The sequence below is a fragment of the Corvus kubaryi genome, unplaced genomic scaffold (assembly GCF_017639235.1).
Source record: "Corvus kubaryi isolate FWS band 111438036 unplaced genomic scaffold, C.kubaryi_AGA036_p1.0 133, whole genome shotgun sequence".
NCBI lineage: Eukaryota > Metazoa > Chordata > Aves > Passeriformes > Corvidae > Corvus > Corvus kubaryi.
This window is the reverse complement of record NW_024580667.1, coordinates 13,310,939-13,455,117: the sequence shown is the minus strand read 5'-3', so window position 1 is coordinate 13,455,117 and position 144,179 is coordinate 13,310,939. Positions and strand designations below refer to the sequence as shown.

Genomic DNA, 144,179 nt, shown 5'->3' with positions numbered 1-144,179 from the left:
AGTAAAATGGCAGCCTCAACAGTTACTATTCTGTAACATATTTGCTGTCATTGCATAGTCTCAGTAGCCTGTTTGGAATAAAGTATAATTTTCTTCAAACATGTAGATAAGAAAAGCACACTTCATTTTAATTGGTGCAAGCATTCCTGTTGGGGAAGATGAAACAGGAAAGCCTTATAAATATGATTGCCTGACAAAAGATTTTGAGAATATGAAAACTATAAGCGACATCGAAATGAAAGCCACCTTTTGAGATACCAAGTCTTAGTTACTGAACAACTGGAAAACAATGGTATGGCCACTGAAGATAATCCCCTCTTGATGGAACAATACCCTCTGCTTGCAGGCAGGTCCAAGGGTCAGAGCAGACCCTACTAGCTCAGCAGAAGGGGTCCAAAGAGTAGTTTTTAGAAGTTAAGATGTAACACTCTATGGTAATATAAGAACTCTTATAGGCTGTATGTAAATGCTATAGGATTTGTATCTTGTATTAGATTGGTTAGTGACAATTAGAATATTCAGTACAGAAGATGATTTATTGTATTGTAACCAGGACTTCAGACACTCTTACTACACTCTCTCTCACTTCTTCTTCACTCTCATTCCTCTCTCTCTCTCTCTCTTTACTTACTCGCTTACTCTCTTGCTCTCCTGGGCCTGCTCCGAGCTGAGTCTGGCAGCTCTAAGCAGTGCCCCTATACCCACGCCCTTTGCAATAAACCGCATGTTCCAAGATCTGACTTCAGAGATCTCTCGTCTCCGTCTGTCCCGACCGTCCGACCCACACCCACCCAAGCTCCCGCACATTCCCTCAGAGTTTCTTGAAATGTGACCATGTTTATTTTCTCCACTGCTCATCCAATATTTTTTTTAAATTTACCCAGCAATTATTATCTCCCCTGTATCAATCACGCCTAACCAATACCCTGCTGTCACAAAAAATCTTGAGCTGCAGCCGTGTCTTGGACATGTTCTCTGTGACTTGCAGGCTGGGATTTGTCTAATGACAGCACATCTTCGATAGTTCACTTCTAAACAGCCATGGCTGTGTTTTATCCTGATGTGCAACATCTGTGTGCTGCACAGCCATGTACAGATGGCAGCTTTTGCTTTGCATTGAATAAAGTGCATTTATGGGAGTGTCAGTTCTTAGGGGAAAGAATGACTCACTGGGATTATATCCAGCATTGTAGACAAATACTCCTCTTGCACCTTCTAGATGGCATTGTTCCCACTATTGGGATGCTGTACTGGGAACTCATGAGCTGCAGGGTTGGGATAACTAGCACTGTTTGTCACACTTTCAGCTAACTGCTGTAGATTGTATTGAAATTCAGGCCACAAATGAGAGGAAAGAGGCAGTCTTGTGGATTCCCTCAGCATTCAGGAATATACAGTGTTTTACCTTTGAAGTAGAGTATGTTTATTCTGTAAGGTACAAACCAAACTTGTTCTTATATAACAAGTCCCTCCTTCACCTCCCAAAGTAGCACTGCACTGAGCTAAGACTAATTCGACTGTGCTGAACACTTTTTTGTTGTTTGCATGGACATGGCAATATTCCCTCAACAACTAGGCTTGCTGGGCTATTTCTGTGCTCTGTGATATTTGTTTAGCATTTTGTATGTTTTTTGGGGTTTTTTAAATAATTCAATGTAGAATAGCAGGTAAAGTATTTGAGAAATAGATATCAACGTTTACATAACTGGCTTGGTACACTTTTATTAATTTTGCACAGAGTACTGGAACTGGCTGAATTACAAAAGAGCAGGGAAATATGAGTAGTTTTTAACAGGTCGTCTTATGAAACAGTTGCTGCAATATGTGTTATTTTGCATGCTATATATTTCCAATATGTGTTTTCTTTGTATAGTCTGCTGTAGCTCCGCAGCCTCTGGTCTGGACAGGTTATTGCCCATATGTGGAGTTGCAGATCTGCAGGGATATTAAAACAAATGGCAGAGAATATTTTGCTTGGCAGAAAATACTTTGGCCTTTTGAAAGATGTAGCAGATATGCAAATTTATACAACAAACAATCTATTTTCCTAGAAGTACAAACACTTAATGCCAACAGGGAGATTTTCAATAAAATGGAAGGAGAATTCTGACTTCTGAAGCTTCCAGCACTTGGCTTAATGGAATTCTTTGTTGCTTGTTGCCTTGGCCTTCCTCTTTGTGATCTTGGAGGAACTTGGGGAGCAGGACTTGGGTAGTTCCAAGCCTGTGTCTGGGTCACAGGAATCAGAGGAGACTGTAATCCAGACACTGCTGTTTTCAGTTATATGGAAAGGAGTCGAGGCAAACTGCTGCTCTCAATGATGTGCTGAAGCACAGGAAAGTCTCAGCCTTTCATGCCAAAGATGGTGAAAGGGAGTTGTTTATTATAATCCATTTCCTCTTCAACTTCCACTCTAGGGCTTAAAAGCCTCTGCAAGTATTCAGTGAAGGAAAGTGATCTCTGCTCTTGCCTTCTAATCTTCAGGAATGTCTCTCCCCACCTGAGCTGCCTGGCCTTCTTTTTCAGAGACTTCTCTGAGGTCACCATATGGTTTCTTTCTGTGTTCTTCACTCTTACTCTTTTGAGACTTGAAGCAATTAATAACGGCATTATCTTCAAGGTTCTGGATATCTCAGAGGTGAATCCACTGAGACAGGAACCATGCCAAGCTGTTTCGGCTCACTGATCCTGTTTCTGTGGTAATGAAGATTTTTCTTTATGCTGTTTGATTTACTCATTTACATTATGGCAGAACACCCTCACGTGCAGTCTTTGGAAGCTCTGAGATCTTGATTTTTATGTTCTGTCTTCTTTCCAAGTGTTTTAAATACCAAGAACCACAGTCCTGCACAGAGTGTGCATTAATGGACAGGTGTTACATCAGACGTCTGTGCTGCTTTTTACTTTGGGAGGCAGAGGCTGTGGCCAGAGGACTATGGATTCACAGTGTGTTTTGGATATCATGTAAGGGAAAAAGGAACAGGCAGACAAATCTGCTTAGACCAGGTTGGTGCCCGTTTACATTTCTGCAGTCAGTTCTAAAATTGGTGGGTACCCAAGCAAATAAACTTTGCTGCTGTTTCTGCTAGTTGCTTCCAGTGGTGACTCAGCTAAAGTGGTATAGCCACGGGTTCAGAAATGGGAGAAAAAGGGACAGTGGCACTGCCCTGTTGTGCCAGTACTTAACACATTCTTACATTCCCTGCACACCAGTTCAATGCTGCTAATGCTGTTTTGCTAAACATTTCAGAGAATGTTTGTATGAACAATTTAAGCCAGTATAAGACCATAATAACGTTAGCTGGTCTCCCCTCTTACTCACCACTCTTCTGCTTTGCCCAGTGCTAACATTCACAAGGTCAGTGTGGAGCTGAACCAGGTCCCCAAAGGAGCTGACTTTTTTTTCTTTAGCAGAGTTGATTTTCAGCCAGGTGATCAGGCTGAGCATACTCATTGCATGTCTTCCTGGTTTAAAACCTGGCACCAAGGGGAGGACATAGCCATGGGCAAGAGCAGGGATGGTTCATTCAGGTTCTGGTTTCAGATTCGTTTGCACCAGTTGTGAGACTGCACCACTGGCCGTGCAAGTCAATAGTTGTAGCACTCTACTGCTGGTTCACTGCCAAGTCTGGAGTGTTCAGTTCTGTGAACTGCCAGGTAGGAGTATTGTCTCTCTACCACTTGTCTGTCTTCTGCAGATGTAGTACCTCAAAAAGAAGGTGAAAACTCCATTCACATGCTGTCATTTGCTGACATGGGGGGAAAGCTTTAATATTCCTACTTAGTTACTGGTATAAGCAGGATATATAATTAGGACTTCAGTAGGAGACAACTGAGCAAAATACAAGTACAGGAACTCGCATTGTCATGGGACACCGTTGGGACCTTATTTGACATGCATTAAAATATTCTTCAAAGAGGTTTTTTAAAGGAAAAGGGTTTAACAAAATTGCTGCTTTGCTGAGAGGCAGCACAACTGGATCAAATTAAATAAAAGCTGAATTTTAAAAGCATCTTGTGATTTGAGATACTGCAGAGATCCTCTTTAAAAGGTATCTGAGACTAAGCATCCATCAACTGAGGAAATCCCTAGCACTAGGGGCTTTAGAAAAATTTAAGCTTTCATATTTGAACTATTTCTCCATACAGCTGGAAATCTAGTGTAAACAGGGCCTAAGCAACTTGGCCAAAGTAATTTAGGAAATCAGAACTGCTGAGTGCTAATACTAGCTCAGGTTTCTAGCCCCATGCCCAGAATGCTAACGTTTGGCTTTATTGTTTTGTTTTTCCATTATTCTCTGCTGCGAGGTGCAGTGGGGGAAGAGTAGAGCAGTGATAACTGTTAACATAATACCTCTGCCCTGTTTCTTAGGAAGTACCTGTTTTTTGCTGAAGCTTAGGGAGATAAGTATAGACTACATGATAACATATTTCTGTGTGAAAAGTCATTTTTGGCTCTTCCTTTAAAAACCATTGCACATGGGAGGTTAAGGAGGGCGTGAATAATCTCCTTTCTTGTTTGGAGGAGTGACGCAGATGCAGTGGGTTGGATGTCAGAATAGCTCTGTTATTAGTTATGTGTTACTGTAGCATCTCCATGCCACAGGCACAGGGCAGCACCTCATTCTGTCAGCACTCTGCTGACACGAAAGGGAGATGCCAGTTATTGACCTGAAGATCTGTCTTTCTCTTGGATTCTGGGAACAAGACAGTTGGATACAGGAAGACGGGGCTGTGCAAGGTGGCAATTATTGGTGAGCAAAATAAGCAGTTCTCATGGTTGCAACCTCCCTGGCAGCAAAGAAAATATAGAAAGAGAATTGAAATTTGAATTTGAAAGAGACGCAATGTGGCTTTCTGAATACTTATGGGAGAGCTGTGCCTGGGTGAAACAAGCAAGTAGGAAAAAGGGATAGATAACTTTTCAGGTAAGACCGGGTTGTTTCTTTTTTTAAATTTGGTTGCCTCTCAAAGGACTTGTTCCAGAACCCTGACTGCAAGTCTTCTGGGGTTAACATCAACACTTTAGTTTGGACCAGGAGTGAACTTTGAAGCAGACCTTGTGACTGCCCCCACTTAGTGCACTTTGGTTTACACTGCAGGCTGGTCACAGAGCACTGGTCACTGAATCCTTCTCGAGAGAAACAAAATCAGAAATATATTCCACCTGCCAATGAGGGCATCAGATGTACAGAATCAGACAAAAGAGAATCTAAATCATTAACAACCCCATCAAATATATTTAGCATGGAGTCAAGGGCCACAAAAACAATTGTTTTACTCTACAGATCCACTCCTATTCCATGGTACTACTTGCCAGTGTTAGACATAAAGTACCTTGTTTCTTTGATATTTTTTGTTGAAAGGAATATAGCTTTTTGGTAGACTTTCAAGTGCTCTTTGCTTGTATTTCTTAAGCATGTTGATATCTGATCATCTGTAATGCCTCAGTGGCATTTGCTTAGGTAGCATTATATGTTCTGCTTAGTATTTGCAGTGAAATGGCACCTATTTCAGAACAAAGTTTCTGGATTCGCAGTAAACATCTTGTAAGCTAAAATGATGTACTGAAGGTAAATCTCAAATGCCTACTCAGCATTTTGGCAGTGGCACATATGGAAACACACAGTTAAAGATACTGAAGGTCAGAAATTATGTCTCAGGGGATTTTGACTTGAAATGTGAGAGTTTAAAAAAATATGTTACAGGTTTTAGCAGAACATTTGGAAACACTTTTCCCTCTTTCCCATGTGTGGCCATGGAGTCATTCATCAGTCTCTTCTCTCCACTTACTTGGCTCAGCAGTGGAAATATCTAGGGGCAGTATACTGTTGATCTTGTATGTATTTTATTAAGGCCTAGCACGCCTTCAGATCCCACAGAAGAGTTCAGAAGAGAAATATTCTGGTAACATGTGGAACACAAGAAGTTGAGGTGGTGGGCTGAAATGTGGAAACACTCCCTGGTCTCCATACGCTTAAAGAAAGGGAAGAATTTACCACAGGTTGTTAAGGGGTAATGTAGCACATTCTCACAATCAACCACAGGGAAGAGGAGGGCCCCAGAGAAGTGAAATCTGGTTCTTCCCTCAGACTTTTCCTTGGACTGGTACAGCTACCCACAGCCTCTCTTATAGTGAGGCATTTGTGTCTCTTAAGGCTCATATATGTAGGAGATGGTGGTCAGAGAGGGTGGTCACAGAAGAATCCCAGTTTCATTGGGACTGAACTACAAGAATGAAGGACAATAAATTTCCCCCCCTTTCACCACAAATCCCCGACACATTTATTTAACAAAGCTTTTGTGATACAATACAAATAAGTAGCAACATGGGAATTTAGTAGCAAGGGGGGAAAAAAGTAATGCCAAAATTGAAAGCACAGAACCCACCTCCTAAGAAGGGATAAAAGGATACTAAACCCCAGGTTATAAGAGCCAGGTCACACTTGTAATTCATTCTTAAGACTCAAAAGTGTGCCATGAAGACAATAAAGCTATTTTAATAGAATAGAATTCCCCAAATACATTGTATTTAAGTAGTATTTTTCTAAGTAACTGATAATAGTGTTTGTGTGTTGTTTACATAACAACACAAAATTAAGTCTGTGTAAAGACCTGTTCTGAGTGGGGTAGGGCAGCATGTAATAATATACCATGATGCCTGGGTTTTTTCAGACATCAGCTTGCCCCTCTTTTTTCTGGGATAACAGCAGCTTACAGGAAGCCTGAAGAAGTGCCAAAGTAGCTACTGTCTCAGAAAAAAGTGAGCAATCCGCTGCTGCCTCTGAAATCTTGCAAGTGTTGGGCAACAGAGCTGATTTGGGAGTTGGTGCCGTACAGGAGGCCAAAGTATTATTCAGCATTCTCATTTATTTGTGTTTAGAATGCAGCAGGACCTTGGTAATGCCTACTAGGTGATCTTTCAGCCTAAGACACAGACTACCAATGGGTCTTTGACCCTTTCTGCTAACAGGATCATGTTTGATCCCTTCAGAAATTCTTACTAGCAGAGAGAACTTGTGTTAAAAGAGTACAAAGCCTAAACCTTTTTTGGCACAGGTATTGCTGCCAAGCTAAGAGAAGAGCAAAAGAAGTGACTCCATGAAAATTAATGAATATACTGCATAGCAACTAATATTTGGTTTATTGCATAGAGTAATGCTGAAATACGCAGAGGGCCTACAGCATTCTGCAAACTAATGTTCTCATGGGAAAGTGAGGGCTAGAAGCACTATACATCTGTGCCATCAGCTGGGTGAAGCTATGTCTAACTAAGCTTTACACCAGCAAGTGCTGTGGAGTTCTGTGCAAGTGGGCAATTGGCTATATTTCTAGATGTTTTTGAAGATAGGAAATATCTGGGTTTGTGTGTGTGTGCCCATTTCTTTCCACCAAAATTATCCTTTTTTCCCCAAAATGAAGCAGATATGGAAAGAACAAGCAAAGGAATGTGGAAAAAACACATCTCTCATAGCTAAAACATGCTGTTTCTTGTGATGTCCTGTTTCTTTGCTGAAGGGTGAACTGTGAGATAATTTCTGGGCCGTTTTGCTCTACACAGCTGTATGATAATAGCATCTGCACTGATAACACCAATTCAGGATATTGATTTGCAAGAGTTTAACAGAGTTACCAGATCCAGCTCTTTCTCTGCATAAGCAATCATGCCATATATTTCCATCCAAATTTGACCAATTTCACTTTCAAAACCATTAAATAAGTTTGACTTGCTATATATATTGGAAAACTCCATTTGCCCACAATTACTCAAACTTGAAATTGCTGAAGGAAGTGTTGTGAGAACAGAATCAGAATTTCTGATCCATTCAGCTCAAGACAACAACAAGACCACAGCAAAGTATTACACAACTGGAGATACATAGTCCTCATAGGTTGCAAGTGTAACAAAAGAAAGTACAAGACCTTAGGCAGGCAGAACATGATTTTAATTTACAATTCCCTAAGTAAGTTGATTCTACCCACTCACACTCTCATGCGCACATACTTGCAAGCTCTAAGACGTGTGTGCCTGACCAGTTTTTCCAGGATCACCTGTATGTCATGGAAGGCAGCAGCAAATAGCTTTCAGGTCCTCACTACATCTCTTGGGTTCCTCTTCATTGGTGAAAACAAATGGGTTTGGAGAGGTTTTTAAACCCTCTAGGCATCAACCATTATTATGGGACAATATTTTTGCTGAACAACCTTGTGTATTTTATCCTCCATAAATATTCAACAAGGTTGCTGCCTGTTCTGTTTGCTTCTTCATTTCACGTATCTTTATGACTATGATCTGTCTCAATGCTGAGCTAACAGGGAAAGGAATGGCTCTTCCACTGTGCTGCAGCTTTGCTCTCTTGTTTCTTCCGGTGCTGTTGTAGATTTCCATCCAGACCAATTCTAGTATTTCTGTTATGTAGCTTCATACACTCTAATGGCAAAAAAAGTTTTTCCACTTTTTGTTGTAAAGAAGCTTGCAATACATCTGAGCATACTTGGCTGAGGATCTGAGGCTATGGCCCCAGAAAACTTTGAGCTGCATGCCAGATTTTCTCTCAAGTGCATTACCTCAAGGGACATCATTTGAGTGTAACTAATTATCACTCTGCAGTGAAGTCAACTGAACGTCTTCTTACATGCCTGGATACCTGCCTTTGACCCGAGGCTACTACTGCTTTCTAACCAGTGTTCCTCCCAATATCCCAAAGAGGAAGGTGGGTGAATGTCTCACAGCTTACATGAAGATGCAAAGATTATATGAAGAAGTAATACTTTTTCTTGTCAAAACTGAAACTTCCACCCCTCCTCCTCCCCCCCTCCCTCCCGCCCCACCCCCACAAACCAAGCATTCAAACTCAGTTCTTTCAGCAGGTCACTCAGAGTACAAAAACATGTTAGTGATGACTAATGTAAGCCTTGAAAGTACATATTTCAAGCTATTTCTTCTTGCTGCATATATTCAGGGATGCAGATGTGTTGTGTCAGGTCAGTTGCAGAATAAAAGGGAACCTTTCACACATTTTCCCAAGTTCTACATTTTTAGTGCACATGAAGAAATTTTGATAATGACCTTTTAAAATCTATACTTCATTATTTTCTCCTAACATTAGGCACACTAGGGTTTGGCACTATTTCAGTGTACTAGTTTGAAAACAAACCAGTGGGAGGCACCAAGTCAGAATGACAATTCAATGGAAATTAAAGAAAAGGGGGAAAAAAAGGTAAAAGAAAACACTGTCAAACTGACAGAGTCAAGGTACAACCTGACACCCTGTTAGGCACGGTGGTGGTAGCAGTCTGGTAGAATGGTGGCTGCAGTCCTCTGAAGCAGTGATCCTGTAGTAAAACAGTCTGCTCTTCCTCAGGAGGTCCAGTGGTGGCTGTGTAGCTCCTGTACTCTGGAAATCCAGTGGGAAGCCGGTGTCTCTGGTGGTCAGCCTCAGATTATATCCACGATGGGATGCTTGGTTCCTCCCTCTGGGTGGAGCATCTCACAATGGGGTAATGAGTCATGAGGCCAAGTGTTGATTAGGCTCATTAACAGAAGATAGTCCGGAGGGAGTTATCTCTGAGTCAGGCGGCAGGACAATGATGGGCAATTAACAGAAAGATAGTCTGGGGGGAGGAGGCAAGGAAACACTGCCCCACCTGATTTCAACGGCTGATGGGGATGGTAATAGAATACACTGCAACCCAGGACATTCAGTTATTACAGGTTATTGACCATTTCAAACTGACATTCATTGTCTCTGAAAATAAAGAGTATTCAGTTCAAATTGCAATAAATTTTAGTCACAAGACAGGAATTGCCAATGTAAGAGATTTACCTCTGAAAGATAGCCTGATGGAAAATGTTTTGTCATCTGGGATATGGGATTTTTATCCTGGCTTGAATCAGTCTAGTGGAGCTCTGTCTCAACAAATGCATCTAGCCAAGTAATGAAGGACTGTGGAGCCAAAGGAGTAGTTTTTCTTTTATGACTCTTAGAAAGGTTTGATTTATTTGATTAGATTTATTTAAGTGGCTTGCAAGCAGTTAGTAGTCACTAAAATTACACAGCACTTAAAAAATGTTTGTGCAGTAACTAACTTGGTGATCAGCTGTAGAGTTTAACGCTGCATTTATTCCCTTTGGTTTTGCAAAATTGTAGCTTAGCTCTTAGAAACACATTCAGTAAAGAAATATCTGCAACAACATAAATTGTTATTGACCAACACTTTGTTGTCCTCCTGCCAGAGGTGAACACAACCACAATTTCAATGTCCTCCCTGGTGGAATCAGTAGAACAAAATGGTCCTTCAGCCACTTTGTTGTGAAATCTAAAAGTTTAGTAACAAAACCCAAATTACTGTGAGAGGCAGTTGATGCTGAGCTTCTAGATTTCATATGATACTGGCTTAGAATCACATAAACATTACTCGTAAGGGATTTGGAAAATGTAACTGGGTCTGGGCAGTGAGGAGAGTAAGGATTGGCATCATCTTAATCACTGCAACTGTTTCTGAAATGAAAAAGCACACAAGCCTTGGAATTCTAATCTGCCATCACAGTAATTTCTGTACCACAGCTTTTTGTCATCCTTTACAAACCCCTTGGAAATGCTGATAGGAGCGTTCAGAATAGATATGATGCTCGCTTACATCTGTTCCAGAAGTATGGCCATTAGTCACTCAGGAGATAGTTTAGGGAAAAGTTTCTCTTTTCCACCATCTGGAAAAGGAGATACTATTTGATTTTTGCCTTGAAATGCAGCTTTCAAAATCTTGAATTAGAAAGTCTGCATGACGAACAAAAGGCTAGAAGTTCACTGATTCTAAAATTTAACAGGTGTTACGTTTTTGTGCCATAAATTGTCAGTTGTCCTCAATAAGAGGTAAAAAAATGAGTAAAGTCCTCCCTAGGATTTAATAAATTGTAATTGATAGCATGCTAGGGCCATGAAACATCTTCACAGAAATGCATCTAGGAGCAAAATAGGTACCAGACCAAAGAAGCTTTGAGGTTCATTGAAAAAATGAGGTGCTGTTTCCCATTCAGCACTGTATATGCACAGCATAAAAGCCACAGAAAACTGAGGAGGAAAACTCTGAAAAGACTAGCAGTTATCTTCCACTGTATTTTTAGCGTGGGATCATAGCCAGACAGCATCACTCAGCAGCTTCCCATGGTGTTCCTTGGTTCAGCCAGACAATCTGAAAGCCCAAGGAATGACTTTGTACTTGTGCTTGTACCAAGCAAGCTGCAGGAGGCTATCCATCCTTCCTTAGCACAGCCAGTGGTACTAAGAGCTGTATTTGTCAACAGCTTTGTATTGCTCTCAGTATCATGCCAGCTTTCCTTGCTCCTGAGGTTTCTGCTGGCAGCACTGTCCATGCTAATGCTGCTAACAGCACTGCAGCTGAATCACTGTGAGCAAGATTCTTTACAGTGCACCAAACTCAGGCTGACTCAAAATAGCAGTGATGCACTGTCATCAAAAAGAATCTGCAAGTAGAAGAGCTCTCATTAAAGCTGGTCAAAAGCTTCCCAGTGGGATTAGCTCTGCTTCTTGTATCTAGCAGGGGTAGAGAGAAAATTTCTCTTTTTGATACAGTAGTTTTGTCTAGAAGGCTGCAGCTATTTGCAATACTCACAAGTAAGTACACACCATTGAGGGTGGAAACATGAAAAAATACTTAGTGGGATATTTTTAGTGATGCTATAGTCAGAGTATTCACCTTTCCTTCACCAGCTGTGGGATCATGGTCAGGTCACAGAGCTCACTGCATCTCTACCCTAAGGCAAAGACAGAGGTATAACCTAAGTAGGTGTACTGAAGGTAGCTCGAGACTAGCTAGAGACTTTAGGAGATGATACACATAGGTCAATAAAGGTTCCAAATCCCATTTAAAAATTCAGGTAAACATTTGTGGCTGGCCACACCAAGATGCTGCAGCATCTTTCTCCAAACCATCTGCCCCTAAGTTCACTCTGGAGTGTCTCTGCAGGCTGTAGTCACACACTGATTGCAGTATGGACACATCCTCAGTACTTTTAGTGGTCAAGCTCTCTACCTGTTCATCAGGGGTGACTGGAAATCAGAGGGTATTTGTTAAAAGGAATTTTACATTGTCTGCCTAGGGGACTCTACCGACACAAGATTATTCTCAAATGATATGTGGAATAACAGTGCCTTTTCCTGCATTAGTATATTCAACTTTGCTAGTGAGTAATACAATATTAACAAACATTCCTAATTCTGTAGCAGTAGTTGTGCACACATGGAATCCCTCTGAAGAACTAGCCTGCAAATTCTCAGTGTTTTACTCCAGACTCATTTACAGGTTCCCTGGCTGGAAGGAGGTAGTTCACTGTTATTTCTAGAACAACTCCCCAAAACATTTTAAATAACTTTGATATGGCTTCCTCCACATATCTCCCTCTTGAGAGACCCCGACTGAAGGCCTGTGGCTCTTCTGCTGGTAATTCAGGATCTTCTTTGCTGTAAGTCCTGTCCCAGCTTTTCTGTCTGTGCAATTTATTAAATACAACGTTTACTACCTGATTAAGACATTTGCCTGCTTCCTCACACCTGCCAATAGTAACATTTACATGCTATGTGAGCTTTAGGGGCTTGCTTGAAAGCTGAGATGTTACTGGATCTGAGCAGGCAGGTATTTTGAGAGGAGAGCTACAGGCTCTTACCTTGCTTCAGATCCCTGCAGCCTTCTCTACCGTCAAGGAAAACTCTGTGCTTCCATCCACATCCTGTACTAGCCAGAGCCAAATTGGCACTCCTGCTCTGCAGCAATTAACCAAAGTGGCATGTCTTATGATGCTGCCAGTGAGACAGCACAAGGATATTAAGTGCCTGCAGTTTATGCTCTGCCTCGGGTGTGTGTGTGTGTGTGTAAGTATGCCAAGGATCTGGCTGGATTCTAGCAAAACCATGCTCCAGCAGGTGTTTGCAACCCACAGATAAGGTGCAGAACCACCCCGGAACACTGGCCCTGCTGAGCCAGCTCTGGGGGGAACCCCAGACACCCCTCAGGAACACTCAGGAGGGTGTCCAGCACCACCTCATACTAAAAAATGGCTAAAACACCTTGTATTCTGCAGTATGCAACTTCAGCCATATGTGTAAACAGGCATAATCTGTTCTTTTTCACTGGCCACAAGCATTTGTAATCTATATACCTGCTGAATTTTTTTACTTTGCATTATTTTCCAGAGTACTGAACTCAAGTGATTTTTATATTGAAATTACTTAAGGGGTACTGATAAACAAAAAGTTAAAAAAATTATACTGACATTAAATCCCACCTTGCCACCATCCATAATTCTCTGGGGTCTCAAAGGGAACCAACATAGCCTTCCTCCCGAAATCCTCTCACTGCCCTTGACAGGAGGCAATTTTATTTAATGAAGACACCCATACTTCAGTATAAAGGTGTCAAGTGAATTATTCATGAGCTCCTTTGTCTCCAAAGCATTCCAGCTGCTTCATCTCATTGTAAAATTGTAAAAGAAAATTAAAGTTTTTTGTGAAAGTGCAGCTGTTGCTTTGAAAAGCATCTGTTTACCAACTATTACTGAGAGGCAGTAACATCCTCAGCTTTTGCTGTTAAGTAGCAGAAGTAAAAGACCAACAGAACTGGGCAAACAGATACACTGGAGAGAAACAAGCATAACTGATAGCATCAGCGCTGTGAGGCAATCAATATTCAGATATTTTTAGGTGCTTCATGTTCTGCAATTAATATCTTGAGCAGTATTGAAAAAAAAGGAAGCAGCTGAGCTTTTTTCCCTTCTGTATTCCCCTTTCTTTTAACATATGACTGTGCTTTACTGTGAGGAATGTTGTTACAGACCAGCCCTGTCATTAGTGCAGTACCTTGATAGGTATCTTTACTCGTGAGAAAACCAATATAGTCAGCACGGCTGTACGTAAACACAACAGTCTGCATTTCATCTGATTCGAGAGCTGAGATCCACATGGGCTGATTCAATTACAGAGTAGAATTCCCAGCAGCAACCATGGTCCTTATTCTTGCTGCACTGGCTACATAGTTACTTAAATTTGCACAGATGTGCAAAAGTGTTGCAAAAGAAAAGATAATTTTTTTTCTTGGTGATATTTTAGTACTGTGGAAGTAGAAGTAAGCTGTATTTAGAAATATGGTTAAAAAAATTACCATACCTTTAGAAGTCAGACCAGACTGCAGATATCTGTGCCTATGCATATTTCTACAGAGTAAGGCCACATCTACCAAATTGCAGATAATGTGGTAAATGCCATCACTATTTAGCAAATGCGGCTGAAAATTAAGGAATTTATTTTACCTTTCACTTTTCAGCCTCTGTGCCCATAAAAGGCCAGAAATAACATTGTGTAGGCTTCTTGCTTGTGACATTTCCTAATTGTGAGGCACTTTATTTCTTAATCTCAATATTTATTTTTTGGAAGATGTTTTATCTAAAACAATCCTAATACAATGACATCTATCATCACATATAATTTTCAGTTATCAAACCAAAGTAACATTTAAAAATGTGATCATAATCGTAAAGGTTCAAACATAAAGATAAGAAAATATATATTCATTAAAAAATTACTCTCTTCAGTGTGGAAGTATATTTCAATTACTCCTAATTAATTCTGGTTCTGCCGAGATTGGTATCTGGTTTAATATATGCCAACTGCATGCTAGTTTCTTCCTCCTGAGCATGAAGATTTTTCTCAGTTTTAATTTAACTGATAGTATAGGATTTGGCTAATTGCTGCTGTGGCAGCTATAGTGCTTTCTCTTCCTGTAGCATAGAATGCTGAATTTCACAGATGATCCAGAGAAGCTACAAGCAAGTGCTTTTTGAATCCAAGCAATATACATCTGCCCAGGACAGAACTTCAGGAAAGGAAAGAGGGATCAACAAGCTGATTCTTTTCCATCAGCAACCACTGGACTGCAGAAAGCAAGAAAAAAACCCTGAAAGTTCTACAAAGGAAGAAGAAAATGTTTCAATAATGTTATGAGATTGCCGTGCACCGGCTTGAGTGACTGCTGCAAATAAAACCTAATGCTGACATCTTCAAGCCTTCAGAAGAGAAGAAGCTTTTTGACTAAAGCTTTCTGCTGCTGTTGTGAAGGTAGAGACAGACCAAAATTAGTGTTCCTACTGGGGAAAGTCTGGGGGAACCCGAGTAGCCAGAACAGATAAAAATGTGGGAAAGACACAGTTCAGAAATTTTGCTTCCCAAAATTCCTGGGGTTTTGCGGGATTGGTTGGTTGGTCTGGTTTGGTTTGATTTTCTTTTTTTTTTACATTAGGAATGCTGATAAGTAAATTACTTTCCATTTTCATATCACTGCTGAGTTTTCTCAGGATAATAGGATTTTTCTGAATCTATAGGATCAAAGATTACTACAGCTGACATTAAAAAAAAATCCAGAAAGGAGAATCTGTCCTTCTTGCAGACTTCAGCAGCTATAATATTTCTTACACAGTTTTGATTTGTAACTACTCCAAGCAGCAGACTCTCTGAACATCTGTTCTCTGAATGTCCCAGAAAGACTGGTTTTCTAATGCAAATTTCAAGCACATCTGATATTACCCTGCAATACCATCATCTTTGCTCTCCTTGCTGAATTTTTTTTAATGTGGGTATCTTAGAAGAAATATACTTGTCTGAAAGCTGATAATTGCCCATATATTTTTTAAATTCCTACACATTTTTTAAATATTGAAGGATTTTGCAGAACTCACACCCAGTCATCCTGCTTAGCTATTCTTTTTAGCTTTCCCTTTTGTTTGTATTTAATTTTCTTTCCATGGCATTTCTTATAACTGGAAAAGTTGTTTCACTTTTTAGATGAGGACTTTTCATTTAGATGCCTGCTCAAGATGCACTGTTCCATGAAAGCCTCAATGACAATTCACTAAAATAGAAAATCATATTGAGATCAAGCCTCATCTGGCATGCTCATTTATTATGAATCTATTACAGTGCTATCTATCTTTTAGCAAATTTTTAGACTATTAACCAGCACATGTTTAACCTAGCAGCTGTGTGTAGCCCTGTGTAAATTCAGTATTCCTTCATGGATTTTAAAGGTAAGCAAGTACAAAAAGATCTTGCTCTCAGGGAACAGGATTACCTGACTGTGTTTAAGTACCAAGAGCTAACACAAGAAAGACTCAGTTATTCTACAAAGCACAGTAAAATTTCCCTCCCCTCGGCACCCCCCCCATCCGATACTCTAGTTTTGACTGTAGATATTCATACTTTATGAAATTATTCATATTTTATTCCAATATGGCTAGTTAATACAACATTGACAGCATAAATATGACAGTCACTCTTTTCTAGAAATAAGTAGACTCTTCTGTAACTATATTAGGACATACATTTCATAAAACTGTATCTTATTTACCTTGAAAGACAAAAGAAAAAAAAATTAGCAAAACCCCCCAAAAATCCCCTACCAAAAGAAACAATCAACCAACCAACCAACCAACCAGCCAACCAACCAACTAACCAACCAACCAACTAAACCCCCCAAAAAACACAACCAAAAAAACCCAAACCAGGGTATCTGAATAATTCTTACTCCTTCAAATCAACTACACTGCAAATACATTCATTAAATTATAACCAACATGTTGGAAATGTTCCTCCCATAAAATATCCACAGTTTTAGAGAAGGCAAGTCTTGCCAAATGTTTATTATTTAAACTAAGTGCAAAGTACAACAGTGTTCAGAAATACAACTGTTCAAAAATGCTTGTCTGCTTGCTAGGAAAGAGGGTACATATTCACTAGAAACCCAGGGATTCCAGGAGCAGGGGCTTTGCTTTTGAGCCATCCTAGTTTGAAATGCTCCACCTGTCCTTCAGCAGATGCCTTTGAGGTTTCCACAAGGCTACAAGATATGGACACTTTTAATACCTTGATATGTAAAAGCAAAACCACCAGACATCCCTGGAAGTTTTAATGTAGAATGGGAATCTTTTGTAAAACCTTTTGTCACTAGCTGTGATTTTTCAGGACAGACTAATCCTGAATTTCACTGCAGTGTTCCTGCACCTGAACAGGAGGGATTGAAATATCGGTTATGAGCAGAACTGGAGTGGTATTGTAGGAAATATTTGTAAACTTCTAACTGACCAAGCATGAGAGAGTAGCTACACATCCTGTGGCCCAATTCCAATTGTTTTTCTAATATTAGGGCCAGGAGCAGCTGATGTACCACACCCAGAGCAGTAAACAGGAAAGGCTGCATCTATTGCTTTGTCCTGCTGTGCTGTGTGACAAGGGCAGACACAGGATATGTCCAGGCAGATCCATGCGTGCAAACCTGAGCTCTTCAGTGCTGTGCTCAGACAGGAGACAGGTTGCACCAGTGGAGAGAGCTTAAACTCTGCCTATGCAGAGATGTCTTTCATTCTTTTTTTCCTTTTTTTTTTCTTTTTATTTGCTCCCCTTCACCCTTTCAGAACACCTCAATGCCCAACAATCTCACAAGAGATTGCATGTATCTCACAGGAGATTTCCTATATCTCACAAGACTGGAGTATGATTGGAAAATATTTTCCTTTACTACTATTAAATAACGTCTACAGGGTTGCACAGCAAATGTAGCAAATGTTGGAGCAGTACCACACTCTTCTGAGTCTCACTAAGATACACTCCTCAGTCATAAGACTAATTTATCTTTCTTGCACACACATTTCTTCACCATGATGAGATTTAATATCTCATCTCTGTACTGAATAATAATATGTCAGCTGCCAACTGCCTGGAATTCTTACACTGAAAAAATGGTGAATGTATATAAATGACAAAGCAAATAGTACTCTAACAGTATTTAGTCTTTCCCAGTCAAATACTGGCAATAAGAACACATGTAACTAAAAAGATAAGATTTTTTATAATAATTGACATGATATTGGCTCAATAACAAAAAGTATATATGCACAGACTAGCCTTTATTTTAGGTCTGATTCTATTCCTATTTTAAATTCTGGCTTTAGATACCTCAATATCAAATCTTTGAAGGACTTTAAATATATTGCAAAGAACAGAAGCCATTTCTCTTCTCACATTGCTATAAATTAAGAATACCTTTGGTGAAGCTGGGCCAGAGTGAGGAAGCAAGCTGGCAGTACTCTGTGAGGAGTGGGTCAGCCACCTCTACTCCCTCCTGGAGTCTGCAAGCAGGAGACATAGCTTGAAGTGGGATTTGGGGAGACCGTCTTGTTCAATGCCGCAAGAGGCTCCCAGGGGAAAGCCGTTCCTGGGACCATGCCATAAACCATTTGTGTTCTGTTTTCACTGTGGCCCAGGTCAAGGTGTGTAATCCATGTGGGACCTCTTGTGTTCAACTCTGCAGCTCTGCCTTCTACATGAGACAGAGGCAATGAATTACCTCTGTGGTACCTTCCCCTGCTTGCTGGCTGCTGACCATGAACAGGCTGGTGATGTCTGGGCTGGCAGTGACATTGAGACGCCAGCTGTGGTCTATGTTATTTTTCCTGTGTATCTCCTGTTTGTGGCCTCAGGGGCTCTGACTGTCCGAGGCTGTCCCTGATATAGGAGGGCTTTACTAGAAAACAAGAAGACATTCTCCTGTGCTGCTGAGAAACAAAGCCTGATCCAAGCTAACACCACTCAGGTCTCTCAGGTTTCCTGTCTTTGAAAACAATATCCCAAGTATCTGTTGTGAACTTAGAGTGGTGGTAGAAGGGAAAGGAGGTTCCCATATGACAGTGTTAGAGTGGCTGTGCAGCCAGGCTGTGGCTGGCACATCTTGGAGCTGTTCCACCAGCCCATCCATGCTCCTGAGTCCTGCCCTGCCGCCCTGCACCAGGCACAGCTGCCCAGCTCCGACAAACCCCACTTTGTGAGAGGTTGTGAAGAGGTAGCGAGGCTGGGGCATGGTGCTGCTGGGAAATATGAACTGGCTGTGTCTTTCTCCGTCTTTGCATGTGGGATTTGAGAGTTGGAGGTTGCTATCACATTGCAGGACTGGCTGCTGTTACAGTGCCTTTTGTATAAAAAGCCACACAGTGACAGTACAGGCCCACTCAGGCTGATGCTGAATGAAAAGCTTTGTCATGTGCAGGTTACAAGCTTTACAGCACAGTGCATGCTCCTGCTGAAAGTGCCTGCCACGATACTTTCTGCAGCTGCAGTGGTGTTGTTGAAGCTGGTTTTAGTCTGGGAAAATGAGTCATAAGTAGAAATTATTGTTGGTATATGTCCACTGTCTGCACTAACAGCAGAAGCCAGAGTGAATTGCAGCTGATTTTTTTGTGGTTAATATTGAGTTCATGAATGAACTGGAGGACAAGGTGGACCACTTGCTATGTTAAAATGTAACCAGGAAAACGGCATACGGGCATATACTATTTGCCCAAAAGACAACTTACTTAGGTCAAAACTACACAGGAAACTTGAGACTGCAGTAGCAGCGCTGAAAGCCCTTTATGGTCAATAGGTTATCTCATAAGTGAACACTTATTAGAACTTGTTTCCAAGTCTAAAGGCAAAATTTTGGGAGGCAAATTAGCTGCAGGACACACAGATGAGTAAACGTACAGTGATTTTTTTTACTTGTTATTTCTTCAAATGTAAAATACCCATTTTACTTTGCATTAATGGTTTAATTGTAGTGACTAATGTCTCTGTGCCTGTCTGTGATTATTTTTCACTTAAGAGTGTGGTTACCAGTAACAGATAAAAGAAACAAGCTATGGTACATCAGCTGCCACACAAAGCACTAAGAAATTTTCTTTAATTATTATCTGAGCTCTTATAATAGCCCCTTCTTCCTAACATGTGTTTCTCTCTTTGTCCATGAGAATAGAGTTAACTTTCAGGATATATTGAAAGTTCTACATTTTATCTTGTGTCTGTGGAGGAAGACATTCATAAGTCCCTCTTTTATTTTATTTATTTATTTATTTTTAAATTTTTCTGTGTGGGACTTCCAGGATCATGTAGATTTTCCCGTAGCATCATTTCTTGGTTCAGGATTTCAGGTGTCTGATGATACAACCTTTAGGAACCATCACCCTGCAATACAGTAAGGTTTGTTGTGTTCTGGTTGAAACCTGGTGTTTGAATAGTTGCTGAAGGCTTTGTGAATTTCCTAAGTTAAAGGACAAATGATAGAGGAACAACATGTTCTAGTGCTTGGTTTGTTGAGTGACCTTTTGCTTCTGCAGAATACGAAAGTAAGTGGATAATATTCCAGAACTAAAACTAAAAGTAAAACAAACATGCACCTAAATTGTTTTTCAATTTCACATGAAGTCTTTATTTTAAAAGAAATAAACTGGAGGCACTGTGATGCAAATCAATGGAAATGTGGCTGTACCTCCCTGGAAAGTTACCTAAAAAGCAGTGTACTTTTTTTGTCCTTGCTCTTACAAAGATGTGTGCATGGGCTTTGCCTTCTGCCCCTAAAACTCATACTACATGCATAAATCTTCATAAAAGGACTTTATAAAAAGGCTCTCTAAACACAACTGGTTGTGACATCATTTTAGGTTACAAAGCTTTCCTGGAACCAAGAAACTGCACATACCAGTAAATCAAAACAATTCAAGTATTTATTGTTTGCTAGAAAAAATCATGTCAGTTATGTAAACTGGATTGAAATTTTACTTATGAAAGTATGGCTTAGATCTGTGTGTGGTCCTCTTTCCCTCCTTCCCTCCTCTTCTTGCCTCCCTTTCCCTCCCCTCTCCTCCCAACTAATTAATATAAGGATATTTGTCCATCTAATTCTCGATTATGTATTCAGTTGCTTACAGAAAACAAACGACCTGCCACGAATTGCATCTTCCACAATGTGCAGTTTATGATGCCATCTAGATTTTGAAAACAATTAATTGGTCAGAGTAGAAAACAGTTACTATTTCTTAGGTTTTTTCATGCATTAAAGGTGTTAACAACCTGGACAACAGGGAATCAAATTTTACAGTTCATTAAGCATTTCTCCTGGTTTTCTTAGAAATGGGATCTCTTCATGTAAGCAACAATGCAAAGAAGAGTATGAGTATTTGCATGCTGAATCTATACACTAAACAGCAAGCTTGTCAAGTATATTCCAAGCATGTCTGATACCATGGCCAGGAAACATGCCCCACCAGTCGCTTGTCATCAAAGTCTTCTTTGATTTTGCAAAGAAAGTAAATAAAAATAGTTATGAGGAGCAATGGGTGAGATTCACTTGAGCTGGTTTGGGAAAAGCTAAATCACAGTTTTCCAGCCAACCATTTGCATGAGTTTCCAAAGCTTTGCTTGGCGATATATGGAATTTTTCCACTGTCAATGGAAAGCAGCTGCCATCCAGATCTCATGCCTTTTGGACCAGGACAAGTCCGACATGATCTCAACCCTAAGACTAGTGAAATAACACATGAATTTGAGTGACTGGTGTTTGGTTGTACTGCTCAAATAAAAATTCCCAGGATCTTCTAAATACTAAAGTATTGGGAGAAATCTTTTACTGGAGGTTATACATTATGTCATATTATACATGACAATATATATATCAATATATATAAATTATTCCAGTTTATATCCTGAACAAAAATATACCTGTCAGAGACATTACTATTTATTTCCATTAGCACATCTTTGGAAGTAGTATTTATTTTGGTTTTATTTTTTTTTTCTGTGACCTCGGTCTCCCTCCCACACGTGATCACACAATTGTTTGCAGGACTGCTGCTGGCTGACTTCAGAGTAAGTAATTGCATTACTAGTTGGGTGGGGAGGGAAGGAGGACCACACACAGATCTAAGCCATACTTTGATAAGTCAGATTTCAATTCAGTTTACATTACTGACTATTTTTTCCAGCAAAAAATAAATACTTTAATTGTTCGGACTCTGATACTGATATGTAGCATTTCTTAGTTGTAGGGAAGCTTTGTAACCTTTAATGACATCACAACTTCCATGTAAACAGGAAGGTTGAATCTCTCTTCCTACGATATTTGTATGGCTTTTGTTATCATTAAGTGCTTCTTAGTCTGAGCTAATGTACCCTCACAGGAACTTTAACTTTTTAAAGGCTGTAAATGTCATTGCACAAGGCACACTGGACTGTACAGAAAGTGGCTCTGGCACATGGGGCGGATTAAAGCTCCCCATAAGCAGTAGGTGCAACAGAATAAGGCAGTGTGGTTGGCACTGCTGAGTGCAGAACACCTGCAGGGAGCAGGCAGACACCTGAGCACCCCAAAGGCGAACAGGGGTGGTCAGCTCACACCTGGTACACCTCTAGGCTCACACTTACTTTGCAGACATAAGAGACATGGATTTCTCTGCCTCCTCCCTCAGCTTGTGGTGGTTCACTTCTTTCATGTCTTGGAGACAACATGTTGGAGATTACAATACTGGGGTAGACTGGTTGTGAACACAGCCACTGTGTCATTTCTGATGAGAGTGGGCTGTATGGAGAGAGGAATGCAAGTTTTAAAGGTCAAGGAAGAAGAGAAAATTGTCCAAAGGAGAAAAAAAAAAGCAGCTGTGTGTGTTGGCAGTAAGAGGTGTGGCTGGTGAGACAGACTATTGTGTTCTGGACAGTGTGTGTTTCCAAAATCTTCCTGCCAGGGTCCACCTTAGAAAAACTTCGAAGAACTGGCTGACACATCAGCAAAGATCCAATGGTATTTGCTGGAGTGTTGGCAAAGGGCATATTCGTCGTGATGAGACATTAGCATCACAAGTATTGAGCTGGTCTCTTATCAGTGAGCATCTTCAGGCACATGAAAATGCACAGTTAACACAAATTATTCACAGTGTTTTCTTTTGTGTGTCAGAATAACATCTCTCCTGTTCAAGTTCAGCTGGAAGCCAGCTGTTCTTCCATAAGCTACTTTGAAGATATTTTATCACGAGAGTCATATAGTTAAATATGGCAACAGTTAGGTATGGCCCTACATCCCCTCCACATGGCTGGCACCATTTCCTCAGAGCAGTACCTTGTACCTGGATGAAGATACAGAAAAAGGCCAGTGACAGGACTCTCCAGGTTCAGAGTTGCAGTTGAGGGGTCATTCATTCTTTGCTCTGCAGAGCCTTCTCAAGAAGACTTGCTTAATTTTTTTGAGCTACTATGGATATTTGCCACTTTAAGTGTGGCTACAAGATTCAGTTGCTGAAATAGTCTTACCCTCCTTCATAACAATATGCTTTAAAATGAGAAAATACCATGACAATCTTCTGTCCCTAAAAGAAAAAAGATTTCTCCATAACACTCCATCCTTAAACACAAGTATCAATTATTCACCTGCTAATAGCTGCATCTAACAACCCATTCAGCATTCCGCACATTGAGAAGGCAGGAACAGATCTTCATTTCGAATTAGAGGAATTAAGACTTTGCATGTTTTGTGCAAGTGAGAAGGAGGCACAGATGTGTGGTGTGAAGATGATAAAGTAGCTTAAAAAAGATTTTAAAAGGAGGTAACGGTGTTCAGCTAACAAGAACAGAGGTGACAAGTTTATAATTTTTGTTTGGCCTTACGGACCATAAATGAACTATTTTCTAGTATAAATGTTATGTAAAATTATTACATTTGGATTTCATTTATTTTTAAGAGTTAATAGTAAAGAAGCATATAAAAATTAAACCACACTGACTTCCCAAGTATTTTGCATTCAGTAACACAGGTAACAACGCTAGCCCGACATTGCTAACGGTACAGGACTGAAAGCAAACAGCAGGTGGTCTGATTTCTCCTGGGCCAGGCCATGTCTCTGCACCAAAGCTGCTGTGAAGAGAACTTGTTGACTCCTCTGTGGGTCACCGATATTTACAAGGATCGCCTTCAGGCTGATTAGCCTATTCTTTGAAATTCCCCAAAGAGCTGCTGGGAAGAAAGGCTGCAAAAACCAGTACGACACACAACCAACCTCCTGGCTGAGATGTACCCAGCTCTCCCAGCTCGGTCGTGACCTGCCTGGCTTTTAAGGTGTTGCTCAACCTGTAAAGGGAACATTTACAGTGTCACTGCTGACAGAGGAGTAATAAAGAGGAATCTTGTCTCCATGAATAAGGGGCTCTTTGCCCTTCACCTTAAAGCAAAGACTATAGAGAACACAGTGAGATGCTTCTCTCTCAAACCGTCATGGCTAATTGATTAGGTCTCACTGCAGGGTATCGAATTATGGCATTTCTTTTCTGCGATGCCCACGTGGGTGGGCAGTAGGTGGTACTTCGAAAACGCTACTGGTGAGCGATGCCCCGTCCCCGGCAGTGTTCAAGGCCAGGTTGGATGGGGCATTAAGCAACCTGGTCAAGCGGGAGGTGCCCCTGCCCATGGCAGGCAGGTGGGAACGAGACATTCTTTAAGGTCCCTTCCAATCCAAGCCATTCTACGATCTGGGGAGAAACCCGCGTGCTGCTGAGCGGTGGGCGCCGTCCCGCAGCGGGGCAGGAGCGGGAGGCCCGGGAGCGCAGGCGGGCGCTGCCAGCCGGAGCGGCCGCGGGGAGGGCAGAGGCGGGGCCGGCGGCAGCGGCCGGGGCACTGCGGAGCCGGCGCGGCGCTCACCGGGCGGGGACTGCACCTTCCCCGCCGCAGCGCGGCACCGCCCCCGGCCCCCGCCACACCTCCCGCCCCACCTCCCGTCCCCCCGCCACACCTCCCGTCCCCCCGGCCGTCCCCCCGCTCCCCGGCGGCGCGGTACCCGCTGCCCTGCCGAGCGGCTCTGCCTGCGCCGCCCCGCCATGGAGCAGGGGCCGGCGGGGGGGTCCGGCCCCGCTGCTGCCGCCGCTGCCGCCGCCGCCGCTGCCGCCGGCACCGGGGGTCTGCTCCTGCCCCTGAGCGAGACCGAGCAGCAGCGCTACTCCGAGCTCTTCTCGCGGTGCTGTCCGCCCCCCGAGGCGGCCGCCGGGGGCAGCAGCGTGGGCGAGCTGTTCCGGGCCTCCCAGCTGCCCCCGGACACGCTGCACCAGGTGGGTCCGGGGGTGTCCGGCTCCAGCTCCCCCCGGAGCTGCGGGGTGCGGGCGGTTTGGGGGGGTGCGGGACGGGATCTGCTCCCGCAGCCCTTCGGGAGAGGGGCTGGCGCTGCCTCCGCCTGGAAGTTGGGGGCTGCGGGCGGGCCGGTGCCCCTGCGGTGCCCGCGGGGCCGGGACCGGGCACAGCCCTGTTCGCGGCGGGGCAGAGCGGAGCGGGGCCGGTCCCGCCCCGCAGCGGCGGTGCTGGAGCTGCTCCGTGCCCGCTTGCCTGCTCCAGACAGGCGCTGGCAGGGTCGGCGCGCAGCTCTCAGGGGTTCTGCCCTCCGGGTGTGGGTGCGTGAGGGTCCGCCCGTGCCCCTCTGTGCCGCCCGGTGCCGGGCTGGGCACCCGAGAGCGCTGCGCACCCCGCGGGCTCTGGGCGGGCTCTCCCTGTCAGGTCGGTAGTGCCGTCGCCTTTCTCGAAAGGGTCCCGAAAGTCATAAAGGCAGTTGTATGAAAGGACGTGCCATGTGCTAGATTCCTGGTTTACCACTGAGGGTTTTTCCCTAAATGTTGTTTCAGTGGAAAAAAAATCCGTAGGTAAAATGATGTTGCGGTGTTTGTCAGTTCTTGAGCGCGAATACATCAAGGTGCGAAGTGCGAGGGTCTCACCCGTCAGAGCAGCAGAGCTCCAGAAGTGGTCCCCAACAGGGGCTGTGTGGCGGAGCCCTCCTGCTGTTTGAGGAAAAGCTTCTCCGGCGTGGGAGAAGGCTTGTGCCAGCCAGTTTGCAGGAAGAGGGAAGAAGTGGTCTTCTCCACCTGCAGATTAGTAATTTAGCTAACACACTATAGTTTCCTAATACTTCCTGAACAGAGATAGGATATTTCTGTTTGTTTGTTTATTTATTTATTTAACTTTTATTTTCAGGAATTTTGTTCTTCAACAGCTTTTACTTATCAAGCAGAAAAAAGTTAAGTTGAAATCGAGCTCATGTACCTTGGCACTGCCTGAGAGTATTCAACTCTACTGCTGTCCTGATAGCTGGTAGATCATTTCTTAATGGGTTATATAAATTCATATTGTACAGGGGATTCTGAACGAAAATTGTGGCGTTTCAAGAATATTTTTCTTCCTACTTGTGCTCCTTACCAGATCAATAAAACAAAAACATTACCAAGCACTGTATTACTACCTTGTATTGAGCCTCACTGTGACCTTGGTCTTGCAGGTGAATCAAGTGGTGAAAGTAGAGATTTCACATAGATACAGCACTAAGAGTGTTCTTCCTCTTTCCTCTTTTTGCAAAGAGGAAGCATGGGACATTTAATTTAAAGTAAGAAGGCTTATCAGAATAGTCACTTAATTTTTCAAAGAAGTATGGAAAAAACCTCTTATTTTCACGATTTTTCTTATTCTATCGCTTAAGTGAAATTTATGATCATGTTATTATCACAGTTTGTTTTCAGGGTCGTTTTGATAGCAATGTGTGATTTAAGCCCGGAAATGGTGAGGTACCGATTTTGGCTTTGTTTTTGGATTTGTTTGTTGGTTGCTTTTAATGTTCTGGAGGTTTTTACTATTTTAGATTATTTCCAGGTATATTTATATGGTGAGGAGAACATTACTAGCAAACAAGCGTGTAATTGTCTTCAGGAATATTCAGATAATAAGGCCTGTGGGATCTGGGTCTGCTTCTCTTTTTCCTTCCTTCCTTCCTCCTCTTGTTTACAGGGTACTAATCACAGTGGCATTCTGCTCTACTGCTGGTGTGTCTGTCCTCAGAACCCACCGCTGTCAGGTATTCTTACATTTACTCAGACTTCAGGAAAAAATGAATTAAAATAATGAGTTAAAGAAAATAAATTGCAAATGGGGATTTTTTTGATAGGGAAAATCCCACAATGTTGTTTAAGATATTTTTCTGATGTTTTGTCTTATTATATTTCAAAAATTCAATTTAATATTTTCACTTTAGAAAATCCGACCATTCTAACAGTTAGAGGAGCAAGACACACAGATTCATGGTATATGTTTTCTGTTAGTACAGGGGACACCTATTTTAGGGTAAGAGAGCTCATTTGGGTTAAGATAACATGTTTTCTTTGAAATAATTTTTGACTATAAATGTTTTTTGGGGTTTTTTTAATGCTTTTAAAAATCCCCGTCTGTCACTATTAGTGCTTCATATATAGGCAGCATCCCTACTGACCAACTGAGAAATGGTCATGCTGAGCTTATTCATGTCAGAAATGGGGAGATTTGGTTTGGAAAGCAATTCTGGATTTTTACTAAGCAGAGTCTGCACAGTCCAGAAGGTACTTAACGCCATTCTCTGGCCCTTGCATGGGCTATAGCAAGAGACAGTTATAGATGGTTTTGTAAGCAATGTGCAATTTGCAGCTTTTTATTCTCAAGGCGTTCACTGAGGAGTAGTTTTACAAATCAGGATGCTTCCGGAACTGACATCTAGTGCCGTGGCAGTTTCAAACCTGTGCTGTTGTCTTCAGTGTAATAAGTGGGATAAATCTTTGAGAAAGAAGGAGCTTTTCCTTATACATTCTTTGATTGAGATTTATTACTCATCAGGATGGTGCTCACAAGCATTACAGGAAATCTCCTTCCACTTCTTTACCTGTAATGGCAGGGTTTGCTGTCTAGACAAATATCAGTGGGTGCATCCTAGATGGAGTAGTGCTGCTGATGTCAGTTCCTGTGGGAAAAGCAGTGGTGTGTGCTGTCAGACAGCAAACAGGCAAGGGTTTGGTTTGGTTTAAAGGTTAGTTGGCTTGATCCAAGAAGTTACATGGATGAAAGATGCTAGCTAACAAGAGAGCAGGTAGGGAATGCGAGAGCATGTGCCAGAAGAGGAAATGCTGGAATAAATGGAAAAAATCCAAAAGCAGCCGGGTCAGTCGGAGCAGATGGCGTGCACCCGAGAGTCCGGGGTCTTGCTAAGAATGAAGTGATTGAACACAGATTCATTACACCCAGGCTCATTAAAGCCAGCAATTCTGCTGGGCAGTAGGGTACAGCAGAGGTTATTCTGATTTCGCTTTACTTACAGACAGGAATTGAACAATGAACTCAGCAAGAGTTATTTCAGTTCTGGAAAAAAGGTTGAAGTTAGCACTAAAATGAAAAATGTCAGACACTTCACGGGACAGAGGCGGCCATGACAGGGACAGAACAGCATGGGTTTTTTGGACTGTATAATCATACCTCCCCCGTGTACTGAAAGTCTTTGGCTAGACATATTGTGTGGTTAAAGACAGAACCATTAAGATTTTATTTAGAATTGCACAAAGCTTGTGGCAGATCTTTTACCAGGGGCTTTTAAAGTAACTCCGCAAAATATCTGTAATTATTTGCCTGAAAGATCTGTGCTGGGGTTGTTTTTGTTTTTATTTTTTTACAGTATTTATGTTGAAGGAGAAGGAGCAGACTAGTCATGCACCATGCACTTATGTACACTGTCAGAATTAGAAGAAATTCAGCAGCATCAGCTGGATTTATATATATACATCTGTGTTGATGAGATTGAAAATGGTGTTATCTATGCTTTAGGCTCCTAACAAAGGGGGAAAGAACTGAATTTGTGCAAAGAAAAACCAAATTTTGAAAAAAGTAAATGTTTTTGACTTACTGGGGCCACAAAAATACTGCTGAAGTGAAGGTGATCTCACAGCATGCTTTGTTACATAGATCAATATCAGTAACCCTTCTAACAAGGGGAAACAGCAGGCAGAGGTGAGGGAGGAAGGCAGGAGGTACCACTGTTGGCCATCAGTGGATGACAAAAACAGGTTTGCTTGCCCATGTGGGCAAGCTGTCTGGGGTTTTGGGCCTATTCCTTTGAAGATCTGTTGGATTATGCTCCCTGAGTGCATTGGGATGTCCGTGCTGCACACGGACGGCTGTGCTAGGTGCTGACAATGCCTGGTTTGCCTTGTCTCATTTGGGGCAGTTGACTTGTGACCCTATTTTGAAGCTGGTCACCAGCAAGTACATACAGCCTCTGCTGCTTGAGTCTGGGACCCCAAGTGTGTTTGTTGTGGGTGCCAACTACCAATGGGCTGATGTCTGCAGGCATTTCAGATAAAATAATGCTTTACAGGATCACTGCCCCCTGATCAGCAAAGGAGAGGTACCTTGTGCTAGTTCTGCTGTTTGTTGACATTACCGTTGTCACTGAATATTTTGTCTTAAGAAATTGAGGAGCAGAATTGGACTTCAGATTTACACTAAAATGCTTATTTCTTTTCATTAGTTTCTAACTTACTTGATTAATTCTCACTTGGTTTTCTGGCAGTATTTTTAATTCTCACTTTTATAAACCTTAATCTTATTTGTGGACTTGGCACTATCAGCACAGAGATCCAATTTCCTAAGAAAACGCATTCTTTCCTCTGCAAATGAACACACTGTGTTATTATGAGCTCCAAGATGACAAGTACTAATTGTGTGATGCTGGAGCTGTACAGGCACTGCATTTTTAGCTGGGACTCTCCTTCCAGTACTGTGTGAATAGGGAACACAGACAAACGGTCGTGCTTTTCTTCCGCAGACTTCGTGAGTTAACTTGTGTTTATTGTGCCTTGTCTCTATAGTTACAATTCTACATTTTAACTGTATTATGCATTCAAAAAGCAGAAGTGTGAATAGAATAATAATAATAAAAAAGGTTAAGTTGATATTTCTTTGGAAAAATGCCAGTAAGGATTGGCTTTCTGAAATTTATTTTTCTTAATTCCGTAAGGATAAATTATTACCTGTGTGATAGCTGGGGTGGAACTAACTGTCTGCCGCAAATGAAAAGAAAAGGAACTGTAGCAGTTGCTAGCTGTTTGAGTGAGGGAATTAACTCAATGTTACTTTATGTTACTTTACAAAAATAAAGTTCACTCTGTTGCAGCTGTTGACAGAATGTGGCATTATGCTTGTGCTGGCAGTGTGATTTTGCTGACTGAACAGCAGGTCCATCAAAAAGTGGTGTTAGAGAGAAGTTGCATCCTACTGATGCCTTTGAGTCAGGAAGAAACAAAAGTGTGGTATAACTTCATGTAAGCAGTGCAGCAAGAAGAGGAAAGGAAAACTGACATTTCAGTATCAGTACTTCTGACCACAATCTCCTAAACTGTCGTTGCCTTTCTAGAGTCACAAGCAAACTTGTGTTTATGTAAGTAGGAAAATGAAAAACTCCGATGTAAAAGTCAGGGTAGTATTGTTATTAAAAAAATTTCTAAATTGTAATGAGGGAAAGGGTAAAACTTCACATGGAGCGATCTTGCTGATGTGCTCTGTAAAAAAAATAAAATTGATGTCTTAGTACATCTTTAAATGTTTTTTTATGATGTAAACTATCACTTCATAGTCATTCCTTACAAGATTAGTAGTTTTGAGTACCTCAATGCTGAGATACACAGTAGATGATTTGTAGAAGCCATTCCTTCCAAGTGTGTTTCAAATCACACTGTAAAATAGACTCTTAGACCTGCTTGCCACAGACATTCAGTGGGATGGTCAGAATTAGCCTGGTCAGGGCCTGCAGCCTTCAGTAATTAACCCTCATAATAGCCAAGTGTCAATTAATTATGTAATTTCCCAAGAAAATAATGCTTTGCTGTGCCAGTGATTTAAAATGATGCTACAAAAGGTATGGAGGAAAAAGATCCATTGGGATTAGAAAGAGTTAACTTTCTTCATGAGACGTTGATGCAGTATGAAGCAAGGACAATGATGAATGGTTTTTATGTTTTCAGTAAGTGGTTTTGTCATGGTACTTACATAAGTGCAACCAAAAAGTTGAGTATAACCCCTCCTTAGTCATATGTGTATCTACAGCAATCTGCTGTCAGTATTGTGATGTTTATACACAGATTGATGATGTTGCCACAGTTTGTTTTGCAAAGGAGATGTTGAATACAATTCACTTCAGTGGCTGAATCTGGCTCAAACAGCCCCTGTGAAAGAGGGATGGTATAAAGTCTGAAAACATGAATTTAGCTGAGCTGAAAAACTTAGCCAAGATAGATTCATGAAAGATGGAACAAGCATTTCTCTGGCAAGGAATCAGGATAAATGACCTATTTAAATTTAAAATACTACGATTTGAGAAATACATCTGATATAATATCTGTAAAGCAAGATTCTTTGATGTATTGACACCTAAACATACCAACAGTATGGTAAAATAAAACATTAATGAGCCATATGTACTAGTTCAACTTTTGAGACAGTCAAACAGTTTAACAGCAAGTTAGTGGATAATTAACTTGAAAAGGTTGCTGGAGTAGAAAATCAACTGTGGACGAATAGTAATCCCCTCTTCCTGAACAGAGGGAGTATTTTCTTTATCTATTGTATTCAGCAGCATTATTAGGTGACACTGCATAAAATAGAGAACTCTGTTGGGAATAACATTTTTTTGTTTATCATTATTTTTTAAATTTTTTTTTTTTTTTTTTTTTTTTTTTTACTCCTGCCATTTAGATATGATGATGAGGTGGAAGGATATGGTGGGATGTGATCTGGTAGGACACAGTGACCAGAAATAATCAGAGAAATCATTAACTGCAAATTATATTTACTTCATTTATCAAGGTGTTTAAAAGACAAAACATGTGTTTATAAAGTTCCAAATCTTTGTATATATAAGAAATGTGTAGCTTTTGGGTTTTTAGCGGATGAAGACTATGTATTTTTAAATGAATTCCAGTTTTCAGCTAAATTTAACTTTGCATATGTCATACATACCCACACAAGTAGGTTAAAGATTATAGTGGAGCAAATTTCTTATAAAATAAGAATTAAGATGTATATTAGGTGATGTGGTTGCTCAAATACGTTTTAAATTATTACTTTGTTTTAAGAACAAAAATGCTACCATATTTATTTTTAAAAAGTAAGAATCTTGTTTTAATGATGACCAACTGACAAGACATGTCTTTATCTAGATAATTATGAAATTAGGGTCTTATCTCTTTGGACTTAAATAATGTTTTTAATAGCTTATTTTTTCCAAAAATCTGCCCTGCAAACACTGAAGTTCAGACACTTGGTGCTGCCAGTTGTTTCAGACGGGGTGGTACGTTTGCAGAGGGGTGTTGAAGATGCTCCTCTGATATGTGCCCTGGGCACTCTCTGGTCAGGAACAGGCTGCTTAAAACTACCCCAAGGTTACACAGTGGCTGTCTGTTAAATCATCTCTTGTGCCTGTTTGAGCCATGCAGGCCTTTGCACCGAGCACACGGTGCTGAGCAGAGCTACAGGAGTGCCCCACATACATCACCGTGAAGCCCACAAAAAAAGGGGGGTCTTGAGAAACTTTCGATAGCTTGACTACCAGAGCACATCTTCGGTGTTTTCTTCTGCTTTATTTTTTATGTCTGTAGGATATTTTTTCTGCCCTGCAGTCTTTCCCCCCTCCAAAAAAGCTGCAAATGTTGGTTTTAGTATTTTACCCCTGCACCTGTGTAGTCCTACAGTCTGAATAATGCAGGACTGGGTCGGTCCCCTTCGTTATCAGGAAGTGGTGGGGAGATGCTCCTTTGGGCCGAGCCATAATAAAATGCTGGATTTGAGACTCATAATTCCCACCGTCTTGGTGTCAGTAAAATTTTAGAGTTGGCTAATGGGAAACACTTGGCTGAGCTTGAATTCAAACTGTCTGAACATGGTCCATGGTGTCTGCTTGCTCACTCCGGTATGAGTCATGGAGCTGAATTCTACTTTCAATAGCAAATTTCTGTAGCATTACTTTATTATTATGATTATAAATTTCAAGTGGTTTTTTGGTGTCAGCCTTTCAAATCAATTTACCTTTTTTTTTAATCTTTTCTTTTTCTTAAAGTCTCTTTCCACACCAAGAAACATTAGATCAGCTTTGGCATAGGCAACATTTCACATTTCATGCATTATTTACTTCTGGCATAATTTACACAATGATGTCCTATGGAAGCCAAGATGATGGTATTCGGAACAAAACAATGTGTCTAATCATTTGCAAAACAGGGTGACTGCTGTGGGCTAACAAATAGAGTCAGAATTATTTTGTTGCGAACAGTAACAGCAGTGGAGAAGTAAAAGGTGAAGTACTTTGAGGTTCCAAATGCCCAAAATAAGAATAAAAGGGGAGGGAGGCCAAAACTCAATCCTGTGATTCTGTATGTATTTAAAACTTTTTTTTTTTTGCTTTCCCTCCTCTGAATAATTGCTGTCTTTATAAGAGCATCTGTATGTTTTAGTAGCCATAGGCTGCTTTTCCTTTACTGTGTACAGAAAGAAATGCAAATACAAATCATGATAGAAGATGTGCTGTAAATGCTGGCAGACTGTGCATGGGCTCTGGAGACAGTGTTGTCTTTGACTCCAGTGTTGCTGCTTTGAAATCCTGTGCTCTTTAGCTGAATCGAGGGAGAACTCTTGGTTTGGACAAACAAGTAGATTCTCACCGACTGAATGATGCATTTCTGCACATAAGGTGCCAGCATGTTGGATGAAATAGTGATAATTTTAGTGTTTTGTTTAGTGGTGTGGAAGAGAAAAAATTTAACCTGCTTTTCCAAAAGATGTGTTGATTCCAACTACAGGTAAATGTGATATAAGATCAAGGAAGGACAGGAAGTGTCTTCTGCATATACCACGTGCAATGGAATTAGCTATTAGGGTATACCTTCAGTTAAGAAAACTTTTGACAACTCTTCAGTCTTATAAAAATAGTCCATAACTCTCAACTAAAGAAGGGTTTTAATGATATTGATTAAGATAACTGCACAACTGTAGGAGATAATGTTTTGTCTGTTTGCTGCATTGCCTTTAAGAGGACCTCTGTAGTTGTAAGTGCTAGGGAAGTGAACTCAGGAAACATGCCAAATGTGATAAAAGAGGAGGGGTACAGGAAGCATCAAGGTTTTTTGGGGTAGCCAGTCTAAAAAAATCACATAACAGTAACTGTGGAAGAAAGATGCTCATTTTAGGAAAAAAAATATTTTGATGGAGTAGGAGATATATCTGTAAGAGATTTGTTTGTGGCAAAAATGCATCATATGTCACAGAATTTCTGTTTTCTTTTATTAGTTAAGTCTCATTTTGTCTGAAAGCAGAACAAAACCCAGAACTGCATTATTATGGGAAATGCCAGAATGTCTTCTGGTCTTCTAGGGCAAATTTAACAATGTTTGCAAGAGAAGTTGCTTTGGAAATGTTTAAAAACTTGTAATTCGTTGAATTAAAGAAAAACACTTTTGTTTTGAAGTGCTTGGATGTTGAAGCACTGTGACATCTTAAACACATGTATTTTGGGCAAGAGGTTGTTTGTGTGCATCATTTCTAGTTGCTTTCTGTTCCTTACACTAATTCTGCCATTACAGATAGAAGTGATGGTGGCCAGGCAGCCTGTTCAGAAGGGAGACTGTGGTGCCTTGGATGTCATCTGCTGAGGAACCACAAAGCTGTGAAACATCAAAACAACAGCTTCCATGGGGCTCTATGGTACCTTTGTATTTAGGTGACCTGGAAAAAACCCATTTTATTTCGTGGTAGAAATTTGGAAGGTTCATTGGAGTTGTAGTGGATTGTTGGTTTGGGTGGTTTTTTTTTTTTTTTTTTTTTTTTGGGAAGTGCTTCAAGATGTTGCAGTATTTTCATTTAGTCTAGGTCAAGGTGACTGGATCTCATGGCTGCCATCTAGCTGGGGAGGATTCCTCACTCTTTCGAAGTGTTCGCCACTTCTGGATGTTAACTCCAGTGGTTTTTAAAAACTTTAAATGCTTTCTGCCACTGCTTTCAGAATGATGGACACCAGCTGTCAGATCTGCCATGCAGAGTTGTCCATAACTCATTCTGATAAGCAAGAATCAAATGTTTTAATCTCTGAAGAGCGACCTTTTTCTCTGTTATTGCTGAAATTTGTGGAAGACCTATATAATTGTAACTGCTATAAGTGTTCTCGTATTTAGCTACCTGGACTTGTCCCATATGTTCAGGCTGTCTCTTCTGTAAACTCTGACTTCAGTATTAGTGGAAACAAATTTTCCTTTGTACCTAATAGACAGTAATACCCTTTTTAAGAAGCGTGAGAAGGAGAAACAAACCTATCCCAAAGTAGGTAGCACATTTCTGCAGGTCATGGTGGGCTGATGTCTGGGTTACAGGCTGGGCTCCTTTCTGTGTTTGGTACCTGCAAAGTTCATGCCTCCCACCAGCTTTTTGTGCTCCTGGTACTTACAGGAGATCCCTTATGGTGCTGGTTGGAAGCATGAAGAATAGATAGGCTGAAACTAGTTTTCTCTTATAAGAATGTATAAGCGGAGACCTTACCTGAGGTTGAGGGAGGTTAAGTAGAAGCAGGACAGCAGTGAATGTCATTGGAAGCAGTGGATGTGAAAGAAGAGAAGCCTGAAGGAGTCATTGAGGTGGCCAGTGTTTATTGAGGCTTGTCTGGTTTGGGAGGAGATCAGAAGGCAAAAATAAATAAATCCCAATTATGTTGTTAAGAGCTGTTGTCTGTTGTTGAGTAATAAAAGGCAGGGTCCAGGAAGCTGCTTGTTTCTGGTTTTTATTAGATGCTGTAGGTATCATGGTGATGAGCAGGTTATAAATATAAATGGCTGCTGCAGATGGAAGATGAAACAGGCTAGAACCCAGTAACCTTTAAAGAGGGATAACATGAGGTTTAAAACTCTGCTGAGATCTGAAGCTTCCTGCAAAGTCTTTGGGTAATCTCAAGGAAAGCCTGGCAATAGCAATAGAAGGACCAAACCCAAAACAAATAACCAACCCCCCAAAATGCCCCAAAACAAAATTTGGAGCCAAAATCTTACCCAATTTTTTGGTTGAGTTTTTCACGAGGTGCTGCCAAGGTTAGAAATGAAGAGAGCCTCAGCTTTCTGTTTTCTATGCCTGATATATGGTGGAGATGTACCCCTGTATCAAATAGTATGCTTGGGGTTTTTTTGCAATTGTATTGTTTCCTGTTGCTACCCTCGCTAAACCATGGACTTCTTTTTAAAAACAGCACTGTATTATTATTCTGGAGATACAGTATACCTCTATAATAGTAGAGCTGTGAAGTCGTGTCTGTCAAAACATCTTTTAAGTGTTGTGAGAGGAAGGAACCAGGATGGGGAGCCTGGGGTTGACGATGTTACAGCACCTGCTACCTCACAGCATGACAGGTCCCAGGTTCACTGGCCAGAGCAAATGTTTCAGAACAAGAAAGAACAGCACTGGGCAGTGCTGATGTCAGCAGGAAAATAATTCTTAGTGTTATTTACATCAAGTTATCAGTCCCTCATTTTCTTTCTCACTCTCTCCACCCCCTCCTCCACCCACAGCTGTATTATAGTAATTATATCTTTTATTTGATCTAGTCTAAATCAGGACTGTCCTTGAGGAGTATACTCTCCAAAGGAGTATTTTTCCATAGGAAATACTCATTAGCTGTTTTTAGATTGCATTACTTACTATGCATATATTTGATTGCAGGGGAAGTGTGCAAGAGGTAAAGCTTTAGTTTACTAAAGTCTGGCAAGGCACTTAGTTTCAGTATAACTACTGAATTAAAGCCCTGCAACAAAAGAGGTTACTCTGGAAGTGGAATGAAGGTCTTCTGCTCAGGTACTGAAGGACAGACCTTAAAGTAAACATCTCTGAGGGAGTGAAACATCCAGAAGGGCGAAAGTAAAAGAGACATTTGTGAATCTTTTTTCTTTTTTTTTCCTTACTATGCAGTTTAAATTTTATAGTTTAAATTATTTGGCAACATATAAGTGCAAATATTAGTAACCATCTAATTAACAGTTGAGCACCATAATACTTTTATAGTCCTTCTAGTAAGTTGGTCAAGCTAAGTTTCAAATTATGAGTGTTTGACATTTTAATGAAGAGAAAGAGGAACGATGTGTCAAGGGCTGCAGATGGGAAATACATTTGAGTGGATGAGTAGTGCTGTCTAGCTTTATGTGTTCCTATTCCCTTCCATATGGAGAATTCTGGTAATATATAGGGCCCTAAATCTAGAGTTGCAGGACCATCCTATGGTCAAATTGGCATTGGCCCAGAACAGCATTTCTACATTTTCCACAGCACTGTCTCGTTGAGGGGCTTGGGTGATATGTGACTCTGTGGAGAAAAACTTCTTTTGGAGCAGTGATATTATTTGGGCCAACTTTAAATACCTGAAAGTTTGCTTTGCTTCCTGATGACACTTTCAAGACAATATGTCTTGCAAGAAACATTGTACAGAAATTTTCCTTTGTAGGAGAACATTAAGCCATTTCAAAAACAGTTCACCACTGCTGTAAGATGGCCAGTGCTATAGTTTCTTAATGAAAGAGCTTAATGGAGTTGTGTTGTTCCAAGGAAAGGTGTTTGAATCATAAGCTAATATACATTGCCATAGTGAACCACTTCCCAAACTTTACACTTAAAAATTTTTTAACCTCAAATGGATTTTTAGTACTATGTAATATAAAATGTTTCTTTTGCTCTGCTCCTGATGTTTCTGTTCCGTTAGAATTTTCTGTCAATGCTTTTAATAATGATAGTCTCACTCTCTGTTAGAGTTCCCCTTTTCTTGTGGTCTGTCTAGAAATGCTGCAAGCACAATGCTAGAAGTACTAATTTGCAATAGAACATTCAGTTTACCCCTCTGTAGCAGCAATAGCTCATTTATTGCCAAGGTTGCAAGGATAATATGAAGGCTATTTTTATCCTTATGTGAACACCCATCAGTCTCATTGACCATTAAATGGTCAAATGGCTGAAGACACCTTTGGGTTTCTGAATGTGTAATGTATACTGCAGGAAAGGCATCCCTCATCTGGTACCACATTAGGGGTTGGCTTGATGTGTCACCCTGTTCTTTATTCAATTCAAGATTTTATCTCCTGCTAGGAATGACCTATCAACTAATGGTCTTTTTGTTATCACTATATGACTAAACACAAACCTATATTCCTGAAAGGTTTTGCCATTTCCTATATAGCTGTATGCTTTCAGCTAAAAAAAAAGAGATGGTCTCCTTTATTGCTACTTACTCTACTTCACCTTTCTTACTGTAATGTAAAATTTGTCAATTTCCTATGTCATGGGCTGAGGTTTCTTTGGTCCGATTTTCGAAAGAGGTGCAGCTTGTGCAATGATGCTATTAATTCAGCCCAGTAGTAACTTCTGAATTTGTTAACTATCTCAACAAAATTTCAAGAAAATTGAGAGACTTTGAAGAGTTCCTGAGAGTTATGTGGAAGACTAAGTCATTTGGTAAAAGAAAACCCTATTAATTTTGCTGCTGAGAGGAAGGTTCCAAAAGGAAATCAGCCCATGTTAAACATTAAAGGAATGTCACCTCAAGACAAGGGTCTAGAGAAAGCTGGGGTTTATTGGTTTTGCTGCTCAATGACAACTCCTTGACTGATGTAGGCTGCCCAGGGAAGTGGTCAATTCACCATCTGTGGAGCAGTGTTGGGCTAACAGTTGGACTCAATTAGGGTCTTTTTCAACCTAAATGATTCTGTGATTCCAAAGAGTGGTGTGGGGATGAGATAAAAGATGGCTGTAAAATAGCGTTTTAAAAATCACTGTAGTAGTGAGTGGAGAAGAGCAGAAGGGACAGGCGGGTGTCTCCGTATCTGCTCTGTGCCGCTGTTTTTGTGCCCGTCTTTGCTCCCCCTGTCTCTTCCCACGCGGCTCCACCTGCACTGCTCTTTGTTCCCCTAGTTTCCAGCTGGCGACTTCCACCAGCCAAGAGAGCTGCTGCTTCAACACTTCTCTGCATCTGCCAGGAAATAAATAAATAGTGGGATGAGAAACGGAAGGGATGTGTTCTTGTTCTTTTTGTCAGCTTTACTTAGGGCTTTTTTTTAATTGTATGTCTTACTAAAATGTATTACTTTGAGAAGGTTTCCTTGAAACTAGAGCTGAATCCTGTCGCCTCCTTGGTTTCCTTAGTTTTCTGGCATTAAGAAAAATGCAAGTGCTTGGACACTGGTGGAGATGGATTCTCATATATTCTGCTATTTAATAGGCCACAGCCACTGAGAGGTTTAATGTTGTCCCCTAAGGGCTTGCCAGGAGTTCTGTTTGCAGGTACCCCTTGCCCACGGAGTGCTTTGCAGGATCACCTGCACCCCCAGCTGATCACTGCAGGGCTTTGGGAGCTGTCTGTTCTATAAATTCCCTCTAACTCCCCGTGAAGCTGGAGACAATGTGCCCCAGCACTATTCTTGTTCCTTTTGTGCCAGTTCTTTCTGCTAGTGTTTCCAGCCTTTGTGACTGCCATCTGCCTGGGAGCTGGAGAGAACATGCCTGCTCCTTCCCCCTCCCCGTTTTTTCTTTTAAATTGTACTTAGGCCCAGGTTCCCTGTGACCCCAAATGATGTATCATATTGGGGATTCAGATGAACAGGTGGGTTATCCTTGGCACAATAAGGAGATGAGCCCCTCACACAGTGGGCCAGCTCAGCATGTTGCAGCTGATGGCTGCTTCTAAATTAAATACCCAACATCATTGCCATTTTCTCATTCCTCACTCACTTGTGTGAGGAGGCATTAATTTCTTCAGCTGTGTCTAAGAAGTCTAGATCATTTAGCAGTGGTTTCCCTGCAGGAAGTTCCACTGCCTGTGGTGAGGAAACTGCCCTAGTTGTGCTGGTGTGCAGGAGATTCTTCTGCTTGCTTAAGTCTCCTCAGCAGCAAGATTGTCTTATACAAAACATTTCTTTTGTGATATATCTATCTCATTAATTATCTCCATATCTATTTCATTCTTAATTAAGAGGATTGTGGAACATTCGGAAAGTATTTACAGATTATTATTTTTTTAATCTTTAAAAAAACAAGTGGTTTTTACTATGAGTAAAAATGACTTTGCTTAATTTCTCACTATTTCTCTGCTGTTGTTCTTAACTTGGAAGGAACATTTGTCTTACCTTTAAATTTTTCTTATAGAAATGTTTAAGTATAAACATTGCAGGAAAATACTTTCTTGTACAAAACCTGCACAACTACATCCAGTGGAATTTAAAAATAACAAACTCCACTATTCATTTCATGGCAGAAATGTTTTTGCTGATACCAAATCTTGGAAAAAATTATGTAAGGTTATCTAATTATGAGCCAAACTTTCCTTTGACTTTGTAAATGTGTTCCAGGTCTTAAGCTGTATAAAATGCTTGCAACGTGGTTTGTTTGAAAGACTGTTTGGAATGGAAAATAATTTCAGAGGATGTATGCTTGTGTTTAACCAGCTTCCCCAGTCTAGAGAGATGTTTGTGCATGTTCTGAAAATGCCAGGGCTGAACTTCCTCTGAGAAGCAGGATACAACTATGGGCAATGCACACCTTTGTCCCTGTAGCCCTGCTCAGCTGGGTCTGAATATTTCTCTGCTCTTATTACTGGCTCTGCTGCTTTTAGAGCAAGAAGCCAGTAGGGAGGAAGACCCGTGAATCTGGAGTGATCGTGGATCCCTTTAGTGTATAAAAGGAAGAAGGTTTGATCATTAGTAAGAAGGCTGCCCAGTAAGACAGGACTTTGTAATTTTCACTGTTCAAGGTGTGACAGGAAATAAAAGAAAGGATAATCAGTAAGAGCATGTCTGAGGTTTTTGTCGATGTTAGGTGTTATTGAAAATTAGCAATCTTTCTGTAGTTTTTTCTTGAAATGGCTGCTGACGTAGGGACCAGTGGACAGAATCTTATCTTTCAGGACTTAGGACTTGTGTCCTAAGAGTTGCCACTGGGCTGCCATCCCTTGCTCCTGGTTTTCCACACTGCCTTTTCATAGGAAAAAGGCAAGTGGCAGCGTGAGCACAGCATAGCACTTTTCATGGGCCAGTGGTAGCAGAAACATTAACTGGTTCAGAAACAACTCATGACATCTGATGGCTGTGTCAGCATAGGGAAGGGGCTGAGCTGTGTCAGTGGTACTGATAAGACCTGTGAAAATCATGGTCTGGGAGATGCTTTTCTTGACACCTCTGCCCTTCTTTCAAACCAAGTGGGCACCAAAGCTAATGAGTTATGAAGTGTATTGGTGAGAGTATTGTGTGGTGTGATCACATTAGCCACATCTTTAAAGGAGGCTGAATAATCTACAAGCATGGAAAGAACCTTGGATGATCCCTAAATACTCTTTCCTGTCCATAGCAAAATCCCATTTCCATGTGTTGAGCAATTTGTTAATCCTTGTGCTAACTCTAAAACTTTTATAGGCAATGGACTCTACTGCTGCCTTACCTTTGGGTTTAAGGTTGTTTTTAAGCCTTATGTTGTTTATATCCTGTGTACAGAGGATATAAAGAACAGATTATTCCTCTCCTTTTTTAAGCCAACTGTTACCATGCCTCCTTTTAGTTTAGTGCTGCAAACTGGAATTTACATTTGGACATTTCTCCAGGAAGTCTTGGGAAGGTGCAAGTAAATAAAGTTTTTGGTCAAGAATCCTGAGGTAGCATTTGCTAATAAGACAGAAAACAGTACAAATGGTCACATTGGACAGAAGAATAAAGCCCATATGGGAGTGATTCTTCAGAGAAGTGGGAATTTCACTGTGGCTTTCCTCTGAGTTCTCAGGGGGACTCCCTTGTGTCTGAGACACACTGGTATGTTTTCAAAGGCCCTGGGGAGCTGCAGTGCCAGGAGAGGTCCTCCCTATGGATAGGGCTGTACTACCCGTTCTGGTGATCACAACCACAGATCACGACTCTGAAGACAGCCAAAATGCATCAACCAACTGCAGGATCTTTGCTGTCCGTCAGTGAATTGTGCCTGCCCCAAAACTGTCTCCTTGCCCCAGTGGGCTAATGCATAAAGAGTTCATGAAGATTTTGAGGTTCATAAAAGCACGTTAGTTTCCAGCAAGGCAGGGTTGAAGTTAGAGCTCCTACAGAGATGTTGAAATGGTGTATTGTGTTGCATGGTGTGTTCACCTGTGTCTGTTTTCTTTCCTTTAAATTCTAGTTTTAAAAACATACAACTGCTAGTGGCTTCCTCGTGTGGTCACAGACACTTTTTGTCCCTGAAACCAGCATCAGTTGTGGACCAGAAAATAAAAGCCTCGTAACAGTGCCCAGTGTTCAAAGGGCCCTCAGCTGGAACTAATGGCACCAAACTGAAAAAAACAACCCCAAAATTAAAATTAAAATTCCCTCTGTAAGGGAATAAATTCATAGTAAATTCCTTTCTGAGTAGGAAATGTTTCTTATTAATTCCTTTAAAAACAAGTCATATAATAAATTCTTGGGGGCAAAACAAGTTGGATGATTGCCATCTCAATGTCTTTCAAGACTTACAGAAGATCAGCAATTACTGTGAAAACAATTTCATTACAGAATGTTTAATAAGGAGACTTAGCAAAAATGTTAAACTCTAGAATTGTTTGTTTTGTTACCTTCCATTCAGCTCCTCCTATTCTCAAAGTTTCATCTGATGTGGGCTTGTTCAATGTGTTGGGTTTCCATATGCTGTGCTCTCATCTGTGGGCTGTGTTGTAGGTTGGGACCCAAATGGATTGTAAATGTCTTGCTCAGGAATCCAAACTGAACCCTTCCCAAAGTTTTTGTAGAAAATCAGTTTCCTGTGGGGGTGTCAAGGTTTTTAAGGTTAATACTACATGGAAATGCCTCCAGCTTTTTTAGCAAGCAGGAAAAAATAATTCTGGTATTCTTATGCAATCTGGGTTAAATTTGTGCTCTTGATGTGCAATAAGTACAATTATATACCTCATTAAAATGTCTTGTTAAGAAGGACAAAAGGTTTTGTATTCTTTAAGTTTGAATTAATTCCTTTTGACATTAAAGTATAGTGCCAAAGATTTTCAGTGTTGTGGGAATTATTATTGTGAAAGCAGTTCTGAGGGATTTAAAACAGTAAGAGCCTGGGTATGCTGCCCAAATATTGTGACATTAAAAAGAAAGGTACAGAATACAAATAAATTCTACTATAAACTGTAGTTCAATTGAGTCATTTTTGTGTGACTTGTTCATTGTGAACAAAAGGTTTTCTATATTTCTGCATCTGGAAGGATGAAACATACAGGTAAGCAAATAGGTTTCTAAAAGGGCATGTCTATTTTAGGAGTAAGGTTATCTTTCTCAAAAATATTTTTTAATTGGTGTTCGTAAACTGTATTATTTATGTGGCATTTTGAATGCTTTTTGCTTCTTAATGCATTGTGACATTTGTGATTGTCACAATGTTTTTGTGATTGTTTGCATAGGAACATACCAATTCTCAGTAGGTTTATGTAGTTCTTAGGGTTTATTCGTGAGGAAAAGGTAGCAGTTTGTCATTTGTTGGAGTTAAAATCATCCTGGTTTTGCATGTACCTCAAGATCACCTGAATCTGTAGGCATAGGACTCCTCACAGCTGTATTTTATGTTTCAGTATTAAATACCCCCTTTGTGCTAGTAAGATACATACAATGCTGAGAGTCAGAATTATTTGTGACATCAATCCCAACAGGGTTTTGAAATGTAGTAAATACAGTGTATCTGCCATACATGTTGAGAAAAGGCTTTTATTTTTTTTAATTTTTCTCCCAAATATTTTAAGAATCTGTACTCACCAGAATTTTATCTGAGAGTTAGGAAGTTTACATTTTTAAAAATGTATAATGGACAGTGCTGCTTTTAATTTCTTGTTGCTAGTTAGAGTAGGCAAGTTGTTTTAATTCAGAACTGGTGTCATAGCATAGATTTTTTAAAAAATCATTTTATCTTGATGTTTCACTTTTTAATAAAATCTGAGAGTCTTTCAGATAGCATTGCAAAATATGTATACACTGATTTGTTTCTAGAGAGAAAGTTCTTGTGGGCAAATAGTTTGATCTTTTTTTCTACTTGAAAGAATTTTTTCTAGAGGTTGAAACTCCTCTGTACAGATGCTGTAGAAGTACTTAGAAAGTTAGTATGTCAAAGGACTTGAAGAAAGAAAAAACTGCCAGTCATGCTTGTCAGCAATGAGCCCACAACTGTGGGGAGAAGCAGATCATCAGTGGAGGTGCTTTTTTGGTTTCTTGGTGGATGGGTCACCAGGAGAGCAAATGTAAAACCGCTCTCCCTCCCCTATGCAAGCCCCAGCAACTTATAAGGCCTCCCTTTCCCCCCAAAAACCTCCAGTATCTTGCATCAGCCCTTCTTTCCCTACCCTCAAATCTAATGATGAAATATAATCTAAATCTATTATAAGATTTTGTAAATATTACACATGGAAATATCCCTCTTGCTTTCTGACTGTAGACCCAGTTTCAACAGCAAAATAAAACTAAGCCATAGTTGAAAAATTCCAAGTGAAGAAATGTGGCAATAATGTGTCTTCTGTTGTATTCAGATATTTTCCTGTTCCATTTAAACTTGCTTTCAGTAAGTTGTCAGTAATAAGAGCATCTGAAATTTAATTTCCCAGTGTAAAATAAAACTTGAGATAATCCCAAACTGACAGCACTTTCTGTGGCAGTCTTGCTGGGCAGCAGCTGGGGTGGTAGAGCAATATTTGTTAGGTGGGACTGGAGTGAAGGGGAATGTTGGGAATAGGACTTTCCTTGTTATCTTGCTTCTCGTGCCTAACAAAGTGGTTGTTGTAAGTCTACTAAGCCAACAGATTCCTGTGCAAAAGCACCAAGGGAATTAAAAGCTTAAGCAGTTTCTGCACTCTGAGGAGTTTAAATGGTTTAGTCAAGGAAAATAGGGGAAAGAATATATATTTGCTAAGCACTTTTGCTTGTTCTCAGTTAGGCTTCAAACTTACATAGTAGTTAAGAAACTCAGGGGTTTTCAACCCTTGAGCTTTCTTAGTGAATTCACATGGGGTTGTTTTAATGTGAATCTGAGAGAGAAATTTAGAAGAAAAGAATTTCTAGCTCAGGCATTCAAAGAGTATGTGCTTAGTAAAATATAATTTCTGTCTTCTGCAGTTTGGGTTATTTTTTAAAGCTGCTGCACTTTGGCTCCTTTTGTGAGTGTGTTGTGGGGTTTAATTGCATGATAAACTATTTGCACTGCAGGACTCTTGTTTCATTTAGTGCAGAAATTGTGCAGAGTATAAGGCAGAGGGTTTGGAGAAGGAAGAGAGGCTGCTGCCTTTAAGACATGAATTGGCATGCAACACAGACTTGGGTTCTGGTATTTAGCTTTCATTTACTTTAAGCAATAATTTGCCTAGCGACTTCTGCCTAAATATAAAACTTCCCAGTATTAAAGAACAAGAAAGAAAATAAAGCAATTGAAAGGAAAAATGATTGCTAACTAGTTCATTCACTCTCCTGGTGCATAGGCTTAATTTTCAATATTGAAGCAAAATAATGCTAAAAATGAGCAGATATTTAGAAAAGCTGCATGTGACAAGCTTTTGCAAATAATTTTTTATTCTGATATGTAGTAATGTATACAGATGTCCTTTTGTTTTTCTAGATTAATTGAGAAAGTCCTGTGAAAGTCATAAAAGCCTTACAGCTAATATTCTTAAATACTTTGCCTGCTGTGTTTTCTCCTCAATAATGGAGGTGCATCAAAATAAGCATGTTGTTAATTGTTGCATTAAGAGCAAAGAAATGAGAAACGGAATAATTTTGCATTTCAAGTACCTTGTGAGCTCCTCTTGCACACACAACTGTGCCGAGAGCTGGAGAAGGTGTTTCAGCAACAGCCATGAGTGGAAGTGGTACGTGGTTGCTCTTTGCCAGTGCATCTCTGCTGAGCTCCTTTTTCTTGAATGATGGGGCAATGCAAAATAATTGTTTAATATAGTAGTTATTAGAGCAGATTGTAAATACTGAGTATGCAGCACAACAGAAGACAAGCATGTAGCTGTCTTCCTAAGGCAAATGCGGACTTACTGTCCTGTTTTTGGGTTATGCTTCATTTGTGAATTGTCCCATTTGATTGCAGAAGGATTTCTTGCAGGGTTAAAGATAAGTGCTAGGTCATGTACTTTGTGTCAATCACAAACAGATATGAGCATAGCTATTTGTGATCCAGGTCTCATTTGATACAGAATTCACAGAGTGTTTTGAATTCTGTATCAAATGAGACCTGGATCACAAACAGCTATGCTCATATCCTTATAGAATCACTAAGATTTGACTGGACCTTTGTTTCTTGATTTGCAGATAGTAGTATGTTTCCTGAAGTGATCATCAGTGCCTGAAATCAGCATGCAACACTGGTCACAGATCACTCTCCATTTTACCCATCTCTTCAGAATCAAATAAATCAGCAGTCTTTTTTCTGTGCAATATTTTAATTTCTCCCTTATTTATTTGCTATTTTGAGCCATAAATGTTTGTTGAAAGTTGTGCCAAGAATGGAGAAATGAAACTGGGATTTGTGTATCTATAGCAAATCTTGGCCATTGGGTTGCTCCCCTTGGCTGTGCAAGTGTGCGAGTTCCTTGGTTTGGTGCACAGATACCCTGTGTGGAGAATTATTGGTGTCTTAGAAGTCCAAAGCAATTTTTGATAGTCTCTTGCAAGTGCAAGTTAGGCCATCATTATCTTTATCAGAATGTGAGAGAAAAGTTGAGCAGAAATGGCTGCAGCAGTGATGTGTGATGGATCACGCAGCATCTCTGATAGCTGAGAAATAGGCTGCACCATTAAGTGACTTTTGCCTTTCCAGAGTGAACCAGCCTAAGCTGTTCCACACAAATTGCCACTGACCTGGTGGTTAGAAAATCCTTTTACAGAATTTCACCCCTGACTTACCTCTTTGTCAGTGAGTTATGCCCATTTCAATTGAGTGCAATGCTCCTACTAACATGTCAATTAATTTTAAACTGCACAAATCTTCACTCTGCTACCACGACTTGGAAAACACGCTTCATCAGTTACTCCCTCTGGGGTTTTGGAAAAGGCATAATTTAGAACAGTTTGTAGGACTTTTGGTCTCCTTTTTTAATGTACAGAATTTAATTTTTATGAGTGGTTAAAAAAAGAATAGCTTTTCTAAATAGTGTGCTGAATCTTTAAAACCATGTTGCTAAAGTTTAATTCTGGACCATTACCTCTTTCTGTAATGCTAAGGAAGATTTTGCAAGACAGTTGGTGTTCTTAGGTGATATATTATTTATTTTTGGATATTGTGATGTTTGGGTCTTAGAGTTGTTTTAAGCCATTAAAGATTAGGGAGGAAATTTAATGAAAACAAGCATAAAGGTGTTGCTGTACTGAATGTTTCAGCACTCATCTGTGTTGCACTGGCCAGAGTGAAAAAATCTGGTGTTATAAATCATATGTTAGACAAAAATGTGTAAGAAAAGCCTTATTCTATTTTTTTACTGGAACCAAGGCCCACTGAAAACAAATAGATCCAGAGGGATCAACGAGAGTTTTGTCTTGTAGAAAAATCTTGCTATTAAAGAGTCTTGCGTGGGAGAGGCCATCCAGTTTTGATCCATGTGCAAGTCTTTCTGAAGTTCAATCCAGAAACCTGGAGCTGATAACTTTGCTGCTGTATTTTTTTGGCCAGCTCTTCTATGTATCATCGCTGGTTGGGTTTGGGTCATTGTATTTTGGGAATATTTCCCAGATTCATGTCCTGGGAATGCCTTATGCATGGAAGTAGTGAGAGGTGCTCTAGGAGCCTGCCTGTCCCCCTGCTGTGGGCTTTTGGCAGGGCAGCCTGTGGATCCCATGGGCAGCCACAGCCACCAGCAGTTGTGCAGCCGATCCACAGTTCAGCGCGGGTGCACAAAATTCAAGTCTCAGCTCAGTTTAGGGTGACTACTTCTGCTTTTATTTCTTTCAATAATAGTTGAAGCTAGTTACTTCTCCTGCATTTTTAAGGGTTTATCCCAAAAGTCATGGGAAAGCTGACTCAATTGCATATTATTTTGAGCAAAGTGATTTAGGTCTAAGCCTTTGTCAGCACATCTTCCAAGGGAGGGGTTTTCCAGTCTCCTCTGCAAGCCCTCACTCAGGGATGTGAGCTCACGGAGGTGGAAGGTCTGTAGCTGTGCGGGCGCTTCTGGGTACAGCCTGGCCACCTGTCCCCTGGACTGCTGGGGCATTCTGGAAGGGGCTCAGTGCTGGCAATGTGAGAAGAAGTGGAAGTCTCTTGAGCTTTGGGCTAGGATTTTGTAAGAGTGTGTGGGAGGAAACCTGAAGAGTGGATCAATGAGCTTGTAGTCAGCAGTGCTACTGATGCTTGCGGCCAAAAGAGCTTGGAAAAATGAGTAAAGTAGTGATGACTGCTGAAAGTGGAGTTTTGATTACTGCCTCTGCCAGTGACCTCTGCCTGTGTCTTTTTAGTTTTTCACACTACCTCGTTATTTGGGTAATATCCTGTGTATTAGAACTCAAACAGCAGAAATGCATGTTTGCGCTGAAACTTCAAAAGATTTTGAATTTCCTTACAGGCCTTGTACTGCAATGATGCAAGATGTCACTAAAATGTAAAAAGCTAAACATTGGGTGTTTTTTTGTAATCTTTCCAGACTACATTAGGTGTCCTCTGTGTTTGATCTTTTGTCATCTACAACCCGCACAAATTTATCCTGCACAATTAAACCATGACCCACGTGGCTCAGCATCCAAATATTTTGTCCCTGTGCAGAGGGAAATTGAGTGAGGTGCCTTATTTGAGTACGATCAGAGGTGAAGAATTTATTTACATCTAGTTTGTGACTGGGTACATCAGGACTGCAGTGGTGGCTGGAGGGGTTGTGTCCCATCAACAAATAGGAGCACGCTTGCTAAGAAGAAAAGGCTGCATGCCTTTCAAGATAAGTAGAGAAATGTTTTTGCCTGGATATGTAAAGATAACAGCAATTGTCATGAGGTTTGCTGTCGGTCGCTCTTGGTATGCTTTCAGCTGTGAGAACGGCTACAAATGGAACAGATCATAAAGTTATCCTGGCATAGCATCTGAGAGTGAAACTCCTGAAGTATTTCCATGTAGTTACAAAGAAATGTGGAAATAATAAGGCAGCTGTTGTAGAGGCAGCAGGAGCATACTGCAGTACTACCATCTGTAGGCAGTCCTCTAGACCTCTCAGTGGTGAGTTAAAACAGCTTTGTTTTCTGGGGTTCACACCTAGCAATGCAGTTACTTGGACAGAATGGGAAAAGAAAGATTTTTTTTGACTGTAAAGGCACATATTTTGGGTAGCCTTGGCTTGAGTTTAACAGTGGAACTGTTGAAAGAAATTTCTGAAAACAGTTAATTTTTATACTTTTGCAAAAAAGCTTACAAGCCTTTCTGCCCGTTTTCCTCACTATACTTGACTTCAGCATTTATCTCGCAGTAGTTTCCATTGTTTTTCCTTAGGTGTTGAAAGGGTCTCTGATTTTGACAAGATCTTTTGATTGTTCGTAACGAATTGTCCGTGTGTCCACAGGAGATGTTATCTCCTTAATGCTAAGCTTTTTCAGCCTTTTTCAAGATAGCCTTTGCACTTTGGGTGAGTTTGGCAAGCTTCTTTATGGGTGTTTGGGCAATGATTTCACAGATTGTTACTTATACTGAAGCTTTTTATGATGATGTTTTAACATGAGAACAAAACAGAGTTGTATTGCAGAGCTTCATAAATTACTCATTTACTGAAGAGTAAGTAGCAGCAAAGAATTGATGTTTGCTTCTTCAAAGAGTAAATTAAATCCTGTCTAGCAACACCTTGTGGAATTTCTGTAATACACATTTGTTTGTTATGAATAATACCCAAACTGAATTTTTAGTCCGAGAAAAAAAGGACACCAACCCAACCAGTGGGGATTTATTTTTTTCTTCAGAAAAATCTTTAATTTCTCAGTCTGTGATATGCTGTTAAGAGACTGAAATTTAACAAAGGTAGGATAAGGATTCTCTGTATGAATTGCAAACTACAAGATTCATGCTTCTGTGCAGACTTGGAGAGTCCAGCATTTTAAATGGCTTCAAGTTCCATTATAAAATATCAGTGTTTTTCAGGGTTCTTTTTAAAAAACCCTCATGTTTTAATCCATATCTAAACTGCAGCAATGGAGAGACAATTTTTCGTTTTATAAAAAAAGGCTTGGACAGATTGCAGAAACCTTTCCTTCAAAGGTTTGATTTTTAAGGCTGAGTTTCAAGTTACATTTAATTTCAATTTTGCCTGTGTATATACACATAGCATTTTGAATAGATTTAAAAAAAACATGCATTTTGAAATACATTGGACTAATAATGAACTCAAGCTTATAAATGAGTACCATATTTTAAGTCAGTGAAAATGTACTCTCAGGATCAAGATATGCTAACGGATACGCTGCTTGTGTAAAGTATTATTTGAAATAATTAACAACTTCATTGCTGAAGTAGTCTAAAATGCCCAAACCACAAGGATTTTGCACGATAAAAGTAGTGTTGGCCTTTAATATTCCATGATCATCCTGTATTTTCATTCCCACAGGATACTGGTGCAGCTCCTGTGCAAAACATGGCATTTCCACTTGAGCTAAAAAGCAGCTCCTCATTCACTCTCACTAGGAGTAAGATTTAGACATTATTTTCAGTTCAACCACCAGAAAATGAAAGTTTTAGGAATAGATGAGTATTTTGGTTGGCCTGGTTCCAGCCCCGGCCACATTTCAGTGTGGATATCCTGCCTCCATCAAGCTCTTGCAATATCAGTTGCTTGTGGGTTAGGGGAGTTCAGGACAATGTCTCTGCTGAGTGGACAAGAATTAGAGAGTCTGGGTTCTATTCTCTCGTGTCCTGGACCTTCTCTGTGTTATGTCCCTAGGTGTGCTCTTGAAAGAGATGAGGTGAGCAGGAAAACGAACAGAAATCCTGGGATGACTAGTGCCTTTAAAGAACTATACTTGCAATGTATAGCACATATAGTGCTAACCATCTGTAGGATGGGCTTTATGAAACTCATGGCCAAGAGAATGAAATGCTCTTGGCAGTGACATGCATCAGAAGAAATTTGGATAGCCCTTGTGGGAATTTTCTGCTATTTACTTGTTTGAATGGGGCAGTGTGACAGCTCCGTGCTTGCCATTTTACTTGCTCTTACTCCCTTGCTTCCACAGTCAAGATTTGAAAAGCAGATACAGCATCTATAACTCAGTTCTGTGTACTTTGAAAATTTCTGTGGGTTTTCAGGTTTTAACAGTGATATTTGGCAAGGCTGTGCATGCAGCATTTCAGAGAGTGACCTGCTGAGTATTTGTCTTGCCATATCCAGATGCAAACTGATTATGTACAAAGAATGTGAAGCAGTTCAGTGAATAAGTGGATTTAGCAAATGTATGTAACAACCTCTGACCTAATGCTGTAGGCACTGTTATAATGAAAATAATTTACTTGGTGTGGCAATTACCAGATATTTCTCAGGAATGGGGCTTCTTAAACTCCCCTGTGAGACTGACATGAGATCAAAGTGTAGCTTTTCCACGTCACATGCAAGTAAATGATTGAGTAGCCTTTGTATATTAAAAAACAAAAGGTTGAGCATAGGGGATAGCATTTCTTTCAGGTATATTTCAACGGTTGTAAATACTAGCATGTATCAGCAGCCTTTATTCCCTGGCAGACTTTTTCTTGCCAACACTCCTTAATAATTGGAATCTTTTGATTATCAGTGCTGACTCACATGTCCTCATAGCTGCGTAATTCAGATCAATGTTTTTGTGACTCGTGGTATGCTGGCATTACCAGGCTTCCCACTTGAAGAGAAGTACTGGATGATTCACATGCTTGGGTTTCCTCAGGCATCCACAGCTCACTGTTCTACCAGAGAGAGGACTGGACAGACCCTTGCACTGACCAAGTGTGACAGCCCTGCTCCAGCCCTGCTCCTGCTCACAGGCTCTTTACTGATTGAAACCACTTGTGTTACAGGTTGGGGTTACTTTTAACCTCTGCTAAGGAATCAACATTTTCTAGTATATAAAATGGTTTTACTGTTAAGCTTAATTGTTAGAGTTGTTTGAACCTGGTTTCGTGTTTGTTTGATGCAGTTCTGTCAGTGGTCAGTGGCTGCACATGTGTGCACGCACAGCGGGCCCTGAATCATGAGCCTGGTAGTTCTCGGTGTTGGCATAAAATGCCCTGCTTGGAGCTGACAGAAAAGTGTCTCCCTGTTCCCGAAGTGAAGTGCTTTCCCCCCAGATATGCAAAGGTGAGATGGAGCACCAGTGCAGGCAGATGTGAATGGTTCTGGGTTGTGGCAGGAGGAGGGAGTTTAGGGAAACCCTGATGGTGCTGTCGGCAGGCTTTTGCCTAACTCAGGGGGTTGCTCTCTGCTGCTTTTAGCACTGTCTTTGTTATGTGAAGTTGTGAAGCTTTGGCAGTTTATCTGTTGCTTGCCTTGCAATTTAAAATTAACGGTTGTCATAGGTTAGCAAGCTGGTGTTCTTAAATGTAAAGTGATGATCATGCAGAGCTTAAACCATGAGAATGTATTATAGTTAGGTCTTTAAAAATATACTATGTACGCATTGTCTTTTGTGCATAAACTAAGCTGTTTTAAATTTTGTTTTAGACATTGGAACCCTGCTTGTTCAAAATGGCTTGATTTTTAGTAAGCATTTCATGTGATGTTTAAAAAAAGTCTAAAATAGATGAAACATCTGTTTTTAAAAGACAAGATGATGGAATAAAATAAATAGTTACACTGATAGGAAGGAGCAGAGGTAAAGAACCTAATCCATGGCAAAGCCTCTTCCTATGTACATCTGGGTATGTAACACCCCAGCATGTTCCTGTTGTCTTCCCAGTCAGTAATCCTTGATGTGTTGTTTCTTACTTTGCTTTAAATATTGAAGAAATAGATGTGTAGCCCTGGGCTCCAAGTCATTTTACAAATGTCTGAACAATGATCCGTTGAGAGAGAAATACCTGTTTAAGAATGTAGCAAAACTTGTCTGTAACAAGCAGATCAAAGAGTCTGTAAACACAAATTAAAAAAAAAAAAAGAGTAAAGTGGGTCAGATGCATGACACAATTTTGAGATAAGCTGTTGATAAGCCACTGCTACAAGTATTTGTTTTTGAAACTATTATAAGCAGCTGGTTGAAGGGAGCCTTAGGTCACTCTGTGGTTGAGGTCTGAACAGTGGCATCAGAGTTGGTCGTCCTCGGGAGAGCGCTGGGTGAGGCGTGCATGGGTAGTGGCAAAAGCTTTTCAACACCTTCCCTAAAATTCAGAGGCAGTTGATAAACTGGAAAATATTTCTATGTCATCATAGATTGAGCAAGGACAAGTAAAATAGCTGTGCATTCTGGGGTTGGGCTGAGATGGAAACTGTAGCAAGAAAATTTCCTTTAACATAGGAGCCAGTGATGGTCATCTTCTTTTTCTCTCTGAATGAGGTGACTGCACTGAACTCACACGTGCTCTCACAGGGTCCCGCATGGAGGTGTGAGCACCTTTGAGCTGGGTTTGCACATGAATGACCAGCAGTGACCATCTATGTGGCAGGTAGCAGCAGGGTGACAGAGAATGGACAAAACTGTGTGCTAGCCTGATGCAGAGGCTGCCACAGCAGTGTTAATGGCTGAATGAAAAAGCAGAAGTCCCAGGTCTACCTTTGCCTTACAGGTGAAAACCTTTCCCTTGAGGCTGCAGAATGGCCATTTCAGCCTGTCCACAGGATTAGGGTATAATTATTTCTGATTATGCTTCTTTTTCTACTTACGGAAAACAATCTTTTTCTACTTACGGAAAGCAGCTCATATTCAGTTTTTGAAGTTTAGTTCTTGCAATCTGAATTAGACCTGCCCAGTGTGTTTGCGAGGTCAGTGCTCTTGGAGACTGCAGTGGAAACTTGTCTGGAGAGAGCTGGGGAGAGCTGGAACAATGTCAGATTGTGCTGGGAAAAGCTGCTTCATGTGGGATGTCTTCAAGGAGCAATTATAAAAATAACACTTGCTGTCAGCCAATAGAGCAGAGAGTGAGTGGATAAAAAGTACAAAAATCTGCTCTGTGTTCCAGTATCTGAAGATGTAGGGCTTTTCTATTAGAAGTTTGCATGGAACACAGTAGTTTAAAATAGCAACTCTTCTGAACAGAACATTTCAGATTTTAAGATTTATGAATCAGAGATTTGTTTTTTAATAATTGCTAAAAAGTATATATTTTTACAACCATAGAAAAACTTCTGACCTGTCAGAAGGCGTGCAGGCTTACAGATTTTGCTCTTTCTCTCCTTCTTATGGATGTTTGGTAGGGAACGTGGTGCAATTCCTCTACAGAACAAGTGTGTTAAGGCTACCTGCTGAAAATGCATTTTCCACTCAGCATAGTGTTCTTGCCTCACAAACCATTGAACAGGGCAATTTTCCATGACTGGAATACTGCTGCAGGCCACCTGATCAGGAGAAGGAGTCGATGAGGCCTTCTACAGACAGCTGGAAGTACCCTCATGATCACAAGCCTTCACCACTTTCTTCAACCACTCTGGTATCTTCTGGGAAGACAGCATAGCTGGGCACACAGGCCAGGAGAGTCCTGCAGAGCTATCAAAAACTATCCTGGTGATAGTTTTTGACAAAAGTGATGGAGAAGCCAGCATGGAGAGGTGTGATGCTAGATCTTGTACTAACAAACAAAGAAGGACTGGTTTGGGATGTGAAGGTTGGGGGCAGCCTTGGCTGCAGTGACCATGACATGGTGGATTTCAGGATCCTGTGTGGAGGAAGCAGGGCGAAAAGTAGGGTCCCAGCCCTGGATTTCAGGAGAGCTGACTTTGGCCTGTTCAGGGAGGAATCCCATGGGTTAGGGCTCTAGAAGGTATGGGGTGGGTCCAGGTGGTTAAAGTTCAAGCATCACTGCTCCAAAGATGACCAGGAGACTGGAGCATCTCTTAGGAGGGGACTGAGGCACCTGGACCTGTTTAGCCTGAAAAGATGGAGAGGGCATTTTATCAATGTAGGTAAGTATCTGAAGGGAGGTGTCAAGAGGATGGAGCCAGGCTTCTTGGTTGTGCCTCATAACAGGACAAGGGGCAACAGGGACAAAGGAAAACACAGGAAGTTCCATCTGAATATGAGGAAAACCTCTTTACTGTGAGAATGGCAGAGAACTGGAACATCTCCTTCTCTGGACATATTTGAAACATTCCTGGGCACAATCCTGTACAACCAGCTCTAGGTGATCCTGTGTTAGCAAGGAGATTGGACCTAGAGGATCTCCAGAGGTCAGTCACTTCCAACCCCAGCCATTCTGTGATTCTGTGTGATTTTGGACTAATTCTGTTTATCATCCTGAGGTTAGATTTGGCAAGCAACATCTGTAACCTACCACCATGAAAAAATTATTTCCAATACACTCTTCATTACACTTTCCTTAAAAATTTTGCTGTCACTGGAGGATTACAGTTTTCTGCTGGAGAATTAAAAGAAAAATTGTAATATAAATTGACAGCCTTAAAATGCCTTGAAATATCAAGGCATGCAAGTTGTTTTGATTTATATGTGTGCCTGTTCAGCAGTGCACAAGCAGAAAATACCAGTTCTTTCCTTGCTGGCTTGCTGAAAAGCATGCAGCCCAAACTGACAACAGTTTTAAGGATTTAAATGAAAAATTACCATATCACATTAGTATGCAGTGTCTTTAATTTGGATGGATCTTGGAGACTCCTAATAGTGTCTCATACAAAGTAGCTTAATTTCAGAATTGCGTATCACTAAGTGTAATCTGCCCATCAAAAAGCTATGTGCACTGACCCTGTGAAAGGTAAAACCAGGAATCAAAAAAATAGTACAGTGTTCAGTTTAAGCTGCTGGGGAAATTTGAGTAGGCAGCATGTTCTGAGGATTTACTTTTGGATAAAGGCTAATCTGCCACTAACCTCTGTGGTTGTTGGAGAGAGGGACTGTTCTGTTGGCGCTTCTGAGCAGGGTCCTGATGCAGACAGTGTGAAATGCTGGCTGGAAGGAACCCAAGACCATCTCCTTTAACTGGAGAAGGAACCTGATGAGAGTAAATACCTGTACCTGCAATTAATCTATATAAATACCCTTAATTAATTGTGTAATAAATTTGACTACTCTGTCAGCTTCCATCTTTTGCTTGGAACCATTAACAAAGAACTCAGAGTCTGGTTGCGCAAATAACAGAGAAGCTTGTGTCTACAAAATTTATTTCTATTGTTATCATCAAAAAGCAAAATTACAGAGAGGCAGTTTCAGGTTGGTTGGCTGTATGTGTGCTTGAGAAACATCACTGTATTTTGAGGGATGGTATAGCCTTGCTAAAAATTTTTAGTCTGCTTGTTCAGAATAAAATGTTCATGTTTCCATATGAGGAGCAAGCAGAGCATTTGCAGCATTAAACAGCCTTAATATTTCAAAGTATAGAAAATATATGGAAAGTTAACTCTTCGGGAAGATAGTAGCATCTCTGTGAAAGTCCAAGCTGCTCAATATTGCCTTTTTCCAGCAGCCAGCGAGAGGAAACACATCATGGAAATGGTGTTGCTCGGTGTCAGCAAGCATAGGCACAACAGGAAGTGTAGCCATGACAGGAAAAGAGCCCAAGAGGAGAAAAATCCCTATGGGGTACATCCCGGGACACCCAGGGGCTTTGTGTGCCATTTCTGGCTCACAGCAGGGGCCATCCCAGGCACTGCCCATGGGTCACACAGGAGCTGAGCACCCATGGCCTCCACGGGAGGGCCTGGCTGCCGGTGGGTGCCCAGCTTTTGCCGACTGCTTGGTTCAGCGCTGGCATTTTTTTAACAAACGTCTCCCATAACAGACCAGAGCTGTGAACGCAGATTGAATTTCAGCTTGGTTGTGCCTCTTCTCCATCTGCTTCTCCCTAGGCTGTTGGATAAGCTGATGGCTTCTCACATACCTGCCATAGCAGCGTTGTCCCCAGAGCTGCCAGAGCCTGGTGTGCCTGGGAGGTTGTGCCCATGGGGAGCAGTCTGAAGTGCAGCTGCTGTGCATGTTCTGTGTCTGGGGTCCAGTGCAGTCGCCTGTGCTCCACACCACTGCACCAGGCAGAGCCAGGGCTGCTTGCTGGGGAAGGACCATGCAGGAGCGGGTGGTATGGGCAGTGAGACTGAGTGAATTGGGAGCATCCAGGGACAAGGGGAAGAATGCTGCTTTGAAGCTCAGAAAGGGTACCAGTAGTGTGCCCAGACATCCATCTGGGCCGCATCCCAAGTGCCTTGCTTTCCCGCCGGAAAATAAAATAAGCAAGGCCAGTGATAGAGGGAAGGGCAGAATAAAAAAGGCCAGAGTAACTAAAGAAAACAGCAGAGGAAAGAGAATGGCAAATGCTGCTGGTTAATTGAAGCTGTCCTTATACAGAGACTCAATCTTGCTTTTCATCAAGCAGTAAGATAAAAAAACTATTTGATGTATCTTGTGACCAAGTCTGAAACCTGTAGGAAGAGAAAGTAGCGAGAGCTCATTCAGCTCAAAGCAGAGGCCACATCCAGAGAATAAAGGGCTTGCTTGAAGACATTTGTCTTTGATTAGTAAGAATTACCATTCCAAAACATTTGATTTTTTCAGTAATTGTTTGACCTGACATTTTCCCACTGTGTATGTACGTGTATATATACATATAAAAATAAATCAGAAAAATAGACTATTCAGTTGTGCTGTTTGCTTATATGCAACATAATACTTTCTGTCATGCTGTTGTAGCTTGGGAGCCAATCCACGAACGTGGCTTTCCTGAAGCAGCCCTTGCCCATGGAGAACTGTCACAGAGACTGCACCTTGCCAGCCAGGAGACATTGCTAATCTAGGTGTATTTTCAGGAAAACAATTTGAGATTTCCTTTTATGTCTGGGGCAAATAGGCTTTGTTCTAACCCCAGTGCCTGTCTGAGGTTTGTTTGTGAACATCTGGGAGCTCCAGGCACGGGAGAACTGGCGCTCGTGCTTAAAACCTCCTGATACCTGTTGTTTGTTTGGGCGTTGTCTGAGTGTGTGAACATGGTGCTCTTTGCTTCATAAAAGTGGCAGAGTGAAGCAAATAACAAAGTTAAATTTCAGTGCTGAGACCATGGTAATTTTTCACACAAGAAATAGTGTTTGCTCAAGTGGTGTGCTGGGGTCTTTTATTTTGTTTATGTTCCAATAATGGTAGTTACCTGAACTGTTGTTGTTAGGGCTAACATTAAGTACAATTTTCTAAAGATATCACAGCTTCTGTGGTGGAAATGTTTTACTAGACAGGGTACTTCAGAAATTCTCGTTTCACCTGCGGTTAAAATCTTACATAGTATGAAAACCCCTAACTTGCTTAAGGATGGCAATGTTAACTAGCAGTGCTTCTGAAAAGCATAGCAACTACCAATCTGTCTCTGGTGTACTAATGTTCTGAGTTGAAACAAATATGCGTAGTAGAAAACTTCAAATACAACAAGTGTTTTGTGGGGGTTTTTTAAGAGTTTTTTCTTTGTTTGTGTAGAGATGTTGACATCTCCTGGAAGAGTGAAATGCATTTAACCGACAATGTGTCTCTTCTCTCTTAGATTACAGAAGTTTGTGGAGCCAAGCGCGTGGGTTATTTTGGTCCTGCTCAATTTTATATTGCTTTGAAGTTAATTGCGGCAGCACAGTCAGGGTTCCCAGTACGGATTGAGAGCATTAAGAATGGTAAGTAGCAAATTTTGCTTGCAGTGCTATGCACTTGTTTCTCACTTTCTTTAATGCTTGTCAGCTCTCCATGGTGGTAAACTCTTTCTTCTTATGTTTCTATCAACAATTTTAAGGAGCAGAGAAAGAGTGGAAGGTAATGTTACATGCACTAAGTGAGTGGTAGAAAATTGCAGTGAATTACATATATGGCAGATCTGTGATGACATCCACCTCTGGAAAAGGCATTACAAAGGAACGGCAGGAATGACAGATGATCAATGTGGGAGAGGCATTTCTCTCTCGCCTTCAGCCTCTAGTCTTGACAGCTGTCCAGAGTAAGAGCTAGCTGATAGGTTCTTTGGGTGGAGGCACATGGTGGGGGACATGGGCAGGTCAAGAAGTCTCTCTTTGCAGGGCAGATTGTAACACTTGTCTGCTTCAGCAAATAATCCCACTGAAATAAACGGGTAATGCTGATAAAATCATAGTGCTTACTGTGAATAGGTATGAAAATGTGTATTAGATGTATTTTAAAACAGCTTTATTCTTCCCGATGAATTGACAGTAATATTAAATGTACCATTTTTTGTGGAGAAGAAGGCTTTTTGAAAGAGTCTTATCTAACTCAAGCGATGAAGAGAGGAAGCAGGTCCCTTCAGCTGTGAAACCTTGATAGCACCTTGGAGGGAACTCTGTGTTCTTGCCCTGGTGATGCACACTCTGCCTCAGCAGAGCTTGGGCTTCAAAACACAGGGCTTTTTGCTTGAGCTTGAACAGGTTTGAACCCTTAGCTCCCATATCCCAGGTGGGCATTCAAGCCATGTCTTGAGGCTGTGCTTGCACCATCTCACTGGATGGAGGAGCAATGCAACCGGCTGCTAGATCAGAGAGAAGGCCGGAAAGGCAGGACCTACTCACAGTCCTGCAATCAGGTCACTGCTCCCAGCATAGCTGTCCCTGGTAAGGGCAACGAAATGTCAAATTCATGTGTGTTGCAAGGCACAGGGAGATGGTTCCCAGCTCTGCCCCATCCCAGGGAGGGAAGGCCAGAATGACAAGCACATGCTGACCTGTGTACGCTGAGCTCCCACGGTGCAGAGCTCCTGACCAAGTGGAGGGGATCAGATGCAGCTGGCACAGTTTGGTTCATTGCCTTGCTGGAACAGGACTTTGAATCAAGGGTGAAGAGGAGTGGATTTGTCTGTCAGTTTTCCTTACAGACAGTTTGTGCACTCTCTCTTGCATTGCTGTCCTTTTTAAAGATGTTAATTAAAAAGAAAAAAAAAAACCAAACCAACAAAAAACTCTCAACAAACTAAATTAGAAATCTGAACTGAGATTTAGTTGGTTTTACAAGTTCAGCATATGCAAATAATCCACAAATCTGAGTGAAAACAGGTACTTGCAGTCCTTGTATTGATATCCTGCTTACTTACTGTTTCAGTACAATTTCTGTACAACTGCTTCCAGTGCTAATTACTTTTTTTCTAGAAAATATATGAGTGCCTTTAGAATGGGGTGAGTAGTGTACCAAACTGCAATTGATTCTTTTTCTTCGTGGTTATGGATGAATGGCTTTGCTTGGTTTTGAGCATTCTGTTAATTTTAATTGTATTGATCTTGTAGGGTGACTGTGCTCAAAAATAAATGGTGTTTCTGCAAAATAATTGAGAATTGTCTTAAAGAGTGACAAAGTGTCACTCTCTTGCTCTGCACAGCAGATGCAACATGGGACCTTTTGACACAGCTGTCTCTCTAGGCCTTGGTGTGATCCCTGAACCCTACCATTTTTGATTTGTTCCTTTTATGATGGCAGCATTAAGCGTGCTGTGATCCTGACTGATTAATTCATCCGTCCCGCAGTTTCTGTGGGAAACTATTCTTTTCATTACAGGCAAGGTTTTGAAGGCAGGAAATGAGTTTGCTGCTTGCTTTAATAACATGCACAAGGCTTATTTCTTTCTCTTTCTCTTTGCATGAAGAGATTATATATTAAGCTAGTGAATGTAGCTTTGTGTAACATTCACATTTTTATTAAGACATAAAATAATCAAAGGAGTCCCACACTTAAAAATGTTACAAAATATAAGTAGCAGTCTTTTATAGATAAACTTTTCATTGGTTTTACAAGACGATACTGCTTAAATGTTCTGTAGTCTTCTTATGTCTGTAGTCTAAATTGAATTTTTCTCTCTCTTCATAAAGAGTTGCCTCTGCCGCGATTTATGGCGCTGAAAAATGACACTGAAGTACGATATGGGACTCCAGCAGAATTCCACGGAGTTAAATTTCAGGTTCCACATGCAATTTTGGAAAAAAATTCTTACAAAAGAACAGATGAAGGGGACAAACAGGTAACAGGCTTGTCTCCTTCAGGCCAACATGTCATTATGCATCCTCCTTTTGGGTCCAGTCCTGTAAATGATTACACTCACAGGGGCTTATTCAATTTTCCAATACTAGGCAGGAGATGAACTCCTGATGTGCAAATAATCCCCATCACGCTTGTATTCTGGTTTTGATGCATCCCAGTTGCTTCCCTGAAGAAAATTCTCTGTATGAGCTAGTATAAAGCTGTCAGCCCTGTAATATTCTGTGTAAGTTCTTTCAGTGTTGTCCTCCTACTTAATCCAGCACTGTTTCTTGGAGAGGAATAAGCAAAAGCAGCAAAGAGAAATCTGTCTGTGAAACAGAACAGGAAAGTGAGTGATTTCCCATGGCCAATATGGTTCTTAGTCACTCTAGAAATACTCAATTGGAGATGAGATATTGAATCATGAGCCGCTATTTTTGGGTGGGGTAAGGCCCCCAAGTTTTCTTTCATTTCTCTCTGCCCAAGGAATAGTCCAGAAGAAATCTGCTCTTCTTTTGTCCTGAGTGAAACATTGTCCCAGCATCTGTTGTTCTGAGATGCCAGTTTCATAAAGCATCCAAGGGACATTCGTATTACCTGTATTTAGGAGAGTAGAGAGCACTTGTTCAGATACAAGAAGCTTCACAGTGCCACATAATTTTCATAAAGACTGATTTGCATAATTTTCCCCTGGCTTGACACCTTCTCCTCTGGTACTGTATCAGGTCATGTTGTAAGTGCCTGATGGAAGCACTTTTATCTTCCCAAAACACGTGCTCACGTTTATCACACGGTGCGTTGGCATCAGTAACAGCATTCCCAGCCTGAGGTCAGCCAGCAGGAGCAAGCTGATGACAAGATACACAGGTGGAATAACAGGATGAGGAAGATGAGCATGTATGCCTGTCTCTCTGTGTACTGACACCAGGGCAGAACACTGCCCTCAAACCCCTGGCTCCATCTGGGTTATCTGTGTTGTGTTATATTTTCCTCTTTATTCGGTAAAACCTTTCAGGCTTCTATCCTTTTCTCAAGCAATCTCAGTAAGTCAAAGGAAAGAGAAAGCTTACCCAGTGACCCTACAGATCCACAGTGTTTAAAATACTGATTCAGAGATATAGTTTAATTTTTTTGTACATTTTTTTTGTACGAAAAATGATCTCCCACAAAGAATGCACTCACACTATGCAAATTTAAAGCTATCCACTCACATTGAGCCTTCTACATATACTACTTCTGGCACCTTTGGAAGTAAAATATATTGAGTGGATCCTTGTAAAGCTTTGCTATAGTACTGCCATGCTTTACCCCTTAAAGGCTCAGTACCAAATCCTGTCTTGTCTGTTTTAAGCCTTTTCTTGGAAATAAAGGGCCTAAGGACGCTGCAGTGTTGGTTTCTTGTTTGTCCATCGTATTGTATGCACTTGGACCACTTTGCAGCATTACTTGGTTATTTCTTACAATTTTTGTCTCAGAAGTGTGTTTTATGTTGGTATGTTTTTGAAATAGGAACCCAAGTCTCCTCCGATGTCTCCAATTTGCTCACCTCCTGCTTCTCCGTCTACCTACCAGAGAATACCCCTAAGTTATGGATATGGTAAAGCAAGAAGTGGGCTGGAGCAGCAGCATGGAGGTAGGATAAAAATGGCAATATACATTGTATTAATATATTTTTTCTTTTTTTTTTCCCTTATCAGAAGTATCCAAATTCTAAATGCAAGTGACAATCAGCCTAATGATTTTAAAATTCAATTAGACTTGTGTTTTGGAAAATTATTTGATCAATTTATTTTGATTGTTCAATCCTGTCTTCCTCTTCACTTTCTATTAAATTAGATTTATGTGTGACTGCTCACAAATGCTAATACCTAATCTCTGACAAGACTACATGCAATATACCCCAGTGTCAGAGAACCTGCAAATATTGTCAGAGTGCACGATGGTTTTGGTTTCATTAGAGGGGGAGAAAAGCCTGCTCCCAATTTCAGTAGCTGCATATTAATTTTCAGATTGGAAGCAAACCTTCCTTTGCAGGAAAGGATAATAATATCTCTGTTTTTGTAACAGAAATAATGGTAGGATGAGAGTATAAAAGCAGCCCCACAGTGTAACTTAGGCAATTCAGACAAATACGAGGCACTGCATAGATGTTCTCTCCTTCATTTTGATGCCATTAGAGTAGGAGGCAAAACATTCAGATTTTAATAAGAGGCTAATGGGGCAGAATACAGTTTAACTATGGCTTTACAAGTTCATTTTAACAGTAAAGCACCTGTGCTCTCATAATTGCAACATGTGGTGACCAAGTTGGTGGCAATAGTAGGCACTGGTGTATGCCATCATCCCTCTTGCTTTACATTAGTGTGTTTGCAGTGAGTGAAGAGTGAAGCATGCTAGTAATTCAGCTTTTGTCCTTATTTATAAATGAGTGAAAAAAGAGCTATTCAACATGTTGAAACTCAGTACACCTGTGATAAGAATGTGTTTGACGCTATAAAATGGCCTCCACCTGAAAATTGTACCAATACTGAGTCACAGGCATTCCCCTGCTGCTTAGGTAAACTGCAGCTTGTTCAGAGGCAGGATTAATTCTGAAACAAGCACACTAGTGTGGTTGTTTTCTGGTACAATGCACGTTCTGCCCCAGTGAAGAGGACACGTGGCAAAGAGGCCACACTGTGGTGAGCCGGGCAGGGGGCGTCCGTCGGGATCGGCTGACCAGGTACCTGTCAGGTGCTCTGCTGGTTTCTGGGACTCTGTCCCAGATCTGTCAGTGCTATGAGGGAGTATTTTGGGTGTTGGGGGTTTTTTTTTTCCTTCTGAATTTGGTTGCAAATATAACTTCCGTGAAATTTCTCATGGACTCAGCAGCCATGCAAAGTGAGCAGCTGGACTGGACACTGCTGTCCCTGCTCACTTTGCATAGCTCAAATTTTCAAGGGAATAAAATTGCTCAAATTTTCATTTCATTGCTCAAATTTTCAAGGTAATAAAATCTTAGAGGTATAGAACAATGGTTATTTTTCGGAAAGGATTTCTTCCTGTTTTCCAGAACAGTGATCTGTCCTATTTTAATCCTGCTGGGAATACTTCAGCCAAACATGTTCTCAATGGCAGTGAGCAGTTAACATTTTATGGCCTGTGCTGTACCAAGTGCCAGGCCTAATGCAAGACCTGCTGGTTCTTCCTGTACGTGACTGTGTACATTTTTCTTTATAGTTTTGGAGGTTTTTCGTGCTAGCAAGCACACAGCAATGTGGCTTCATGCTTAAATGTCCCCTCTGAGGGCATCTAAATGTATCCCACATTCCACCTTCCTTCCTTTTCTTTTTTTAATCTGAAATTAGTAGTTACTTGTGCAGGAATAAAAATAGATACGTATACAGGATAGGAACCCTTAGGAAAACAAGGGGGTTAGGGGTATAATTTTTAAGGTCTTCCTGAGCTCAAAATTTTTAAGATTTCTTGGTCTCCTTTTTCATCATGAGTCATTAAGGTTCTGACTGTCTACTGCAGACTTTGTAATGGTAAATTTTAAATAGGCTGGCAGCAGTTCTCAGCTCTGTAAAAGTTTGAAAGTGAGTTGCCTTTTTGTTTACATACTTGCCCTATTTTTAAAACATTGTTCCTAAATATGCTGTTGTGTCACTGCTTACTGTATTTGCTGCAGTGGAGCCTAGGTGACTTATTTTAGCAAAAGAAAAAGAAATTGTTACTTTCCTTCACTAACTTTATTCCAAACAGTGCCAAGTGGTGTGTCATGTATTTTGATTTTCAACAGAAATTAGGGAAGGGAGAGGAAGAGTATATGGAAAAGTAATGATTTGCTACTTGATAACATTGTCAAAACAAATTTTTTTGCAGCTCACTTGAATTACTTCTTCTTATTTAAAATATATCTTGTGCTATATGGGGCTATACATATATAAAATGTATAAATGCATGGACAGGCTATATAAATGTATATTTAAACATGATGAACACTGATTTCTGTTATCTAGAGTATATAACTGGCAATGTCTCAGTAATGTCTGAAGAATGATGCAATGGGAAAGACAAGTATGTGGCTGGAATTTTGTTGCATAAGACAAAATGGACTTTGATACTGTGATACCAGGTTCACTTGGTAGATGCTTGACAACACGGACTTTGATGCTCTGATACAATGTTCACAAGCTACACTCTTGATCTTGTGGTATTTATCTATTTCCTTTAGCCTAGCCCTAATTTTTTATTATCCCATAATTTATATATTTAATTTTAAATGTCTAATGTAGCTCCTTATGAAGTCAGACACTCTGCTCACCAGCAAGATGGACCATCATCAGGGAATTATGGAGCCAAATCTGCACCCACCTGTTCAACTCCTAACCGGGTAATGAATTGCATATTTTTCTTTAGTAGTACTGCTAACAAAATAATAGAGAAGTTCTTTAAAAAGGCAGAAAAATTCTCGCTTTGAAAGTGAAAAGTGTTCTTAATGGTGTTTTTAGACTGGAGACTGAAGCGTGCTTTTTTAGTATATGAGGAAAAAAAGCTGATGGGATGGAGAAATTAAAATAAATAATTAAATTAATTAAATTGCTAACGGTAAGTAGAAGTAAACCCTTTTCATATAAAGTACATGTGATTTCACAGAGATTCCTTCTTGATTTAGATTCCCATCTGTAACACGTGCGTAGTATTTATGGCTAACATTCTGCATATTTTGGTTTTTTACCCCAAGTGGTTAAATTGCACCTTAAAATAAATTAATTTCTGGGCATTTGTTTGTTTTTATGAAAATGGGTCTTATATCTTCCTGCTGGTTGCAAAAGCAGATCTTTCCTGTGTTCCAGTATGCCTGCTGTGCATTTATTATGCAAACAAGTAGTTTGCCCTAAGGAAGGGCAAAACTCTCTTAAGCAAGAGATTTTCCTGAATAAGTAAGACTCAGAGACTCTACATTTTCCTGTGTGCTTAGCACCTCACACCCACAATAAAATGTCACCTGAGCTTCCAAAAGAGATCTACAAGTAGTGTCACATAATTTGTGCTAACTTGAAATGAAATTGGGTGCATTTGTGTAGCACTTTGAAATGAAAATTAATTTACGGCTTCATGATGTTGCCTGTTTCAGGGATCTTTTGATGTATTTCAGAACTGGTGTTTTGCATTTGATTCTTGGGAAATAGACAGGTATGTCAGAGAAATGGTTTCACAGCTGATTGTTGTTCATTCTTGCCCTCCCTTTTTAAGACTGTTATCATCCCTGCTTAAATATTGAGTACTAATTTATTCCATTTTAGCAAAGTCACCAGCTGTATGGGCAGCCCTCTTGTAGATACCTCCATCCAACCTTGCAAAAGTTACTGGGCTCCCCTTAAGCAAGTTAATCAGAGAGCAAAGACAGAGCAAAGATGTAATTGAATTAAATACCCTTCTCCTCCAGAATATTCCTTTACCCAAAGGAGGATTTTTACTTGAACCTTGGGAAGTGACAGAAGTCTGAGGGGGTCTGTAGGGGCTTGTATGTCTCCCTGAGTTGGCATAATGAGTGCTGAGTTACTGGGGTGAGCAGAGGGTCCAGAAAAAGTGGAATATCTCCATAGTTACAGCACCATTCCTAGATTAAATATGTAGTTTCACAGCAAAGATAAATTTTCTTGCACAAAGCTGCATAAATGCAGCTTTAGGTCCTTTACTGGCTCCATCCATTTGAGGTGTACAGTGTGCAGTTCAAGGTCGTAATGCATGGCAGCCAAAGTGGACCCCCAAAATGAATCTAGAGGTAATAAAGTATGACTTGGACTTCTAGTGGTCAGCAGTACCAAGATTTCCTTTGAGCTTTGGTCATGTAAAACTTCCTTTAATTGCCTGGGTAAAGATACATAATAATAGCCTCAGTTTTTCAACAGGTAAGTAATGGGATGGTCATCAGTGTGGCCATTTCTGCTTCTTGTCTTCTGAAAATTTGTCTCTGCTAAATAGAAGAGTGTAAATCTGGTTTCTTGAGGTTTCCAATGCCCTTCTGGTGCCCTCCCTGTGGCTGATGCCAGTGTCCCTCCCATCAGTCTCTTTCAGTGGAGCGGGAGCAGCAGGACAGCAGCACCCAGTACTCAGATGACCCTTGGAGGATAACGGAGGAGCAGCGAGATTACTACATTAACCAGTTCAGGTCCCTGCAGCCCGACCTCAACGCCTTTATTTCAGGTAATTTTTACCAAATACTGTGCACATCAAGTAGGGGGACCAGGCTGGGAGGTGAGAATGTTAAGTAAATAAATGCTTTTTTCTCTGGCAGTGCATTTTTAAGAGTTGATTGTATCTTCTTTTAAAAGGCAGACTATTCAAACCAATACTGTGACCCTTACATTTCCTCTTAAATATCCTGATTTTAGAGAAATAATTACATCTAAGAAAGAAGTGTTGGCAATTTGGTAAAAATTAAAATGAGCTCTCTGTATTTGATGTGCTGTATTTGTGGATCACACCTGCAGTGTATATTGAGTTGAAAAACCCCTGAGGGCTGTGCTGGCTTATCCAGCAGAACTGTGGCAGTGTCCATCTGGTGACAGTGAAGCATGCAAAACTGCCCTGTGCAGTCAAGCCTGAGGGTTTATGGTTCTGGGGGACTGAGATTTTGACGTTTAGGTAATTATAAAACAATCCTGGAGAGCACACACATCGTAGAAGTATTGTTAAGAGCATACTTAGATGGCTCTGATCATAGTCAGATTTCCATCCTGAATAGAAGGTCCAGTCTGGTTGTGAGAGGAGACTTTGCCGTGTACAGACAGTTGGTCTGGCAAGGAATATGTCACAGGTTTTAAATTGAGGAAATTGTAATGAGCCCTGCTGTATCACCGGGGCTTGGATCCAGCCAAAAGTTTACAGAAATGCTCTGCTGCTAACTGAAGTTAGTGCTTCAGCAGTTCTTCACCTCCCTTAAGTCTCCTTTATGCAGTTTGCTTCAAAGAACAAATGGTTCTTCAGTGTTGGTTCTTTCCCCAGTGGTTGCCCTAGGGGAAGAGGATTATCATCCCAGAAGTCTGCGCTGTGCTTCCTTTTGATTTGTAAGCCTGTACCCAGGAAGGGCTTCCAGGGTACCCCTAACAGCCTGTGCATATGAGATGCTGAAGAAGTGGATTTGTTAACTAGAAGTATGAGAAGGGCTGCTATGGCAGGGTGAGTGAGGATGCCTGCAGTAGGACAGGAGCTGTGTGCAATCTGAATCTTCTGCAGTTTCTTTTTTCTTTTTTTTTCTCTCGTAAAATTTTCACTGCAGGGAAAAGTCGTAGTTAAAACAGCATCTTGGGAGAGCAGTGCAGTTGTCAAAGCACTGTACTGCCATACACATGGCTTCTGGTGAAGCAGGGCTGTTTGTGCCTGTTATTTCATCATTGGTGACATACTTATTATGCAGGTTAGAGTTACTAGTACTAAAGTGGGTTTCCCTTTATTTATTTTTCCCATATGGAGGGAATGGAGAATTGAGGTCAACAGCTTTGTCAGGCTTTCTCTATCATTTACTCAGAAGGAGACAAATGGTCCAACATCTCTAGTAGCATCTGATTAATCTGAGCATCTCTCACATGTAAATTAACTGTCTGCTTCTGGCACGTCAGACCTGGTAAAAGGGAAGAATTTGGAGAATTAATTTCCAATGGTTGATGAGGCATGCTTTCCCAACAGGTTCCGTAGCAAAGAATTTCTTCACAAAATCAAAGCTGCCCATCCCAGAACTTTCTCACATCTGGTGAGTACTGTAATAGTGTTGGGGATGCATATCATGTTTGTTTTTTTTAAATACACTTAATTCAACAGTTCTTGTTAAATTTTAAAAGTGTCTTCAATTACAATTACTGCTCTTATCTCCAGAATCACTTTGAGGCCCAAGCAGCAGGGTGCTCATTGATCTTCCTGACACACTTGTTTTCTGGAGAGATGTTTGCCTACTCAGCAGGACTGGGAAGGTTTGAACGGTGACGTAGCTGAGAGCTGTTCTTAAGTGTATTGTAAGCAGCATCATTAGCTCAAAGAACTGGTATTTTTCATGAAATGACACAGAGGAGAAGCACCTCTGGAATGTTTTAGATGTGTTGTTGGTTTTATGTTTCTGTCTCTGTTCTGTCAAAGGAGGCCTAATTAAACAACTACATAATTCATTAGTGCTTTTCTGATGAACCAGTGCATTTACTTTTAATGAGCTTATTGAGAAACAATTGCAGATGGAACTGTACGTGATAAAATTTGACAAGAATTCTTTTATATTTTCATAAACAACATGGTGCTTTGTAACTTGTTGTCATCCTTGCATCTCTGTTAGGGGGAACAAACAGTTTTAAACATGGATCAGTAATGCTGATAGTGATTTTATTTTTATATATGCTTTTATGAAGAGAGATGAGACGAAAAGCTTGCAAGAGCCTAAACATCTGTCAGGGTCAAAGGATATGTCTGGAATCTTTTCAAAGCGGATTGTCAGTTGTGAAAATAAAAAAAAAACAACAACTCAAGAAACATAGTGGTGGGGGAAGTGAATTTTGGAATTTAAATTTAAGATTACTTAAAAAGAACGGCTTAACCTAATATGGTGGCAAAACAGATTTTATTGGTGACGCAACTTGTTCTCTGTCCAGAATTTCAAGAAAAGTATTACCTTCTAGTAGATAGTTGTAATTTTGTGGCAGTGTGATTTATCAGGTTGTGTTGCTCTGTTAAACACATGGGATGTTTCAGTCCTTGTCACTATAACCTCAACAACTTGAGAAATGCTTGTTACTTTCAAAGAGCAAGAAATTATATGTTTATTTTAGACCATGTGCCAAAGATAAAATATTACTCAATTTTTGCAGAGTTAATTCACAGAACTGAATTATTGAATTCAGTTTTAGTGTTTGTGAAGTGTGCTAGAATTAGAGGGAACTGCTTAGTGAGAAGTTAACAACAATATTTAAACTTGCTAAGAGCATTAATTTTGCTCTTTTTTTAACGTTAGTCAGTGGTGCTAAAGTCCATATTTAACTTTTTCTTCTTGAATTGTTTTAAGATCGTGCATGGATTAGCCAAAAGTGCTTCCAAATATTGGAAGGTTAATTTCACCCTTGGAACAATGTGCACTTGCAGCTCAGAAGGCCAACTGTGTCCTGGGCGGCATCAAAAGAGGTGTGGCCAGCAGGGCAAGGGAAGGGACTCTGTACCTCTACTCTGCTCTGGTGAGACCCCACCTGGAGTGCTGCATCCAGCTCTGGGGTCCTCAGCATAAGAAGAATGCGGACCTGTTGGAATGAGTCCAGAGCAGGTCCACTAAGTTGATCACAGGGCTGGAGCATCTCTCCTATGGAAACAGGCTGAGAGACTTGGGGCTGTTCAGCCTGAAGAAGAGAAGGGTCTGGGAGATCTTCTACCAGCTTTCCAGTACCTAGCAGGGTCCACAAGAGAGCTGGAGAGGGACTTTTCACAAGGGCATGTAGTGATAGGACAAGGGGGATTGGGTGTAAGCTAAACTAGGGCAGGTTTAGATTAGCTATTAGGAAGGAATTCTTTACTTTAAGGGTCATGAGGCCTTAGAACACATTGCCTAGAGAGGTTGTGGACTCCCCATCCCCGTAGGTGTTCATGGCCAGGCTGAATGGGGCTTTGAGTAACCTGGTCTAGTGAAAGGTTCCCTGCCCATGGCAGGGGAGCTGGACCCAGATTATCTGTGATGTCCCTTCTAACCCCAGCCACCCTATGATTCTGTAAGAATAGGTTATGTATTTCACATTCTAACACACACATACCATCATATTCATTGGCATGATGTATTGAAGAAATCTACTGAAAAGGAAAAAAGTGGCAAGTCAGTACTAGAAAATCAGCTTCCTGCATCTTTCCTGAGACAACTGTGCAAGTCAGGATCAAGTGTACATGACAGAGGTGCTTGTCTTGGGTTAAAATACCCCTTCTTGGGTTTGCATTTTTGTCTCCCTTGTGATGGCACGCATGTGTTTCCCTGAGGTAACACCTTGGAAAATGTGTGCCTGTTTTATCCACAGGGAGCTGAGTGACGTGGATTGTGATGGGGCGCTGACACTCCCGGAGTTTTGTGCTGCTTTCCACCTTGTGGTTGCGAGGAAGAATGGTTACCAGCTGCCTGAGACACTGCCAGAGACACTGCTGCCCGAGTACCTTCAAGCAGGTAAAGTTTCTGCAGCAAGTCATGTCCCTGTAGCCATCTCAGAAATCCAGCATGTGTTAGATAGGTTCACTTTCCGTCTTGGAATGGGCTTCTATGTCATGTAATGATTCTCCAGCTGCATTTAAGGCATGTGTTTTTAATTGTGCTTATGAGGTGATTGCTCAAGAAGTAATATATCAAAGCACAGAGATAGAGATGCAAAGTGCAGCAGTTACCTGCCTCTTAATGTCTGCCTCTTTCTCCATTGTGCTTCAGGTGTCCGGACAGGTAAAGAGGCAGATGAGTACCTGTAAAACAAAGGCAATGGCTTTAAACTGAAAGAGGACAGGTTTAAGTTAGATTTTAGGAAGAAATTGTTTATTGTGAGGGCACTGAGTCACTGGAATAGATTGCCCAGAGCAGCTGTGGTTGCCTCACCCCTGAAAGTGTTCAAGGCCAGGTTGGATAAGGCCTAGAGAAACCTGGTCTAGTGGAAGTGTCCCTCCCCATGGCAAGGGAGGTTGGAACAAGATGATCTTTAAAGTCTCATCCAATCCAAACCATTCTATGAATCTATGATGTAGCTTTTAATTCTTTTGATGATCTTTCCTGAAAGTATCTGTCTCTTTAAGATTTGTTAAAAATGATACTGGACTGCATTAGAACTTAATATACTAATGTATTTTGTCAGATGGTTGTATTTTTTTGTAATTTATTTTATGTAATCCACAGATTCTTCTATGGGTAGTTTGCATTAATGACAGGAGGATTACAACAATTTGTGTAGCACAAGGATGAATTAATCCAAAATATAATATACTTCAGTAACAATGTGCTGTGAAAGACCTGCCCTTTCATTTGTTCTCTTCAGTTATGTCTATTTTAATTATAAATGAACGTTGAAATATATACTGTTACATCTAAAAAATGTGCATGACTCTCGAGGGCAAGAAGGATTAATCACAGATGATAATTACAGTGCTCAGGGATAATATTTAAGACCTAATAAAATCTCCATTAAATTCGATGACACTGAATATATTAAAAGGCAGGAAAAGAACAAATCAAGCTGCAGTTAGGAAAAATTAAATGTTGACCCTGTATCAGATTTGTGAAATAATTTCTGATGGAGTCATGTTCCCTGTAATCCACTATATTCATATCCAAAGCAATAAGCTCCTGGAAAACCTGCATTTCCAAATCTTCATCATTTTTAGTCTCTCTAATTACATTCCCCTGTCATAATTACAGCTACTCTTTTCCCCCCCAGGACCACCACTTTGTTCACTTCTTTCATGCCTGGTCTCATGATAAATTGGCTTGTAAGCTCATCCATGCAGGTTCTTCTTGGCGTGTCTTCACATTAAGCTCTTTTGGGTAAAACCGCAATGGAAATAACTATCTCTAGTAGCAGGGAATCATTATGTCAATGGGAGAAACAGCATGGTAAGCTGCAGTTGTTCCCTGGGAGTTGTCTTTTTCCCTATTTGTCCCTTTCAGCACTTAGTTCTACCATTTTCTTAGATGATTATTGTTTCATTGTATTGCATGAAACCAACCATTTCAAGCAAATCTACGTGGAAGAGGTGAAAGGACTAATTGTTTCTTGTGGTTGCTTTAAATACCCCAGCTAATGACCTAATTCTGGTTAATTTGAGGGTCTGAAAATATCTCGTGCTCATTCTGCTATCTGGTCAGGATTCATAAATCCATCTTTTGAAAGACTTGCATTAATAAGAAGCAGAACATCTCAACGCGCTGTAAGCCTGTGAATCACAGAAAAGCATAGAGCCCTGGTTTTATTACTTCTGAAATAAAAGCATTGATAAGTATGCAAGTGCCTCATACATTTACCTAAAATGTAAAAAGCAATTTTCAAGAGAAATCTTATGTTTTCATGTTTTTGTAATTTGTTTCATGTGAAATTTATAAATTCTTTACAAATATTTTTGGCTTCTTAGGACCCCAATGAAGATTACTGAAACTTTTTCATTAGATTGTTGTATTAGTTTCAGAATGAAGCATAATTTGGTTCAATTGAAGTATTTGCATCAATAAGGGTGTTGTTAAAGCTTGAAGTAAAATGACTTGGAGAAAAAAAGCATTTAAGAATGCATTAATCTTGCTAGTTTTATGACTTGTACCATAAACTAGGAGCACAACTGGTCCACATGCTCTCCTGGCACAGGTCCATTGACAATTTGACCCACCACCTTCTTTTTGGAAACTTTTTATTAAAACTAATTTGCAGAATCTCAAAAGCTATTTGCCCTGTGCACAACCCACTGTACTGTAAATTAAGACTGATTTCCAAGAGGTTAATTTATTGAGATAAAATAGATAGCCAAAAACTAGAACTGTGGTTATTCTGCCTTTTGATGTATTGATCCTTAAAAAAAAATGTTTTCCAGCTCATAAAACAGATTTATCTCAGAGGAACTAATCCCAGAGTGATACCAGCAGAAGATAGAAATTAGTTTGTTGGGAATATTCCTTTGAGAAGTTAGATTTGATTTTTTTCCTTTTTTTTCCCCGTGTTCTCAATGTTGTTTAGTTGAAGATAGTATATGCTACAGCATCCACTGTATTTAGTGCTTTGATTTTGCTGGCCTTCAATTTTAGTGTATCATTTAGATTCTACACTTTTCAGTATTCAAAAAGTCAAAATTGCAGCTGAAGATAATGTGAGTACCTTTAACATTGTTAAGAGAACAAGGTATAAACTATCAGATCAACTCAGTTGATACTGGACTGCAAGAAGGAAAAATTTCTTCCAAATTTCACAATTATTTCTATAACAGAAATTATACATGCTGTCCCTTTCATGACACGGACCTACGATGCAAGATAGAAAGATTTTCTTCATGGTGTTTGTCATCCATGTCTTATGGATCGTGTCTGAGATGTAGAAATGAAGGGCAAAATTATGCAAGAACAGGCTTCTAAGAAGTGTGTATTAACCAAAGACTTGGTGTGTCTCTGTGTTTGGTTTTGGGTTGGTTTTTTGGTGTTTTTTTGAGGGTGGATGGGTTGGTTTTTTTTATTGTTGGGTTTTTCTTGGGGGGGGGGGTGACCTTTTTTTTGTTTTGCTTTTTGTTTGGGGTTTTTTTGTGGGTTTTTATTAGTTTGGTTTGTTAGCTTGTTTTTTTGTGGGTTGTTTTTTAAACTTTTTTTTTCTTTCCCCTGCAGCTTGTTTGAAGCCCATGCGTGACTGTGCGTTGTTTGATTCTTATTCTGAGCCATTGCCAAGCAGTCAGCAGTCTCGGGACTTCAGTCGAACGGAGGTGAGAAGGTGTAAGCTGGGTCCTTACCTTGCAGAGGGGAGGAGGCTGGACCAGCTTCATAGAGACTGTGCTATGTGAGCAGCAGGAGTGTGAGTCTCTAAGAGGACCTTAGGAGTCTCTAAGCTCCCCATTAAGCCATCTCAAACCCTCATCTCAGCCATTTCTTCTGTGTGTGGAAAGGCCTGACAGGCTTTTCAAGAGATATTCCCACGTAACAGAGTTCACAGTAGTCATTGAGGGACTTGTGAGATGCTGGAATCTGCAGAGAAATGGACTCTACCTGTTGGTGTCCTGCAGGGCTGCTGCAGGAGGGCAGAGTGGCACACAGACTGTGTTTAGGTGACGTATCTCCTGAGTCTGAATTGGTTGAAAATAGGAAGCTTCAGCACAGACCTAGAACGATAAAATCCTGTCGTTTGGAAAAGACTTCCAAGATCATCAATTCCAACTGTTAGGCCAGCACTGCCTTCTTTCAGATAGTTGTAGAGAGCAATAAGGTCACCCCTGAGCATCCTTTTTTCCAGGATAAACAACCCCAGCTCCCTCAGCTGCTCCTTTTGTGCTCCGGACCCTCCACCAGCTCCACTGCCCTTCTTTGAGCACATACCAATGTCCTTTCTTGTAGTGAGGGACCCAGAACTGAACACGGTAGGTTTGGTTGGATGGAACAGGGGTTTTGGACTAGATCTCCAGAGGCCCCTTCCAAACCCAACTGTTGTATGATTCTGTGAAGACTGCTGCAAGAAAAACTGAATTGAGGAGAAGAATTTAACACTGAAGTTAAAATCCAAAATATTTAAAGACCCTATAGAACTGAACGAATGATGGCCACTGAGTTTTGCAACTGAATTTTGCCTGAATATTGCAACTCTCAGTATATATGCTGAGGAATTTAAAGGTTTAGTGTTAAGGTAGTTAATGAAATGGCAGACTTCAGGAACCAGCCCTTCTGACACTGCTTCCAAGTTTAAAAATTATGGTATGTTATGGCAGCTCAGCAAGGCTGTTCTCCAGTTATTTCCTCCCAATGCCTTGCTCTGGGGAGTCCCTGGGTCAGAACCTAGCTGCTCCCTCATCAAATCCTTCTTGGCAGTGGTACCACCAAACAGAATCTCCTAAGCTTCTATGGAGTACAGTGTTCACTTTGGGCAATGCTGCAGCCAGTGCGTTGAGCACCCGGTGTATCTTCTGGAACTGTTAAAGTATATGTGGTATCCCTAGGAGGTGTTGCTCATCCTACAGCAGCTTGGCCAAAGCACAGCAGTCACACTGGGCTTTGGAAGCAGCACTGCAGATCTGGTAGTGCAGGGTTCTGGTATGCTGGCAGTGTAGGCAGGTCTGTTACCAGAACAGCCTAATCGCTTGCTTATGATCTTATTTTGGGTGGCTTGCAACATAAACTATAAAAGAAGATACAGATATAATATAGAATTAAATTATATTTGAAATGTAAACAAATATATGATTTTGTATCTTTCATTTGCATAATTAAAAAGCTTCAGTTTAAATTGTCCAAGATTAATGGACTTTAAATCTCCTCAAAAGTGACTTGAGAATAATTTTGACTTGATTTTTGTTTTGTTCAACTTGTGTTTTTACATTCAGAATTAATACACTGAATGAGTATATTTTGGAAGGTCAGTAATTCGTCTTCCATTCATCTCCCTCAATGGGAAGTGCAGCAATTCACTGCTGCCATTTCATTTGTATCTTGGCTAGTTGAGGAATTATACTTTAGATACTTGATCACTACTTTAAAAATATTATATTGTCAATGCAATCTGTTATGCGTTACCTCCATGTCTTTTATAATTTCCATCTATCATCCATTCAGGTTATTTAATTTCATTTGAGATGCCTGTTTTTACTGTGACTGCTGAACTACAATACTGCAATAAAATGGAAACAGTTCCTGAATGCATTCATAAAGAAAATAATGGCAGGAGACACGTCACCTGCATGCTAGGCTTTGTTAAACTTGCAAAACACACCAAGGCTTATATTGTGCTTTGAGAATGACATGGGTGGCTGATTTTTGTTTACCAAGGAAGTTTTGTCTTTCACAGGTAGTTTTTGTCTCCCACTCTCCTTTGGTTCTTTTCGACAAGCCTTCTCACTACCAAAATCTTCAAGTTAAAACATGCATAAAATGACTGGCTGGGGTTCCTCTGAGCTCCCTCTGAAATGTCATGCTCACAGTTCATTGAAATTTCTGAAAGCTGTTCTATCGATTAAAGCGTGCACTGAGTTAGGTCTGTGGTCTCATGTTCTTCACTTGAGTGTCAGGGCTAGCTATGGGTGTGAAATGTTTTGTTCATACATTTTCAGAGTCCTCAAGCCATATTTTTGCTGTGTTGCTTTCTCAGAAGTATTAGGGTATCCCATTCCTCAGAAACTTTATAAAACACCTCTCACAGACCTTTACTGTGGAGTTTTCCTTTTTGAACTACTGACTTGAGATTTTAGTGGTCTTTTAAAAATGTCTATGGAATCTAGGTTTCTCGACTCATTTGCTTAGGCCCAATTTATTTCAGGACATTTTTAGGTCAAACCTCTTCCATGCTCCCTGGGAAAAAAAACAGCCTCACTTAATATTTAGAGAAGTTTAGGGTTTCTGGAATTGGCTTTAATGTTTTATTTGGTTGCAGAGTGTATCCTTGTTCTTACAGATAATGGAGGTAGAATTTGTTCCAGGTTCCATCTTGTGGGCTACACAGCAGAAGCTCCAGGAACAATAAATTCCTGTAAATTGCTGCTGAAATAACAGAAAATTAAGGAATAAGACTGGGGAGAAATTCCCTGTTTTCCTATCAAAGGCCTGAATGAGCCTCCAACAGACTTGCTAATGAAATTTGATTTTCCCATCTTGATGACTGCATGTTGGAAGAAAGGAGTAGTTCAAGGATCAGCCACATCAGCCAGGAGCCTTTAAAGCATGACCATCAGGCTCTGCAGTACAGCTGGAGTTTTTGTCAGAGGCTTTCCTCATGGACACCGGAGAAGGTTTCATCCATCCTAACACAAGTGTTACATGTGGCTCTGCTGCGAGAAGTCTTTCTTTACACATAGTCCTTATCTTCTTCAGTGATTCACTGTTGAAGTGTTCCTCTAACTGATTTCAGGTGTGGAATTGCTGTACCTTGAAAAGCAGAGCTATATTGTCTTTCTGTAGGTCCTTTATGCTTCTTTACCTAACAAATTGTGGTGCAAGAGCAAATGTCGCCATTATTTGTGTTGATCTGTATTCTTAAATATTTGACTGTGGAAAGACACAAGTATGAGCTATAACAATGAGTGTAATTAACAAATCTTTCTTCTTTTAAGAAGTCATCAGCTGAAGAGGTACCTGATAACTCTGCCCTGTTACAAGATGGAAAGAAAGATGACAAACAAGGTATTCAAGTAAATAACTTTCTTTTTCCCATTGGGGATTAAATTGTGTGTTTTCAGTAAGCCACGGTGTTTGCTGACAGAAGCAATGGTATGTGTAATTTCTAAGCTGGCTATGTGTTGCTGTATATTTAAAGAGGCAACTCGCAACAGCTGAGTTGAAGACAAATAAATGGAGGGGTATGCTTCAAAATTAGTTCTATCATATGTGAGTGATATGAAATGTACCTTCTAAAATATGTCTAGCCCTAAGGCAACTAGTGTTGCACTTCTTACTTAAACAAAATTCCAATTATCAGGAATTTTTTAAGAGTAAAGATTACACTGTGACAAATTTTGAATTTCCATTTTTGCATCAACACTCAAAATTAGGTTTTGTTGCTATTTGAAAAAAATAATCCCTGTACTTTCTTGCAAAACAAAAGTTTTAGTCAAATTGGACTGAAAAGACTTGATTCATTCATTTCACTTGAAATCCATCAGCAGCAAGCCATGTGAAATTGAAGTGATCTTTCCCTTTTTACATGTAGTAGCTTCTATGGCTTCCAGAATTGGCACTGGATCATCACACAGCCATTCATTGCCTTTTATGCTCCCTTTTCTCAGTTTTTACTTGCTGTCCCTCCGCTGTAGAAACAAAAGAGTTGTGGGTATTTTGTTGCCTGATTCTCAGAGCTGCAGATTATGTATTAATTAAAATAAAAAATATTTTTGCCTCCCAGATGTCCACATGCTAAGGTTGCATCAGAGCTGTTAGACCAGGTAGTCCACATTCCTGATTCACCTTCAACACTCAGGTGTGACAGAGTTTGACAGATTCCCAGTGTCCCTATTTCAAAGAAATTTTGTCAAGAGTTGACATTCGTTAGTAAAACATTTTGACACGTCAGCATATGCCAAGAAATCAGTGCTTTGTTGACAAGGTTTGTTTTGTTGTAAAATGTATAATGAACCAGAGAAGGACTTGAACCTTGAAGGTGATTGCTCTGAAATGTCTAGGGAACATTTACCTTTTACTAAGGGAATATTTTTTCCCTGTTTAGATGATGAAGTTGTGCTTTGATTTTTGTAGCTGATATGTTAAGTCACATGGGAACCTGTTTTGAGACATGCAGTCCTCCTACAGGGCTGAGGATATGCTGTATTTATGACACAGATTGCTACCTTTCCAGCCAAAGAACAAATACTTTTGTTGTACCTTTTATTACTATTCTGACAAACATGAGAGCAGATCACTCTCCTGAGTGAGGGGATCTCCCCAGAAGTCAAGTACCTGCAGTTCAGGACAGTAGAAGCAAATTTTCTTGCATTTTCAAAAGTATAGAAGTAAATTAACTTCACTTAGGTTATAATGTAGTTGAATTTGGAAGATAACCTAAACTGAACTGGGTTACAAGACCCAGAACTTTTTGCACGTTTTGTTTGAGAAAGGCAGATGACAGAATCATAGAGCAGGTAAGGTTGGAAGGGACATCTGGTTCAACCTCCCTGCTAAAACAGGGTCATCCTAGAGCAGGAGAGGTTTCATTCCAAGTGGTCATTTAACACAGAGTATTACAGTATATCAAAATACACTATGGTGCATTAAGAACTCCTTCAGAAAGTCACTAGAAAGGATGTGTAGGGGAATGTGGAAGGGGAATAAGCACTCAATCCCACAAATTCTCAAAATTTGAGATTACTTGGCAATTTGAGCATAGGTCTTTCTGTTCTTGACTTTTGTGCTCTTAGAAATTGTTACTTGTTTGAGTGCTTTGTTTTTCTGAGGGTATTTGGCTACTTTTCAAGTATGTTTGGTGTTATAAGATGTCTAATACCAGTTTAGGTGTTCCTTTCTCAGGGGTGATACTTGTAGATTTTACCCACACATACTTAAAGTAATTATCATTTCTTTTTTTTTCTTAAGCTCTTAAAGTAAGCACTACTCTCAAAACTATACCAAAGGAATTTCAGCACTTGACTGTGAAAGCAGGTAAGAAAAAAAAAAAGTCCATGTGTTACTTGCATGAGAATTTTGATCAAGTATTTGTATATCACAGTAAGCCTAAATTAACGTATCTTGATTAATTTTTGAAAGAACTTCTTGCTGTTGTACTATTTTCCTACTGAAATTAGCTTTTACCTCATCATGACTACTATTTGTAAACTAAATATTACTTACTACTTCAGGTTGTTAAAAGGTTTTCTTGCTTTCTTTCCCTCATTGTTAGTGTATGTGTTCTTCCTGTGTGGGAAATATTTTAACCCAGCCGTTTTAAAGAATCTGAAGTTTTTCTGTGCTACAAGCAAAATGCAAGAGCATGAATGTTGTACCTCTTGGTAAAACCTCATTGAAAGTATCAAACAACTATGTAATGTTGTGGTAACTATTCTGAAATGCCCTGTTTCCTTGTGAAAGCCCAGCTTTCCTATTTTGTGTCAAGGAGTTACAGGACAGAGAGCCTTTTGGAAACACAGACATTGAGGCACTTAAGATACTGACGCAAGCTTTTGACTCAGGGCTTGTTTCTTTGTTGAAACCACTCCTGATCTTTCTCTCTTCAGCTCTAACATACACTCCTTGTTCCTATCATTCTGGAAAATGTTATTTTTGGAACAGCATATGTCAAAATTACTTAGTTGCTCCAGAAACTTCCCCTGCATTCAGTTCAGTTCATCAGACCTCCCTTGCCTTCTTCTTTGTTAATCTCTGTCCTACAGTGCTAAGAATGTTTGTAAGCCCTCCCTGGTCCCAGTCAAGCTAAACTCTTGCTTTCTTTTCCTTTAGCATGAATGTTTTTACTCATGAAGATATCCTTGATTAAGAAAATGGACCCCACATGTCTGTCACAGCAGTTTTGTCTTATAGCTTGATTTATTTGTGGCTGCTCAACAGCTGCATGCCTCATTTTCCAGCTCTTTTTTTCCTGGCTTCTTCCCAAACACTTGGCAGCTGCCAGATTTGCTATCTTCAGCTCCTATTCTCAAAAGATTGCTGCTTATCCTTCACACACACACACACACACACTCTTGCACATCCCTCTCAGGGAAAGGGGAGGGTGGTTGCATGACTTTCAGTTCTGTTCTCATTCCCCCTGGTTTTGCCCAGGAGCACAGGGGAGTTTTACTTTCAGTTCAGCAGTTCCATCTTTTGTACATTTAGGAAAAAAACTTTCCGTCACCTGCACATTTCCTTTGCCACCAACCTCTTTTCCTCCATGTCTTTCATTTCCTAGTCAGGGAGGTCTTCCCAATGCTGCTGTGCTCCTCCAGTGGAGTTGCATATCAAGGGGGACAGTGGCAGAATTTCTCTCCATCAGCATGGCCCCTGTAGGGGTTCCACTCTTGCTGTGCTGCACATTGAGGATTTGAGCCAGCATGTTCTCAGGTTGCATGCTACAACTGATGTGAAAAGCAGAAATGTTTATCTATCCAGTGGAATAGATGCAGCACAGTAACTGAGTGGTTATTCCAGAATCACTCACCATTCTGAAAGGTTATTGTAATCATTAACCTCCAGCATGAAAACTCATTTGGGATAAAGTGGGAGAAATTTTACATGCTTCATTGGTTATTCATGTGGGCTGTTTATGTAAACTCGGGAAAGATGATAGTGTGTGAAAGTTTTCTTTGCCATCAGAAGGTCTAGAAATTTGCAATCAGTGAGAACTTTATATGCTCAGCATCTCTGAATATCTGGCCAGTTTATTTAGACTCCTAAGTGCAGGATCATTGTTGACCTTAACCTTTTAAAGGATTGAGGGCCAAATTTCCAAGCTTTTAAATTGTACATTTCTCCCTAGATGACCAATAACAGATGAGTCACTGAGGTTGATTTTGACCAGCAAGGAATGCTTTGGTTTTTTTCTTTAGTCTTTCACCTTTTATAGCACATTTTCCCACCTGATCTTAAGCCTGTAAAGCAAGGAGGCAGCTGTTGAGTGCAAGATGTTAGGCTACAGTCAAAAGTTACCAAATCAGCATCCTTTGAAATGTTAAAGTGAAGTTGTCCTGAAAGAGGGCTGTAGGAGCAGCTCAACACCCAAACCAGGAACCTTCACACTCTCTCTAATTACTGCAGACCAAGCTGCTCAGTCCATCAGGCTCTACTACTCCAGGAATCGTACAAACTTTTGAAGAATCAATGTAAATGATTTACTCAACAGCTTCAACTTACCTATTTCATGAAAGTTAGGCTTGTGTAACCATAGCAGTAGAAATATGGAAACTCAGGAACTGGACAAATAGTTTTGTATCATCTTGAATGATTTTGTCATGTATGTGTATAAACCTGCACCTCAGATATGAAGTGTGCACAGACTGAATGTACCAAAGAGCTGCACGTTTCTTGGAAATCCTGCCACAATTATTCAATAATGAACTACCTGCTTTACACTATTTTTTGTATTATACTACTTCTTTTGAGAGGAAAGCTAAGTCTGGGTATTCTGTAATTGTAGCCTTGAATTCCCTAGTTTTTCAAAAGCTTAAAAGAAAATCCTTGGCAGTGGTATTCTGTTGCTGTCATTTTTTATTAGTAGTCATTTCGGAATTCTCTCTTCCTTATGTGCTTTCCTGTTTACCTCCACAGGATGTCCTTGGAGAGTTTGAATGTCAGTTTTACCTATGGGTTTTTATATGAAAGACTTTCTGAAAGAAGTATGAATAGAATTACAGTCTCCATAGGAAAAGGAAAATTTGAAGATTCTTAAACATGGTTTAGCTTGGAAAGGATTTATACGTTCTATTTCTAAGTGGCATATTTAATAACTGTGCATGTAATTTAATAATCAGCAATTTCAGCATTGGAAAATTGGGTCATATGGCTGTAGGGAAGCAGTGTCTGAAGTTGTATTCTCTGGGAGTTTGACACAGAGAGACGGAGGAGGATTATCACCACTGCATATTTTAATATTAATTCGCTCTCCCTGCTTTAGTTGCTAGGAAGAGTTTGTTGCAGAGAAATCTGGAATGACTGTGAACCAGTTTGGTGATGACAATCTACTAGAACTTGGTTTATAAGTGGTCATTCTTGTTACTGCCAGCTGCAGTGGGGTTTATTCCATTCAAAACACCAACTAGCTCTGCACAATCCTGAAAGCAGTTTCTTTTATGGAGAGCTGGTGTGTGGCTGTACATGTGCCATATGCTGCTACTTGTTTTCTGTGAGCCTAAAGCCTCCTATGGAGGGTCTGTGCAGTAGTACAGTGCAAGCCATTAAAAACTCAGTATTTGCCAGCTGCTGCCACAGGCAGCTCCTGCTCTGTGGTTTGGAGGATCTGTTGTATTCTCAGGAAATGCTCTGTAGTAGCTGATAATAAATGTCTGACGTGAAAGCAGGCATATATCTGAAGGAAGCAAGAAATTCTGACAATTTTTTTTTTCCCCAACCTACTTGTTTCTCTTGAGTGTTGTACCTTGATTAGCAGACTGGGAAAAAGACAAGGATTCATTTCATGTATGCACTGGGATCACTGATGCTGCTGTTATACCTTGAGGATATCTCAGTGGGTTGAATTTGAAAGCAATCATGCAGATATGTTTTCTCAAAATTATCTGATACTAGTAAAAAGAGTAACAGAGAAGACAATGCAAACCAAGGAATAGCCTCGAGGAATTACCCAGAGAGGATAATTCAGCACTGTTGTTTTCCTATCACATAAAACCTGCATGTGGCAGGATATTTGGAATTCATGCAAATAAAAGAAACTCATTTTTACATTGATGGAAATGTGTTTGATCAACATTTAGACTTTAAAGCTTTCTACCTTCAAATATCTTTTCTTCCCAAGGTCAAAACAGTCTTAACATGACATGTTAATTTTTTGTAATGGGTGATGTACATTTATACTAATTAGTAAAGTATTTAGGAAGGACATAAACCTTTGTGCTTTTGGAAGCAGGACAACTAATAGATACCTAGACTAAGAGCAAGATGTTTTCTGTAAAAATTTTATGCTGTTCCTTATGTTGCTTTATCACAACTACATCCATGACTACAGGTCAGAGCTACCAGACCTATTGCTCTTCCTGTGTTCTGGTAACCAAACTGAAAAGGTGAAGCTCTCACTACATGGTGGCTTTTGAGTTCTTGGGACATTCACACACTACAAAAGCAAAGGGGAAGGAGAAGTGAAAATCAATCCCCATTGCTTATGTGAGATGAGCATACTCTCGCATCCACATTTGCAACACTCACATTTAACGGATGCTGATTCCGAAGCTAAAGACATTTATTTAAAATGTGATGTTTTAGCAGTTGTTTTTCTTTTCTGTTCCAGCTGCTCAAGAACCTAATGCACTCAGAGCCAGACCACGATCCAGGTACTGCTTTCATTCCTATTTCAGGAAAAGGCATATGTTCCTCTGGTGTTAGATACAAGGTGTCAGAACTGGTGTTGGATTTTTTTTTTTTTTTAATTGGTGTTGTGCTGGAAGTACAGCTCAGATCAGACAGATTTAGCAGGAGGAATCTGTAAGCTATAGACCCTACATAAATACTGTGCTAGGGCCCCATGATCTCTGGTCATAAGGTGCTGGAGGTTTTGCCTGTCTGCCCAGCCCTGCTGCCTTGTCAGGGTGGTGACTGCCTCCAGCCCAGCCCCAGGGGTGTTGTGGCAGGACAGCTGGGACCACCCCATTGCAGGGAACATCCTCAGCGGTTCCGTGCTCTTGCAACCTGCATGGTGATTTCATATGGAGGGAGGCACTGCACAGTCCCACAGAAACAGCAGCAGTAGCTCAGCTCTCAGGTGTGGGTGAGTGAATCCTTTTGTTGGCATGCATGTGCTTGGCTATGGTTGTTTGGTGTGTGATGGAAGGACTTACAGACTGTTGTGTGCTAGAAGTGACACCTGCTGAATTCGGATGTTCGCAAGGAAAGGGAAACCTGTGCCAGAAGATACTGTGTATAAATAGATTACATCTTGGGTTGGTTGTCACCTACTGGTGTATAGCCATATTCTTAATTCACCTTAAACTTTTCATTTTTAGTGCTAGTTAGAGGAATCTGCTTGGGATTTTTTTGCTTGGGTAATGAGAGTATAATCAGAAGCTGTCTGCTTACAAGCTTGTCAAAGCCTGCTAGTAAGAGAGGATCAGCTGTAAGCATGATGATTGAGGATTGAAATCCTCTGTTCCTAGGACCTATATTCGGGAAGGCTGAACTGCCTTGTGTGCTGTTTTTCTGCTGCTAGCCAAAGCTTTTTAGTTTCTGCAGAGTTTTATATTTTCTTGCTGTGTTACTAAATTGCAAATATGCAAAAAATGTGCACAAATACATAGAATACCAAATGCTTAAACAAGCTCAAAAAAAGTCACTTGAATGTGACTACTGTGTCACATGTGGCTGTCTCACATCTGACTGTATGTCACTGCTTCAATGCAGAAGTTGAGACTAAAGGTGCTTGAGCACATCCTTGAACTCAGGCCTGCTGTGCTTGTTGGAAATGGGATGAAATACCATAGGGAGATTTATTTTTCTCTTTAAAGAATGATTGGCATATTAGGAAAAAATGTGTATTAATGGACTTCAAAATCGAATTGGAATATATTCAGTAATGAGAAAACAAAATGGTGAAAGAATTGGTGGTATTAAAAGTAAATCTCCTTGGTGGTGATAATGAACAAGTAGAATTGCTGGTGCCTCCTCTGGTCCTAAAAACTGATTCAGAGGGTGAGGAGGACTCTGATAGTTCTATTAGAGAAAGAAGTAAATCAGGAAGTCTTGTCTCTAGCAGAACTAGGGCAAGAGGATGGAGTAAACCAGTGATTCGGGCTCCTTTAAGACAAACAAGTGGGACTGCTGGGAAAGCCGTGTATGTGCATGTACTGTTTACTCACTGTGATTTATTGACTTGGAAACAGGATGTAGCATCTCATTGTAACAATCCAAATGATATGCATAGTATTATTAAATCTGTGCTGATGACACACAACCCCAGCTGGGGAGATACATAAGTTTTGCTAGAAATTTGTTTATTTATGAAGAAAAAAAGAGCAGTTCTAGAAAAAGCAGAGGAAGGACTGAGTAGGAGAAAAGTTGAGGGGCTAGATCAGAAAACTGGGGGAGTAGGAATACCAAGTCTTGATGATCTTCTGCCTAAAGAAGATCTTGAATGAGATTTGAATAAAGATGTTGGATTATAAGGAGTAAAAACGTTGATTTTATATGGAATTCATAATGGAGTGGAAAAACCTAGGAGTTTTGCGAAGTTGTGTGACATAAAGCAGGGAGACAGAGAACGTCCATTAGCTTTTTGTGAGTGGTTGTGTGGCTCATAAATGGACAAACTTGGACATGGAGAGTGAGGGTAATAAGATATTGCTCAATATACTTTTAATTGGACAGCTGGCACTGGATATTACGCACCTGTTTGGCAAAGAAAAATCCGTTTGCCATTAGTGGGAGTTATTTCTGTTCTACTCAAATGTGCTTTTGGTCTTGTCCTGGCACGCAGAATGTGTTCCATGAAGTGTAACATCTCACGTTGTCTGTGCTCGTTTTGAACAGTCTTGGTCTTGCTTGGTCTTGGTTTTTCTAAACTGATAACTACAACAGCTGAAAAATATTGGACAGTATTTAGCAAAATCAAAATTCTTAGCAAATGCACCACATTGGGATAAATGTGCGGTGGGAGGGCCTGGAAAGCGGTACTGAGCCATGTATTTGACCAGTTGCAGTCACTTTGGAGCCATACTATTTTGCTGGATTTAGTGGAATTTGGTGACCATTTCCTATGGAAAATTTATTCTAATAGTTAAAAATTTATTCTACTAGTGAGAATATTACAAATTATGAAATGTGAATTTGCAAGAGGTAGGTTGAATCTATACCTGTATAAACACTACCCGTGCAGTTGGGAAAGGCAACAGAAACTCCAAGGGGTGTATGTGGGGAATTCTACTTTGGTTTATTCAAAATAGTTGCTACAATTATCCTGCTGGCAAGGTTACATAAGAAGGCCTCAAGCTGTGTTACTAAAAGCCTTAAAAAAATACTAGCCCTGTAAGCATGACTCGTTCCTTTCTCCACATGCTTAGGTCCTTCTGTTGCCAAAAAAATCTGTGTTGTTATAAGAGGGAACTCTTAGTCATTAGGGCAAGGAATTTCCACCATGAACCTGAGTTCTGGTCAGTGTATTTTTAGGTACTATTCACTATAGTTGTTTAAAATTAATTTTTGAAATAAAATATTTTCTGCTTTTCCCTGACGTGCTTTACCTTAGGTCTTACTCTAGCACATCAATAGAAGATGCCATGAAAAAGGGAGAAGAGCCCCCTACTCCACCTCCAAGGCCACAAAAATCGCATTCCAGAGCTTCCTCTTTGGATCTGAACAAAATATTTCAGCAAAACACACAAGGTAAAGTTTCCTTTCTCTGCTCCTTCTGAGACCATTCAGGTTAGCTGTGTGCTTGGCAGTTTGATCTGTTTGCAGAAATGCTTGGCAGTATGTGCATATGCTGGCCTTTGCTGCAGACAGTAATGCACTGCAGAGCAGGAGTTCTGCTTGTGCACTTGCTTGTGTTACATTGCCACTGAGGGGAAAAATCAGTGTTTCTATAATTAAGGTGATTATAATGTTTTCTGGCACAGTAATGGGAAGCTTAACATATGGTAGTCTGTCATCACTGACTGTTTATAACTAGTCTGGCTGTTTAGACAACTCTCATCAGTAGCTGCAATATAATTGATTTTTATTACTATTTAGTTTTTGTAGTTCAGAAACAGGAAGAAAACCCTTAATGTTTAAACTGGGAGAAAGAAAGCAAACATTTTTGATGTTAAAGTCGAACATATGTGTGGGAACAATCAGAAGCCACTCTGAGTAAAAACAAGGGGTAATTTCTTTTGACACGGGTGCACATTGAGGGGAGAGAAAGAAAATGTAGAATAGCAGCTGGGGTGAACTGAAAGAAAATGGCTTTTCAGCATGTTACCCTTCGAGTGTGCCTCTTGCCTTCAAGTGGGAAGAGGAGCTGTTTGTTCAGGGCAGCAGTCATCCAGCATGACTGTGCTTCAGCAGGGTCCTTGAACCAGATCAGAGGTTTGTATGCTGCACACCAATCATCTGACTCAAGGACTAGCTTAAACACAGTCATGCTTATGCTTCAGAAGAAAGCCAAGGTTTGACTGTGTCAAGGAATGTTTAACTGGGCTCTCTAATGTGGTTCTTGGAGTAGAAAAGAGTTTTACCTCTTGCTATATGGACCTTTTTTTGTGCAAACAACAGAGAGAATTCGAGAGCCCTGCTATGTGTGCTGCACCCTGAAACTCAATAGGAATAAACTTTTTTTTTGCCTTACACAGAGGAGTAATTCTTTATCTTTGTTCCTGTTGAGGGATTTGATGCCTCCAATTTTGATTTTGTTATACATCAAAATAAAACCCCCAAACAGAGCCAAGTATACATTTTCTACTGCAGCAGGTCTTCTTGGAATCCAGATAACAAATGTAACTGGAAGGAAACTGGAAGGAAATAAACTTGGATTAAATTTCACTTGGAACACAAATGAAAGAAGAATGTAAATTCTGTGAATGAAAATTAACATTTTGCTTTTCCTATGGATCATTTTGAAAGTCACAAAGTGGTTTCTTTTGGGGAACTTAGCAAACTGTGCAGTTTTGGGTACCACAATATAAAAAAGACATTAAGCCATTAGAGAGTGTCCAAAGGAGGGCAACAAAGAGCCTTGAGGTGAAGCCATATAAGGAGCAGCTGAGGGCACTGGGTCTGTTCAGCCTGGAGGAGAGGAGACTGAGGAGAGGCCTCATTGTGGTCTACAACTTCCCCATGAGGGAAAGAGGAGGGGCAGGCACTGATCTCTGCTCTGTGGTGACAGTGACAGGACCCAAGGCAATGGCCTGAAGTTGTGTCAGGGGAGGTTTAGGTTGGATATCAGGAAAACTTTCTTCACTCAGAGGGTGGTTGGGCACTGGAACAGGGCCCCCAGGGAAGTGATCACAGCACCAAGTCGGAGTTTGAGAAGCATTTGGACAACACTTTCAGGCACATGATGTGACTGTTGGGGTGTCCTGTGCAGGGCCAGAAGTTCGATTTGATGATCCTGGTGGGTCCCTTCCAACTCAGGATATTCTACGCTTCTGTGTATATCCAGCATGACTAGAATAATCCTATTTTGGTACATTAATTTTTGTTCTACTAATTCTAGTTGAGAAATAATTTTAGTTTGGGGAGATTGGTGGATAATCTGCTTCCAGACCCACAAAGGAATGCTCAGTAGTATTGAGTTTTGTTTTCAGTTCCACATGGGTCATGTTGATGTATAGGTATCATTTCTTTAATTGTAAAACCATCTGTGCTTTGAAGCATTTGTTTTGTTTATTTCCTTTTTTAAAGGGCAGAAAAAGAAAAATATCTTTTCTCCAAGTAAATTCAGTTATAGACTGGCGAATCCCTGTTGTGGGCACTGGGATTTTTTGTTTATTTTTTGTGATTCATTTACTGCTGCTATATCATGTTTGTCACCATCATATTATGCCTTTCTCCTGGCCAGTGTACACACAGAATATTTATCTGTGATGGCTGGGATGTCCAGCAATGCATTAGCCACAGAAATGGGCTTTAAAATTGTTGAATTGGAAGGTAACTGGACTTGAAGAAGGCACCTTCATTCATACTTTATAGCTGCACTCCTCTGGGATGCTGTAATGAGTGTTACCCAGGAAAAACATAAAAAAGCATGGGAACTTATAGAAAGGCGCCACTTTCTGAAATATCCAAGTGAATTTCTGTTAAGAGACAGAAATCTCTTCTATTTTGTTTTTGTTTATGTAGTCTTTATGTTAGCATCTGAGAAAAATTCTGTGCTGCTAAATTCTCAATGTATTTCTTTTTGTTGAATATGTAATCTCTGGTATTTGGCCTGTGTTCATATTAAGAAAATACTTGGCTAGAGTTTATGCATTCCTGGAAGGACAACAGCAGGTTTTAAGTAGAAACAGAAATGTCACTTTAAATGCATACATGACCTAGTTTACTTCTTTATTTCTCCCCTAGCCTAGTCTCTAGTCAGATACAAGACAACAGCTCCCAGAGTAAGACCTGGGTATTGATGGGGCCAAAATTGGGGCAGCTCAGAGTCCAGAGATCCTGCAGCAGAGCCCCAGCCACTTTCTAGCCTCAACAGCAGCAGTAAGCTTGAGTCTGCCTTGGGGTGACTCTGGGGCTGGGGCAAGTCTCAGTTTAAGTATTAAAACCTGAAAATGCATCCATTGTCTTCTGATGTTTTGTTCAGTTCTGTTTGCTGCCCATGACAGTTGTTAAAGAATCACTTCTGGGCAGTGACAGCAGTCTGAGTGTTGTTAGGTTTATACAGTTGCCCCTGAAATACATTTTATTTCCCATTTAGTTTCATTTCTGAGTCACATAACTACTTTTAATTAACACTTCTGTTGAACAAAGGATACTTGTTGGGAAAAGAGAATTTGCTTTAATGAAACAACAAAATTGTTATGAACAGTGTAGTTTTGTGTTATCTGGAAGCAGATTGAACAAAACAGCCATATAACTATTTACAAATGAATTTTTGACTGGAGGTTTTCAGCACTCATTTGCTTTTGAAACTCACCTCCTGCTGTGGCTGTCCCTGTGGTGAAGAATGCGTGGAATGCAGGCACCATTTTTTACGTTGGCTTCTAAGGAAGCACTCACTGTAACCTGGATTCTCTGCTTCTGGGCCACTGGTTTCAGCCAGCAACAAGGGGCTAGTATTTTGGAGGTTTTCTCCCTTGTAAAATGTGAGGTGTTAAGTTCCACACTCGGTCAGGTGGAAACACAACAAGCATTTTATTGCAAGTGCAGTATTTTCTGTTACAGATGATGTTTTCCTGACTACAGTCAGATCTGTAACCTCTACTTAGCATTGCTGGGTAGTGATGGCTGCCAGACAAGAAAACGTCCTGTTTGTTCTAAATCTGTTGTTCACAGGAAAGGAACAAGGGAACAGATTTTACTGGTGTGCATCAGCATTCCCATCAGTGATGTAAGTGTGTCCCCACATCACTTCTGTATTCCTTCATACATGTGTTTCCCAAGCAGTTTAAAGTGGTACTTTTATCATTAAGACTGAATTAGTACAACTGTCTTTCTGCACCCTCCATTTTCATTACTGCTAAAGGAAGACTGTTCAGCATCACATTTTACCCTCTTTTTCATAACTTTGAAGAAGACTTGTCATTACTTCTTTACTTCATCAAACTTCCATTACTTCATTCAATTAGCACATCCTTTCCTTGAGCTTACAGGCTTGGTGGGTTTTGTTTGCCAAATGTAGAGATTTGTGAATAGTTAAATGTGTTTTGAGATATCTTAGTTTTTTCATATTTGCCTAAATCAAATTTGTTGTATTTCTGAATGTTTTTAAGTCTACGTGTAAAATGAAACAGTTCATAATTGTGTAGGAAAGAAAATTTTGAGAATTAAAATGATTGTTACTCTGATGTCATAGATGTTTGATACAAACAGGTCCAAACAGTAACCATAATACTGTTTTTCCAGTTGTTTTCAGGAATATCTTTCCAATTAGATTGTCTTTTTCGCTTAGTGAGCCAAATGGAAGTGACTTCCCCTTTTGTGCACGTGAAACTGAATGCAAAAAAACCTGCAAAACTTAACCTAGATAAGCATGATTACTGTAGTATTATCTTCTGTATTCTTTTATGCTTAATTGTATTTGTTAGGAAATGTCTGTGCCCATTGAGGTTAGCTGTCTGAAAGATGTAGTTGCTAAAGACAAGCTTTTAATGGGTGGTGCAGTTATGTTTTTGTATTACCATAAGTGCAGATTTCTTAACTAAAATTTTATTGGAAAGCCAAAGTGACAAGGGGAAACTTAGAATAGTTATGTTCTTTTTTTTAAGGATGAATTTAATTAAGTAGTTAATTTTCAGGACTCATTCCTCTCATTGCTCTTACATTAGTCTTGATTTAGTAAAATTCAGCTACTTTCTTGGGATTTTGTTCATGCTGTAATACTGTACTGTCTTGCATGTTACTGTGTTGTGTTTATTAATCAGACCATTAAACATTAAATTAGGAAGCTGAGAATTCTGAAGGACCTTTATTTTAGAGAAGAGATAATGGCAAATACCCTCACCAAATATGCCACTTCCTGAATTATTGTTTGCATGGTGTACAAGAGCTCTAATATTGCAAGCTTCATCAAGTGAGGAGTGTAGAGTTAAGTTAGTGACTGGTTGTAAGGGTTGTGATAAAATTAAAAATGTCTTATGCATAGAGCACAGAGAACACAAAATTGAGCTGCTATTCATATTTTTCTCAGGCTATGAAATACATTTTTAAAATAATTGCTGAAAAAATACTTTTTAAAATCAGAAAGTACTTTTTTTTCTTTTGGGACTAGCCCAGCCCCTGATCTGTTACTGGAACTGCTGTTTTTTTCTAGTCTTGTTCCCCTTCAGAATATATTTCATGACTGAACTGAACTTACTCTGAATGAAATATTCATGTCCTCCTTCTGATTTGAATGGAGGAGTTTTGTGCCTCTCAGCCTTTTAGAATTTTATATGAAGGATTTATGTGTTTACAACTGTCTAACTTACTTCTTTGCCCAACTGGACAGGAACACAATTAAGGTTAAATAAGATGGAGAAAATAGTAATGATATAAGTGGATGAATAGTTATTAAGTGATAGGAACCTGATGGGATAACTTATTTTTGCATTTTTAGATTTTTATGTATATCTCTAAGGGCTGAGTCCAGAGAGTACTTTAGTGGGGTAAATCTTATCAGCCTTTCAAGTGTAGCTGTTTTTTCACAAGTTGTGTCAATAAATTGAACTTTTAAAAAATTGTATTTTCCCATTTATCTAATCTTATCTCTTTCAGGAGTTGAGGAATGATTTGCAGTCTGTTTTGATCCTGTTGCAGGTTGTTAAAAATTAAATTTTAATCCAAAAACTCTTCTACAGAAAATTGTGAAGGTTGAAATGTACTTGACTGGCACTACCAGCCCCACTGAACTTTTTTGTGATCCCATGTGGGTTACTCTGTTCTGTGAAAAAGATGTTCATCCATCATGGAACAGCTTTGTAAGTTAAACAAGATAGGATCTGCTATGTTTCATGTGGAACAGGGGTCAAGCTGCCTCCCTTGTGGGGAAGACTGTGGAGATGCAGATGTCCCCAAGAAGTGTGTGAGCCACAGGTGGGACCAGAGGGGTGATGGCTGGTAGCCCCCTGCTCGTCCTGGCTCCCACGTGCCTGTTCCAAGTGTGTCCATGTTGGAAGTGGTCACAGGTGGCCAGTGCTGGAACCTCCACCACTACCACCCAGATCTCCAGAGGGGAGAAGCTCTGGTAACATGGATCTGTGGGAAGTAGGTGGAGGGACTGTGCCTCCCTGTGGGTGGAGAATGAAGCTAAACATGAAGTGAGACAGAACAAAATCTTGGATAGTTTTTTTTAAGGGTGAAGGGAGGAGGGAGAAACAGTCCCCAAACAGAAACATGCAGAAGAGGAGAGGGTAGAGAAAACAGTAACTAGAAAATGCAATGGTTTAAGGAAAATGAGGGACAGGGAGGTAAAAATACAGATGTTGTGAATATGTGATGTAAACCAGAAAATAGATGTTTAAAAAAAAAATCTATTTTACAGGTTTTCTTAACACATGCTGAAGTTCATGGATAGGACATTAAAAACAGACATAATAAGAAAACCTCTAGTGATATTTTGCTTGTTTGATTTGGAAGTGACCCATCAGATACGTTAGCACACAGTGTCCTAAATGGTCACACCTGTGAGTTCATAGCAGAGAAACATTAATTACTTAAGGTCTGACTAAATCTCTTCCTAATTACTTGGAAAGTATGTGGATAATTCTCCACTCACTTAAGGTACAAATGATGTTCTGTATGATGAGCACATGAAACAGACCTGTAGCATGACTGTGTGTCTGTGACATCAGGTGTGTGTATTATCTGCTGTGACACATGAAACTGCCTGCTGAGTGGGTTCCTAAAACTAACTGTGGGAAGAGAGGTCATTCTGCCACTGGCAATGCTTTCTACAGCATTTCTACAAACCTGGTAACAAAGTTAATGTCAGGAGTCTAAACCAGTTTTTTTGCAATGCTGTTACCTTCCGAGGAGACATTAGGAAGAATTATTGAAACAGATCCCTGGATCAGTAGGGATTTCACAACTACCTTACTAGAATCCTTTATTAAATTTATATTCCTGGCTACAGCTTTACAATTTTTTTGGTTTGGGTTTTTTTTTTGTTGTTTTTTTGTTTTGTTTTGTTTTTTTGTTTGTTTTTTGGGGTTTTTTTGGGTTTTTTTTGGTTTTTGTTTTTTTTTTTTTGGTTTTTTTTTTTTAGATGTAGTAGTGAGAATTAATAAATCAGATCTCTTAAGAAATGGTTATTTCACAATCACTTACTAATGCTGCTGTCAGGAATGTAAATAAATGAAGTTGTGCAAAGAATGGTGTCAGTGTTAGGGGATAACCAAGTACCAATTTCACTGAACAAGAATAGAAGTTTAGTAAGAAGGAGGTAAACAGAAACCAGCTTAGACACAGGACTTTTCTGTGCTCTGCCTTTGGCAACAGAAGCAGGAAAAGTGTTTCAAAAAGCTCTCTGGAATAGTGTCAGAGTGGTGAAAATGCTGGCTTCCCTGAGGAACCAAAGCCTTAGGTAGTTGGGGGAACTGAAGAATAATTCATTCTGTTAGCTTATCTATTTTGAACTGATTGCAGTATCTAACTCCCTTTGCTTCCTGATAAAATTAATTGGTTGGTGTTTTGTTAAACCTGATCTGGGAGCTCAAGACTCGGAAGCAGCATAAACTGATGGAAATCTACCATGCAACCAGCCTCTCCTTTGATCCAGCTGTGCTGTAGCATCCACTTGAAAAATACCAAATACATCAGCCAGACTCTTTCTTTTGACTTGAGATTAGGTCAGTCCCCTTTGGGAGGCAAGATCTAGTTTCACCTTGGCCAGCAAGGTACAAAATGGCCCTTGACCCAGGAAAAGCACCCTTCTTTCAGGACACTGCTTACGTATGTATTCAGTTCAGATGGGGAGGAGGGTATACATTTTTTCCACCCAAAGTTTAACCTGTCTGAGGTGATACTCAAGCTAAGGTGATAGACATCTAAAACCAAGATGTCATCCACATGTAGGGAATTAATATTAAATATCTGACATGGAAATATTTCAGGAAATGTAGTTTTGTATGCTGCTGTTTCACTATTAATTTTCAAAAATAGCAGGCATCCAGAAGCTCAGTGTATTATGGTAGTTTTTTCTTCAGTAGTGAAAACCAAGAGCATAAGTGACTGTCATTGGGTAAGAGAAGTACAGCACCTTGCTCTTATATTGCACTGAAGAATCCCATGCACCCAGACTTGCTCATCCTAGTTTTGCGAATCTCCACTGCTGCTGTGCCTAGTGACTTAAAGATCTACTTCCATAGGTTTGTGTGGGCTGTTACAACTTTTATTTTTCCTCCATCTCCTCTTCCTACATCAAATAAGTAAAAGAGCTATCTGAGTGGTTCCTAGGATTGTTATTTTTCACTACCACAAGTAATGATTAAGTGCTGAGTGTTGTTGTCTGCTAGGGAGGCTGGAGGCAGAGTGGTCAGATAAGACGGCATAACCAGTTCTCAGAGTGTACAATTGCAGCCTGGTGTTTGTTTTAAAATATTAATCTACCCTCAGATTGGAAAACCTGTTTTTTTATCTATTGTGGTGTCATGTTAGTACTATCAGACCTTTGTGGTTGCCAAAATAGGGCAGAAAAATGGTCTTGGAAGGTTTCCATGTGGATAATCCATCTTAAAGTATAAACATGCTAAGTAAAGAGCCATGATTTTTGAACTGAAAACCCTATCTTTGTGGGAGTAACTAGTGCATGAAAGGGCTGTCATTTACTGGAATACACGTGATATGGATACTTAAATCTGTTTTACTGGTACCTGTATGGGCTTTCTACACTGCTCTCTGTGGGATTTGCCTTCCATGATGGGGCTTTAAGCAATCTGGTCTAGGGGAAGATGTCCCTGCTCGTGACAGGGGGGGTTGGACTGCGCTGGTCTTTAAGGTCCCTTCCAGCCCAAACTGTTCCGTGATTCTGTGGCTCAGCCTGGTTTGAGTGCAGCAAGTTGCTCAATAGCAAGAGGACCTGTGCAAGGCCCATCCAGCTCCCTGGGCTTCTGCACAGGGTGTTGAAGACTTCTTTTCAAAGATCAGGGACATCAACTTATCCAAGCTCTGAGCCGTGCACCTGGAAGCATGACATTTGTCTATTTGTCTGTTTGCTGCTCGGCCCCAGGGTACTTGCTTTTATTTTGGAAACAGACCTTCCCCTGTGTTTTGCTCTGAGGACTAAGTAGCGCTGCCATCTCTAACAGCAAGAGCCGAACTGTGCAGGGCACTCCCAGGAAGGAGAGTATTCTGGAATGGTAAGAGTCACCTGCCAATGCACATGAAAACCTACAGGTATCTGTTTATGTTGTCCTCTTTTAGGGTAGGGACACTAGAGAAGGCTGAAGCCTGGGGGTTTTTTTTATAAGTTGTTGTGAGTCCTCCGAAGTCAGCTAACTTTCGCTAGTAATTGTGCTCACATAAGCATGATTTCCTTCTAACAACAGGCCAAAGATCTTCTGCAACAGCAGGAATTCTATGAATATTTCATGAGTAGCTTAAGTTAGAATTTTTAGGATTAAAAAGAGGAAACTGGGTCAAATGCACATGTTGTAAGCATCTAACTTCTTTAATGCTAGATTCATATATGTTGCATTTTGAAAGCTGCATTTTGTGGTGGCTTTTTTTGTGTGGTGGTGTGGTTTTTTTCATTTGACTATTTTATGGAACAATTACTTTTCCCTTTGGAATTTTGTGGGCCAAATCCCAGAAGACTCATGGAGTTTCACAGTGTGTCCGCTGACTTCAGGAGATGCTTTTCCAGCATGTGGTGTCTGAATTGTTGTTTTCAAATATTGTCACAAGCTGTAACTGCCAAAACCACTGCCAGTGCCCAGATAAATGCAGTAATAACCTGAAGCTCAGATTAAAGGAAAGGAAGGTTTCTTCCTTTGTAAAGATCAGTTGCATGGGAGAGATGGAGAATGTATTTACCACATCATGCTGTTATTGCAATGGTCTTACAAACAGAACTAATGAAATGCAAGAGAAAGGATCCTGATGACTGTTTTTTCAAATCTCTCTAACACCTGTAGGTGTGTTAGTGACTTCCTTGCATAACTTCAGTTCTGTTTTAGTTGTTCTAGCTCTCTCTTTGGTATTGTGTGCAATATTAGGCTTCATTTTACAAGAGATGATGAAACAGACGATGGAAAGAACCTCCCAGTGTATTACAAGTCTCTTTGGAGCTGTAAATAGTCAATTTGACTGTTCTCAATGTTTTCACACACAGTTTTACTCTCATGCCATAATTATCTGTAATGGTTAGTATCTTTTTTCTTCATATTTTCAGCCATGTAGACATTTTTAGATTTGGTGTATAAAATATATAAATGGCTAAGCTATAACAAGGCTCTTAATGGTCTTTGTGGTCTTTTTAAAATATGCATGGAAATAAAAAGTGTATAAATGTAATTGATTGCTTAGCATTATTGTGGTAAAGGGCATTTCTAAGTTTAATACTGTTGGGGGTTTTTTGTTACACAAAAATAAACCAGTGCAAGATGGACTGTCTGGTGTTTTTGCCAGAGCAAGTGCTGAGCAGTCAGTGCAACAGGAGCTTGGGAAGGGTAACCCAGTTAGTCCTGGTTGATGTCTCTGTGCCAGCCTAGTGCTCTCTGTCTCCTCTCAGTTGCCTTTGGAAGCTGTCATCTATCCTGTAGTTTTGTCCCAAATGGGTTTTAGGTATTTTAAGAAAACTGAGAATTACAGCATTGGACCTACATGATTATTACCCTCCCTTTTGCTGGCTCAAACTCAAAGCTGACATTATATTGTCTTATAAGGGCTTGAACTAACTGTTAGGGTTTGTCTTCCTCCTCCCTCTGAAATACCTCCACTGAGTAATAGCATGCAAATACAAAATATAAAACCAAAGAAATGGGTTTCTTTTTGGTTCATTTAGGCTTTTGTGCTTTAATTCCATGACAGATGTTTTCTTTTTAAGGCTATACTCCATCACAGAATGTGTTTTACCCAGAGTGACTGCTAGTGTCTACGTTGGGAGCTAAGGTGTCACTTTTAAGAAGGGCGGTATTTTTAATGACAAAGAGCAAAGTCCAAGAACAAGTGGACCCTGTTTCTGGGTTTCTTTAACTGGAATTGGATTGCTTTACCTACAGGTTTTTTGGCTGACTGGCTTCTTTCTCTGCTTTTTATCATAACATTGGGGGTTTACAGCAATTAGGTCACTACTCATTCACTACTCATGAAGTTATTTCAAACCAGCTTTTGCTCAGTAAAGATCAGGTTTGGGTTTTGTTATTAAATGTTGAATACTGCCTCTTCATTAGGAGGAATTTCCACTTATCCTGGGAATTAATTCTGGGTTTATTTGGAATTAAATTACAGTGGATTTGTTTGGTTGGGGTTTTTTATCAACATCTTCTTCTTTTCCCACTGTTCAGCTGTGAGGTCTGGCTGGCTGCCCCCGCCACCACCTGCACTGCCCCCTCGACCATCTGTATCTCAGGTATGGACAAAGCTTTAGTTCTTTGCTGTGTGTTATTTGTTTATTTATGTTACTATCACAGTGGTTAGCACAAGTTGGCTTGGACACAGCAGCTGTTCTTGCTTCCAAGTTCAAAAACTCGGCAGTTTGCAGTTCCATGTCCTCCTTCATTGGTCTGTCTGGCCAGCGTGTTGCAGTGTCAAATTACAGACTAATTAAACCTCTTTGCAGTGGAGCTGACATGCATCCACTAGACCTAACTGTAAATTAAAGGCTAGCAAAGCTAGTCTGTTAAAAAGGGTTTCATGCCTGAAGGCATGGGCTTGATACCTGCTATTGCTATTTGCTTCTTGGGCTTCAAATGCACTGAGGGCATCTGCTAAGGGAGCCATGGCACAGAAGAGTGCATTGCACCCATTTTAAACCCATTGCACCATGGGTTTAAAAAAAATAATGCTGAAAGGAAGAGAATGCCATGTCAGTTATGTTTTAAAGTTTCAGACCATTAGTGGTGTGCTTTTATTTTGCATTTTGGGTAAGTTTTTGGGTTTTGTTTTTTAGAGCATCACACAACTGCAGCACAGCACAAATTGACAAAATCATTCATGTCTGCATCCAGATAATTGTTCATGTTTCAGGAAATGATGGAGGATCGTCATCTTTTTCTTTCTGTGTTGTTGGCTGTGTTAAGTCTTAGGCAGCAATATGCTTCATATAATACTCCTTTAGATGAAGTGTATAATAGGAACAAATCCACAGGGGAGCTGACAGCCCTTACATACAAAAAGCTGGTGAGATACCTTCCTTGGGCCAGAATGGTCATCACTTGAGTTTTGGATCTACCCTTAAGAGTGTGCTGTTGAACATGTCTTACTGCACAGTGCTTATGATAGAAATGTTTAGAGGCCTGTTGCTACCCCCAGCTCCACCAGCAGCTTGTTGTGCTCTTCCTCCCCCCAGCCCTTGTTAGCACTGAGTGCAGTTTTCTGCCTTGAGGACTGTAAAACACTTGTTTGAGCTGGCATGTTTCCCCAGTCAGGATGCCATTAACCATGCTGCTAACAGCACACACCCCTTAGTGCATCCATCATGTTCGTGCTTTTTCTGACACTCCCCAGAGAGCAGCATTTCCCTCTGGCTTCCCCAGATGCCACAGCACAGCCCCCTACCTCCCAATCCCAGATCCCACAGCACAGCTCCCTACTTCCCAGCCGTGTGCCTGCAGCAGTTGCTGCTGCAACCCACGCCAGCCCTCCTGCTGCTGCTCCAGCTTCCCACAGTGCAAGCCTTCTTGCTGCCATTGGGAAAAGCACTAACTGCAACAAATCCTGCTCTCAGAGAACAAAACCATTGGTTTCAAGCAAGGTTCTGTTAATTGTCCGTTCTCTTGTCCTGTCATCAAGTTGTATCTCCTTAGCAGGGGAGTGACAACTTGATTTGTTTATGCATGTCCAGCAGCTTCCTAACCAAATACTGAACCAAGTGCTCACCCTACACTGGGACATGCAGAATACAGGGCATTTCTAAAATGATAAACACAAGAAGATTCTCATGTGAAATTTTTGATCCAGTCCTCTCAATTACAAAGGTCTGGTTTCTAAAAGCAAAAAAAAAAAAAAGTGGTTTCTGTGTCTGCTCAGTAATGAATATACAGCTGATGCTTTGCTAACATGCATCACTTATGTTTACTTAATTTATTTCTGATTATATTTAAAGATATTGAATCAAATGTTAAAATACTATTGTTCTCATGTCTCTCAAAACTGTATATAAAACCAGTTCTTAAAAACATAATAAAGTTTATGCTCATCACACTGTTTATTTTTTTATCCAAGCATGCCTTTCTGTGATAAAGGTAACAGACAGTAGGGAAGTACGTGTGATGGGGTCATAATTCAGCTGAGCTGACCTTTGCAAGTAGCATGGAAGCAATAGTGAGCATATGGATTATGGTAGTCCAGTGGGGCCCTTGATTTAAAGAGCACAGAGAAGCTGGAAGAAGGGATCTGCTTTCAAAGCTGAGACAGGATCAAGAACTGAAGAAAAGTCATGAGGCTGAAGTTGCATATTCAGCTTTTTCTTGTTTCAAGATTTACCAAACTCGTCTTAAATTTCTGTTTTAACTTATTTTTCGACAATGTTATTGAAAATCATTCTTTGGTTCATTTTGCTGTATGCCTGCAGTGAAGCGCTGTTAATGACAAATGTAGCTTGGAAGTGAAGCAAACCCTGCATATTTCAGGTGGCTGTGCACCTTATAAGTATTCTCATGATATGCTTATTTTGGCTCAGCTTTGGAAATTAGTTGATGGAGGAGAAGGAAATAATTTCTTTCTGAGGACTATGGTTTTCTGTGGATGACTGAGAAGCAGCTTGAATCAGCTTGCTCTTTAGAATGAGATTAAAGGGCTCATGGGATGTAAAGACCAAAGTGCATAAAAGAGAGGTACCAAGGGGTAGGTGTTACATTTCAGTGGAGCAGAAGTCCTCCTATGAGCTTAATCAATAGGAGTATAGAAATGGCACCTTGACTTTGGTTCTGTGTTGCAGTGTTTTTTAGTAGAATGTAGTTCAGCCTTTCGGAAAATGTTATTTTTCCTGTCAGAATCTCCAAGGTAATCAACCTTGGTGGTTATTGAATCACTGGTTATTCAGAGCATGCCAAACATCTTTGCTCATATCGCAGACTTTCTAAATTATGTCCACGTCCAACTCTGCTTCCATAGTCCAGGCAGTTGAATTTCAAGGGACAAGGACTGTATCACTGGCTGAGCAGAGCACAAGGTGATACTTAGAGCTGATACTGTTGTGGCCTTGACTTCACAGCTCAGGGGATGCACAGGCTTACTGTGGCAGGCTCAGATCTTGGGATGCTGTGAGGACCTGGCCAGTTTATGACAAATAGCAGCAGAGCTGGCTTCTCTGCTCAGCTTGCTGCTGCCAGCCCATGCTGTTCCACACCTCTGCTGGACAGACACCTTTGCAGATGGTGGCTGCATCTCCTTTTACTTCTACAACAGCTTTTGGAGTTGGTGGATTTAGCTCTTTTTTCTTGATGGCCTCTAAAAGGCTATGGTAGCTCCTTCTCAGGATGTCTCCGTTGCCAAAGTCAGCATTTTATTGACTTTGTATCAGTCCATAAGCTGTACTTGAGATTTCCTCAGAGCTTTCACCAGACACTTTTCTGATGCAGTGATGCTTTTATCTGAGGTCCCTATGGTGACTGTTAGTAAACTTAATAAAGAAAGATGGATGAAATGTCAGTTTAAATTGTGTGGACACACCATTATCTTCAATTTGTGATCTTTCAACCCAAATTCCAGCCCATACCTCTCTGCACTGCAAGCCATTTTGAATTTATATTTACAGTAAGACATTGTGAATTGCAGTATGAAATCTTTTATTAGATTCATCAATTCATATTGCTTTCCTCTTAAAAAAATAAGTAATTCAAGTTTTGCCTAAATTCCATAATGAGTGCTTTGAAAGATTATGTATGGAAAAACTCTTATACATAGATGAGAGGGTTTTTTCTGGATATGTTATTTCGAAGTGTTTTCCTTTTGTGCCTAAGCCTGTGTGTAACTTCACTGACACCTTCTGTGATCTCTAGTAGCACATTTCACATCTAGCAAGTCTGCAGTAGCTTCTTGGATTTAAGGATAATTTTCTCCGTATCAGTTTCCCAACTTTTTTGACCATAAATATTTAATATACTACAAGCTGTTGTAGACTTAGGATACTAGCAGTGCCTTACCTCTGCTTATTTCCCATGGCATGCTGTAGTATATAGAACAGATAACCTGTAGCTTTTGGAAATACCTACTGTGTTTTTTTTCTGGGCTTTTAGAGAATGGGATGCAGTGGCTTGGGTAGGTCTTCCTCATCCTGTGTTCCTAACTTGACAGTAAACTTGAGTCATCAAGGAGGAATGGCGTTAAGGTGGCCCCAAAACTTCTTCGTGGATCCAAGGCTGTACAGAGAAAATTTGTGTAACATGGAGGTGCAAGAATCACAGCAGGAAGGCAATAGCTATGCAGCTGATTTGCGGTGACACAGATTTCAGATAGAAAAAAACTTTGGGTACTCATGAATAACGTTCCACTGGAGCCAAACATGTATGCATGTCTTGTATAAGCCCCTGTTGTTATTTTTTTAATGGAAAACAAAATAATACTTTATTACTGTTGGCTTTTAAGCCTACAGAAGTCATTTACCACAGCTGCTTTCTCTGGGAGATTTAGTAACATTTATGGTAATAGGAATTATGGATGAACACTGAAGAACAAATATAACTTTAGGATTTTATCCAACATCAGCTAATTATCTGCAACATTGCCCAATTATATCAACATCCCTTTATTTAAATTACTGCATTTCAGTACCTTCCTGTCCAGTAGTGAAGATGAATCTTCAATCCTGCCTGTGCTGTATAAGGGAATTTGAAAACAGTGGGCCTGGAAGAAAACTCTGTGTATCTTGGCTGAAAAAACTGATGTTCCTGATCTCTTTTCCCAGAGTCACAACTTTAAGCCTGTTGGTTTTGTAAATTCACACTGGTTTGTGCTGCACTTTTCTTTCTGGAAACCTTGGGATGGGTTTTTCCCACTGATTCCATGCTGGCAGTTTTGGCTGGCACTGAAAAAATTGAGTGAAGGCAAAGCATTCAAGTGAAGTAGAGTAGGTAGGCAGCTGTTAACATTATCAAATTGAAGTACCCTGAGTCCAGTGCAACTCTGAAGATTAAAATCTCACTGGGTTATATGAGCTCAGAATTTGGCTGTCAGTTTAGTAACCATTGTTACCATTAGATGTTACTGATTTGGTGAAATGCTGAAAATGAAGCACTCTGAGGGATGATGGGTGGGTCACCCTGCCCAGTTACAGCACCTGGTGGTGTTGGAAAGCAAAGATGTTATTCTTTTTAGCATATTGAATGTTCTGCTCTCCAAATGTTACTTGATACTTCATAACTCCTTGAAGCTTTTTGGCCATTCATCATGCAGAATTGCAAGGGAAAACTGGGACCCAGCTCAAGAAGTTGTCTCTATTAACATGCCTCCATGTTCTGCCAAGTCCATGGAGAGCCACAAATGTGGGGTATGCTCAGGCTGCGTTTGTAACCATCAATTACACGCGCCCATGCTGAGGCCAGGAGGTGGGGAAGGACGTCCATCTGTCCTGCTGAGACCTCTGGGCCTCCAGAGCAGCATAGCCATGTGCAGGCTCCGTGTTGGGAGGTGGTCCAGGCATCCCCCCCACACCAGCATCTTTGGCTAAAGCAGAGATACGTGGAGGATGAGGTTGGGCTTGCTTACAAGGTTGTTTGGAGAAAATACTCAGATATTCCTTTATTCTGTAAAATTACATGAGGAATTTCAAGTGCTGGCAGGATACCTGGAATTTTACAGGAAGGAAGTTTTCTGTTACATAAATAAAAATTACCCCCCTTTTACCTCCCCCTCCAGAAAGTGAAGATTTTGCTTTTGGTACCCTGCAATTTTATACATGATGGTACTCTATCAAACAACTATTTTACATTAAATGAAAGCAACACTTTTTTAGCTTGCATTTACAACTACTGTGCAAGGAAGGGTTGAGGGTTTTTTGATCATCTCCACAGTTTTGGCTGCAGAATAACTTATGTTGTATAAGCTGTGCAATAGGTACTGAAGAAGCCTGTAACAGTAATGAAACTGAAAGTCTTCTATAACATGAAAGATTTTGCCATCTGCCACTTTAATATAATACAAATGGATTATCTTCCTCTCATGAAAATTATATATTAAATCTAAGACACCCAGACAAAATAAATTACAGTTTAAGAAGTGGTGGAAAGTAGCACAGTTAAAATTGAATTTGAGGAGTAGTTGATGGATGCTGTAAAATCCTTTCTAAAGAGGTTTCTGGAAGAGTGGAAGAAGGCGAGTATCTTAATTAAAATGTGTTGTAACAAATTTTTAATTTGGCTTCACATTTATCATAACAACAAAATAAGAAGCTAAGAGCCCAGTGCCTGTATCTCTAGTGGAATGCACATATGCCTTTCTAGCTTACGTTAATCTGGTTTTGTGGAAGTTGAAGTATTAAAACAGATTGTTAATGCTTCCATCTGGGTCCTATTCTTTCCTTGTGAATGAGCTGAACATTGCAGCAATTTGTTTGTATTTACTGCCTTTCTCCTCAACCTTATCACCAGCCCTCAGATAACTCCGGGAAAGAAAAAGCTTATCAAAACTTCAGGGCTGCACAGTGCTGAGAAAGCAGGCAGCACACTAAGACCCTGGCAGCTTGTTGCATTTGCAACCCTGTGGGGTTTTTTTCTGTCTTACCATTTTCAGTTTTTCTAATAAGCAATAAAAAGAATTGATGATTCTGGGTGGGATGGAGGAGACTCACAGAAACTGGAATTGAGATGTCTCGACTTCCCAGAAATTTGCTTTAAGCACAGAAATATGAGTGTTTAGAAGGGAGCAAAATACCTCTTAAATGAACTTACGTAAAGATGATAGAAGATTGCAATGGGCACATGCAGAGTGTTAAGCATATTTAATATCCTACTTTTCCTTACAGATAAGCTGTTCTCAATACTTTTTTTTTGCAAAGCTAAGGAGTGGCACTATACAGGTAATGATTATGGGCTACTCCAGTGAATGCACAGAGATAATTTCATTTCTGTGAGTAGTACCAGTGACTACAATGGGTCTATTTCCATGTGTAAAGTTAGCCTGGAGCATAAGTGTGGGCGAAATTGAATTGTGGGAATGATTGAATATATATACTTCACCTCTTGCAAAAAGGCTATCAGGTAACAGAAATATGAAAGCTTGGTGTAGATCTTCCAGAATGGAAGATCAGTTATGGATTGTCTTGAAAAGTGGGTGTGAAATTTACATATAATCCAGCATTGCAAAGCAAAAGAACTGGAAATGTAAGTGAAGAACCAGTTAAGATATTGTGTTCTCTTATGGTTATGAAAATCTTCCATCCGAGGCTGTCGAAACACTCAGTGCTCAAGTAAGAGTTACATATTCTTTTAGAAAGGTACTGGTAAGTATCGTCACATGGAGCAGTGAGGAGATTATCAATGGCTGGTTAGGGATCATGTGATGAAATAATGAGCATTTGCAACTCCTAATACTCTCCTTAATGGTGAGGAACTTTTTGTCCTAATGCTCAGTGTTGGCCATAGGCTGCAGGTTGGGCTCTGTCTGTGGCCATTGCACAGAAACTTTTTGGGCCAGTTTGACCTTCTGCCAGGAAGAATGAGAAGGGTATGGGTATTCCTAGAAAATTTGAGGCTGTGCTGACAAAACAGGAGATACTGTCTGTTAATAATTGGACTGGTTAGACAGTTCTAAAGTGGTTCTCTGCAAAGAGAATCTCTTCAGAAGATTTGGAATAGGACACTCTCATGCTCTTTTCTGTGGTCACTTACCCTGCTTCCCAAAATCAAGATACCATTAGGCCTGGTCTGCAGACTCTGCGCTGCTGATAGTGCAGATGACCAGGGTATTCTTTGCCCATCTCCTGTAATCCTGGGTGTGTTAGCAGCCATACCAGGCAGCACAGCAGCATTCCCAATGTCAGTAGTTTACTCTGTTCTGAGGATGTGAGACACCTCCAGAAAAGCACTTCTACACTACCATAAATAGAGTTTCCTTTGGAAGACCATACTGCATAATGTATAATTAATAAACCAATGGTGAAGAATTTAAATGCAAATATAATTGTGCCAAGATGTGTGAAAATTTTAAGACATTTCTGTGGTTGGAGGGAGGTAGTTTATTGCCACGTTTCTGAATGAGTTGCCTGCAGACTATGCTAAGCATGGCATTAAAATGATGAAGAACTAAAGGGAACTCACCTCAGCTGCTCCTGAAGGATCTCCTTTTCCTTGTACTCCACTATAGGACCAGAGGACTGTTGAGCCAGGCTCTCTCTGCCCAATACCAGAAAGCTATACTGACTTCCACCCCACGTCCAAATCAGTGAAGGGAAGGAAATCTGCAAAGAATCCCTCTGCCAAAAGAAAAAGCAGGAGTTATTTTTCCTTTAAAAGCTATGTGGGGAGACATCAACTTGCAGATGTGTTCGTAAAGCCTCTCGGAGAGGACTTTGTTGGTTGGCTGCACCAGCAAACCTTTGCATGGATGCATGATGCATATGCCAAGCACTCAGAAATGGCCTGTCCCACGTGCCACTAGGTGGCAGCTTAGGGACATGGCAGTCACTTGGTTTTATTGGTCGTGCAGGAGCTGCAACACCAGAACTAGGGTGGTTTTTTGGTTTGTTGTTTTTTTGGTTGTTTTTTTTTTTTTTTTTTGGGGGGGGGGGGGGGGCAGATGTAGCTATTTCTTTATTTTTACCAGCCCCTGCACTGCTGGCTGCCGAATTTTGCCATCCTCATGTCCCGGCAGCAGGGAGACATGGCCAGCCCAGTGACCCAGCCTCAGCCAGCGGGTACCACAGCCCTGAGCATGGGCTGCAGGCTGTGCCTGACAGACACATCACAACACTCAGCTTGCAAAAAATGTGTCTTGCTCTCACAGATTGTGAAATCTCACCCTTTTTGACATTACCACCACAATTTATATTTGCTTTCACCAGAACACAAGGTTTACCCTTTTTTTCCCTTTTCAGTTCCCTTTGGTTTAAAACAGTATTCTCCTGCAATGAGACCAATTAAAAAAAAAAAGAAAGAAAGAAAGGAAGGAAAAAAGAGAGGGTGGTTCTGCAAAAGTTTGGGTTCCATTTTAAAAAAAAAATTTTCTTTCTACTCTAGACCCCTTATCTGACCGTGATTTCAATTTTTCTGGTTTTTTGAAACTGACATCATAGAATACCAATCCGTTCAGTTACTTCTACACTGTTTGAACACACTGGTTCTTCAAAAGCTGCATTTTTTTATCTATACAAAAATAACGTGGAGTTGGTCAGGGTTTTTTTTTCCTCTCCATTCTGTGGAATAAGTGAATATATTTTTGCTTTTGATGCAAGGTTTAGCGTAGGCTCAAAAAAGAGTGTGAGCCCCAGAAACTGCCTGCCTGGCCAGGTTAAGGCAGGTATCTAGTGCTCCCTGTCCAGGAAACGTCATTAAGACCTTTCTCTCCTGTATCCTGGCACTGCTCTGTGTTGTGCAGCAAAGCTGTGCCATGAGGACTTCATAGTGTGTGTATTACATGTCTCTCTGAAGGGCTGGGTTTATTCTTGCTGTCCCTAAATGAATGAATGGGTTGTCAAATTGATGTGGCCCAAACTTACTGTGTGGTTCTGTTCAATATTTGAGTTTTGCCATCTCCCAGTCATTCATGAAACCCTTGTGGAGTTTGCCAGGCTACTGTTAGCTCTCCTTAGAGTCTTCATTTCTTTCAAATATATAAAAAGTGGTTCTAGAAATCAGGGAGGTTATGGGCTATTCAGCTTGCTGATAAAGAAATGTTCTGTTGCATTCAATGGACTTTTAAAGGTCTTTGATTTTTATAGACACACAAAAAAAGATTGCTTTTTTCCATTTCACTCTATTTGACCAGAAATCTACATTTACAGAGGAAGCCCTTCAATATACAAAAAGCTTTTCAAAATTCAAATGTTAGCATCCAATAGTTATTAAAATTTAAAAAAAATTAAGATATTAATATTCAAATACTGGAAAGATTACAGTGTGAGGGGTTCTTTGGGGGGTTTTTAGCCATCAGGTAATAGTACAGATGTAGCACACTTAAAAAAGGGTGGGAGAGAAATCTTGTCAGTTTTTCCTCCCTCCTGAGGAATTTCACATGCATTTAAAAAAAATTTATTTCAAGACTTCCTCCTCTGTGCACATGTTTGATACAGTATGGTTGGAGAAGAGCAGTACCACAGAACCACATTTCCCCTGCACCTTTCTCTACAGCTCTTATTGTGTCTATTGCGGAAAAAATGAAAATGGTATGGAAAAGTTCCTCCTTTTTAAAGATACCAAATTCTGTGCTTTCTGTTGTTTTTATTTAACTTTGAGTTAAGCCCTTGGAAACTTGTGACTGCTGCAGAGCTTGGTGGGCCTATGCAGAAGCCTCTTGGCAACAGTGAGTTAGGTTCTTCGGTGTGCAACAAATTATTATTATTATGGCTAAAATCCTGGCCCCTTAAAAGTTTGAGGTTTGCTTTGGACTTGGTTTTAAGCACAGGCTTTCACCTGTGTAGAAACAAGCCTGTTTGAGGAAGGAGCAGGATGGCAGATGGCCCTTCCTGCCTGTGGACCATTGCCAGCCTGGGTCCAACTTGGCAGAAGCTGGGAAAGAGGAGAAGAGGCTGTCTGTCAGTGCCAAGTGCCCTCAGCCTCCTGCTCCTGCCTGCCTTCCCCATCTTGGAGAGCCAGTCCTTACCTTCTGGACAGACAACAGCCACACCATGTTTATAATAACCATGTTTGCTGCTGTGCACCTGGGGACAGGCAGCTCTGAATCCTGCTGCCCTCCCCAGTGCTGTGCCCTGTCCTGGTGGAGGAAATCAAAAGGTACAGAAAGCTTTCATGAGAGGCATAGCAAGGGATTAACCCTCTATTTTAATTTGCTTCTCGGTCAGATATGTTGGGAATCAGGTGTTTTGTTTCACAGATGTGTAGATCTGGGTGGTGAGTGTTCAGCTGGGTTTCTGTTTGAAATGTGAGAAGGGAGGAAGACTTGTCTGCTTTTTTATGACTTGTGTTTTCAGTAACTTTGCTGGAATTTTTGATATGATTTAGGCTTTGTCACTCCAGCCTCGCAAACTTCAAAGACAGAAGCTCACTCCTATGAATTTTCATCAGTTTCAGGTGATAATAAGGTGACAGGGCATATCCAAGATCTTTCTAGCTTTTTTCCACACTCTTAGTTTTTATCTGAGTATTTAGGCCATAATGGTAATTCTAGAAGAAATTCTGGGTACTAGATTGTTTACATTCAGAGACATGGTTCCTAATGCTTCATTAAAAAACTTTTCTCCTGTTTTCCCAGCACAATAAAATGCAAGAATATGGTTTCATTAAAAATCTGCAAAAGACATATGTCATCCACTCAGCTGTCACTCTATATCTCCATTTTCCCTACTGTTGAATTGTTAAAGTAACTTTCCTTTTGTGCGTAACATTTCCTTTCATTGACTTTATTGTATGTGACTGCTAGTCATTTTCAGGGTGTAGCAATGACTGATTTGTTGTTGCAGACAGAGCAACCATCTGAGGTTGAATTACATCCTCAGATGAACAGACCCCCATCCCAGGCAGAAGAAAACAGTTCAGCAAAAAAGGTGAGATCTGCACACGTTGTACCATTATGGAGTGACTTGCCTTCATCAACAAATGCAGTTGTTTAAAGTTTAAAAGCAATTAAACAGAGGGTTAGGATTATGTTTTTACATGTTTACCTGCTCTGGAGGTCAAGATGCTGAAGAGAACTGTGACATCAGTTGTGTGACATCAGCTGAGATAAATCGTTAAGAAACCTCTTAGAACATACACGTTGATGCTTTGAGAGAGGCAGCTTGCCATTTATTTCAAATCAGTAGGGGCTTGTGGAGCCATAGAGAAAACAAAAAAGGGTTTTACTGTACTCAACACCTGTCTCGGTGGAGTTCCTCCAAATTGTGATGCACTTCTTGGTCTCAGTTGCTGAGGATTTGATTTTGATGTATACACACCTGTTTGCTAGAGATCAGGATCTGCCACTAAATGTCCACAGACTGGGAGAGATTTGTTCAAGATGTGCAGTTTCTAATATGTTTTTGTACAAACCTACCATTTGTATAAAGTAAGCACTGAAATTAAAATGGCACACTTGAAAGGGCCTTGCTTAGGGATGGAGTGGCCTTAGCAGTGGCTGTGAGCATTTTTCCTCTCCTGGTCATGCTATGACCACCTCCTTCCACCAGACCCAACCAGAACAGGTTTGGATAGGGGGCAAATACAGGTCCTCCCCACTCTGGCCCCTCCTGCAGCCAGAGAGCACCTGCAAGACATTTACTCAGCCCAGCCAAGAACTTTTGGCAGGTGCTGAATGGAGTAGGTACCTTGCCCCGGGAGCATCATCACACTTCTTACTGTAACGGGGCACAGACAAACATCCAGTGTCATCATTTTCTGTATGTGACAGGGCTTTCTGGGCAGTGGCCTTGCTCTGCTTGGGCTCATGATATGCTACTTCTAGCCTGGCCCTGCTTCTTCTTTGCTCTGCTTTGTAGCCCTGCTGGGGAAATGAAATCCTTGTGGTCCACCTACTTCATGCTCACCCTCATCCCACCTGGTTCCCTAAAAAGCAGCAAAGCCTCAGGCTGTGGGGTGTGGGAGGCAGGTGGTTGATGCAGTGCTGACCCACCTTCCAAAGCCTGGTGCAGGAGCAGCCAGCCAAAGAGCCCCTGCAGAGGGATCTGCTTTTAGGAATTGGACCATTGCTTATAGCATTGTGTTTGAAAGGGAAGAGGGGTTTATCCTGTGGATTTGGTAGGGTTTGGGCAGTTTAAGGTAGACTGGGATTGTGTGTTTGGCATTATAGTTGTGGAAGGCATATGCAGGTTCCTCCCTTGCTGTACATGGTGTGTTTGCAGGGAGCTGTGCCTGTGCAGAGGATTTCAGAGCATGGCATTACCAGAGATCTGTGCAGTCATGATGTGCTGACATCCTGACCAGAATATCTGATAGTATTTTTAGATTTTTTTTTGCAGTAATTACAGAACTGTTTTTTAATGTTTAAACCTTTTTCCTTATAATTAAAATTCTTTTAAAAATTGCAACCCTTCTAATGTGAAAGATTGATGGTCTTATATCAGTTACATTTTGTATCACTTGTACTAGTCTCTTCTCGTGAGTCAGGCTGCTTACTACAGCATTGAGTTTTATCCTTGTAATTCCTTTGTCATTATATGTTTCCCCATTAATTTTTTTCTTATTTTATTAACATTTGGCCAAAACACAGTAGTGAAGATAATCTAGCCCAGTAAAATGTATGATAGTGAAATTTGGTCTTTGGTTTTGTCTGTGATGCTGAAAAAACCTTTCTCAAGTCAATTCAACTTTTTGAGTCCTAACTTTCTCATTTATGAAATGAGGCAGTAGTAGTTACATCTCTTGTAAAACAAACCTAATAATAAAATACACTGAGGAGGATACATTTATATTTATAATTTCAATCAGCTGTAAGGTGGTAAAACTACTTCTCATTGCAAAAGAAAGGCTGTCTTAATTTATAATAATGAAAACACCACGGAAATCATAAAAATCCAAGGCTCTGCTTTGCCTGGAAAACCCAGACTATTTCTTTGATGTAACTTATCAAGAGAAATAGCTGGCCTTCTATACTTCCAGCATGTTAATTTTGCATGGATAATTTCATGTATTTTTATTTCAAAACTATATTCATTGTTGCTTCATGTAAGAGAGGAGGGGAGAAGGGAGAGGCTCCATGCCAGACGTGTGAGGCAGTAAGTTGGGATGCAAGTGATTGATTATTGATTCTTTCTGACTGAGCATAGTCAAAAATAAATCTTGCTTTGTTTTTAATGCTTTTGGGTCAACTGGGGGCTAGTACATGTATTTATACCCCCTCCCTCCACCCAATGCACACTAAGTTATACAACCCAGTTCTGATGAGCCTGTCATCCAGATGAAGGCAAAACACCCTTTCATTCATGAAGGGATTGCAGGAGTTGTTGTTCCTTTTTCAAAGTCAGAAACCTTAGAGGCTATTACCAAATTTGAATTGTGCTCTGTACCTCTTTAAATTATGAAATCTTAACTAGCTGTCAGCAATTTATGTGTCACAAGTATTCTCCAGCCTAATGATGGGACGCATATGGCCTGACTTAACATTGCTGTGCTTTTTCCTTTCAGGAGGTTGTTCTTGCTCAGCCACCCTCCAAACCTGCCCGCAGGAAGCTCCGGACGGAGGTGCAAGGGCTGGAGACCCCCGAGCTTTCTCCCACTATAAATGTGACTTCTTCCCTGCCAGCAGTCAAGCCTCACCTCCCAGTCCAAAAGTAAAAACCTGACCCAAGCATGCCAAACTGCAACATGAGATCTGATGTAGCAGGGTTTGCTCTTTGCGTAGCTCTGTGCTTAATAGTTCTGTTTCTGAGAATGCTTCACAAGATACAGGTCTCTGAAATCTTCCTCAGTCTTCTCAAAGGCAGACTAAGCCTGTAGTGACTGTCAGTAGTATTTAGAGGTAGATAGAGGTAGATAACCTCTTCAAAGGTGTCCTACCTCTCTACCTGGTAGACACAGCTGAAGAGCAAGCCTAGCTGTTCAACCATCTCCAACACCAACTTCTCTAACACAACTCCTTTTATATGTGAAGGTGTATGTTTCTGCCTTGCATGTATCTTCTGGAATTTTGCTCCTTCACGTGGACAGATATGACCAAATAAATGCCCAGGAAGCTGAGTCATGAAATGCTTGATGTTGGTCATGTCCTTGTGATATTTCTTCATTGCAAGGCATGTTGGAAACGGGCTTGCCACTGGTGTGAGTTGAGCCACAGACCACTTGTGGTCCATCCGATAATGGCCAAACCCAACATGTGTTACTTGCTCTCATAAACACAGCTGTTGAAGCTGTCAGCAACAAAGACTTGTAGGAATTTCACTCTATGTGTATTTAATAGTGGTGGAGAAGGGGCTGTAGAAATGGTAAGTGAAGGCACTTGAAACCCTATTGGGTCTGTGCCTCTCCCTCAGTTGAAGCACTGTGCAAACATCATATCCCACCATCACCTTGGGCCTTGCAAAGACATCTGGTTGTCTGAAACAAAATCAAGCTGCCCAAATCAATTGAGTGTTTCTTGGCAAACTGCTTATCAGTAAACTGAATCGGTGCTGCATAATTGGAGATTAGAATAAGTAATAAGACTCCTAGGATGCTCTTAAAGTACTATTTTGTGCTTTGGGAGTGCATATTCCATAGTGGTTCAAAGATGTTTGTTAACATCTCAATCCTGTCTTGTCTATATCTTTCCTAAAATGTTAAAATGACCACAGAGCTATATAGCCCTGCTTTTATTTTTTTTTCCTATCATTTATTACTTTATAGCCTATGGATAGTAGTTTGCAGCAAAATAGTGAAGCAGAAAACTGATAGTTCACTGGAAGATAACAGCATAAGTCCTGTTGCTGTGCTGTGAGAAAGAGTCTATTGCAAAAATCAGTGCCATCAGCTCTGTTAAGAGAGAAGAGCTAATGGGGACTGTGTGCCACTGGACCATATTTAAATAGGGTATCTGTTTTAGATCACATCTGGCATTAAAGAGCTCTTGTTTACTCATGTAAAACTTTAAAATAATCTATTTGGAAAGGGGCTTGGATATTCAGTCAGTATTTTTTGTATTTTCTTTCTTTTTTGCTGTTATCTCTCTTGCTTTGAATAGGTTGGTCCTTATGTACAGCTGTCTCTTTTTATACCTGTTGGCATAGATGTCATTTCCTCCAGACCAGTTACTACAGGCTATAAAGTAATAAAAATTCTTAATTAATAAAATAAGTTCTTAAAATAAAAAAGATACATCCTTTATTTTATCAGCAAAAGACATGAGGGAGGTCCATCAGTCATCTTCCTGTCTGTGATGTCAGATGGTTTTGGTGGAAATGACTGCTTTGAATAAAAGAAGTATTAAATTTTGAAGTAAAGAAACATCAGAAGCAGCAAAAATCTGAGACAGCATTTTCATGCCAATGTCCTTTCTTTCTGTATAGAATGATTTTTGTATTTTCTGTTAACCACTCCTGACTCTAAACTCTACAAATGTCTGAAAACAGCTAATGCAAAGATGCTGCAATAAGCACAGCTATGCAGGGATCATTCTTAAGCTCCATGAGAATGCAGTGATTTTGAAATTGAGACAGCCTAAAGTATTTCTGTCATTCAGGTTAACAAGTTTCAAACACTCCACCTGATTCAGCCGTCTCATTTCAGTGTTACATTCTTCTTCTCTTAAATCTGTAGTTTGTACCTTGTCTTTGAAGCCTTGTCCAGGGTGCAGAGAATTATGCAAAATGGGTGGGTGCTCTTCTGGCATCAGCCAGTGTCGAGGCTCTTAATTGAAATGTTTTGTATTTATCTGTCTGGCAGACAGTCTTCCAAGCAGAAAAGGGCTATTCAGACTGCTATACGAAAAAACAAAGAAGCCAATGCTGTGCTCGCCAGGTTGAACAGTGAGCTCCAGCAGCAGCTGAAGGTAAGGAATGCATTTAAAATCAGTGACAAAGCTCCCTACAATCAGTTATGTGTTACCTCCAGCAGTATTGAAATCAGAGCAAAAGACAGGACAGTAATTGAAATAAGCACAGAGATGAAAGCTTTCAGTGACAGCACATTGCCATCATTCTTTGGGTCAGGTCTTACTTGCTTCCATCTTCAGCAGGCCAGTGCTGTTACCTGTGTTTTACGGCAGGAAAAGACAGAGCACTTTGCCTAAGTTCACACGAGAAGAAAATTGAACTTGTCCTTCAAGTTACATTGCTGTTTTGGAAGCTTTCTGATAGAGCAGAGCTCTGCTGTTTTTATGGAGACCAGAAGACTTGATGGGTACTCCTCAGGCACATCTTGCACTGAGGCTTAGGGGGGTTCAAGTGCACTCCCATGCTGGGGCTCTGAGCCTGCCCACACTGGAGGAGTTGTAGTCCAGCCCAGCTCCCACACCTGCAGGGAGCCCTTTCATGGGGGTCAGCAAGAGCCTGCCTGGCTGCCCTTTACTGGAGCAGGGTGGTGCCATGCAAGCATCCTGAAAGTTCTAATGCACCTCTCCTCCTGCAGGAGGTTCACAAGGAGCGAATTGCCTTGGAAACACAGCTGGAGCAGCTACGTCCTGTCACCGTCTTGTGACACGCACGGCTGTGCATGAGCAGGAGCAGAGCAGTGCTCAGCAGCTTTGCAAGGAGAGGAGTTCTGTGCAGCTGAGCAGGGTCTCTTCCAGGGCAATGGGGAGGACTGGCCTTGCTGGGTCTCTCTTCATCCTATTATGCACATTTTGCCTTTGCAGGTGAGGAAGGTACAGAAAACAAATACCTGACTGTGGAATATTTCTGCATGGGGGATGCTTTGCCTTCTTTCCTCCCCCTTCCCAGCCTAATGTGTAAATGTGGTTTATCACTGAAGTGAATAACTGGGAGTATTTTATTTATGTAAAGAATTCCTGATTTATATGTGTTTTGGCAGCACCTCCTGCCCTGATCATTAAGAGGTACAGCATTCCTGAATTCTTGCTTAAATTGAAAACTCATCCTCTGAGTTGTGCATCTGGATGTTACTGATTCCTGTAGGATTGTATCATTGTAGAGTACCTGTGGATTTAACATACCATAGGAGTGGAACTTACAAGATGTACAGAATCTTTATCCTCAATCACATGTCAAATAATTATTTTCTTAGTACTGTTTATTATGCAATCACGGATGTATTTTAATGTTAGAGAACTTGTATTTTATTAGTTCAAATCATATAAGAGAACAGTAAAAAATACTAAAATATAATTATTTTGGAAATTAAGAAAAAAAAAATCTTTTTGAGCTACAGCTGTTTCTAATCACCCGTATTTGAGCACTTGCTTGCAAGTACCAGTGTCTCTGCATTCCTTCAGCATGTTTGAGATGGCTGGTGTATAGCTTTTTTTCTTTTCTTCTTTTTCTTTAACCAACAGTATATTTCTAACAAGAGGTTAAAAATGCATTCAGGGCATTTTTATAAAAGCTATTCTATGTACATTTGTATTAGTCTGCTTTGTTGTCTTAATAGCTGCTGATTTGTTTTAAGGATGTGTACAAGAACTGTACTTCCAGAAGAGGAAAGATAGCAAAAGTGCTATGTATGAGGCTATAAAATGTGAGATGGAAGTAATTGCTTTTTACAGCAGGCTTTTGTTAAGATTCCTTTGCACATCAGTGGAGATGCTACTGATAGGAGAAAGCTGCTAATGCCCGTCTGTTTTCTAAGAGAAGAAGCAAAGATTAATGTTTAACCTGCGTTTGATCCAGGACCAGCTGACTCCCGTGGGGATTTTTCCATGGATGCAGTGGTTGGTGGCTTTGGTCTCAGTTCTTGCAGTGGAAGCTGGCTAACTAATGTCGCTTTATTTCTTGGAGCAATACTGTTGGACTGGGTGACTTCAGACATAATTGCAGCCCTGCTCCCACCATGGGTATGATGTGCTTTACTGCAAGGGCATGTTGCCTACTGTTGTCCACCTTAAACATGACACTGCACATGTTTCACTGACCTAAGTGTGTGTGTTCATCTTGCAGAAACAGTGCAGCAATTCTGTCACCCTTGTGGGTGCTTCCTCCCTTTAGCTGTAGGATGGCCCTGGAGCTGAAGAGGAAGGAGAAGCAGGTTTGAAGCAGCTGGGTAACCTCTCCTTGGGGTGTGTCATGGAATGGCTGCCGTGGCATATCAGAGGGCACCAGAGCAGCCAAAAGTTTTGTTGAGAGATAAGAAAGGCATCACTGGGAGTGTTTAAAGTGATAAGGAAACAGTCTACTCTTGCTGAAAGGAATGTGGATGGGGGACACGAATCCAGAAGTCTGCAGGTGAAAATCAGCATTTGCAGAATTGTTACTGAAAGTCTGTTTTTGTGGTACACTAGTGTTGATTCAACTAAAGATCGCTATGTCAACAAGCAACAACTGTTCTTCTGGATTTGAGACTTCTCTCATGTGACTGTTGCATAGCTGGGGTCAGATGGTCATTCCTGGTCAGCGACAAAATGTGAGGAATGCAAGCTTTTCTGGGAAGCTGCAAAAGAGCCACTGCCCTCTTGCTAATAGTGGTATTGTTGAGAGTTTATCATCATTTATTTCATTTGTTCATAATACTACTGAGTCATTCCTGAGATTTAATGAGGTTAAGTGCTTGCCCTGTCTGCTTTTTAGTTCATACATTGTAATTTGGTTAATAAGCCCTTACTATTTCCTGGGAAATAATCATATGGCACACTTGTTTTTTCTTTTATGGGTGAGTTTTTAAGGAAAGCTTTTAAATGATTACAAAGAAGTGTGCACATTGCATTTTTAAGGCAGTGGAGGACTTTCTCATGTTTGAAAGGAGCTTCCTTTGAAATAATCTCCCATTTATTTCACCTGAGTTATTAATGGAATAGATGCTGTTCAAGGGAAGAGTGAAAGAGTCTGCTTTATACTGTCGGTTTCAAATGTCTCTCTTCTAAAATCCAGGAGGTTTTTTCATTCACTGGAAATTATGATACTTTCTTAGCCAACAATGAAGTATTTGCTTGGCTGTTACTTTACCATTGGATTAATAAATAAAAGTATTTAATAATCCCTGCACTTTTAGTGTTGCAATCAAATACCGCACTCAGCTTCAATGACTGGAATGTGAGTAGATTTGTTTTCTTTCTGGTGAAACGTCAGCTATGATGACGATACACTGCTTCACACATCAGTAAAGCGAAATGTTCAAGGAGAGGTGTCAATGTGTTATACATATGATGCAGGAGGTTACTCTTCTGTATGTCCCAATGGTTAAGCATTTATGATAGCCCACACAAAATGAAAAAGTGTGTCTGTTCTTGGGAAGCTGTTAGCATTTTGAGGGGTGGAGGTGGCATCATGAAACTATGACAGTGCTTCTGGCAGTTGTTCCGTGCAGCCGTGCTCATGGCTACTGTTAACAAGCCCTGGCTGGCCCAACTTCACGTCTAAATCCAGTATTACAGATTTTCTTCAAAATTATTTTTCCTTTAGAAAAATGTGGATGTAGCAAAATCATAATTTCTTGCAAAAACCTTTACATTCTCAAACCTTGGATGGGAGATGCTCCTGCATCCAAAACCATTTAGTCAGAGAGGGAGACCTCACAGGCTTAATGTTCAGGGTACTTTCTTGAGCTACAGGTGAGTGATTAGCTTTAAGCCTCTGGCATGCCTGACCCAGAACAGCAACTAAGGTCTGCCTGCCCCAGCTGTCAGCCTGACCAGGGAGCAAGATCATGTTCCCATGCATGAGCTCTCACTGTCCTCAGTTCATAGTTTCTGTAGGTACTTGGGCAGAGCACAACATGCCCAGCAAGAGAGGATAAATGGGAACAGGAGCTGGAGCACGGCATCCTTGCATCTGAGAGGATATGCTGACCATGAGCCTGGTGCCCCTTCTCAAGTCTTCAGTGGGCAATTAAATATTTTTTGTCTGCAGAACAGGGCTAGGCAGAGCAGATAAGGATCTTCCTCAGTGTGGGTGTAAGTGTGCACTCACGTCTTCCTTTTGTTCATGCATTTCTTTATGGGTCTGTTAACACTCCTATCACCTGATACCTATATTTATTTCAATCTACAGTAATTCCATAGTGAAAAAAGAAAAATGCCCAGCTAAGTGTAGTGACTGGTTGCCTTTGAAGATAAGCCATTTTTATATGAGCCTTTGAAAATAAATAATGACCTGGTAATTAAGCAAGGAAAACAGTTTCCATTTCTGAGGCATTCCTTTATTAAACAAACTACCTGTGAACACACATTAATCCTTAAGGATCAATGTCCTTCTCCTAGTTATTAATTTTATACTAGGATGCAGTGGAAACATTACCAACTTTTTCCAGAAAGTCCTCAGTTCGCTCTTCCAGAGAGTTTTGGTGATGTAACAAAAATGTAAATGTTTAGTCAATGCAGCCTTGTTACTGGTAAATTGTTGGATATCCTGTTAAAGTCAAAATATTATCTTCAGACTGCATGGCAGTAGTTTTGCTGCTGGGAATTCTGTATCCACATCAGGGAGAGGAATTTGTTTGCTATCATCCAGACAGTTCCAGCTTGACAGATGATCAGAGGGCTGGAGCACCTCTCCTGTGAGGACAGGCTGAGTTCAGGTTGTTCAGCCTGGAGAAGGCTCTGGGGAGACCTTATAGCACCTTTGGGTACCTAACTACAAGAGAGCTGGGGAGGGACTTTTTACGAGGACATGTAGTGATAGGACAAGAGGGAATGGCTTCAAACTGAAAGAAGGCAGGTTTGGATTAGATACAAGGAAGAAACTCTTACTGTGAAGGTGGTGAGACGCTGGAAGAGGTTGCCAGAGAAAATGTGGCTGCCCCATCCCTGGGAAGTGTTCAGGGCCAGGTTGGATGGGGCTTTGAACAACCTGATCTAATGAAAGGTGTCCCTGTCCACAACAGGGGGATTGGAACTAGATGATCTCCAAGGTCCCTTCCAATCCAAACCAGTCTCTGGTTGGAAAACACTGCCAAGGCTAGCCAGCATAGGGTGATGAGGCTTTGCATGGTAAAATGACCACAAAGGGATGGCTGAGATTTGGAACCCTTCACAGGAAGCATTTAGGATGGGCATAATGTGAAAATTGCCTGTTGGTGATGCATAGGTTGCTTTCCTCCCAGCTGAGCTTCCAAATCAGGAGGAAGAGATCCTGTAAAAGTTGCTAGCTGGGAAATGAGGGATGTCCACTTTCCAGTACCATCAGCCTTTCTGTCTTCAGCATACACAGTCCTTGACAAGGAAATACATTGGTTCATGATGCCACATATTTTACTGACTAAAGAGTAAAATACTTTTTTCAAGAAAAAAAGTAAATCTTAGTGATTTAGTATCTTTGAAAAGAGATGACGTATTTTGAAGCTTTTTTCAGCTATCTTGATATGTGCTATGACCATATGCATTGTTTTACTCTGTTACTGATTTTTTGATATAAAAAAGTTGTATTGCAAGCATTATTGTTGTTAATCTAAAAAAAAATACCCCAAGATTATTATATATTTGAATTTTAACTTATAAATTAGATAGCCAGATTTAAGTAATTTGTTTTCACAGCTGCAGACTGTCCCTGTGGTAAGCTGCAAAACGTATAGTGTTCTATACTATGCCCATCTAATTTTGGAAAATGTATGTGATATAAAGCTGGGTGCTACGTTAAAATAAAAGTGTCCAATGAGTTCAAATTGCCTTGATTTTGTGTTTTATTTAGGATGTTGATGGTGCAGATCTGCCAGGAGACCAGAAACTGTGACACTCAGTGGAAAAAATACCATGTTGAAATGGCTGACCTTCAGCTTTGAAAGATGAAATCACTTACATTAGGATTGTGTGTACATGATAGAAACAGAGATTTATTTGAAGTGAAATCATATTTCCTTAGGCTCCAGTTAAGTCAAAACTTCATCTTTGCTTTGTCAGGCCTTGCTTTGTCAGAATTCAGACGTTAATGCCCTGATTTAGCCCGAAGAGGGACACCCTTTCACCACCATGAAGGAAGAACCGTTCCCAGCCTCCAACAGAGCCTTAGTCGGAGGGTGCCCAGGCAGGACCTGCAAGAGAACTCCAGGTGTTCCACCCAGCATCCTTGTGATCAGTGGCTTTGGCCCCTTGTCAGCTGCAAGAGTTGAAATTAAGCTGGGAAAAGGAAACCATTTGAATAGCTGCCTTTGTGGCAGGGAGCCAGAGGCGACAGAGTATTCTGCTCTTTAACTAGTGTGATTTTTAAGAATTATGTCACAGCTATCCAAAGAGCAGGGCTTTAAAAGAGGAAATAATGAGTGATAAATTAATTCTTCCAGCATTAAGCCATGACAAGGGATGTTTTATTGGCCTAAAAGTATGTCTCTGGTGCACGTGAGGCACAAGGCCAAGGCGTTAAAAACTTGTAAATATCCAGTGGGGAGCTATTCTCCATCAGCAGTGGGATGGATTTAGATGGCTCCTCCATTCTTAGTTTTTACAATTAGATGGTACTTTGGGGTGCCTTCATAGAAATCTAGATTGGCTCTCCGTATTTAAATTCATGTTCCCAGTAATCTTTCTTAAAAATTAAAAATGCATCTTCCTGCTCCAGAGAAAAGTTCTTAGTTGAAGTGGGAAAGAAATGAAGTAGGAGAAGCTTCCAAAGTCCTTTTTTATCTGTTTTTTAAGGTAGTGCTGCTTTACAAGCGTGCCTCCTTCGGTGGGATGTTTACATGGATTCTGCAGTAAAGCAGAATAAAGGAAAATTAACAAAGAAATGGAATCCCTGGGTATCTGTAGCCCGTAGCCAGATCAGAGCTCCTTCACCTCATGGTCTGATCGCTCCTCCTGTTTTACAGTGCCTTCAAATGCATCTTGGAGCAGGAGGCCTTGGGGACGTGAGCTCAGCTTGCAGCAGGCTCTCATGTCCTCAATATCTCCTCAGTACCCACCATTTTGGGCACACATCTGGAAGCAGTGCCATTAGCTGTGTCCCAGATGTGTTAGCCCAGTAGTCCCCCAGCTACATGCCTAATCAGTATTTCCAGTTAAGTCCTGGGTTGGTTTATGTTTATTGATTGTTAACTTAAATTGCACGAGGTAGGAAAAATATCTTACCTGAGGACGTTTTGAGGATGCTTTATGCATCAGAAATGTGATGGGCTAGACAAGACTAAGGCTATATATTGCATCTAGTCTGGTTTTTGTGGGAGGGAGAGAGGACGGGAGGGAGAGGGGGAGATTGCTTCCTTAGCCTAGGCTGATCCCACAAGAAATGTTGTCTTTTTACATGCCATCCTTGGTTCATGTAGGGAGCTCATCAGTGTGCTGTGGTTTTCAATAAAACATGGGTATAACAGCTGGGAAATGTGCAGGTAATGCCTCACTGCCACAGGCCCTCCACCAGGACCTCAGTGCCCTCCAGAGATGAGCAGGAGCAGAGCAGCAATAGCGTGACAGCCCTGTGACAGGAAATGGCATCCAGAGCCCAGCAAGGAGGAAGGAGGAGAAGGAGGCAGTATGTCAGCTCTGGTAGGACCATGATGGAGAGAAAATGTGAGTCCAGAAAGTAATCATGCCTCTAAGGTGGCAGGGAAGTCAGTGTGCCTCTGCCACTTTGCTCCATGCTTAAAAACGCTCCACTGGACACCTTGCTAGCAGGACGCTTGGAGTAGGGCTGCCACGTGATACATGAGCTATTCCCTTCCAAGGTCACTTAAGGAATTCCGGAGTTTGTGCTGCCTGTCACAGGTTCAGGTTGCGTTAAGGCAGCGATACCGGTGCTGAGCAGACCGATACAGAGCCCGCATTGTTTACTGCAGTTTTCACACTGAGGGGAAAAGGCCAGCACATAATTTCACCTGGGTTTGTTTTCCAGCCCTGTGCTGTTTGTAAAGGACACTGTATACTTGGTCAGAAATAATGGCTTCCTGTTTCATTAATGAGTTCTTACAGCTATTTCCCTTCAGAGTAATCACCTTGGGTGAAGGAGGTGTGCGCTTCCAAAAGCAATTGGCCCTCCCAGTGGGTCATACTGGGGGCACCATTCTCTGCCAGCAGAAAAACCACTCCCTTTTGGGTGTCTCAGTTTGGATGCTAAAGAAACCAGTGCTGCCAGAGTCATCAGTCACCTGAATCTATCAGTCAAAATGTCTCCTGGGATTAAAAAACCCTCCTTGAGAAAGGTATGTTTCCAGCATGTAGTACCACAACACATGGGGGGAAAAAAGCTGTCACTTTGATGGCTCTCCAAATATCTGGTTGTATTACTCAGAGGGTGCCTCTTCAGGGCTGTACTTTTTGAATTTGTTGATGCAAAAATCCTCAGGAACTTTGATCCAGGCATCCCAGGACTTTTGACATCCCAGGACTTTTAGGGGCTCTGATTTGGCACTGACCTTCCTGTTTCACTCCAATCTATTCACTCCAATCACTCACCCAATCACTCACATTAGAGGAAATAGTAACACATATGCATTTATTCTTACAGCCTTTCAAACTGCTGCTGCACGTATGTCATGCTCCAATTAGAGCTGGCCATTAAGTGCACTTGGAGCAATGTCAGAGTGAGAGCAAACAAGTTATGGGTGTTTGGGTCAAGTGTGGCAGACTCCAGAGCTAGTGCTGGACTGCAGGGGCTGAGGTGGAGGCAGGCCAGCAGCATCTTCCTCCTGCTCTGAATTTTACCACCATAGGTAAGCTCTAATTTGAGGAAGAAAAATGCAGTTTAATTTCCCCCACCTTAATTATAAATCTAACTTAGCCTAATTCATATTTTAATGAGTTGGATCCTCAGCTGTACTTTATTACTCTTCTCTCTAGTTTGATTCATTGCCTTATTTTCTAGATTTGGCCCGTGCTTGGTGTAGCAGAAACTGGGAAAGCTGGGCAAAGCAGAGGTGCTTACTGGCTGGTCCTGCTTTCAGCCCATAGCCTGGGGGACTCATCTTGCTTTTGTTCTCTGGTAAAATTGTATGGTTGGGTTTACGACTTCGCTCTGATTTAGTTGTCTCTGGAAGTGGCTTTGGCTGCAGGTGATGGAGCAAGGGGCCTCTATGACACATTGTCTGGATGGACATGGTCTTATTGTAGACTCATAGCTCTGCAAGCTGAATATTGCAATGGTCAGTGGAAACCTGCACTCAGCTCAAACTGAGCACAGAAACCTGAGAGTGCATGACACAGTTTGGGAGAAGTTACAGAAATAATAATATCTGAGACTAATAGCAACACTGATGCAGGACACACAGGGCTGCAGCTCCAGCTTGGGGGAGGACCATCTCATTCAAGATGTCACTCTGACATTATGCAGTGCTAAAAAGTGTTAGGGGGAAAAGGAAGAGCCATAAAGTTGTCAAAAACAATTCAGTAAATAGAGTTTGGGTGACCACTGCCTTGGCTGACATGCTGGTGTTTCTTCTGGCATCCCTGGAACCTGAAGCGTGTGCTCAAGGCCAGCCTCTGCTTCACTTCTGACCACAGCCATTTCTGTCAGCCTTGAGTTGAAATACCTGTACTGCACACTCAGCAGTATAACCCCTATACAGACATAGATACAGAAGTTTCTGCTTTACTTTGCCTTTTGCAGTTCATTATTTGATATGGGGTTTTTTTATCTTTTCCGGTGTTATTTTTCTCCAGTATAGACAGAGGAATTCCCATCTGTTCAGCCTGTCTTCTTCCAGACATTTCTTTGTCTCTAGTTGGTTCTGTTGCTTCTCTCTGGGGCATTTTTCTGCTTTTTTTTTTTTTTTTTTTTTTTTGTAGTAATAGTATGGTAGCCAAAATTGAAGCCAGTTTGTTGTCATCTCATTTCTAAAGCGGTGACTCTGTAAAATACAGCATCATGACACCCAGGAGCTGATACCTATTTTCTTTCTTCCCTCTATCTGGCAGCCCTGCAAACATCAGCTGGCATCCTGGAATGGTGGGATCATACTAATGAATTGAGAATTTGTAAATAACACTGTACAAGTCTGTAAGAGAGAGTGTTAATCTCTGTCTCTCACTCTTTTTGCAATGTTTGCATCAAACCTGAGGCATCATTTTAAAGTAATAATATTTTTGTAAACCATCAGATGCATGTGTGAGCCACCCTGCCCCATAGCAGGGACATTCTGTAACTGCATTTTTCAGAGAACCGCATTGAAAAGTTTCTGCGAGAGCTGGAGAGGCAGGCCTTAGCTGACTGAAAGCCTGTATCTTCCTGAAAACAGTGCTAATAAAAGGTGTCTCTTCAGATGGATAAAAACTGTCCACTGGCCTTGTGCTCTTTGATTTCCAGTCCCTCAGATAACAGCATCTCTGTGTGCGTCTCCTGAGAAGGCAAATCCCAAGCTCATGAGTTGCTCTGGAATTTACGGTAATGGTGACTGAGTGTGGGCTTGGGAAGCTCCCAAGGAAAAGAACCATCTTGCAGGTAATTTTACATCCTGAAGTGTCTCATTAACAGACTAATCTATTTAGTCTCAGGAAGAAGAAGTGAGATCAAAGGCAGAAGAGGAGTGAGATAACAAAATCAGTTCTAATAAAAGTAATGGATGTCTCAATTTTCACTTCCCTTGAACAGGAGTATTTATTGCTCCTCTTTGAATTTTGCAAAGCCTTTTGGGAGTTGCACTCATTTTTGTGCTCAGACATCACTGCACATTTTGCCTTATGCAGCTGTCTTTTATCATTAGGGAAGAAGTAATAATTCAGGCCTCAAATTTAGCTTTTGTCTAAAAGAAATGAGGTTGATATATGCACTGCCTACACAATTGGATACCATATAATCCCCTCATCTGTTAGAAGGGCACAAGTTATTTATGTTAATCCTCAACCTAGATGTATATGTGTGTAGCTGCTACTTTCTGACAGTAGTTTCATTGTGCAGCTTTTACTGCAATCAGAAGTGGGTGATACACAAGGGAAATGTGAACTTGTTTGCTGGATGTGTAAGGTTGCTGTAGGCAAGTGCTTTAGGTTTGAAGCAGTAACTGTGCAGGTCAAGGGTAGCCACAGTACTCAGAGGGACTGGTCTTCTTTCATTGTCTGGGTTGACTAAATTGCGAAAGTCAATACACATCGCAAAGTGGCAAAATTAGATTAAATTCTAGAAGTTCTTTAGGACCTTAAGAAATTAGCAGGAAAAACAATTTTACGTAAAAGAGGTTTAATTTTCACTTTCTCTGTGTCGTGTTGGCCAAGGTGTTACAAATCTCAGTGACCGATATTTATCAATCCAGCTTTCAAAACCATGAGGTGAGCTTAAAAACAGTGAGATCTAAAAATTTGTTTAAGTTTGCTTAATGTGACTTCTGGCCCCTGAATTTTTACTTGGGGCCCCTTTTTTATTCTTGACCACAGATTTTTCTGAATTAAAGCTAAGCTTACTCTTTTTTTAATGCCTTACTTCCCAACAGCTGGAGCTTTAAGAAATACAGTCAATACTGGGAGAGAGCAAATAGGCAGCAGTGCTGTTCAGCTGTCAATACTCATGCAACAGCATTGCTCCCATCCTAAAGCATCACGTTCAATGCGTAATAACCTAAAGGTCCTTCTGCTGGTGGAGGGTTCAGTAACTGTGACTTCCAAAGACCTATTGCAAAGGGCTAAACCTGTGTGTCCTGTACTTTGCTCTAGGACCAAGGCTTACCTTCTCAGAGGAGACTCCCAGAATGTTTGGGACCATTAGGTGCCCAGTGGCAGGATGAGAGGCAATGGGCACAAACTGAAGCACAGGAGGTTCCCTCTGAACATCAGGAAACCCTTTCTCACTATGAGGGTGACACAGGTTGCCCAGAGAGATTTGTAGAGATTCCCTTCTTAAAAATATTCAAAAGCCATTTGGACATGGGTCTGGGCAACCAGGTCTAGGTGGCCCTGCTTGAAGTGATTCCCAGAGATCCCTTCCGACCTCAACCAGTCTGTGATTCTCTGATAAAATAAGGTAGATATTGTCCCATTAGAAATGGGAACATCCCATCCACATTGACCACCATATCTAGCTTTATAAAAGAAATTAGAAGCCATTCATTGCTGTATTTTGCTTATGATTTGTCGCCTGCATGTATCTTATGTTTAGGCAGCAGCTGATCATAATTATTTAGCTGAGTGTTTCTCCAGGGAAAATTAATGAAACTGAATTCTTGTTTCTGTGCCCTGGAGAGGCAGGAGAGCAGTGATCTTCCTTGAGGCAAACAGGATTGGCCTCAGCACATAACCCACTTTTTTGAGGACTGTAATTTTTCAGGGAGACTGAATTATTTAATCAGCAGTGACCTAATAACATGTATGTGGCAGGTGCAACAGGGCTCAGTGAGCTAATGAAGTATGGATGGCCCTGGCTCCAGAGTAGAGGGGATGAATTGGGAAGCTAATATGGGATGAGCCATCCAAAGAGATTATTTTCTTGCACAGGCAATAGGGAGAGCTCCACAAAGCTGTCTGAAATCCTGCCTTCCTAGAAATCCACTCCTTTAAGCTTGTGGACCGGATTCATTGGCCTCCAAAGTGAGACAGGATGCCTTTCCCCTTATCTGTAACCAGCTGACAAGGAAATAGAGACCTGGATTTTATTCAGCACTAGCATGAAGACAACTGGAAAACCTAAATTGATGGGACTGGCTGGGGGCAGGTGCTGAGCATTGCCAGCCAATGTCCCACACAGTGCACAGCAGCAGGAGCCCCTGACAGGAAGCCGCTAGTAAATGTAGGTATTAATGGGGTGGGTTCCAGTTACATTCATAAAATATTACCCTGAGGAAATAATCTGTTTAATTCTGGGAGGGAAAAGTGCTTGAGGCTGTCTTTGCTGTCATGATGTTTGATTCTTTGCCACTGACACTGCAGACAAGAGTCTGGCTCCCAGATGCCTGCATCCAGAAAGGAAAGATTGTTCAGGCATTAGGGCATGAGCCACGGAAATCTGGATTCAGATCCTTTTCTGTGGTCTGGGGAAGCCATTGGAGGTCGAGTTAACCTTTCTTGATTCCTCCTGGTTAGGAATTAAAGTTCTGGTGTCATCTAGTTGCCTGGGCTCCCTCTGCAATAAGAGGGAGAGGAGAGCACTTTTGGAGGGCAACGCTTGCAATGCCGCCTTGTTGGTGAGCACGGGAGGGCTGCCAGCACCTCACCTTGGCCTGTCTCTCTTGTGTCTTAAACCAGCACTGCTCTCCTGCCTTCCCAGCCCTGCAGCTGCTCCTTCCCGCCATGGCAATGGCCCGTGAGCCCTGCTGCCTCCCCGACGGGGGGAGAAAAACGAGCTAACACCAGCCTGGCAAAAAATGTACTGTCTTACCCCAAACTGATTGCTTCCTTTGGCTTGCTGTGAGGCCATTCGTGCAGCCAGGGCTGATGAAAGGATCATCAACCAAGCCGAGGAGCCCATGCCATCCCCATGTCTACACTCAAAAGCCGAATATCTTCTTCTGCAATCAAGGCCATTATCTGTGATGGGCTCCTGGAAAAGAATTAAGGGTATTTGACCAGGTAAAGGCAGAGCCAAATCCTTGCCCAGCACTGCAGAGATTTACAGCAGCACGCTGTGGCGGAGCCCTTCCTCTCGGCGTTTGTGCAGAGGCAGGGTACCACAGCGTGGTGTCACGGCAGTGCAGCACCATGACTCATCGGCTCAGCTGGGCTGTGTGTGCTCTTAATCCATCCCAGCCTGTTTCTCACATCGAGTTGCTTTGAAAGTTTGAGAAAGTTTGCTTTACTCCTGATTCCCCATTTTTGCACAGCTCACTCCATCTGGGCCTGAAAGTCAAAGCACTGAAATGTTGCAATAACAGCTGTGCTTGCAAGCCTCCTATCCCAGCTGATAATTAAATGCAGAATATCTCAAGAAAAACTCATATCTAGAGAAGACAAGCCCAGCTGTTTAAAAAAAACCAAAACAACTGAAATAAACATCTGAATCTGCAGGTGCCTGTGCAAATTAAAGCTGCTCTCCCCTTCTCAGGTTAAAGATTTAGCTGAGGTCATGAAGGACCTCGCCTATTGTTTAAAGCTGCTGGTGCATAAACTCATAGTTGTGTTAAGCAGCTATTGGCAGGGACACAAAGTGTCCACAGCCAAAGGCATCACTCCCAACATCTATCGCTTGAAAGCATGGATTCTCTGCAGGCGCTGCCTGAGCTTGTTAGCTCGCCCTGTACCTTCCCAGCCTGCCAGCCAGTGCAGGGGCATGGATCAGGGTTTGCAGGCCCAGAGCTAGAGGGAGAGGTTATTTACTCAAGGCTGGCTGAGGGTAGGGCTTCACCTAGAGCCAGCTGGCTGCAGCCAAGGTAGGATTTACGGTGCCTGCATGTTAGTGGTAAGAAAAGACGCACTTGATTATAGATGATGTCTGTCATGTATCTCTATGGCTTGCATGGGGAGCTGAGCAAAACATGAGCAGATCAGAACAGCTGACCTGAACAAATGTTTATTTTTCCTCTATTCAGCTGGGTCTTTTTCTGGGTTTAATTTGCTCACAGACTGCAGTACGGTGAGCAATACCCGAGACTGGGCTAGCACAGTGCAGTCCTCCCAGCAGTGGCGGACATAAGCAGCACTTGCCATGAGTGAGTACATATTGTCTAAAAAATATGTGTGTCTTATCTCTGATTTCCATGGTCTGTCTGGGGACAGCTCTAAAAGCTGGAAATGGCCTGGGACTCCTCTGGTGGAAGAGTACCTCATTTTCTCAATTGTGACATTTCAGTGTTTCAGATGAAAAGCAGGGTCCTAGGTGTGAGCAGTGTGAGCAGTCTCGGGTCCAGGTGAGAGATCAGGCTGCTGGGGGCACCCAGCACCCCCAGGACAGCTCTCCAGGCAGCACCTGACAGGCTGGAGGGTATCCAGTGCCCACCAGGGTGGGTCCAGGCAGAGCTGCCACATAGAAGTGCTCCAGCTTCTCATGTATATGCAGTAAAGACACCAGAGCATTTTCAACAAGAAGTCTTTCTGTTCCTGCAGTCTATAACATCTTGATCTGTTAATTTTTGGACAATATTTATTCCTTCAGGCTTATGTGGGTGGGAAGAGGATGGTTTGGTGGGAAGAATGGCCAGTGCTTGTTCCCAGGGGCAGGAAGGGCATTTTGAAGGACATGCTGCACATCAGCGCTTTTGTGGAAGGTACACACACTTGAACTCTCGGAGTAGTGTGCTTCATAAATCAAGGAAAAGCTTTCCTGAAAATAGAAAGTTGGAGCAAACAGGGGAGGTGATGGGTAAACACTTGTGTAGTTCATGGCTCCCTCATGCCTAAACAGAATTAACTGTTTACCTCAGCATTAAAATGTTCTGCAGGAATTAAAAGGAGACATATCTAGCCTTTTTATTTGTGAAATGAATTTTGAAAACTGTGGATCAAGTTTAAACTGCCATTGGGTTTGCTTCCCAGGTCTACAGAAGTCTTGAAACCGCAGTTTTGAGAGAGGCAATTAACTCCTTAACCTCAAGATGTGCATTGACATGCAGCGTTGTTAAGGGTTCCCTCACTAATCACTTCTGTGGTCTTTAATCAGCTGACACACACATTCCTCAACTCCAGACAGCTCCTCAGACAGCCAAAAGTAACGACCCTCCTCTAAAGCAACCTCTGCAACACATCCTTAATACTTTCCATATTGCACGTATTTTCTTAATATACAAAGCTGTGGTATACTGAGTTTGTGGGGGCAGCATAAAATTAGTATAAAAACAAATAACACTGAATCTACCATGCTTATTTTATTACTCTGGTTGCATTTTATTTTTTAAAATGCCCTTCTTTTTTTTCCTTTTTTTTTTCACTTCAGTGAGCTAGCTGACAAATTCCCCAGCTCTTACACTTAATCTTTGCACAACTTAGGGGATTTATTGGAAAATTTAGTATGAACTTACAAACCTCTTGAGACAGAGGGCTAAATTCCCTTTCAATGGTGAACTCTAGATGACAGGAGACTTCAGCAGGAACCTCGATCAGACTGTTATCACCTCCACTAACTTCCCCTTTTCAGCAAGGCTCCAGGGGGTCAGGTGTCTCCTGACCTAAAATAATTCCACCTCCCAATGCTGAGCTTCTGGGTGTTCTGGCTCCCATAGGGAAAGGTGGTCCATGGGTTACCATTGCTGTTCCAGTTGCCTTTCCAGGTAAAGGTTGCTCAGATGAGGCTTTTGCTGCAGCTGGTAAATGCTGCCATTAACCACCACTGCAAGGTTTGGGTCCTGGGAGTGGAGAATGATTGGCATTTCTCAAGGTAAACACGGGGATTTAGTTGAGAAGTAGCTGCTGCCACAAATGTTAGCCTGGCTTTCAGCACTGATGGTGTGATTGGTGTGTAATGTCAGCTGAAGATAAGAGGCCAAAACTCTCCAGGGAAAAAAAAAGAAAGAGGCCAAATGAGCATGAATGAGAAATATGCTGCATGCTGGTTAATCCTCCTTGATTTAGTACTGACTGGAGGACCAGGAAAGCTCCATTTTGTTTCCACATTTAAATAAAGACAATTGATGCAGTTTTTTCCAATATTTGCAAATCATTACTGATTTAAAACATTAAAAAAATACTCAGTAGATAAAACTAGTTGTAATTTCAAAATAAGATTTTCTAAAAGTAGATATGTTTGGTCATTCCCAGAGTGGCCTGTAACTTTAGCTCTTTACATTTTGCCTTTTCACTATGAGGTGCCTTAAGGGGACTTGAATGTGAGAGGCTTTGAAAATTGAAGGCTTTTGCTTTGTCTGCATGACAGATATGGAGGGTGAAGTCAGGGCTTTATGATCTTCATCAAGCTCATGGCGATTTATTTTTCCTCAGCCTGTCCCCTATCTTGCCCCTCCACCTGCCCCCAGCCCCTTGTTGCTTTTGATTTGGATATCTCTGAGGGTCACTAGAGGTTTTAAAAAGCTCTTTTTTACCAGTCATACCTATTGAAAGGGTGCTCAAGTTTTGTTTTCTTCTCATTCCTGATGCTTTTCTCTGACATTATTTTCAATTTTCCTCAGCTTGCACAATTAAGTGGGCCACTGCCACCTCCCAGTTTCCCTGCATATTTCCTGCATGAACTGTCAGTAGTTACCTGTGTGGGTTGTATGTACACAGGGCAGGGTTTGCTGGCTCAAGGCATTCCATTATTTTTCCTTATTAGAGTAATAAATCCATAGGGAGAGTTTGCTTTTTGAACTAGAACTTAGGAAGCCTTGAAGCCTATGAATAGCACATGCTCAAAAAAATATGGGAAGGGAAGGGAAGGGAAGGGAAGAAGGGCCACTGACAGCTGACAGCAGTGGTCCTCTGCAGTCCTCTACATTCCTGTTTTTTTCTTTGACTGGTTCTTTAATGACCCTGTTTGATGTCATCATTGCTCATGGTCCTTATTTCTTCTTCCCATCAAAGACTAACCTTCTCAACATTAATCACCTCCCGCAAACTGATTGAGTATTTTGGGTGCTTGGGAAGCAAAGCTAAGCTGGCCTCTTCTAATTTGCTTTTTCAATAGCTCACAGCCTCTCTCTCGTGAGACTCCCTTCCCAAAGAGAGGAATGAACCCTAAAATAGGGTTAGGAAAAAAACTATGCCAACAGCTTCTGTGGTCTTTAAAAATACATACCCATTTCTACACATTTCCATCTTATCAGGGGTCACCCAGCTTCTCTAAAGCCAAGTCTATGGTCTGAAACCAAAAAATTCTGCTCTCTGGAAGATATTTCCATGTGCACTTCCCAGATCCACCACACTTTTGCAGAAGCATTACTGCTGGAATAAAGCCCTAAGGCAGACTCCGTGCCATGCAGGTGGGAGTAGATAGCAGCAGGTACTTGAGCAGGGAGAGCAGACTGCTGAGGTGGCAAAGGGGGTACCAGGGACAGAGTAAGGAGGCTTTATGGTCTGAACACAGGGGAAATGGGAACAAAGGGAGACTGCAGTAAACTTTCTTGCAAGTCTGTGTTCTCCAGTGAGCGGCTTCATATGTGAAGGTTAAGCCCTGGTATAAGCACATGGAAACATTGAGGATGCACCAAAAAACAGTTGTTTTGCTGTTAAACCTGTTGTGTTTGTTTGAAGGGGTTTGCTGCATTGCCTTGACCTGTTATGGTAAATTTAGCACCGGCTTGTACTTTTACCACGCTGAGTTTTTCACATCCTTGCTGGCTCCTGTTCTTAGTCAGGGCATACCTGCATATGGCACAGGTGATTATGCCACAGACAGACAAATTTTTCTCAACACATGATCTGCTCTGGGACTTCTTTCCCTGTAGTACCTGAATATGCAGCAGTCCTGAAGGTGAACCAAGCTCTATCCCCTCTGTTTCACCAGCTGTGAAAATGAGACTCCCAGGGGCTGCACCAGCCAAGTGCAGGTAAGGTGTCAGTGGGTGGTGAGCCCTTGCTGCATAACCCTCTCAGCACCAGGGACCCCAAGCAACAGGTGGCCTGAGCACCCTCGATGGAGGCAGGTGCCCAAGGCAGTCTGCCAAGGGACACGGGCGGCTGCTGGCTCAGAGGATGGAGATGGCCCCACCTACCTGCTGCTCTGGCCAGTCTTCTCTGGGCAAAAAGCACTTGTGGTTTGGAAGGAAATGAGAGACACTTATCACACAGAAACTATCTTGGCTATGTAATTCCTTGCTAGAAGAGGTAGTCGGGCAAGATAAACATAACCGACATAATTGGGTCCAATTTCTTTAAACACGCTGCCCTGTATAATGAGAATAACTGAGGCCTTTTGCTGCCAGGTTGTTGAGTCACAAATGTGAAAGGAAGAAACTCAAAATAAACAAATTACTGAGGGCCTTGAGCTGGCTACTTTGGATCTATTTTTAAGCAAGACTTTAGCTGTAAGAATCTCGAGCTTTAAGATTCTGCCTGTATCCTGTGTAAATTGCAATTGGCACTCCAGTGAAGTTCAGTGTTCAAAATTCAAGGAATAGCTTGGGTTTGGGCTCATCTGTAGATGTATTGTCAGCAATTGTTGGTTTTTTGCAACACCCACAGCATCTGCAGTTGTGTAAAGCACGTGAGTTTGTGTTGGCCTTAAGTAAAAGTGGCAGCTATAGCAGCCAAGTGCTGTTCACAGCATCAGCTCAGATAAACCTCTCTTTCTTCCTCGAGGGCAGCCCCATTTCCTAAAAGTGCAAACCCCCACAGTTTGCATGGGAGTGTGAAACACAAACTGCTGCACTGTAGCTAGGACACGTTACCCTGACCCTTCGCTGCTTCTCAGCTCCTTCAGCAGAGAAGGAGGGTGGGCTTGAACTGTCTTGTCTGAACAGCTCGGGGCTGTTTTTTGAGCAAAACCTGACAGATTTGTGAATATCCACAGAAAAGCTCAGATATGACCCTAAGTGAGATTTCCTCACTTTTATAGACTCAGAGATGAGGGCAAAAACCGTCCAGCCCATCTCTCTGCCATCTCAGGTTTGTTTTCACTGTATTTCCTCCAGCAAATATTGCATGAGTTGTCCTAGTTTAAGTCAAGGTGAAACTTGCCTGCCTGTATAAAGAAATGTTGCTTTTTTTTGCAAAATGGCAGTCTTGCCTTGCAGTGCCAACACAGCTGTCACTCACCACTGGCAATTCACGCTGAGTGGCTGCAGGCCGAGGAGCCCATTCTTCAGACACAGAAGGCAGCTCTGAATCCATCCAACTATTTATTGTAATAAAGCTTTGAATGTCATAAAGCTTCATTTCTTGGCCTGGGAGCACTTCAGATGGTATAAAGGGCAACAGACACACAGACATCCCCCCTCATGGCTCAAGCCCACTCTCTGCTCCTTAAGGCTGTAGCAGCAGGGTATCTCACTGGCCTCGAGGCAGTTTTTATTTCATGTGGGAGCAGAGTTGGGTTCTATGCAGTCACCAACCTATCCATGGGACCAGGTGGCCAGGATGCAGCAGCCTGGGTCCTGCACCAGGTTCCAATCATCAGTCTTTGGCTTGCAGCTATTTAAGGGCAGACAGGAGTAAAACAGATTTGGAAACAAGTTATAATTTTTTACCCTGTTCCTTGCTGCAGCTCATTGCACATCTGCACCAACATGGGCTTGAGTGGGTCTGGGCCCACAGAGACCCTCTGGCCTCAATTGTGTGCCTATCTTTGGGTGACACATGGCAAAACCAAGACTGTAAGTGTTCCAGGGGACCTTTCCTGGCCTCTGTCAGGTGCCACAGGGCTCTCCTGCAGCCGTGGCTAGGGGCACTGCTGTATGCTGACAAAGCATTCACATTCTGCAGGATCATTCACTCTTTCTGAATATTTGAAACTATGAAGACTGCTTTTTATTGATCATTACCTTATATTGGCAGGCAGCAGGGGCACATAGTGAGGGTGAGAGAGGGGGTTTGGACTCTGCCCTTCTCCTCCAGCACCCCATGGTCAGGTGCCCCATGGAGACCTCTCCTACAGCAGGGAGCCAATGATAAGGGGAACTGGAGCTTGCTTCTGTCAGGAAGTGTTTGCAGAGCTCAGACTGACATACCGAGGCAAACAGCAAACGCTCCCGGACCACATAAATAAGCCGTCACTTTGATCGAGTATGTAACTGAAAAGGAAGCAGATTGGAAAATTATCTAAAAATAGTGGAGCAAAGATTAGCAGCACAAGAATCAGCTCAGAAGCATCAGGACACTCCTGGGCTTATTCAAATCACAAGTTCTTACAGGGGGATTGCAAAGATGTTGAAAATAAACAGACAGCTCTACACATTACTTGGGTTTGCCTGAACTCCAGGAGAGCATAATATTCCTTGAAGGGCACAGAGGCTACCTGGGAAGTCTTAGCATTTTTAATGAGGGTTATGAAGAATTTTATTATCATGGAAAGGAATATAATAATTTTCTCAATAAAAAAAGCTCCTTAGTCAGCAACTACTGCCTAGCACTTAGAGGCAATTCAGCCGTCTTTAGCTGTCATTTCAGAAGACATATGGCAAGAACAAGATCAAATTCATATTGCATTTCATATCAGGAAAATTTCCCATTAATAATAGGTTTGTCTTTATAATGTGTGTCTTGGAGTAAAATAATTTGAGCTATGTGGGATTTTATGAGACACTCGAGAGAGAGAAGTCTGCAGAAATTTCTGACCATCTCCTCCCTTTACCTTCCCCTCTTCAGACCTCATTAAGATTTTCACAGTCTTCCAGTTCGTTTCAGTTGCACTTGCATTTTCTCCCACCTTTCTGCAATCCTGTTTAGTTTGGTTTTGTTTTGGAATCATTATCCATTAAGTATTTATTGCTTTATTGAACCAGCTTGGCTCAAGAATGCATATTTTCTTTCCCTTGTTTTTCCCTACTTTTTATAGTGTATCCATTAAAACTTGCATCCCTTGTTGTGGGAGTACAACAGCAGCCTATAATACTAATTGCTGTTGCAGGATCTTGCCTTTGTTTTCTCCTGAGTAATGAGGCTTCCAAGCTGACACCTCTCTTGCAGTTCTCTTTGAGTCCTCACCATGGTGGCCTGGAGCAATGAGCTTGCCATGAGATCCTTCAGAAGCTTTCCCCCTGCACCTGTAGAAGTGACTCAGTTGTCCAGACACTGCTGTGATCTGATCTCTCTCTCTGGTCAGTAATGGCTTGGCTATGGATGAGCTGAACTAGAAGCTACTCGCTGCTACAGGAGGGGAAAGCCTGCTCTCCTCCACCCTGGATCCCCTCCACGCCCTCCTCCAGACTCCAGTCTGCACTGCACACTGCTCACCTCACAGATTCTCCTTGCACCAGCTCTGGCACTCATCTGATTGTAAGATAAGCCAATTTGGACCAGCAAAACAGCAAACCTGTGAGTCATTCATTCAACTTGAGGTGCCTTGTGAAACCATACCCTCCAGCTAAAAGCACAGCTGGGCATTAAGTTATATCTGGACACAGTTTGCACCATAACAAGAAGGAGTGTACAACCTTTCATTTCTTAAAATTGGAACTATAAGTTCTGGAGGGTATGGAAAAACATGTCAGCAGTGGATCTGAAACAGCTACTAGATTATATGATCACTAAGAGCCAACTTCTGTGTCATTTCTCATGAGGTGACATTTCAGTGGGCCAGCTTGGGCAGCTACACCAAAATTACCCACCCCTGTCAGCAACACAGCTACTTCTCCTGTTGGTTTGCCCTGCAGCTTCAGATGGGATCCCTTTCAGGCCGTCTGTGTCTCCAGCTGTGAAGCTGCTTTGCACCAGGATGCTCTATAGTCTCTACAGCAGGCTAGGAACAACACAGGTGGCAAATTTTTAAGAGTGAGATGTTGTAGTCCTTTCTCTCTTTTTGACTTGCTCCCATTGTCTCATGCACACCCTTAGTTCCCAGGAGAAAATCTCCTGAGCTCTGGCAGAAATTATTAAGAGCACAGCAGATAAGCAGTTTCAGTAAGCTGAGCAGGGATCATAGGCCAAAGTGTGTACCTGGGAAGTTATGGAACTACTTTTGAAAAGGGCTTTAAAGATGAAGCATGCTTCTTCGTGATGTGTTCTCATTATTATAGCCAGTCTTTCTATCCACAAAGGAGCAATGGCACCTGCCAGGGCTTGCTATTGCTCTCCCTGTGTCGCTATCAAAGTAGGGGGAGTCAGTTTAGAGAGGCTGTGCTGGCAGCTGGAGCTGGGTGTGCTGCTCTGGCTGCACCACTGCCTTCCCTTGCTGTGCAGGCAGAGCCTTCTGTACCTCTGTTTAAATGGGGACAATAGTTACCTACAGCTTGTCTCCTCGGTGCCGTGAGACTGGACTCATTAGCACTGGCAAGGCACACAGCCACCTGGATAAAAGGGAGAGACGAGTGCTCGGTTTCGTTATTTGAAGACCCGGATCAAAGAACCAAGGGCGGCCTTGATTTACCACTGGAGGTACACCTGCAAGAAACGCCCGACTAGAAATCAAGCAATAAAACCACTGTCAGTAAAAACAACAATGAAGGCATGAAAAAAAGTTTCCAGCTGGTCAGCTGGAACACAATGAATCAAGGAAAACCACAAAGCAACCGCTGGTTTTTTTTCTGACACTTTTTACCATCTTGTTGCAAAAACTTCTAAAACAAAACAAACACTCCACAGGATATGTAGCTTGGGGTTTTTGGGTTCTTTTAGAGGAAACAAGGAAAGGGCATAAAGGGCTTTCCTTCCCCTCTAATAACTGCAGCTTTGGAGGAAGGAGGTTCTACGTAAGATGTTAATGATTGAACAATAAATTCCTGGTAGATAAAGCAGGGGTGAAGCACAGATCTGTCTCTGCCTCTATTCCCTGCCACTCTGACAGCCAGCAAAGGTTGTCAGGCCTAAAGCCACCAATAAATATTCATGCTCCCCAGCAGCATACTGTAGTCTTCATGCCCCAGTGTTTCCAGGTAAGCACTTTCACATGGTATTATGTAGAGGCTGACATGTTTTAAACATCCCCTCTGGTCAGTATGCACTCACATTCCTGCAAGGTTAAGAAAGGGCATTCATCCCATCAGAGAGAAGTAAAAGCATGCATAAAGGTAGGTCATGGTTATCGAGGATGGGAGAAGAGGTGGCATGGACTTTTCTGGGAAACAAGCCCTGGGTGCTGGAGGGATCTGCAGATCTCTGACCTCTGAACGGCAGGCATCCCTCCACCTGGGCTTGGGGCAGGGGGAAGCCATCATTTCCCACCTCTAATGCCATCCATCAGCATGACACAATGAGTTTCCTAGTCTGTAAGACACCTCAGGACAGACACGATGAGCCACTGTCTGGAAAACAGCCAACTAACGAGAAGGGAGAGGTGACGGGGAGCTGCTGGTCACGTAGAACATGAGCTGTAAATCAGAGCTGAGTGTCAGGGAAAGGGATTTTTCCCTTGGAGCAGCAGAGAGACACCCTTTAGCTTTACTCTGTCAAATAATCAAGCCTACTTCAGTCTGTTTCAGTGCCTTATGAAGGGAAGACCAGAGGGCTGGGGTTGCGTGGATTCAGAGGGTTGTGTTAAAGATCCTTGCAGGACAGGGAGGAACAGGCAAAGCAGGCATGAAAGCTGGTGGTCAGGAAATGTCATGGAATCACTCAGCAAATCTAGGAAACTTGTTTTGATTAAGTTTATACAGAAAGACTTAAAGAAAATAGAGAGAAAGAGACCACCAACACAGCGAATCCAAGTTGAGCTAATGGAAAGAAATGAGTTTTTATTATTCTAGCAAATATTGGTGGGGATGTGATTGAAACAACCCACTGAATCTAAGCTCCTCCCCTTCAGGAAGCTGATCAAGCTCCAAATTTCCCTGCTGGCCTCAGCTCCTCTGAAGGGCCAACCCAAAGTCTTAGAGATGAACAGTGGGAACTTGAAGAACATCAGGAGCAGATCCAGCTCTGTGTGGCTTTGGCTTGTGTCCCAGCAGACACAGTAAAATAGGGGAGAAATCAAACCTGTGGAGGCTGGAAGGGGTCGAGACACCAGTGGGGCTCCTCTCTTCCTTTAGCAGTCTGAAAGTGGGGTACAGGCTGCCAGGCTGCCTCAGCTCTCTTTATTGGACCTGGAGCCACAAATACCTCCACAGGATGATTCATCCCAACAGCTTGAGGTGCCTTTGTGCTGTCAAATCCGTCACCCACAGTGCCAACATAGTAATTCATGCTGAGACCCCCCCCAGACACCATCTAAAATAAATTTCAAGAGGAAAGCTGGCCACAGCTAACAGGACAGGTTGCCCCACACCTTCAGGGGCTGTCCCCCAGTACTGCTGTGGCAGACCTAATACTCTCTCATATCCCTATGCACATCCTAGGCTCACAGTACCAAGCCTTACCATCCCATCACCAAACACTGGTGTGACCCTGACGCTCATCCTCTGTGGAGCAAGAAGGGGATCTTGTCCTTTCATATGAACATCTTCCCATAGAGACCATAGAGAGAGGCCACATGGCTCCCTCAGAGCAAACACCCTGCTTGCTCCTACCCAAAAGGTTTAGAAGTTGTCAAGGGGCAGCCATTCAAGCAGCATTGCAGTGCTCTTTAATGGAGCAGCATTTCTGTGGTGCTTAAAATAACTGTCCCTGACGCTAATAGCACCTAGACGGCGTCTGTCCTTGGTATTGCAAAAAACCCCGTGCTTCATCCACGGAAGTTCCTGCTGAAGAGGAATGAGTATGGCTGGGGTTTCAGATCTTCCTGGAAGAGGTGGATTTTTCATGAAGCCAACCCAATAAACTCCTTCCACAAGCAACGGCATCAAGGCTTAAATGATGATGAGGAAACACAGGGAATGAACTGGAGGGGATATGAAAGACGGCTGGTTGATCTGCCATTCCTCTAATTGGAAAGCTGCTGGATTTTACTCTGTGATGGTTTTACTAGACACCAATAAATTTCAGTTGTACTGCCAGGAGGAAAGAAGGCTCTCTAAGTGTTTCCTGTACCAGATGGGACTAAATAGGTCGTGCCGATGGGAGGGGAGGGGTTGCAGGAAGCTATGCTGCTCAAACACTGAACACCCAGGCCTTCAAACATGTGGGGCATGTCAAGGCTGGGGAGAAACAGTGTTTCTGAGGGAGTTCCTTCACACACAATTTACCTGGCCTTTTGAACACAGTCCAGTGAGAAGCGAGAATAGCTGGTTAAGAAAAAGGTTGCAATATGACATAAATTCCTAAAAATAATAGACACATATATAACTCTCTCCCACTGCAAATCCATCCCTGCTCACTACTTCCTCATACTTCTGCTAAACCAACCAAAACAAAAAAGAGACTGTATTTCAAGAAAAATAAAGTGGCATAATTAAGTAGGTTACCATACACAGAACACTATTCAGGAAATTACAGTGCAGTAAGTTACTGTAAAAACATGAGATACATGTGCTCTCAAGGACTACCCATATTTGTACCCTTATCCTGTGCCAAATTTGGCAAAAGCAATATAGCGTCCCCTTCCCAGCTGAAGGTAAACTTCCTCATCTTAATGGAGGATTAAGAAGTTTCCCCCTAGGGCTATGCTTATGTCACTGTGCTCCTTCTGCCATAGCTCTGTGGGCCTGCCAAGAGCCGTGGATGCTGCTGGATCTGCTCCCTCCCTAGGAGATGGAGAGACCAGTATTAGCAACAGGTTATCAGTGTTGCAGCCATTTTTAATATCTGCTTTTAAAGAAGACTATTATTGAAACAATGCATGTGATCTTAGTTAAAAATAGCATTTTTCTGTGAATTGATATTTCCTCTGAAGTTTATTTCCCTCTCAGCTTATATTCCTTTCTAGATGCAGTGCCTTTCACTGAAGAATATGGCTGTCATGGTGCACCATTTGCCTTTATGCTCCAGCCACTTGTAGCAGACACTGTGTAAACGTCAAAAAGAACTTACAGTGCCTCCACAAGACCAAGAATGAAATCCTTTCAGGATTTCAGGTCTTGACGGCATTCGAACCAGTCTCTTCCATAGCCCAAAATTATGGGTACATAGCCAAAGATGGAAGAGCCACATTTCTTCTTACATGCTTATTATTCCCCTCGAAATTAATATGAATGAAAATGAATCAGATCAGTCATCAGATCTGATAAGCTCTGTGATACAGATCGCATCTGAATGAGCAGTAGCCGATAAAATACCAGTATTTGAAGACACTAGCAAATTCTCTTTTATAGTATCAGATCTCCTTTTATGTGCTTTCCACCAACATTCAAGTAGATGAATTTTCTTATCTTTTTATTGTTTGTGTTTTTTGGTTTTGGGTTTGTTTTTTTTTTACCAGAAAATAAGCCTGTAAAATGAAAAACATGTGAAAACTCATCTGAGAATCATCACCTGGGGACTCTCACTGGCAAGGCTGGTGGCACAAGACTGAAACCTTTTTTATGGTCTTGGAATTGTTTGATCTGAGAGAATAGATATGAATTATATGACCAATTACACGGATCACATTTCAGATAATAACCAAATTGTAAATAGTCCCATAGTTCCCATCTAATTCATGAATGAGAAAATAGTTGAACTGTGCAAGCAAAGTTGTGGGTTTTCACATTCCCTTCCCAGTTATGCTTGACAGCTAGAAGGGGAAAGCATTGGGCTTGATAAAAAATACAGTCTGCAAGAACAGCACAGAGTTTCTGAGCCTGGATGGGAATACTGTCAATTTTCATGGAGCAGTATTTTCAGTGCTCAAGAGTTTGACCTTTTGTCCACTTTGGACTGGCATAATTTTTTTTTTTTTTTTAATATTTTCAGATAACCTCTATAAATGAGGAATTCCTCACCTATGAGTACACAAATATAAAAATATTAATGACCACAAGATGAGAAACAGATGAAGGACTCTTGAAGCCAAATATTCACATCTCTGTACAGGGATCTAGCCAACATAAGCATGTAATTTGCATCTACATTTTTGGCACCTAATGAAATAGTCTTTTTAAAGTAACCACCTAATTTCCCTATTGAGAAGTACCTGCCTTTGAAGGTCTCCCAAGGAGATACACTCCATGGAACAGAAGCACCTAAATTTCTCTCCTTCAGATGAGTAGGAAACTCTGGCAATATTTGTCTGCTCTCAAGACACCTCTTTGTCAGTGGCTGGAGCCTCTGTGGAAGATGCCTCTCAGTTACTGACCAGGAAACCTAAACTAGTTTTAGCAACCACCTCAGCTCTGCAGTCTGCAGCCCTCCCTACCTGTTTGCTGAAATAAAAGTATGTTTAGGATATTGCATGAATGTGTGGGCATGAAAAACTTTGGCAAATCAATGTTAGTTTTAAATACATCAAAATTCAACTGCTGAAGAGAACACTGATACCATAATGCTCACATGAATTATTCCTTTTTTTCCTTTCACAGCCAAGAAGTTTAAAATACTCAAAAGCATTAATTGAAATAGGGTGGGTAATCATTACTGCTTTTATGCCTATAGTTGTCTAATTAAATGCCTATTTATGTATTTATAGGACAAGACCCAGCAAAATACACACAGACACACAAACATACAAACTCATATACTCATATTGCTGAAATTGCATAACAAGTTGGGAGATTAGACCAGAAGTAGAATCCAGATCTCTTGATGCAAAACCTTTTGCTTTAACCATTCAAGAATAGATCCCCCTAGCCTCACAGACTGTCAAATTAAAATGAAAGAGGAAAAGAATCACAGAAACTTCAAATCAAAGCGTGAAATTGAAAATCTGTCAGATCCATAAAATGAAAATTCTCTCCAAAGAAAAAATCTGACACGATCATATTTTCTCATGAAATTGCAGCTGGAAATAAGGTCATTCTGAGGAGAAAAGAAAAAGAATAATATTAAGAAAAAAAACCTCCAGAACAGCATCAGCCACTTCAGTAAGAGAGTCTGAAGGGTTTTGACAAGTACTGTGTCTAAGCCAAAAAACCCCAGGGCTAGATCCTCCACTAAAATCAGAAAACTTAAAGGGACATTGTCAAAGTTGGTAGACCAAACATTTGAGCTACTTTAAACTCAGAGTAATACAGAAAAATTCATCTTTTTCTTTATTAAAAAGAACGGCTGAAAGATATTTATTAAGAGTATGGTGACATCATTTACATATTTATTTTGTAACTAAGGATAACAGGCTTTGCAACATTTTTTTTTGCTTGGCTTTAAATCCTTGCTTACATTGTAGGTTGAAAGATTACTTTCTAATTAAAACTTAGCAATTTTTTTCCTTTACTCATACCAAGAAAGTTATGGAGAAAGTCAAATGAAATAAAGTAAGTTAAAATGGGACACAGAGAGGGGGCATGAGGGGGAAATGTTTATTTTTAAGTGCAGCATGGCATCATTCTGTTATAAAAATCTGGTACAAACTGATTTTCTGAAGTGCTGAGAACCTACAGATCCTTTGAATTCAACAGGAGATCTGAGCACTCAGCTGACTCTCTGGGAAATCAGGCCACATTTCTTTAGCTCCCCAAGTCTTAATCCTGCAAGAATTTCTTCACTTGTCCAGTTCGGTGTATGTGGTACTTCAGCTGGAGTTAAAGTGGCTTCATGGTGGCTCTGTTGGTGTGTGTGCAGAGCTCAGTGTCTGGATATCTAACTGAGATAACTCATCTGCTTAGAGATGAATAAAGACTAAAGCCAGCAGTGTGAGAATCACTTGGCTCCAGTTAATGGAGGAAATCAGTACTTAGTGGGCACAGGCCATCCCTCCCAAGCCCAGCACACAAACTAAAATGCCAAGGCATTGAGGAGCATGTGTGAAGCCAAACCACTGCAGGAGATGGATCCCACTGACTTACATGAATTTCCTTCTGGGTCTTGATGTATTCTCTGCAGCATTTTCTACAACATCTATAAGGAGGGTCAGTACCTCAGATGTACTTCTCAAAAGCCACCATGTTAACAAGATTAGACAAGGATTTTAAATTACAATATTGCTAAATAATCTGGCAGCATGTAGTTGGTCCAGTTGTTACTGCTGAATTAGTAAATATGTAAACCAGCATTTGCACTGATTGGCACCTTGTGTATTTATGCACATTTTCCTCATGATCCTTTTTCCACTGGCATTTCTAGCGCAATTTAAGTTGTGAGCCCAGCTGCACTGTGGGGACACTTACATAAGGAAGACCAAAACCTTCATATTAAGATAAGACCTATGGTGGGACATTGCACCTTGGGACTGCAAGGCTTCTGTGTCTTTTTGTTTTCTTCACTGAGAAGAGATCCTAGAAGATTGCCTGGCTCCTGGCCAGGAGTCTCTATCTCTACAAGTGGGTCTTCAAACCAGGAGCTGGAGGGTCAAGCGGCCACCCTATTTCCTGTGGCAGCTTCAGCCTGTGGACAACAAGGCGGATGTGGCCTGAAGAGCCACCTAGCTGTAGTGAATATTGAAGTGAAGCAAAGCAGGGCACTGGAGA

At 41.1% G+C, this 144,179-nt stretch overlaps 1 protein-coding gene across 3 annotated transcripts; it reads left to right on the top strand.

Annotated features, from left to right (window-relative positions):
- Window positions 1-24,674: 24,674 nt before the first annotated feature.
- REPS2 (RALBP1 associated Eps domain containing 2) lies at window positions 24,675-120,131 on the top strand. 3 transcript variants are annotated; one of them, XM_042037267.1, is made up of 18 exons: window positions 24,675-24,956; window positions 58,336-58,459; window positions 60,647-60,795; window positions 62,304-62,427; window positions 65,072-65,169; window positions 66,848-66,986; window positions 68,469-68,532; window positions 70,814-70,956; window positions 74,125-74,219; window positions 77,547-77,613; window positions 79,516-79,581; window positions 83,870-83,912; window positions 86,816-86,952; window positions 98,190-98,254; window positions 109,418-109,501; window positions 112,077-112,222; window positions 114,309-114,414; window positions 114,993-120,131. In XM_042037267.1, the coding sequence occupies exons 1-18, from the start codon at window positions 24,729-24,731 to the stop codon at window positions 115,059-115,061; spliced, it is 1,947 nt and encodes a 648-aa protein (XP_041893201.1). In that variant the 5' UTR covers window positions 24,675-24,728; the 3' UTR covers window positions 115,062-120,131. The 3 variants fall into 3 exon arrangements, with proteins under 3 accessions (XP_041893201.1, XP_041893209.1, XP_041893191.1); XM_042037257.1 differs by having other exon boundaries at window positions 24,676-24,956; window positions 77,544-77,613; XM_042037275.1 differs by lacking the exon at window positions 109,418-109,501 and having other exon boundaries at window positions 77,544-77,613.
- Window positions 120,132-144,179: the final 24,048 nt, after the last annotated feature.

Excerpts from the sequence above, each read along its gene's own strand:
- REPS2 (XM_042037257.1), top strand. The coding sequence starts at position 24,729 with ATGGAGCAGGGGCCGGCGGGGGGGTCCGGCCCCGCTGCTGCCGCCGCT. Across the intron at positions 79,582-83,869 it reads GCACTTGACTGTGAAAGCAG|CTGCTCAAGAACCTAATGCA; the intron begins GTAAGAAAAAAA and ends TTTCTGTTCCAG. Across the intron at positions 86,953-98,189 it reads ATTTCAGCAAAACACACAAG|CTGTGAGGTCTGGCTGGCTG; the intron begins GTAAAGTTTCCT and ends CCCACTGTTCAG.